The sequence below is a fragment of the Crocodylus siamensis genome, chromosome 7, assembly GCF_052110815.1.
Source record: "Crocodylus siamensis isolate JL-2025a chromosome 7, ASM5211081v1, whole genome shotgun sequence".
Classification (NCBI taxonomy): domain Eukaryota; kingdom Metazoa; phylum Chordata; order Crocodylia; family Crocodylidae; genus Crocodylus; species Crocodylus siamensis.
In genome coordinates this window covers 3345282-3487645 of record NC_143401.1, presented here as the reverse complement: position 1 = coordinate 3487645, position 142364 = coordinate 3345282, and the positions used below count along the sequence as shown (strand labels likewise).

Below are 142364 nucleotides of genomic sequence, written 5' to 3'. Positions count from 1 at the left end.
GGGTGAATTCTGCTATAATCCTTGTCATGCAAGGACACAAAAAAGGAAAGGAAAGAGGTGAATAAGTGGATTTAATTTGAGGTCCCCCATGTGGAAGGACCCATCCACTTGTGGATCCCGGTAATGGAGAGGGTTCTGGTGCCGCGGCCTAGGCATAGAACTGGGCTTTTCAGACTTCTGCAGCCCTCCATTTTTCAGGATGACACTAGTCATCTTTCACCATTACAAGGATATTTTAAACTTAAATTATTACTTTCAGGTAGGCTGGTTTGGATGGCATGGCCACGCAGGAGACCTTGATTTGATTACTAGTCTTTATCACTCGGGCTGCTGTCATGCTGTCATGGTCTCCCACTGCTGTGACACTTGAAGAAATATGTTCTGGTACTCCCACATGGTAATTTCATCCAAGACAGTACATTCAGCAAAGTCAGGGGAAAACCTTGACACTGAGAGCAGGTAGTTCACAGGGAAAAATCAGCAGGGGGGTGACAAGGTGCAGCTGGAGCTTAAGCAAATCACACCGGCCTGCAAAAAAATAGCTGTGTGCAGACAGATCATCAAAACCCTGGCGCGTTCAGGAATACATGCTGCGCACCTTGAAGTGAGCTATAAAGGTCGACAATGTGCATGAGGAGCTGGCAGGGGGGAGACTGCAGAGCAGTGGGAATGCGGCATGTGCGAGGGTGCCGCGTGCAAGGCAGGACCGTGCCTGGGCAGCATAATGACCAGTGACTGGCTTGTGAAATTGCTACCGGGGAGATGAGGGGAAGGAAGTTGTGTGAACGTGTTGAAACTGCACGCGCACACGGTGATATATTTAGCTAATGATGATGCAAAACACAGAAACTGTAGAGAAGGGGGAAAAGGAATCACCAGCGTATTCAGTGCCTGCCTTGTGGATTTATCAGACTAGCTTGTCACTGAACGACGGCAGAGGTGGGCGAATCTGAAGCACTCCAGCAAAACGCATGCTGCAATGTGGGACTTGGCTCAGCCAGTTAGCGTGTGCCTGCCTGCCATCCCTGGACTCCAAGGAGGCTTAAGCAAGCGCTTGAAGTCAAAGCATGTGGCTAAGCCCTTGGTTGAACAGGGATGGATTGAGGCATGTGTTTAAATGTTACCCCATGTCACGGCCTCCTTTTGCAGACACCTCTCAGCCGATGCAATTATGCACTTAGACATGATTATGTCTTTGATTATTTACCAGCTCCATTAGCCAGCCCCCTCTTTCCTTTGACACCGTTTTTTTTAAATGTCCTCATTTGGATGTTATTGCACTTAAAGGGGTACGGTCAGGTTAAGATTTTGACGCTATATATTTTGGTTAAAAATGATGAGTAATAATAACATCTTGTTTTTTGGTTGGATTAGGCACCTTAGATTCCTAAACCTCACAGGATCCCTTTTATGTAACACGTTTGTGCGGGTGGGTGCTGCTTGTCCCGTCTATGCATTTCACTCCGGTGAGAGACCAGGACCATCACTTAGTTTGACTTCAGATCGCTTTCCCGTTCTGGTTCTCCTATACTGAGTCAACGCTGGGGGTTGCAAACAGCGCAGTTAAAAAAGCCGTTTTCAATGAAATGAAAGCATTCCTGTTAACAGCAGGCTTTGCAAGCCATTATTTTCCACACATCTGGGCTCCAAGCTCCTTGCTAATTTCCTTTCGTTTCGACCCGGCAGCGAGGTCGCTCATTTACAGCAGGCCCGGAGCCGGCCTGAAACGGAGAGCAAGTCACGTCGAGGAAGGCCGGCGCCTCCTGGTTCAGCGCGGCGAAAAACCGCGGCACGACCTCCCTGCGCTGCGTTTGAGCTTCGAGGGAGGCTTGAAAAGAAGAGCGTGCTCTTCCCGTGCCCTTTGACGGCCCCAGCGCTCTCCCGAGGGTTGTTCTCGCTCGGTTTCGGCGCACGGTGCCGAAGGGGCGGTGAGCGCGCAGCCTCGCGCAAGTCCTGACCGGGACGGCGACCCGCCTCGGACCTGCAGGGACGCCTGGGCCCGAAGCGGCGGGCCCAGCTGGAAGGCGACGCCTGCGCCCCTGTCGGGGTGCTCTGAAGTCTCCGTCGAGGCGGCGGGCGCGCCCGCGCCGCTGCTGAGGCGGGGGCCGCCGCCGCCCCTAGCCCTCAGCGGGCCCTCGCGCGAGCGCCGTCTCTGACGGGCCCTGCGGCCTGGAGCCCGGCGGGGCGGGGCGGGGCGGGGCGGGGCGGCGGGCGCCTCCCACTTCCCGACGCGATCAGCCCTCGCCGCCCGCCCGGGCCGGGCCTGGCCGGGCCGCAAACTTCGCCGGAGTTTGGGGCATGGAGGCGCTGCGCTCGGCCGGGCGGGCCATCATCCGGAGCCCCAGCCTGGCCAAGCCCCGGCACAAGAGTGAGTGCGGGCGCGGGCCGGGAGCAGCAGGTCGGGCAGGGGAGGTGGACCGAGCAGCCCTCGGGGAGGGCGCGGGCTTACTTCGCGGCACGCCTGGCGAAACGCGCGTGCCCGGGGACGCCCGGCAGACGAGGCCGGCGCGTGGCGAGCGGTCCCGGGCGGCGGGGACGCGGTGGGCCCATCCCCGGGCAGGGCCGCGCGCTCCAGCGTTGCGGCCGTCTGCCTGGGGGCGCAGCTCGCTGTCGCTGCCCCCGGGGGCACCTCGGTCGGCGTGGCGCTTTCTGCAGAGCTGCCCCCTGCTCCGGCAGCCGCCGGGGCCTGGACCTGGGCTGCGCCCGGTGGCTGCGTGTGAAGGAGGGAGCGCAGCTTGCCTGACAGCAGCCTCTGGCCTCCTTCCCCACTTGACATCAGCGGGTGGCGTTTGGTGACTCGCCTGCGGCCTGGCGGAGCGCGGGCCTCCGGGCCCCGCCTCAGCCCGGCCGGCTCGCCCGTCCCGCGCGGGTACGGGATCCCTGAAGGGCTCGAGGCCAGAGCAAACAAAACTCCCGGGATCTTTTATCCCGAGACCAATAGATGGCTCGGCTGCAATTTTGGGTTTGCTGACTTGGCTCAGAGAGACGCTGCTTTCTCGCTGCTACTGCACGGACGGAGACCTGGAAAGCAAGCAAAAAGGCACCGGAGCCCTTGTGTGCGCCTGGGGAGTGAGGGACCTGAGCCACCCACCGCTCCGGCGTCCAGTCCTAGCGGCTGCCACTTGCAGACAGCCGCCGTGGCCAGGGGCCCGTCGGCAGCCCTGCGCCAGCATGCCTGGAAGGGCAGGATTTGTTCCTCCATCCCCGCCACCTGCGTACTTTCTTCCCCTTTTGTGATTGCTCGTAGGAGGGAGAGTGAGGACACTGCTCTCCCCCCGGGCACCCAACCCCTCCCGGCATCTCATGAATTCCTGGCTAATTCCTCTGCTCTCTTGTCTGCTGCAGCCTGGGCAAGAGCCTGAGAAGTTTCCTGGCCCCTTTCCCTGCAGCATCCCAAATGGTGCCCCCTCCCCTTATTCTCCTGCCCCTCTGTCTCCCTCTGGCAGCCCCTGACTTCATCCAGCTGAAGCTTCTTGCCCTCACCTTGGTGCTCTGAGCTCATTTCCTCCCACACGATGGGCCGGCCGTGCTCCACCCAAGACTCCCTGACTGTTTCTTTTGTCTTTCTCCCACTGCCAGCTCCATGTCCAGAGGAGGCAGGGAACAGGCTCCGCTTGGCATTCTCTGCGTGCCAACCCTGTGCTCCCATGCTCGCGCTCCCCTTCTCTCTGTGACTTGCAGGGGTGGTGCATGGGTCGGCACATCTGGTACCATCCTCTCTTGGGGACGCTGGACTTGCCTGGCACTTTCTGTGTCCTGAGAGCTCTGTAAGCAAACCCCAAACGAGGCTTTGCCTGCGGCTTGGGCTCAGTGCTTTTGGTCTTCTGCAGAAGTGCAATAAAGGCGCGGGACCCAGGTCACCGTGGGTAGAGCCCTGACTCTGCAGCGTGTTGAAAGGTTGCAGCCTGGCTGGAAGAGCAAGACGTAGTGTCTGCCAGCCCCCCTGTGCCAAACAGCAGTCTCTGGGGCCCGGAGACCCTGCTACCCAGTGGGAAGATCAAAATCCTGAATTTGTCTTTTTTTTAAACCTAATCCTCTGTGGAGATTTACTCTGGATCTTTGTGTGTCTGGGAGGGATTAAGAGACGAATAACTGTGGGTTCTGAAATCAGCACTGTTGCTAAAATGCTGGGTCAGCACTCTCTGTAGGCATCCTAAGCAAGAGTTTAACTCTTTGGCTATAAACACTTTAACAGGCTTCAGCCCAGCGCTGGATGGTCTTCAGAGAGGGCCCAGGTGGGATTTCCCTGACAGATATCCAGCTTGGTAGTAAAAAAACCCACAAACCAGCTCTCGGCCTGAGATTGAAACTGTTCCAAGTGTGCTGTTCCCTGACCTCTTAAACAGGATTATAAATTGCATAACAATCCTAGTGTGGAGAGTAGCCATGAATGAAGAGCTGGGGGCTGGCAGCAGCAGCATTTGCACCGTGAACAGGTAGCTAGATGCCTGCCGGCTTTTTGCAGAGGTCTAGACATGCTGGTAGCGGCAGAGCTGGCCCTGCGCAGTCACTCAAGCATGCACGCTAAGGAAGTCATCTCGGGCGAGGTGACAAACTGCAAGGCAAAGTGGTTAGGGTGGAGATGGTGGCAGTTGCCGGGCTTTTGATCTTGGAACCTGTTTGCAAACTGAGGTTGAGAGTTTCTGGGCTGAAAGCACCCATCTTCTGCTCCCCTCCCCACCCCACGAGGGAATCGTCCTGCACACATGAGTGCCCCTTCCCCAGGCTCACTTAGCTTTCCCAAAAGCAAAAACCAAGCTAGCTAACCCCACGCATGACCCTGAGGCCGAGGGCTGGGTATGTTGTGCAGCCGCTTCAGGGCATTTGCTGCTTTCTAAGCAGAGGCAAAAACATTTCCTGGGCACTTTGTCGCAGACAAAAGCAGGCTGCATGTGCTGCTTGGGTGGAGGCGGCTGCTGGGTGGAGAGCTGGAGGTGTTTGAGGTCGCGGAGCGTGTGCCTGGGGAGGGGAAGGGAGGTGCACTGCGAGATAGGAGAGGAACATCAGAGCGAGCAACTTGCCCTCCCCCAGAGCCCCAGTTGGTTTCCAAGCCCCAGGCGGCCTGCAGTCTCTTTCAGGACCGCTGGTTTGGATGTTCGCTTGAATACGAATCAGCTCTAATTCTCCGGACAGATCAGCTGGCAGGCTCTGCTGTTAGCTAGAGACATGGTGGGTCAGGGCTCTGCGTTGGCTAAAATAGATGGAAAAGGCAGGATGAGCTGTGAGCCAGAGGGGTTGCATGTGCTTTTAGCAGAGTGGGGGCAGTTTTTATGGGAGACCCACTGGGAAATTCAGAAGGGGGAGTGGGTCTTGGCTGGGATGTGGCAGCTGAACACTGCGGGACTTGGCTGCTTTCAGGCCCAAATAATCTTTCCTTCCCAGCTGCCGGCACGTGCGGTGCTGGGACCCTGGGGCTGGCCCAGCGCAGCTGCAGACATGGGGAGAGGTCTTCATGGCACTCCACAGCGTCACGTGGGAAATTCCTCACTGATGCATATGCAGGCGGCGTTCAGGATTTTGTCACAAGCCTCTTGCTGCATGGAAGGGGAGTAGCAAAGCTCCAGCTCTGGAGTCTTGTGACTTATTTAAACGTTACTTTAATTAAAAACTTCCAGTCTTCAGTGTTGCAGAAAGGCCTAAGCCTTCGGGCACTTAAAGGGTCCAAACCCAAAGGCAAACTTAAAGCAAGCAACCCCATCTTGTGAAAATGCCAAGAGTTGTGCCTCCTATGTGTCCGGTTGCAGACAGAGATCCGGTTGCACAGGGCTGTGACGTTCCAGGGCGGCTTTAAAGATCCCTGCCAGGAGAGAACGATTTTTGCAGGATCTCTTGGCAGCGATTGTTCACTGGATTTCCAGGCTCCGATCGATACTGGCGTTTTCCTGGTTGCTGTGCTTGCAAGTGCCGCAGGCACGGTCTTAAGGGCAGGCTGGTGGCATTTGGCCTCACGACTGGGGAGTGAGTGGAAGAGGATGAGGGCACAGAGGTGGCCTTGCTCTCATGGAGACAGGGAGGGTTCGACCAGCAACTCAAACCAAGGCCAGGCTGACTCCAAACTCGGGGCTGGCTTTTCTGATCCTAGCAAGTTCGAATGTGTTTAGAGCAGGGGTATTGAAGATGAAGTGCACGGGCCAGATCCTGCGGAGCCCTGTCTTTGAGTCCGGGGTGCTGCCCCTAGATCCGGAGTTGACACGGTGCATGCAGGGCCCTGGATCTGCGCTGCGTATAACGCCCGGTCCAGGGTGGGTCCTGGACTGGCTGGAACAGGCACCCTGTATGCTGGAGTTGACATGGCCGTGGAGCAGCCGTGCACCACTCATTCAGCCCACGGGGCCAGATGAGTTGGACATCCTGGTGTAAAGGGCTTTGAAGGCAAAAAAGGCCCTGTGCAGTCACCGAATGTTGCTCGCAGACCGAGCTCAGGCAGGATCCGGTGCGTGGGGCATTCGTTCTGTTTTGGGGTGGCCCCTGCCCCAGCGCTCCTGTTCTGGACTCTGCGGGGTGGTGTTATCAGTACAGCGGGATGCCCAGCTCCTGACGGACTCTTGCTCCAGTTGCATCCTATTTGTGAGCAGCCAGTACCAGGGTAAATGCAGCAGCTGGCTTGTCCTTGGCTCACCAGTGAACTCGGAGAGCAGGTGATCTGCACAGCCACAGCACAGGGCTGGGGGAGGAGGAATATTTGTGTAAAGCGTAGCATAAGGCAGCTTGTCTGGCACCGAGGCTGTCGGGGGACTCAGACTGAGCCAAGCCAAGCAAGAGGGCCTGTCGGTGCGGTGAGGTTCCTCCAGCGCAGTCTCTGTTTGGAGGCGGAGGGCAATTTCGCTGTCTTAAGTTGCAAGTTCCTGTGGTGTATCCCAGTCCTTGATCTAGGAAAGCGCATGCCACTAAAGCACGCGGGATTGTAAGTGGATCCTGTGCTGGCTTGCGAGGAAGGCAGGGAGATGGGTTCTGGTGCCCTTTTCCTTCCCCCCAGGTAGAAACGTGGCACCGCTGCCACCGCTTCCGCTGCTTCTGCCCTGCATCCTGTAGTACAACCGCCTGGCTTCCGGGTTCCCAGAGTGACAGCGTTTTCCTGACTTCCCCGTGAAAGCTGGGGCCCGTCACTTCTGCCTGGGAGCAGGAGGTGAGAAGCCCGCTCTGTGCCGGTGCTCAGATGGCTTCAGCACTGCAGCGCATTTGCAAACTTGTCTCTTTAAAGCTGATTTGCTTGGGCATGCTCCTTCCTTGTCTCCTGCCTGCCTTCAGAATCGACCTCGTCTTCTCCTGAGCAGCCGTGAGTACAGCTCCCCTCGATAGCTGGGCAGTGTCCGTCTGTTCTGCAGGGCAGAGCAGATGGCACAGCGGAGGGATGACATGACTCATGTCTCTTGCCAAAGTGCAGCTGCTTGGTTGGGTGTGAAACCTGCCCAGCCCTTCCCTGCCGCTCTGGCTCCCGGCTCCGGAGGAATGTGGGGGGTGGGGAAGAACCATCCTGCCCAGCAGAAGCAAAGGGGCTGGTCTCCAAGCTGCTGCCGGGGCCGTGGGCGACTACCCTGCGTGTCTCCTTGCAAAGCAACGGCTCCAAAGGGCTTGCCTGCACGTTCTCCTCGCGGCAGGCAGCCTGTCCGGGCTCGCTGTGGGACCTGCGGTTGCTGATGCCAGCAGCCTTGGTGAACCACTGAGCAGAAAGGTGGACAGGGTGATTGATGAAACCTCCCTGTTGCTGTATTTTGCAAGTGACTGGTGGTTGGGGAAAGAGAGGGGGGGTTTCCCCATCCTTTAGGGAAATAGGGTTCTCGGCTTGGCTTGTCTGGGAAGTGAGGCCGTGCTTCCAGGGCTTCTGTTGTCTTGCTTTGGTGGGGGAGTGTAAAGGTGACTTCAGCTCTGAAAGAGCTAAACGAAGGCTACTCCTTTCACTGGAGCCTTTGTGTAATGCAGGATCAGCCCTTCAGAAATGCTTTGCGGGGCTGGGGTCAGGGGATGCCACTCTGTTTTGCAAGGGCTGTTTGGTTCTGTCTCTGGCATTTGTTCCTGGCATCGTGTCCTGCTGCCCTGAGAGCTGATCACTTGTGCACACCGCAGCACAGCAGAACAAGGGCAGCCTTAGATTTGCCGCCACATAGGGTGGGAGGCACGGGGAGTCTGTCAAGTATAAGTGCAGGCGAGCGTCATGTGCCGCAGCTTGCAGATGTTCCCCAGCAGCTCGGCAGGGTGCTTTCTCTCCCTAAATCTCCAGCTGCTTCATAAAAGAGCACCGCATCAGTCTTCTTGTCTTTTCCAGGTGGGGAGACTGAGGCAAGGCGCAGTGACTTGCCCAAGATCACACAGCAGACCAGCGACAGAGCTGGGCATTGATCCCGGGTCTCGAGTCCTAGGACACTGCTTCATCCCCCTCAGCCAGTGGGTCTCCACGTGTCAGCTCCTGGTGTGCTGCTTGCTGCACATGCTGCGGAGACCCACCACGCTAGTCCTGGAACAGAAGCAGCGCGGCCATGCTTCTGTGGCATCGTACTCGGGCTAATTCACTTGAGCTCATGATTGGGTTAATTAGCCTGCCTGAAACGCCACAGCCACCTGCACTGACAGTCATGTGCAGAGAGCGACGTGGCCCCGGGGATGTTTGGGAAGGGAGGGTCAGCAGACCCCCAAAGGGGGCCTTTGCAGCCCACCTACAGCACCTCCCGTGGAGACCCCCGGCATGGAGCCGCACGGTCCCCACTCCTTTGCTTGGCGTTTGGAGCGAGTGAGCGCCCGACCCCGTGGGAACCCGTCCTGTTCCCCTTCCTCCCACTAGATCTGGTCTGAGCTGGAGGCATTGCCCTGCTGCACGCACACACTGCCCGGGCGTGAGAAGTGGCCTGCCTGGGTGTGATGCCCAGTTTCACACAGCTGCTGTGTTTACGTGGGGGGTTTCCACTTTCTCTGAGGCCAGTGGATAAGTTAGCAATCTTCTTTGCATCTCTTGCCTACTCTGAGGCTCCACGTGAGTCACTGGAGCCTGTCCCACAGGGTGTGGGGACTTGAGCTGGGCTTCTCTGCTCCCTGCTGCTGCCAGGTCGGGGCCAAACCCAGCACCTTGCTCCTCCTTTTAGCAAGAGACTCAGTGACACCTGAGTCACCGAGCTAGTGACGTCATGGGAAGGGAGGCTGCTCCACCTCCCTGTCCCACATCGTCATGGGGCTGCCTCCCAGTGTAAACTGCACGGAGCGTGCGGGCTGCGTCATGACGTTCAGCAGTGAGCACCCACTGCCAAGCGCTCCCGGCAGCCCTGCCCTGCTGGAGGGGTGTGCCTTCCTGCCCGCAACCCTGCTGCACGCTGGAGGGCTTGGCAGGGAGTTGCTCTGTCGTAGCGTGATCAGTCTGCAAGTGCGTGTTCAGCGCCTGCCTGCTTCCAGTGCCCCCAGCACGAGGGGAGCACAGGCCTCTGGGAGGGCTTGAAGTGGCACAGCCAGGGCTAGGTCATCCTGAGAGCTCGTTTAGCCTGCGTGCACTGAGACAGGAAGGGTGCTTTCATCCAAGAGCGCCCGTAGGCTCCAAACCGTGCTGCCAAAGGGTCTTGAAGAAGGGAGGCGGCACGACTCGTCGATGGGGGGGAAATGGGTCCGCCTGCCGCCAGTGCTGTCCAGTCCCTGCCTCAGCCTCGTACACTGAGAATCGGCTGCACCAGGAACAGGAGCAAGGAGATGAACAGCTCTCTCCAGCAGCTCGTGCAGGAGGTGGCACACTGATGCCTGCTGGCAAGGTGCCCCAGGAGCCATTAAAAGCTGGTTGCCTTTAACAGACGACAGCCCAGGGATAGATGCGGACAGATGATGCCAAACCTGGTGCAACTTATACCAGTGGAGTTCTCCCCGATTTTGTTTTTTTTTTGTTTTTCCCCTGGAGGTAATTCTCCAGTGGAATGGGTGGAATTAGGGGGTGGTTCTCACCCGCTTGGTACTTCCTTTCATGCGGCTGTAACAATCACATCGCTGTAGTCTTACTCATCCAGCACCTAGGACGTTTCCACTGTCACCCCGATGGATTCTGTTCCAGGCTCTGTCCTCTGGGACAGGTGGGTCTGAGTTTCTCTCCCTGATGCTGCAGTGGATATTGGAGCAGCTGCTTAATGAAGTCCGTGATGCATCGCACCCGTCAGCAGCGGTCGGTTTGAGCTGAGCGCGACTGAACTGCTGGCATTTCTTCAGCAACACCCGGGTCTTTGTTCCCCTCCTGCCTCCTCTGTTCAGTGCTACAATGTGCCTCTTACAATCTATAGCTCCCGGGGTGACAAATTTGAGGCTCTGCAGCATTAGCTCCTGCCCACTTGCTCAGCAGGGGGTACCTGACACAGCGGCAGGAAACTGGAGAACAACATGCTGCCAGCTCAGATCTGCACCTAATGAGAGCCTGCCTTAGCATCCACTTTGGCCCTTAGCCTATTAAGAAATATAGGCAGTCAGTGCATGGGCATGATCTCTCCTTGCTCTCTCATAGAGGTATGTCCCTGGCTTGCTTAGCTCCACTGACTTCAGTTTACGAGAACTGTGTGGCTTTCTCCTAGCAAAGGATCTGGTCTTGAAGTGCTTCCCATGCCTTGTCTGCAGCTGGTAGAACAAGGAAGGATCCACTCCTGCGTAGCCCTGGGTAGCCAACCTGCACGACGGCACAGCAAAACGAGTGGCTTTTAACAGCGCTCAGGCCCCGTCTCTGTGATTCGGGAGCTCAGCTTTTTAATCTCCATGTTCACCCTAATCCTAAAGTGCCCCGTGCTAGCATGCCTTGGCGTCTGCATGGCTTGGGGCCTGCAGTTCATTGGCTAAAGAAGCAGTTTGTCCTGCTCTGGGGTTTTTTTTACCAGCTTGTAATTTGGTATTGTGCAACGAAGTTGTCATTCAGCTGGTTGGCAATGTACAGTGGTACAAAGAACGAACTGTTCTCTTGTATGTTCTCCTTTGTCTAATGGCTGCGCTGGGTTTGGTGTGGCGGTACCTTCTGCATCGTGTATTAGCATGCATAATTCCTCCAAGATGCCGTGATTTCACTTATCCGGGCAGGTTCTCAGCGGGTGTCTCCAAAGGACTCAGTAACTGAGGATGTTCTGTACCATTCAGACGGCGTTCCTCTTGCTGAATTACACTGCTTTCCCATCGGTATCTGACGGGTAAGCTGGGGTGATCTGCTCCTCCTCTCTGCTTAGGGCTGATAGTGAAGGCAGCCAACAGAGGCCAACTGATAGCATAAGCAAGCTTGCCTCTGGTCATAGGGCTCCTACACCAGGACTTGAGCACGGACTATCGCTGATGCAGAAAGTGAGGGATGGATTAAAACCAGCTTGGCAATAACTCTCTGCCTTCCCGTCATCAGAGAAGAGGTGGGCAGTAGACGGAGGAACGTTGTCCTAGGTTTGCTTGGCTTTTGGGATGGCAACCTTGCTCCAGTCCCTGCTCTTGACTTGTGCTGCTATAAGCCTCTTGAGTGGCTTTTAAGGTGCAACTATCCTGGCACACATTTTGGTACATTACAGTCTATTTAACAGTTCTTAGTCGCAGGGCACTGGCTGGCAGGAAGGGGCTCTGTTCAGGAGAGCGGGAGGAAGGCAGACAGCAGCACAAGACAAGTGCAGAGGTGTCTGTGTCCTCTGTCACGCTGTCCTCTGGTGACTCAGCTGGAGCAAGGCTGTTTTTCAGACTTACCCCTAGTGACGTGGCTGTTGGCAAGAAACATTTCCTGAAATGTCCAGGGATGAGGCAGCGGGGACCCGAGGGAATTGCGGGGAAGGCTCGCAAAGGCATTTGGTGCCTTATATTGATTTTGATGGGGCAAAGGACCTAAATCCCTGTGTAGGTCTGGCCTGGAGTTCCTGGTTAGCACGGGTGTGAGCAGGCCCAGGGAAGGCGGAGGTTTCGTGGCCATGTTACTGGCCTTCTGCTCCCAAAGTCTCTCTAGTTTTACTGTCAAGTTTTTGTTGCTTGCTTTCTAAGCTTTGGAGCCAAAGTCAAGTTACGTTGAGGAATGATACGTGATCTCCCATGGGCGGGTGCAGTTGTCACCTTTATGTCCCTCCTTGGTCACAAACTTAGTTCTTAAGGTCAAGCAGAGCGACAAGGAACTGGGCCTGGGAGTCTTTCATCTTGCTCTTGAGTGTCTCAGAGTGAACCGGCCTTGATTCTGCGGTCTTTGCTGTTGGCCTACTTGAGTGAAGCCAAGATACTTGAAATCTTTGTGCAGTGAGAGCTCGGTGAGAGGGTTGCCAGGAGTAGCAGATACAATGACCGGTGTACTTTCCAGTCTCTCTGGTCACAGCTTTTGCTGTGATGTGCTCCTCTGCTCCCTCTGACACCCAGGTAAGGTAGAGGAGGCAGCTGGTGTGTGTTTGCGTGACTTCTCAGTGAAATCCCTTGTTTAAAAAATGATAATCTCCTTTAGAACTGCCAGAAAACTGGACTGACACGAGGGAGACTCTGCTGGAGGGGATGCTCTTCAACCTAAAGTACATGGGCATGACACTGGTGGAAGAGCCCAAAGGAGAAGACCTCTCAGCTGCTGCTGTGAAGAGAATAGTAGCAACGGTGAGTGTCGGGATGGGGTTTTTGACTAGCTCCGATCCTAGTGAAGGAGCTCCCTGTCACCAGCACAGAAGCTTCTCTCCCTGTTCAAAGTTTGCGCGCAGCAAGTGCTGTTCCTAGACATCCTGCATGTATCTATTTCCATATTTTCAGTGGAGAAGTAAGGCTGGAAGGAACCTCAAGAGATCATTTAGTCCAACCAGAGAATCCAGCCTGCAACCTTGGTGTTATTAACACCATGCTCTAACCACATGAGCTAAAGGATCTTTTCCATACACATCCCTTTCAAGGAGTTTCCCATGAGACTTAAGGAGGGTGGCTGCAGGGCAGGATTGGAGGGATTAAAAGTTGTGTCAAGTGCTATGCCTGGTCTGGTAAGAGCTCTCTGCACTCGACATCCTAGGAAGAGAAGGTGTCCCTATGGATTTCAAGCCGTTAATTACCCCTACCCCACACCTGCCACACACCGTATAGGAAACCAGCAGCCTCTCCAGCTGGGATACTCTAGACCGGTGGGGTGGAGGCAGGGACATTCCCATTGCAGAGGCCATGTTTTCCATTATCAAGTTTCTTGCACTGTGGCCCCCACTTAGGAGGCCAGAATTCAGCACTAATTACCTTTGGGCTGTACCCAAGACACCATACCCCCAGGCTGCCACTATGGGCACACATCTACCACTCTTGAGGCTTTTCCACGACTGCGTGTCACTTCTGTCCCAGTACAGCATCATGGAGCCCTGTCAGAGTCTATTCCCATCCGCTCCCCACAGTGCAGCCAGCTCAGTGGGACTCTGTGCCTGTCCCGAGGGGGCTTCTCTGCCCCTACAGGGTAGAGGAACCCCAGGTTCGTGGCACTGGGCTTCAAGTGGCTGGATGCACACATTGCCAGTCAAGTGCACTTGATCTACTGCTGACCTTGACTTGGCTCTAAATCTAATGGCGGTTGAAATAAATACATAAATGAATACATTTAAAGCAGCTAAGCCTGCGGCTGATGCAGGTCAGAGCAACAGGCTGGCAGTGGGGATAACAGCCACAAACTGTTGCCAAACAAAAATCCCTAGGGCCTCATAATGCTGAGTGAAGACCTGGGAGCAAAGCTGCTCTCTGGAAAAGCCAGTGTTGCAGCAGGCGGCTTTGTCTGTAAGCATTTGATTGCAGTCAAGCTAATGCTACGCTGGAACAGTCCAATGACCAGCAAAGCAGGCTCAGTTGAAGGGCCCGACCGGGGGGGTGAGCAGCTGCTTGAGTGTAGGTATCACAGGGCAAAGTGCACGAGTGTGGGAGCATCATTCCTCATCTGGAGAGACAGCGAGACGGTATGCTGGATTTTGTGGCTGGCTTGATGTACCTGGGGGAAAGCCCCAGCTCCTGGAGCCGTATGACTTTTTTTTGTATGGTACTTTTCTCTGCCAACACAGAGGCTAGAAATATTGCACAGGTGGCTCAGAGGTGCAAACCAGAGGCCCAGGGAAGCAGGCAGTGTGACATCCAGGGATGCTGGGACAACACTGACAACAGACAGTGTCTTCCAGCTGGCTGAGCTGTACCTATGCCAGGTCATCTGACCACAGTACTGCTGTGTAGACTGTGCATAACTGAGTCTCAGCGGGCCTTTCCCTAAGGAATAAGTCAAGGGTCAGGCCCTCATTCTGTTGTTTCCCACCAGTGTCCTCAACCCTCTTAAACTCTATATCCCCTTTGTAATATGTCACCTTTTGGCTTTCATCCATTTTTTGACCATGGAAACATGCTAGAGCAATTCTCCTGTTGCAAAGAACTCCACGGAGACCAAGCAGGTCAGGATGTTGGTGACACTCTGGATTCCTCTTTGAAATCTCTGGGTTCATCTTGCGAATCATGCATAGGCGGTTGCATACCTGACAGTGCTGGTATTGTGCGGCACCTTTAAAGAATCTCACAGCACCCCAGGGGCTGTGGCGCCCTGGCTGAGAATCACTGCCCTATGGGGAGATTTAAGGCAATTTAAACCAAAGATAATAGTCTACTGTAGGTATAGGCTTGTTGCTCCAGAGGCTGCTCAGCCTAGGCACATAGGATCATCCCAGATCTAGTAGCAGGTCTTCTATGGCATGTCATCCAGTCTGGTTGCTAACATGCGGTTTGATGTGGTACTGGATGCAAACCCTCCATGCAGGTTGAGTTCATATCTCCAGAGATTTTGTCCATCCTGAGCATGCAGCCTTCAGGCACTGTAAGCAATACAGCATAATCCTGCTGAGAGCACAGAGCCCAAATGACAGTGTTTAAGCATTTTACAGATGAGCGCATGTTCTAATCTGTCGTCCACGGCAACATAAATCAGTGCTTCGGTGAAGGTAAAATTTTAATAAGGGCTCTATCATACCTTGTAGTAAATTAAATCTCTGATAATAACAAGTGCTATTAACTTGGCTGTTAGCTGGTACGTTGGTCCTGGGTATGACTGTAAACTGCATCTGACTGGAGGGCCTGCTGGCAACGTGGTAAAGCTCCTGTAGAGTACTTCAATGTTGCAACCTCTAGAGTAAGGCAAATATAGGGTGCCTCAAAACCTTGGCTTCCATTGCCTTGTGGGTACTCCTTGGTTGGAGGAAGGCTAATGGACATCACCCTGGTAGAAATGCACCCTGCCAGAGTCATTAGGCAGTCAGCAGCAGTTCTTAGCTGTCATTCTGGTTGCAGAAGTTACAACCATCAAGGCACTGAATGTCTGGGGCTTGGTCTGGCCTTTGGACTCTGGCCCAGTGGTCTAAAGTGGGGGTGTTAAATCTACAGCAGCTTCTACTGCCTCATAATTTTGCCTAGGCACACTTGGTGTGATCGTCACATAGACCTCTTGCATGTACACCATGATTCAGAGGATTGACAGTTGCCAGAACAAGCCGGTCCATGTCTAGAGTAATTGATCCACCGTGTCGGTGTAGCTTTGGGTGGAATCATGCTAAGTACCTGCCGTGATGCATGCGTTTGCTTTCTTTCCCCTCCTGCTCCAAGGCTAAAGCAAGTGGAAAGAAACTACGGAAAGTGACGCTGAAGGTGTCCCCTCGAGGGATCATCTTGAATGATAGTGGAACGAATGAACTGATTGAGAACGTCTCGATATACAGGTACGTTGTGGGATGCAGTGCACGAGGGGAAGAGCTGGGCCAGCGTTGGGTCCTGTCAGTGGACTTCTAGCTTCTGGCAGGCAGGGAGCTGCAGATGGTTTTTCCCAGGTTAATTCGGTGGCAGGTTCAAAGTCAGCAAACCCGTGTGTGAAATGTGGGCGTCAGCTCCCCAGTTGACCCCCTCTGCTCCTAACATATCCTACTGGCTCCTCCTCCTACTAGGCTTTGGATTTGGACAGGCTGGGCTCTGGCTAGAGGAGACCAGGATGGGACTGAATGCAGCAAGGAGGGCCGATGATCTGGCTATAGTCTGCTCTGAGGTCCTGGGCTTGCCTCTGCAGCATTCAATACCAGCCACTGCTGAAGGGAAGATCCTGAGCTAGACAGCCAGGCCCAAGATTTGCTTAGACGCTGCCCACGTGCCTCCCTCAGCCACCTCTGTTTTGATTTAATAATTCAGTTTTGCTTCTAGCCCTCTGCCACCCCTTGATGCTTCCCCCCCTTTCTTCTTCCCTTTAGTGCCCTTTGGCTTATCAACGTGGTTTGTGTCCATACGAAACTGCCAGCCTGCTGTGCTCAATCCAGGGGCCCTCTGTCAATAGTCATTTGAAAAAGCATCTGAGCGGCATTTGCCTGGCAGGTCTCTCTCCCGCTCCCTGTAGGGCCCCCAAAGGCAAAGGCAAGGGAACAGCTAAGCCCCTACATCCCGCTGTGATGCCTGGGGGCAGCAAACGTGGGGACGGATGCCATGAGTGAGAGCAGAACTATGCTAGCATACAAAGGAGAAGGACAGAAATCCAGCTAGGGAGAGTAGTGACTGGAGCTCCCAACGTTTGGCTGTTGCCTTAAATTCAAGCTGGATGTTTTAAGAGCGGCCCATAAAGCTGTCCTTTCCAATCAATTTTTCTATAAAGGCATCCTCTTGATTCAGTTGACTGAAGTCAGTGGGTCTTATGGAGGCTGAGAACATGTACAGCAGAGACTCCCCTCTAAAACAACAGCACTGCGGTTTAAGGAATTACACAGAGGGTCCTACCTCTATATATTTCTTGCAGGCTTTCATTGTTTTATTGCCGTAAGTAATTTCTCCTGTCATGGGCGCCACCGTGCTCCCAAGTAGCAGGATTTTCCTCTTGATGGCTTTGCGCCTCAGCCTCTCGCTTTTATTAGCCCACAACAGTGCCTGAAATCTCTGCCCTACTCCCGTTGCTCAGACTGGCGCCATAATTGACTGGCTGCAGTTTAAAATGCAGTCCCCGTAACACTGTAGGCGTTCTTCATCCTGACGCCTTGTGTCTGTGGAGCAGTCTTCCCGTTACAAAACCCATTCACTTCCGAGGCGGTGTGTGAATGACACTTCCCCTGAAAATTAATGGCAGTGGTATATTGAGTTGAACACCAGGGTTGCTGGAAGCTTGCCATGCCCCTGCTCATCTGACCTTGGGAGGCTTTGTTGCAATTATTAAAAGATCAGCGCTGCTTCTTTGGAAACAAATGGTGGAGAGGAATAAACTTTCAAGTGCCTCTTCAAAACGAAGCACAGCCCAACTCAGGGAGACAAAATATAGGCCATTGAGCTGGAGCAGCCTAGCGCACAACGGGGAAGTAATGCAAGCAAAATAAATTTTGAATGTGGCTTTTTAAGTCTTGGCATCTGGTGGGAAATGGGACATTGGTTTCTCTGGAAAAGAGCAAGCTTGCAGATTGCAAATGCAAGGGTTGACTGGGTGCTCCAGCATTGTGCGAAGACAGGAACCGGCTTTTCCTCCCTCCCACTCTTTAGACCTGAGGCTTAGTCTGCACTGTGGGCTGTGCCAGCAGGGCAATGGTGGTGAGAAGCATGGAAAGATCCTGCCAGTGTAGCTCTCTTGTCCAAGCCCCCAGCACAGATACAGCTTCATGGGTGGGAGAGGCTTGCAAGGGGCTAGGTTTGACTCTGACAGGCAGAAAAGTCCTTCTGCTGGCCTGTGCAGTATCCATGCCGTGGGCCCATCCCACCAATAGAGTAGATGAGGCCACCTCTGAAGTGGCTCCATGCTTTAAATTGCTGCCAGGTTCTGTGGCATTGTAGTGGCTCCCCCATTCCTTCCAGCAGCCAAGCTTGTGGCTTTAAGACAGGTGTGGCTTCTCCCTGGGCATATTGGCACAGATGGGCTGGGGTGGGGTGAGGAGGAAAATGGCAGTGGAAGGAAGGGGATGGTGCTCTGAGGATCCTGCCCAGCCACAGCATGAGGCAGGGGCCTGACCATTTTTTATCCTGCATCTCCATCAAGGGGGTGTTCCTCAAGCTGTGGCTGAGCGTGTCCCCGTATCCTGGGCTGCCTGAGGGCGCCTGCTTCCATCAGAGCTTCTCCTGGAGTTTGAGACTCATCGTTTCCGACAGATTTGCCCGGCTCTTGATGTCGGCTTCTTTCTCTGCGACTCAAGAACACACAGGGGAGTTTCAAGACTCATTTGTGATCCCAGAATAAGTCAGGCTCTCCTCTCCTGCGCAGGCTTCAAGAACAGACTCTCTGGGGGGAGCGCCTGAGAGACACTTTGCTTTCATAACGTCCCCAAATTGGCATGTCACTGAACCCAGGCAACGAGCTTTGTTTGCCTTCTCAAACATTCCCCCTGGCTTCCCCGATTCTCCAAGCAGACGGGCAGGTTCCTCCTCACTTCTGCTCTGTTATACCCAGGGCACAAACATATGCCTTGTTCCCCATGTGCCTCTGCTCCCTTGCTGCCTCCGTGACCCTGCTTCTGAAGCTGGCTAAGACCAGGCCTGTATTTTTGCCTAGAAGCTTGATGATTGATCTGAATGAAGCATATCTTTTTCCTTGTTCCTGCTGTCTACTCCCTCCTCCGCTCTCCTATAAGCACTGGCATCATCCAGATGTTTAATTCCTCCTCAATCTGACTTCCAGGATATCATACTGCACAGCAGACAAGATCCACGATAAAGTGTTCGCCTACATTGCTCAGAATCAGCATAATGAGAACCTGGAGTGTCACGCCTTCCTCTGCACCAAGCGGAAAATGGTCAGTACAAGTGCGGGTGCGGTTCTGTGTGCTAAGCCTAAACTGGGGCTTAAACCATTAGGAAGGGGCTTTGCTCCGTGGTCCTGATTCAGCAAACAAAGATGCCCATGCATAACAAAGTGCCCACGCAAGAGTATCCCTGCTGGTTGCTGTAGCTGGACAGATGCTCCCCTGCAGGCACAGACAGTGCAGCCCAAGTGGAACGTAAAAGGTAGTTAAAGGCCAAATACAGTGGGGTGCACGCTGATGGGAAAGACAGCCTGTTGGACGGCTTCCTGATTCTCCCAGCCTCACTCCAAGCCCCTTGCTGGTTGAGACGCAGGTGGCTTGTCTTTGAGGCGCTGTTCCAGCTGATTTATGCCACAGTTCGGGGGTCTCTGTGGCTGTGGCAGCTGGGCTACAGGCACCCTTAAGGAAAAGACCCCATCCCTATTGTCAGGTGAGAGTTGTCTATTAGGCAGAGAAATGCAGATTGGAAAAGGATGTTGAATGTTGGGCTCTGGTCCCGGGAATGCCCGCTCAGGACTCAGCACATGTGAACAGGCCTCCTGGTGTCAACTGGACCAGTGCCTCAAGAGGAACAGAACTGGAGCCTTCATGCCTCTGTTGCTCCAGCTGGGGACCAGAGCTCCTATCCTCATAATCCCAGAGGCTCAGGTTTTCCTCCTGAGGACCACGAGCGAGAGAAGAGCGTTCCCCAGACTTTGACAGGAAATGCTGAGATCTCCCTGGCTGAAGAGGGTCCGAGGCAGCGGCTCTTTCTGCCTCGTCACCAATCCTCACGGCTGTTCGATGCCCTCGGTGAATCTCATGTACTGAGTAGCTTCTGCAGGGAGCGAAAAACACTGCAAAGACTAGTCGAATTCTCAAACCCTCTGGTTAATGGGAAGCATTTAGCCCCTGCTGCTGGGCTTAGCTCAGTGTTTGCCCTGGCTCTGCTGTTCAAGTTTAACAGCTCTCTTTATTGAAGCCTGTAATGCCTTTTCTTTTTAATGGTGTACTTGACGGCAGATTTAGTAGAGTCCTCGTAGCAAGCATCAGCGTGCAGTACCTGACATGCAGCGTGAAATACATGACCTTAAGGATCCTAGCTGGGTGTGGGGATGAACGCCTGTGGCTTTTGTTTCTTTTCCCTTGCTGGTTCAGGACCTCTCCAGAGGGGAACGTTCTCCCGAGAGGGGTGCATGCCCAATGCTTACGGGTTGGTGAGGGAGAGAAGCGGGTCACCAGGAATGAGCTGGGAAAGGGTGCATAGAAAGCAGCTGGCTCTCAGAAGCAGACTGAACGGGCAGCCCAAGGCAGGGGGGTGATATATCGGAGAGTCTGGCTTGGAAGAGGGCTGGGTGTCAAGTTTGTGTGTATGGGGGGAAGAGGGCAATTCACAGCCGTGCAGACCCTTTCCCTAGGCCCCCTGCCAAGCTTAGGTGCTTAGTCACCTGCAGCTCTGCCCCCCAGGCACTTTGCCATGGTGCTGGCAGGGGGCTTCATATCCACAGTGATGAATGACTTGTAGTTGTCCTGTTTCCCCTGCACCTAGTGATGGAGATGAAGTATCACCAGGAGAGAGAGTACAGCAACAACTGTTGTTGCACGGGGGGTTACTGCATCCCAGCTATTATCCCCTGCAGGAGGGAGGGAACAGAAGAGACATCAGCTGTCTCTGGAGAAGCAGCCCAAACACTCCCTGAACTCAGAAGCGTACATTAGACAGTCCTCTCAGACAGGTACACGCAGCCATGCAGTCGGCTGCTCCAGCCACACAGCCAGCTGCTCCAGCCACGAGTGGGCACGTTAATATTCTGTCCCTTTCTCCACTTTTCTGGGAGAGGGGAGAATAGCAAGTTGTCTCTCCTTGCTGCAAAGCACAGCCCCAGCCTTGCACTGCCAAGATAAGGCTCGCTCTGCAAATTAAAATTTAAATCTTTCCAGCACTAAAAGAATTATCTCCCTGGTACATCGACTCAATACATCTTCCTCAAAATAAAAAAGTTCTCCAAGGCCTTTTTTAGCAGAAAGCAGAATCTTTTTTTGTCTGCTCATAAGATGCGTGAATGCCATGCTGATAAAAGGTAAACTGATAGCACTCTCCCAAACCTAGGCATGGAAGACTCCTTCTAACACAGGGCATGGGCCCTGAATGTATGTATAGCTACCACTTTCTGGCATATAATTAGTCCATATTTTTAGTTCATGGGCAATTCTCAACGGTAGCTGGGTCTATTAAACTTGATTCAGATGTGACAGCTTAAATTGTAAACAGCTGTGAGGAGTTTCATACTTAATTACCATATTTAAGTTTTTGCCATAAAGTGTTCGCACTTCCATCAAAGATGTAAATAGCTCCGACATTCAAATGAGTTCTGCTACTTCGTGAGATTTAATTGGCACGGAACGGTTTGACTTCCCCCCCCCCTCCCCTTTTAAGCCTCCCCACCGGGTCCCTGGGGATAATTTATTTCTCAGAAAGCGCTCTGGGCTTTTCCCCAAAGCAGTGAGGAAGCATTTCTAGACTTCAGATATTGGATTGATTGTGCATGTATAAAAGCAAAGGGAAACCATGAAGCTTCTAACAAGTGTTAGCTTTGAAAAGTATTAGTAGGTTTTTCCTTGCGCGCCCCCCCCCCCCCCAATCTCTAGCAAACTCTTCTTTCTTTGGTGCAGTTGGCATCCTGTGTCACTGTCTTGCCTGGTGCACTTGGCATCTTGTGTCACGCGTCTAAATGGCAGTTGCTGCTATTTAGAACGTAAGGGGCCGATCATAACAGCTCTGGGTTGTAGTGGTACCATCTGCTCAGGGAGGTGTATGGGGGCTGGTCCTCCTCTCTCAGGAAGGGTGTGCGTGCGTAGTTCTAGCAGTATAGCTTATTTCTGTAAACGTGGGGAGAAATGCACTTATCCTGAAGTCAGCACTTTTAGAGCTGCAGAACTGTGTGTTCTGGAGTCGGCTGCACGATGATAATTAAATCTTTTCATTGACCAGAGGGCCAAGCTTGCTGTGGCTATAACTAGGTAGGATTGTGGATTCCAGCCAGATATAGCTCCTGTTACCCTTTGCTGGGAGCTGAGTGCCTTAAATGCCTTCTGTGCCTTTGGAAGGTCTTCTGTGTGTCTTTAATGTGCTAAATAAGATTTTAACTCCATGCTCTAACATCTGAGGCATCTGTTCATCCCCATTTTCTGGCTCTCTCATAGGATCCTATTATGCCAGGTCTTAGTTCTGAATTGCCTTGAGAGGGGAGGGAGAGGCTTAGATAGCTGGGCAGAGGGGGGATTGGTGATGGGCTGTGTCACTAAACTGCTACTTCCCATCTAACCCTTGATCTGCAGTGACGGTCATTAGAGGCCACTCAGCACCTTCATAGAAACAAGTCAGAGCCACGTGGTCCATTTAGCTCTATTGCTGTTTGTAATGCCCTTGGTGGTCAGATAGTCCTTTAAGATCAAAGAAGGACAGCACACCAGGTGTGGTGGGAGACTGGGCTTGAGCCCCTGCTCAGCCACAGGCACCCTATGAGACCTTGGTCAAGTCTCTTAGCCTCTCTCTGCCTCACTTCACCACCTCCAAAGGAAGCTGTGACCCTAAATCCTGTAAAGATTATGGGGGCTCAAACACGGTGGCAGGCTAGGCGATATACATCTCTTGGATCTCTTAGAAATCATCCTTCTTGCTCGGGATGGGGACACATGGGAGAGGCTAATAGTACATGGGATGAGGCCTCTAGGTTCCTAGACTTTCAAGGGCACTTTAATGGGAGCCAGTTCTCACCTCCCATGGTATATTTGTTATACTGAGGAAGGCATGTCTGCAGCCGGCTCTCTGTAGCGCTGTCTTCCTCGGAGCTGCGAATCCCTGCTGCCATCAATATTTGATTACTCTCTCAAATAAAGGAGTGTGGGAGTCCTAGCATCAGGGAACTAGTAAGATCCAGGTTAGCCTCTATCAGCAGAGCAGAACCTCCAGTTGACTTAAATCTACACTAGAAACTGCCTGTTAATGTACTGCATAACTGCTGTGTCTTTCAGGCTCAGGCTGTTACCCTAACAGTAGCTCAAGCATTCAAAGTAGCATTTGAACTGTGGCAAGCATCCAAGGAAGGTGAGTGCCTATCTCTGCGCCTTGCAATATCAAGATTATATATATATATGGAAATAATTTTGGGCTTATGCTTCCAAGTGATCTTTAAACTGGGCCACCCCAAAATAGGGGGCAAAGAGTAGATTTCCAGCTGCGCTGCTCAGAGAACCACGGCTTTGTCCTGGCTCTGACTGCAGGGGCTAGATTTAGCTGCCAACTGTCCAGCCACCGCCAGCCTGAGCCCAGCTAGGGTGACTGTGTCTCCTACAGTTGTTTCTTCCATCCACGAGCACATAAAATATGCATAGTGCCTAACAAGCAGCAGCGTAACAGGGTAGTCTGTTCAGGTTTTTGGCCCAAATGTAAGCTTGACACGTGCCCCTTTCTCACGCTCGGATGCCAGCCAGATTTGTGTTCTGTTCAGGGGCTGCCTGTCTTGCCCAGAGGAGCTGAGTGCTGTGGTTCCCATGGCTGAGCAGCCTTAGCGGGTCGTGAAGGGCAGGTTCTGTGCTAGGTATCCGGGTTGTAGCCGTATTGGTCTCAAGGAAAAAGCAATCGGGGCTTGTGCTGTGTTTCTCAGAAGGTATAACCTGAGGGGGGGAAAGGCATCAGGAATGATGCTGGCTTTGTGCCATCTGGATACCTGCCACCTAGCTGCTGTAGAGCCTGCCATGTCCCTCGAAGCATTAGAGCATCATTACATTGCTCTCCTCATCACGTGCCATACTTCAGGCCTGTAAGGGGAGGGTTGATTTTTGTCCACTGGATGCAGCTCCTCCAGCTGGGGATGCCTCTTCCCCCTTTCAGACGCAGATCCGTCTGCTTGAAACGTGCATACAGCCCTGTGTGCTGCCATACGAGGCTGAAGTGGGAAGAGAAGAATTGGTTTGAAACGTCCCAGGTAGCGCCAGGTTTTCTGGAGACTGGGGAAGGATTTCCAGGTACCAAAATGATATGTCCTGAGGACATGACTCGGGGTGGGGGGCTGCTATCTCGTGTGCTTCCATGAGTGAAAGGTTACGTCTGCACCATGGCAGCAAGACTGCTTGGTCCCTCTGCAGGATTAAGCCCTGTTTGCCCTGTTGTGAACTCTGGAAATAAAGCAGTAAGGATGCCCTGGGGGCAGCCTGAGCCTCTGCTCTTGGGCTCCCTTCAAGGCACCCTCCCTTTGAGGCCACCTCAACTCGAGTCGTTGCAGAGGGAGTCAGAGAAGGTGTATGAGTTCTCAGCACAGACATGCCTGCTTTTGGCGCCCGCAGTTAATGAGGGAGTTTCCTTGTGTTGCAGAGAAAGAGAAGCGGGAAAAGTCCATCTTGGATGGAGAAGGCACAAGCAGCCCAAACGCGGAAGGTCTCACCGGCCCTAAAGGATGTAAGTGACCCACAAAAAAGCTGTCGCGTTGGCTTCCAGGGGACCTGAATCCCAATGAAGAGTGGCTTGGAGACTGGCTCCGTTCCTCTGGGTTGGGGCATATGGAGGCTAATACAGAGCAAACAGTGCGGTAATTGTGTGGATTCTTGTTCCAAGCCTGGGAGGAGATGGCAGCTTGCCCGGGCTCCTACCTCACTAGTAGCTGCCGACTGCAGCCCCTGCTCTGCAGAGCCAGCTCCATGTCAGCACCAGAGAAGGTTTGGGGAGGGGGGTGCTCTTGACTTCTCCGTGGGTCTTATCCTGATGCTCTGGGGGCTTGCAGACAGGGATTCAGGTAGCTCCAGATGGCGATACGTTCCCCAAGGAGCTTCCCAGGGCACCTGAAGGGAATGGCTTGCGACTGTCCTGTAACTTCGGGGCAGGATTCCCTCAGGAAAATGAATGGCTGTGGAGCATATGATCTCCAAAGGGGACTGTGTGGTCCTTGACTCCTGTGCTCCAGATTTCCTGTGACGGGAGGAAAACTGTTTGCTTGTCTTTCCTCCCCTTCTGTCCCTCAGATGCTGCTTTCTCAAGCTGTCTTATCTAACCCGCTGCCCTTGCTTTTCATGAAGATTAATCGAGTCAGGTCTTCCCGGCCACTCTGCATACGCGGCCCGGGATCTGATCCGGGGTCTGACGAGGGGAGGAACGCTCTTCCCCTTGCAGAACTGCTGTTCAAGATGTACTTTCAGAGGCAGCCTGACCTCTGCCTTGACTGTTTCAGCTTCCTGGGAAGCCTTCCCAAGTCTCTGCCTGCCCTTCTTCAGAGCAAGTAATAATGCCTTCTACTATCAGAAAACTTCAGGGCTTTTGGAGAGTCCTGTTAAACTTCACCTGCTTCATTTTACAGCCAGGCTCCTCTGTAGAGCCTGCTAAAGAGCGCAAGGCTCAGGGGCTCCTGAAGGCCGGCTGTTCTTTTCAGTGGCCAGCCCAGGGGCCCCCTCTGCAAGGCATACCACAAAGCAGTCCTGGAGCTGAAGGGAAATGGGACAAGGGCTAATCTCTCTCCTCCGCGCTGACCAGTGAGATAAGGGGATTTGGCACAAAGGAACACAGCATTAAACTGGGCTTCTTTCCAGACTGGCACGTCTCATTTATCCATGGGAGGATCCAGTACTTGAAGGAGCACGTTGTAGCTGACGGCAGGCTTGGATAAGCACTCTGCAGGGGCAAGAGGATACCATGGCTATAGGAAACTGGTTGTGTAACAGCCTAGCCCCTGAGCAAGGCTTTGCAGTCAGGGCTTGAAGTTCAGCAAAACTCTGCTCTTGTCACGGGATGGTGCACGGTAACCTACAGCTTTACCCGGTCCTGGTTTAGATTGTGGACTCTCCATGTGCTTCTGGCAGCCCCACATGGCTTCGCACAACCGTGCGCCATCAGAGCAGAGTCCCTCCTCCTCCCCCAAGGGACCGTGCAGGAGTGTCTGTCGACACATGGCTTCTGCTGGTGGCCAGACAGCAGCAGACGCTTTCACTACTTGGCAGAGGGGATTCAACTTGGCTGGTAGACAGGAGGGTCCTGCCCTCTCTGAGGAGCAGCGGTGATGTTCTGCAGGTCGTACTCCCAGGCACAGCAGTGGAGAGAAGTCTTTGGAGTATAAATTGTGGGGGCTTGGGTTGCTCCTTCTCTGGCATCATGGGACCCCACCTTGGGGCATGGTCACCTAAATAGGTATTAGCACGTATCTGTGCTGCCACCATTAACTGCCCCTTGCACTGTCCCGACTATAAGCCTGACTATAAGTCAGCCCTTCTCAAGCTAGCTGTTCTTTTCTCTGCTGTGTCCACAGCGGTTGCCACAGGGAACTTGCTGGATTTAGAAGACACTGGCAAATCTCCCCTGACTGTCAACACAAACTCTGCACGCTTTGAGAACAGCCTGTTTGGACCAAGCCCCTCCGTCAACAACAATGTTGTCTGGGTGAGTGTACTGGGCCCTGGCCGCCCTGCTGCAAAGGCTAGAGAACATTTTAAGCTACCTGAGGGTGAAGCTTTGCTTTCTGATGCACATTGCATCCTCTGTGGGGTGTGGGGCATCGTCATGCCAGGGGTGTCCCTTACACAAAGTCCTGGGGCAGCACTGTGTGTACAACTTCCACCCCATGTAAACTGTTCATGTGGGAATTGTTCAAAGGCATCCAAGTGAATTAGGCTTCTCCATCCCGGTAGAAGCAGCTCAGATTTGGGTACATGCTGCCTTGTTTTAGGCTCTTGCAAGTTAACAGGAAAGACTGGAAACTAGTTTCACAAACCCAAATGCTTAGATATTTACTTTATCAAGTAAAGATTAAGCATCCAACTTTCAAGCAGCTCTGTAAGGGTTTACACTCTGAAAAATTAGACACTCACATAAGGTATCATATTTACAGAGCTGCTGTACATATTAACATGGATACACCAGTACTTCAGCCATGAAATCTGTTGTTTGCGATGATCTGCAAAGCCTGGGACCCAACAGCTTAACACTGCCTCATTAATGCCCATTGCGGTAGCTGAGATGTACAGTACTTGGTTCTGGAGCAGTGATGGGGCACTTCCATGCGTGGAGTCCCCAGGCTGGAGCTTGTTTGCAGAGGTTGCCTGTCTGAGCTCAAGTTTGGCAACTTTGGGGGCAAAAATGAGAGGTGGCTGTTCTGAACAGCATTAATAGCTTAGCAAGACTTGGGAGCCTTTGAGCTGCACCTGCTTCCCACTTGCAGAACCTCCACTTTTTTATACTAGCTTCAACCTCATAAATGCTTCCACAGCTTCAAAAACTCCTGTAGATTAAGCATCCAACTTGCAAGGAACAAAATCCAGGACTTGGTCCAGAATGGCCCCACGGACCTCCAGAGCCAGCAGTTGCCTACTATAACTGCCGTACTGCTGCAGCGAGGGCAGTGCCGTTCTGTCTTCTGAGAGACTGAGCTAATTTGTCCCAGCACATCACCCGGCGAATGCAGTGCCAGGCAACACCTTGCTGCAGACCCAGTTGGATGCTGCCTGGTGCTCTGGTAGTGTTCAGGGAGGATGTCTGCTTAACCAAAACTCGGGCCCTAAAATTTTGGGGCTGCCCCAGAAAATGCGGGACGGTTGGTCACTTTACCTGTTGAGTAATCGTGTTGTCCATTGCAACGGTATCCTAAACCAGTCTTCTAGTATAAAGCCGAAGTACATTGCAGTGCTATCCTAGTCCACCAGTAGAAAGAACCTTCTCTTCAGTAGCATTCAAATGCTTTCCATGGGAAGCCTCCAATGAAAAGATCTTCAAGAAGCATTGTGTCCAGTCACCCCCCTGTGCAGCTCTGTGCAGACAGCCTTCTCTTCAAACGTCCTGTCTCAGCACATGCTTAAAGCATTGTGCTGAGTCCAAAGCCTTTTCTCTTGACAAAGCAAATGTATTTTTTGCCATTTGCACAGAGGAAGCTTGAAATGCTGAGTCGAGTCAGTGGACTCGCTCAGTCCTCCGGAGCCGCCTGCTTCCCAGTCTTGGCTCGGTCTGAAATGCGTCTGTTCATAAAGAGCAAGCAGATGTTTTCAGTCAGAATAAGTTTTGTTCTCTCAGTCTCAGATGTAAAAAGCAGGGTCTGGTGGAGAGCTCATTGAATCCATCTCTTGGAGCCAAGCTGCACCTGAGCATGGAGCTGAAGCAGCTCCTGAGGGGCCAAATCTGCTCTGGGGCCAAGGGACAGAATGAAAACCAAGCCAATGTTGGGGTTTCAAGTGGGTACTTAGTCCATGTGATGTCCCTCTGCCCAAGGGCAGATGCTGCCTGGCAGCAGTGCCAAAAAGTTTACGAGTGCACTACATTGGCATCACAAGGCAGCAGTTGTGTTGTATGTGTAGGACAAGGCAACAGCAGCAGCATCTGATAGCAGTGTACTTGTTATGTCTGTCTGCGCCCTGAGTCTTCCCTTGGTTCCAGTGGGGTTTAATCTGACTCTAGGTTAGCTACAGGGATTGAGAAAGGATAGCTGAGAGGAAAGAGGTGATGGGAATGAATGCATTTGGCAATACTGGATCACTCCTTCGTAATCAGTGCTGTCCTTGCTCATTGCAAAAGCTTCAGTGATGTCTCTAAAGTCCTTTATCTGGGGAAAGTGGAAGTGCTGATACCAAGTGTTGCTTTAGGCATTTGGAAATCAATGCTTCTTGTCTTACTTATGCCAACACGCTGAGCCAGATCTTTAAATACAATTGTGCATTAGCTTAACAACCATCTTTCTCTTGTCTTTTTAACAAAGGAAATGGACGACGGTCTTGATGAGGCATTTTCCAGGTAATTCTGATAACTCTCTTTGCAACTTTGTATCATGAGGGATGACCCAAGAGACTCGATAAGTAACTAGTTTTTAATAACGTTTCTAATCCAATCAGCTGCTGTGATCTGACCTGGGAAGCAGCCCCATCAGCGCTCCAGCGGCTAATTGAAAGGCTTTGAGGCCGGCTGATAAGTCAAATATTTTGACAACCTTTTAAAGGATGGAGATAGATGTGTGCAGTGGGGAATTTTAATTCCCCAAATGTCGCATGGCGAGCATGTCTCCTTGTGTTTGAATGGAGAGTCTAGCATGTGGCGTTTAATATGCGGGTTTTCCTGCTAGTTTCCAATTCTTGTGCTGTTAAGAGAGATGTTGGTCTGACCTCCCTATACTCGGATTTAACTTGCCCCGTATTAGGGTGTCGTGAAAATAATATTAGTGCACCAAGTGTCCAGGCCAAAGGCCCGACTCTGGGGCTATGCCTGTACAGCTCCCAGCCTTGGTGTACTCAAGTGCCCCATGCTTTTCTGGGTGATTACGTCCTATACCAGAAGCTGTGCAGCCACCTCCCTGCACCACATGGGAAGTGCTATTAACATTGCTGATGACAGCACCAATTAGCCAGTTGGTGCAGATGTGACTACCTGCTTCCAGCCTAGGAGGCATAAGAACAGCCCTAGTGGGATGAGCCAAAGGTCCCTGTAGCCCAGTAGCTCGTCTCTGACCGTAGCAAGAAGCAGATGACTTTCAGGAAGAGTAGAGGCAACCTGGTACTTCAGAGCACTGCTACTGGGAACGGTAAGTTTTATCACACAGATGTGGCCTGAGACGAGCCTGTTTCTTCACACCACTGTGCTCTGCCAGACCTTCGAGTGGGTTGGTGAAACTGCATTAAGCTCCCATGTGGCCACTCTTGTTCAGAATTACAGGGGCCGTAATTCAATTTTAGCTTACCTTGGAAGTAAAAGCCACTGTAATCATGATTAAGAGTGTTTATTCAGGGATTTAAAGCAGTGGAAAGTTGCCTGTATGTGTCCTTGTAGACAAGCTCTTGGAAAACTTGATCTGGTGCTTTAAGTATAATTGTGCGAATCTGCCTTCTAGATGCATTTCAACCATTCTTACAGCGATAAAGGTTACTTCTGTTTAGAGCAGTGCAGAAAAGGCATGCTGTAGCCTTAATGAAGCTGAGTCTTTGACCTTATCTCCCATCTCGGGCATTGGGTGTACAGCTGTCTTGGAAATGGAAGTTCTATATCAAAATAACATGCATTAAAGGAGCAGTTGTCACATCCGGCTGCAATCCAGTTTCCTAACAGGGTGTGTTTTTTTGCTTGGATGCAAATTGTCAGCTTTGCTAGCATGCTTCCCATGTTCTGGGTTTGGACTCCAAGTGCTATAAGAAGGATATCTACTTAGTTCCCACTGGAGTGGAATAAATCACAAGAATCCTTAAGCATTTACACTGTATTTTCTCTTAAGCCCTTTTTTTGTCAAGTAAAAAAGAAAAAGATGGTTTTTGGAGGTCAAATCAGAGTTGACAGTTCATGGACTGTTAAACACCTTAATTAAACAGGCCCCACGGATCTGACCCTACTTTTTAGCATGGTGGGTTTGTACACTGAAGTTTCCTCTTCAGATCCCAGATCTAGTATTGTAAGTCCACAGACTGTGGAGGAGTTCACTTCCATAAGCGCCTAGACTGTCCCAAAAACAAAGACCTCTTTAAAGAGGACTTAGAAGACCTCAGAGATTATCACTGCACTGCTGTATCTGAGCACTGCTGAAAAAATACTGTGGGTTGTTTTTTTTCTGAAGAGCTAAAATTGAAGTTAGTCCCCAGGAAAGAGAGAGCATCGTGGGGAACCGCTGGAATGAATGGAGAGCAGCACATTACCGCAGCGGCAGCTTGTTCAGCTATTCCTGCCGTGGTGAAAATTGAGTCATTTCAATGAGGCTGGTTGCTTTGGTTAGTGCATCCTTTCACCTGTGAGAGAAGATCGCGGCTAATGATGCCCTAGTCAGTGATAGTTTGGAGAGAAAAAAGGCAGCCTTTTACCAGACCTGTAATGTAAAGGAAGTCCAGAGTGCAAATTTACAGAATGCGTTCAGGGTATGAACCTTCTGACAAACCAGCAGAGAAGCTGCTGAAAACTTCAGAGGGCTCCCAATATTAGGGTTTTTTTTCCATATTTAGAAGTATTTCTTTTCAAGGTAGAGGGAAAATCTTTGAAGTGTGAAGCTGCAGATAATGTTGTAGCATTAGAGATGCAGCAAGCATACAAGCTCTAAGCTGACTCTTTCTGGTTGAGGATGATTAGTTGTCTTTTTTTTCCCCCCCCCCTTGCTTCCCGTAGACTTGCTCAGTCGAGAACTAACCCGCATGTCCTGGACACTGGCCTGAGTCCTCAGGATATCCAGAGTGCAGAAACCCTCTCGCCTGTGGACTGGAACAAAATAGATTTGAATGCGGCAGAGAAAGACGACCTCTTTGGATTCTGAGGACATCCTCCAGCTAACAGCTTGCAGTAGAATCACCACTAAAAATCCCTGGACTGAGCGCACATCCCTTGATGCTCTTGAGGGGCTGCTTGTAGTGGATGTTCACCATTATACTAATGCTGTTATGGCACCAACAACTGTTTAGACCAAAGCCTTAGACACCTAGTGCATTTTTTATTTTTTTTTTTACCTTGCTTTTTTTTCTAAACCACGAAAAGCTCTTGAATATATTTATTCAATAACCTTGCAATTTATGTGCATTATGGGAATTTCAGAGAGCATCTGCCTAGGTCACATGCACAGTATTAGATTGTAATATGTCAGGGGAAGAGCCTTCAGCAGTGCCTGCTCTCTTCTGAAAAGGACGACGCAACACCAAAGCCTCTGCATACGTGTGCGTGTGTACATTTTCGAGACAAACCTCTGCGTATGTATGCACAGTTGTAAGCACAATTGTAACTAATCTATTGCTTCCTAAACAGCTCTACTTCTGCAGCTGTCTCCTGCACTTCACCTTCTTAATATACTGGGAGGACGAGAAACACAGCAGCTGCTGGCAGTATTAAAATCAAAGAGGAAACAGGTTTTGCTTTCTGTGCGACTGTCCATGATAAAGCCCCATAGTTGTCAGCCATCAGTGAGCTGTTTTGGCTCTCTTTTTGCCAGCTTCAGACTGCAGTTGCCTTGCTCGCTCAAAGACCTGGAGCTTTGGGTTTTTGAAACTGGAGCTGGAAGCATGATCCAAAACAGGCTGGGTGTCTGTCACCACTCTTCTTCCCGTAAGTTGGTGATCCAAAAAACTCAGCCATGCTGCAGATTTGTCACAAAACTGACCTCTTGCACTTATAACGTTCACTGTGACTCTCAGTACGAGGATTTGATCACACTGATGACCTTAATAGCCAAAAAGCTCCCTAATAGCAACTTGGCTTCTGTTAAACCAGCAGGTTGGACGAATCCAATAGCATAACAAGTCTAGCGCTTAAATGCTTCTGGCTGCCTTCATCTGGTCTCGATACCAGTACCTCTAGTCGAGCCTCTCAGGAAGTAGACTGCTGAATTGGATTAGCCAAAACCAATATTTACCTGGAAGTCCTATACGTGAAAAACAACAAAAAACTGAAATGCTATTTTAATACTTCTTCCGTCAACACTTGCTTCTCCTATGAAGCTGAAGGATCTTTGTTTTCATACACTTCTGAACTGGAAAATACGTTATGGAGGTATAAAGATTATGCTAATTAAAAGATTAAGCTTAATGATCCTAAATGGTTACCCAGCCACAGTTTGTGGCATTTGTGGCCTTGTGTGAAATGTACTGATCTGTTTTATAGATTTGTAACTTGCTTCTGAAACACTAATTCGTTCCCCAGGCAGCCTCTTCTAACAGTCTCTCCTTAAAATTACGTACAAAGTGAAAAGCATCTTCGTCAGTGCAGAGAATTTATTAGGAAACAGTTGAATGATTCCGAGTTGGTCAATGCATTTCTAAAGGTTATTGTGATAAGGTACGAGGGAGTTCTGAAGCTGACTCATCATGCCTGCTGTAAAGTCTGTGCATCCTACAAAAGTGTGTTAAGGCACCTTTACATCTTCAAGCTGCTCTGCCCATGAGTTGTTGGGTCTCTGTCATTAGTCTCTTGCAAGTGGATGAATTAGTCAAGACAGCTGCCTTAGGTTTTGTATATCTAGTCTATTCCTGTTGTAAAAGCAGCACCCAAACTATGCAAAAGTAACTGTAGCAAACACCCTTTTCTGACTCCTTGGGGAGTTGTGATCTTTCTAAGAAAGAATTTTGTTGCAGCAATGGACCAAGAGGATTCGTCTGTACGGGAATCTCTCCTCTTTTTCTAGAGATCCTAAGAGTGTATACTTACATGCACAATGGTATGTCTGTATGTACATAGTTTAAAAAGCCTATGCTGTAAAAATTATCTGCGAGAAAATAAAAGTTTTACCCTTTTTTTTGGAATACCAGTGACAGATGGGTTTGTGCAGTCAGAGTGGCAAGAACAATGATTGTGCCTCCTTGCTCTGCGCACGTGACTCTTTTCGTAAAGCCCCTTCCACTCATGGCTAGCAAGGAGCAAGCAACATATGGAACACCTGTAGAATAAACCTCTTCATGGGCTGGCATACATGTGAAGGAATGATGGCCACGGTGTTACAATAATCAGGTGACTAATTATTTGGTAAGCATATGCTGAATCAACCTCCCGTTAAGGCTCCTTGACTTTTTGCTACACATTGCAGCAGCATCTAAAGGTGAAAAATGCCCCTGATGGGGGCCTTCTGTAGCGCTAAACATGGATCTAAGCCCAAGCTATAAATCCTAATTTGCAAGAATTTCTAAATTACTGCACTAACCGCTGCCCCTTGTGGAAGAGGCGGAATAATTATTAGCGCTACTTTCTAGACCTAAATCACTCTAACCCTGACATAATTGCGTCTTCTACCCCATTTTTCTCTCCACTTTGTGGAAACAGCCTCCCCAATGAACATCTCATCACTGTGTTAACAAAATGAAGAAATTCATTTCAGGATGTTGACAAATAAATACAGCAACCCCGAATGATGGACTGTTCTTTCAGTGTGCTGTTGAGCCGGGCTGGTGCTGAATGCTGAGCAGATAGGAGTTTACAAAGATTCTTCTCTTTTGTCAGTGTGACACTAACAAAAAAATACCATAAAAGTTCATTTTTCTATTTAAAATGCCTGTTCCAGTCTAAGGATATGTCTCAAATTATGAATACTAAGTATCCAGTCTGCTCTTTCATGCATAACTGATGAAGGTGCCAGGGAACAAATTGATCTTTCAGTTTTGATGTGACCTTTTTTAAGTGCCTGTGTAGAAACTTAGGAATCCATTTTCCCTCCGCCGTGCTAAGACTTGTCTTTTCCACTTCCTTTTTAGAGCTGTTTAGGATGTGTTGTGAGGAGCAGGGCTTTTTTTTTTTTTCCCCTCATGGGTGAGCGCTAGCACCTGTTATCTACACATCACAGACAACAAACCTGGTTCAACAGATTAATGTGTAGCTATGAATAGGAAAAAGCAAGTGTTCTCTCCAGGTGGGCAGTCTGAGATGCCACGTTGGTGGCTGTTCTGTAATGGCTGGCTGAACACGTTTCATGCAGCTTTTCCCCAAGCTGTGTGGCTTGTGCTGTAATTGCTGACTTCTGAAATGACACTAGCGAGCTCCTCTCTGGGCTCCTGCCCTCCAGCTGACTCTCAAAGCTGGGATTTGAAAATCTTCAGGGTGGCCTTCATTTTCTGTCGTGTCCAGGATTATGCAACCTGCTCCTGCAGGTCCTCTCAACCCAGATAACCCTTGTGAGCCCTTGTGTCTGTTTTTCTGTGGATACCACTGCTGTAGTTCTAGCTCCATAAAATGGAAACAAAGAGACAGAAACACAAGAGGAGCCATCGTCACAAGCCAAACGCTGGCGTGCATCCATAGATGCTTCTCAAGCAAATCCCGGGACGTCATTCTCCCCTTGTACTCGGCCTTGGGGAGGCCGCAGCTGGAGTACTGCGTCCAGTTTTGGGCTCCACAATTCAAAAAGGATGTGGAGAAGCTTGAGAGAGTCCAGAGGAGAGCCACGCGCATGAGCAGAGGTCAGGAAAACAGACCTTACGACGACAGGCTGAGAGCCAGGGGGCTCTAGCCTGGAAAAGCGCAGGCTCAGGGGTGACCTGGTGGCCACCTACAAGTTTATCAGGGGTGACCACCAGGATCTGGGGGAACGTCTGTTCACCAGAGCGCCCCAAGGGATGAGGAGGTGGAACAATCACAAACTCCACCGTGACCGATTCAGGCTGGACATAAAGAAGAACTTTACTGTCCGAGCCCCCAAGCTCTGGAATAGACTGCCACTGGAGGTGGTTCAAGCACCTACACTGAACGCCTTCAAGAGACATTTGGATGTTTATCTTGCTGGGATCCTGTGACCCCAGCTGACTTTATAGTTTCCAGGGTCGGAAGGGACCTGAGCAGATCATCAAGTCCAACCCCCTGCCATGGCAGGAAAGAGTACTGGGGTCAAACGACCCCAGCAAGGGGTTCATCTAACCTCCTCTTAAACACCCCCAGGGTAGGAGCCAGCACCACTTCTCTTGGAAGCTGGTCCCAGACCCTAGCCATCCTGACCATGAAGTAGCGCCTCCTGATATCTAGCCTAAATCTGCCCTCTGTCGGCTTGTGACCGCTATTCCTGGTGACTCCTGGCGGTGCTCGGGGGAACAGGGACTCCCCCAGTGCCTGCTGGTCCTCCCTGACTAGTTTATAACAGGCCACAAGATCCCCCCTCAGCCTTCTCTTGTGGAGGCTGAACAGGTTCAGGTCCCGTCGCCTCTCCTCGTGGGGCCTGCCCTGCTGCCCCTGATCATGCGAGTGGCCTCCTCCGGACCCTCTCCATGCTGTCCACATCCCTCCTGAAGTGCGGCTCCCAGAACTGGACGCAGTACTCCAGCTGCGGCCTGACCAGTGCCGCATAGAGGGGGAGGATCACCTCCCTGGCCCTGCTCGAGATGCATCTGTGGATGCAGGACAAGGTGCAGCTGGCCTTCCTGACCGCGTCCTCGCACTGCTGGCCCGTGTTCATCTTGGCATCAGTGATGACTCCAAGATCCTTTTCCACCTCTGTACTGATGAGAAGGGAGTTCCCCAACCTATAGGTATGGTGCCGGTTGTTCCTCCCCAGGTACATCACCTTGCACTTGTCTGCGTTGAATCCCATCCTATTCTCATCTGCCCACCCCTGTAACCTGTCTAGGTCCGATTGTAGCCTGTTGCTTCCTTCTAGTGTGCCCACATCCCCCCACATCTTAGTGGGGGGATGTGGGCACTTAGACTTCTTGCCCCCGGGGAGCAGGCTGGACTCTAAGATCTTCTGAGGTCCCTTCCAGCCCTAATGTTTATGAAGTCTAAATATCATGTCAAGTAATTTGCCCCCAAATGGAGGAGTGTGTGCCCCACCCTAGGACAGGAACAGAAGGGGCCAGGAGGCGATGAGACTGGCTTTACCTGCTCATTGGAGCCAGCGTTTTATTCTGGCTCTGGCAGGGCAGCCCCTTGAACAGAAGGTATCATTGGGAAGAAGGAGAGCAGATACCTTTTCTTCTCTCCTCCCTCGCACCCCAGGCCAGGGAAGAATGGAGTGACCTGCTAGAGCCAGCATGAGCTTGATGCCAGGCATACCCAGGAGACAACCCGTTTCATTTCTGTTCCTGGCAGCAATCGGGTAAGACCCTGGTTCTCTTTGGTTTTAAGACTGAAGAGAGACTGCCGAGGACTTGGCAGTGAGCTCCTCTCAAAGACCTAAAGCACAGAGAAACTCGTGTCTGTTCCCTAGAAACAGGCTGCTGCTTTAAAGGGGTGGCAATACCCTCCTTCCAGGCCCTTGGTGCCCTGGCCTTTGACCTGACACCATGGCATCAACCCAGCCCTGGTCTGGGACCTGCTTTTCCAGGTACAAGCCATCAACAATGCAGCACATGCCTAGATCAGACGTGCTCTCAGCTCCTGGGAGAGGATTGTCCTAAATGGCCAACTTTACCCTAAGGTTTTTAGCAACAAGACCTATGCACAGCTAATGTGTGGTGATGGAATCTGTTAAAGACTAGAGATAAGGGAGTTGTCTTAGGGGATAAGTTCTTCCCCCTTGTTTTCTGCTGCTGTTCAGGAGGTAAATAATGGCCTTGGCCTAGATGCATGCTGCAGCCATGCTTGTGAAATGCTGGCTTTATCACTGGGCTGGCACCAAGTGCATATAGGGCTTATTGGCTCCATACATCCTAGAGATGGTAGCGAATGAGAATGGGGAAGTTTGGTGTAAGTAGATCTTCAATCTTTCCACCAAGCAACTGCTTAGGTAAAGAGACCTGCAGCGAGCACAAACTGCAAGCTAGGCAGCTAATTTCTTTAGCTGCTGGCACTGTTACTTGTCTGACTTGTTCTTAAAAAAAGACTAAAAGCAACAAATAAAAAACCCCACCCTGTACTTTTCTAAAGCTCTGTGGTGGCTTGTACTTAGATCCTAAACTTATTATGCCTCCCTGTTTCCCCTCGCTGCGTTTAAATGAATCCCCAGGAGTAATGGTCAATCTCTTTATGTGACATGATACTGAGATTGAAAACTGGTTGACTCAGTATTTTGCGCTCTCCTTCCAGCATATGTGAGCTCCTTGTGTGTGGAGGAGAGCGAGAGAATTCAACCCAAAAAGCTGTGGTCCCCCCAGGGGAGGGGAGACTGCAAGGGCTACGTGCCAATCACCTTTATGTCTGTAGATTGGTGAGCAGCCCCTCTCCATTCTCCCTTCTCTTGTAGAAACCAGCTCTTGCCAAAGGGGCAGAGCCTGGACTATGAAGCAAGAACAGATCATAGCTTTGCTATGTCAAAAATGTGATGCCAGATGGTCTGCGGTGAAAGTAGTGAATGGGGGAGTGGTCGCCCAGTGCCACCACAAACTCTGCGATCCTTTTGGAAAGCAGCCCTGCCTCTAAAATAAGGACAAAGCTCCTTCCCGTGTTTGTCTACAGCATAAGCTCTTTAGGATGAGGCTTTTTACCAGGCGGTATCTAGTACAACAGGGTTCCCCCCTCCTAAATTTGGGGCCTGTGGGTATTAAGCACAGGGAGGTGAGAGATGTCTTTGCCTTGCCATAAGCAAGCTCCGGTCAGGGAAAGCACAAGGACACGGGGTGTTTTCCCTTGCTTTGCTGAGTGTGAGTAGGGGAGAGGGATGGCTGGGAGGCAGGGGATGGGCTCCTGACATGGGCAGGCTTGGGTAGATTGGAGGAGAGGCAGATGAGGCCGTGCTGGTGGTGGAGAGAAGACAGCTGTGTGCGAGGCAGGCCTGGTGATGGAAGGAGGAGAGAAGTGTGCTCATAGGTGAGCACGGCAGGGTGGGAGATGGGCACAGGCTCTGCGTGGGATGCTGGGGTGAAGGAGCAGGCATGATTTGTGCGAGTGGGAGGAAGGTCTTGACTGATCCATCACAGCAGTAGGGTCCATTTCAGAGAGGGGACACACCAGTCCCCTCTACCCCAGAACTGCATTTTTTTGTCCCCTTTGCTGTCAGCACCACGGCGGCAGCCAATGGCTTGAGACTTTGCACCTTGAACTGACTGTTTGGTGATGCCCTTCTCTCTAGGAGGATGCATGGGCTCATGCTTTAGGCCATAGCATCATGATTTCTAGGTTCTCCTCCCAGCCCTGCCATGCTGTAGGAAGCCACACTGCAGAACTCGCAGTGCCTTAGTTTACCGGGCTGTATAACGGGAACATGGCCAGCTTCACCAGGAAGCCGTGAGATGTGGAGCTAGGAGTCTGTCTGTCAGGTACTTTGCAATTCCTTCCTGGCAGATGCTGTCAAAGCGTATGAGATTTGTTTTGTTCAGGAGCAAAGCTTTTAGCATAGCAGGTGTTTGAGGTTTCAAGCTCTCTCCTTTCCCGCTTCCGCCACCTTCTTCCAGGAGCGCTGAAAGCTAGCAAGTGAATTTGTAAATTCATGGCAAGCCTGAGTGAGAGCTGCAGGCTGTCATTACCCAGATCATATTTTTTTAAAACTACAAATAAAGAGAGCGACATTGCATCGGAGCACCTGAATGGTGTATTTTCTTTATAGCCAGCCCCGGAGCGCTTGGAGCCATGGGCTGTCTTTCAAGGTTTTTTACTCTGTGAAACAAGCTCAGGGGGAGGAGATGACCTTCCTCCTTAAAGAAAAGAAAACCCATGTTTTTTTGGCAAATGGTATGTGGAGGGAGGGGGGGCTTCAGTTAAGTGCTGATGTATTTGCTTTTACACTCAAGCTTTGCGTGACTGAGGTCTGCAAAGGGGAAACCAAGTGCCAGACCTCAGCGGTGCTCTTCCCCTCTTGGAGCCAGTGGGAGCTGAACTGGAAAAAAGGTTTTGCAAAGGCTCGGCTCATTGAAAGTTTCTTACCCGGACTTAGGCCAGAGACACGAAGAGTCCAAGAGAAGTGAAACATGGGTCAGTAAACACTGCCAAAGTGACATTTTTCAAGTGTGTGCCATCTTCTGCTTTTGCACATCTTCTAGGGCATGCACTTCAGCACCTAATGGCATGAGACTGTGTCCCATGGGCGGGGGGCATAGAAACAAGCCAGCAGCAGCAATCGGCTGTGTCGACGTTTCCGTTGGCAGGTAACTGGGGAGCCGCATATGTTGCGGAGGCGCAGTCCAGGACTGCTTCTCTCCCTGGCCTTCGGGTGCGGGGAGCCTGTGCAGAGATGCATCAGCTCTTAATCCTCAATGTCAAACCTGGACGGCTTCAACTACCGAGCTGGGAAAGTTTTGCTTTCCCCCACTGCCAAAATATTTGCCGTATTTGTTTCCCCCCGTGCATTCCCTTCCCCTCCCCCCCCCCCCCAAAAAAAAAATCTGCAGGAAAAAGGTCTTGTTCAAATGTAAACTTTTTTTTTTCATTCCTGAAAACTCAAAGAGTTTTATTTACCAAAAATACGTAGGGGAAAAACTTTTGAATGGCAAGCTTTTCATTCCCTTGCAAAATATTTCCCAGCTCTGCTGCAGGTATTGTGCCTTTAAACTCTTGCGTGATTCTCCTCGTTGTCCCGGTGTAACTTAGCTGCAGTTCAGCCAGCATCTATGCACAGAAGCACCTGCTCCCTGTTAGGTATCTTCCAAACAAAAGGCTTTGAGAAGGAGTCTCCCTCCAAAGCCCTGGCAGTCTTGAGATAAACAGATTAGTGGGCTAAGATGAGAGCTGCCAGCTCATGCAGGTCGCTTTGATTGACTCTCGGCAGCGGGACAGGGGAAGGAAGGTCTTGTACGTGGGCAGGGACTTCTCTTCTCTCTGGGCCTTTGAAATTGTTCCCATCACCGTAGGCTGGCAGTGGTTTCCAGGAGAGGGTTAAGCAGTTTGATTAACATCAGCCTTTCTTTCCCTTGCTGGAAGGTGAATTACATGATCACTAGATGGTCTTTTGTTGTTGTGTCAGCAGGGTTTTGGGGAGAGGTGGGTATTAGTGGGAGGGTGACACCTTCCTATTAGAGGGTGTTTTGTATTTCCCAGGTTTCTAGGCACGGCTGCGTGGGGCTGGGAGGGAATTGTTTCCCTCTCCTGTTGCTACATGTGTCAGGGTTTGACCTTTTTTTTTCCTGCCTTCTTCAGAAGCAGTTGAGTGTTGGCTGCAGCTAAAACTGGGGACTGCGATTATGATTGAGATTAGGGTAGGACTGAAACCAGGCGGGTTCTTGGCTGGGGGTCTTGCCCCTCCACTCGGGGTCAGACCAAACACCATGCTTGGGATCAGGAAGACATGTTACTCTGTGGTCAGAGGTTTTTGCCGTCCTCTTATGGGAGGGGAACGACCCTCTTCTTTGGATCTCTCCAGTGTATTTGATCAGCCCTCACAGCAGCAGGACACTGACTGTAGTGGGCTGGGGTGCTGTGTGTGTGGCTGTGGCAGGGTCAATGTGTGCAGTTTTAATAAGAGGCTGGACATAGATTTGTCTGGAGTGGTTCAGATAGGGATGGTTCTACCTCCGGAGTCCCTTCTAGCCCGACTTGCCTGTGATTTTTTTTTTGTATACTCTGAGTATATTTTTAGAGAAGGCAAGTTGTATTTGCTCCTCCATGTATGGCCTCAATGGGAATGCCGCTATTCTCATTTTTCACCACAATGTGGAGAAGGTGTAGATACGACGAAGGACAAAGCTAGGCATTTAGGTTGCAGTCTTGTAAAATGAAGAGAACTGGACCCTTGATTCTTATGGCAAATCTGCCGTGTGTTTGAAAACCCTTTTAGCAGGATGCTGGCATCTGCCTTCTTTCCATTTAGGAGAAGCGAGTGGGTGATGCTTGTGGAAGAAGGAGCCTTAATACTGCATTACTTGATTTATTTATCACCTCTGCTCTAATGCCTGAGGGAAGGATAAAGGGAAATAACATTGTGCTTTTTTCTTTCCTGATGCAAAACACAAGCAAGTCCAGCTGGTGATTGGATTGAAGATGAAATACTGGCCTTGCAGAAGAAAAAGGTGTCATGCTATTAGAAACTGCAGTAAAAGGAAATGTTTTTTTGGAGGTAGGATCAAAAATGGAGATGCTGGCTGCGTCCCGCCGAGCACAGCCATGCGGTATGTGGCAGTGCAGACCTGTCTGCGGTACCGCACGCTGCCCATTCAGGCATTCTTGCAGTGCGGTGGGGGGGAGGGTTGACCTCAGGAGATCCTGGGGTCAAAAAAAACCCACGCAGAAAAAAGTGGGGTATTGCATATGGTGGCAACACATGCCACCCAAAACCAGAGCCTGGCTACCGACCAAGCTCCCAGCTGCAGGAGCACCACAGCTGCAGCTTACCCAGCCCCAGGAGCCCAAGAAAGGCTGCTGGGGCCAGTGCAGTTGCTGGCCCCAGCCTCCCCTACCCCACCTGGTGTAACCTGCCATGTGCCAGAGTGCGTGTGGCACAGGCATTCCCCGGGGAAACAAACATCCGTGCTCATGTGGCCACTGGGTGCATCTACATGTGCACTTTACTGCAGAGTAGACTAATCAGCTCTGCAGTAAGGTGTCACCATCTACACATGCACCACTATTAAGCTGCACTACACTAATGAACTCAGCCTTAAGATAATGGCGTCAGGGACAAGCACTGTCTTATGGCGGAGTAAGTAACTATGCTGAAACACACATGTAGACGATAACAGGGGCTGGCTGGGGCATGAGGGTGCTAAAGTGTGGGGGCTGCTTGCTGTCTAGTCATGGCTCCACACTTGCAGTCCCTTCATGCCCCAGCCAGCCCCTCCACCACCTGATGCCACCACCCAAAGGCTGGGGCTGACCCGCACAATCCCCCTGACAGCCCCAGGCTGTTCCACCACAGCTCAAATTGCTGCTGTCTCAGGTGCACGTGTAGATGCTGTGCCTCGGAGCAGTTTCCTCTGTTTTAAATGACTGTGGAGTTTATTGTGTTTAATTGCACATGTAGATGCACCCACAGGCTCCAAAAAGCTGGAGCTAGAAGGTAACTAGAAACAGCAGTACAGGAATGAGTCATGAAGAAGATGATTGCCTAATGAAATGAACACACTGGTAGGAAGATTAATCACTTAAGCCCCTTTTGATGCCTCAGGGGTTTTCAGGGAAAGCCGAGTCATTTCAGAGGAAACTCCTCTAGAGCTGGGAGGATGCAATGTTTTTCAATTTTCCTGTGAAATCAACAGTTAGAGTGGTATTTTTTAGAAACAATACACTGGCCTCTCTCTTTTCTCCCTGAATGTCACAGGAAGTGTTTGGGCCAGCACCAAGTGCTTTGGAAATTCCCAGCCCTGGAACGTTGGTCGTCTTGTTCAAATATCCTCTCTTAATTTCCTTCTCTCCTCCTTCCTTTTCTGCCTCCTGAACATCACACGCTGGATCACTGGAGGAGGGGGCATGAAGCATCTGTCTCATTGAGGACTAGACGAAGTTACGGCCCCCACTCAGAGAATGCTTGGTCGGCCTTGCCTTGCCTTTCTGAGGCAGCTGCTTGAGAGGATGCCGTGAACCTGTACAGCATAAAAAAAGCACAACTGACTGAAAACTACAGCAAGCTGAAATTGTGACCATTGGGGAAGGACACGGCAAGCTTTTAAGTAATGAGTTAAACCGAAATGCGTCTGCAGCCCCATCTGTGAGATGGAAGGAGGGGCTCGCAGTCTACTGGTGCTCTCATTCCTCACTCACCGCTTAACTTAGCATCTCTTGGAAAATTCATCAAGACTCATAGGGGCAGGAGCCAGCATCTGGATGGCCCGGTTTGTGTTTTATTCTCAGGCAAAAGAGAGAGGCCTCCCCCCTCCCCCTCTTTAAAAGTAAGATTCACTGTAATTACACTTACGCAATTTCCATGCAGTCTTTGGGGCTATTTCTCTTTCCATGGTGAAGGAACAAATTAACAGGAAGGATCCAGGCTCTGAAATGTCAAGCAGTTGAAGTGCTGGTTCAACAAATGCTTGTTGACTCGTGATTTCTCACTTATCCGGCTGATATCCATGGTCTGCAAAAGGTGGAAGGGAAAGGATGATTGAGGACCTGATCCAGACCCCGGAGAACTCTGTGGCAAGCTCCTGTTGACTTCCATAAGCTTGGCCCGGGCTCTGTCCAGCAGGCGTGTAGCCTGTGTGTGTGCATATAAGCACATAACGGCTGCAGCTTTGTTATTCTGGGCAGCTAGACCTCAGATTCAATGCAGAAGCAGGCTTCCTGGTCAAGCATTTCTAACAAGGCACCTACCCAAAAGCCTGAATACAATCCATCTCCATATGCAAATAGTTGTGCACCTTTGAGCTAATCCCCTCTTTTGTCAGAGAAAGCCCAGATCCCTGAAGGCAAAAAGATGCCTATTTTTAGTGAGTGCTCGCTGTGCCAAGGCTGCGTGTGTGTTTGCGCACAGATTCAGTTATGTACCTGCCAGCAGGTGCAGCACTCCCAGGGAGGGCCCTCGCTGATAGAGATGAGCCAGCTTTGCTGCTGCGTTGCAGGACCGTGACGCACCTTTCCCCCACGTCTTTAATAATGACTGAGGAAGAACCAGCTTGTGCTGATTGAGGGCCCAGGGTTTAGAGCAGCATTTTCCCAACCCTCTTGATGTTGTTTCCATTTCCCCAAAAGGACCCCCAGTCAAATATGTGCACACACATGCATGCACGTGTGCACAGGCTCATGTGCACACCTGTTTGATAGTATTAAAGGCCTAAATTAACTTAAATGCAAATATATCGATGGGGTTTTGGTTGTAGTCTTGTTGGTCTAAGGACATAGGCAGGCCAGGTTCTTTGGGTGGATGTGATATCTTTTATTAGACCAACGGAGTAGTTGGAAAAAAGTTCTTTGCAAGCTTTTGGGCGCAATCACACTTCTTCAGGCATAGGGAGTCTCTGCTCTTCTGGGATCTCCAAGGAATGAGAGAAGGTAAAGTGAGGAGGTCAGTGAGAATGTAAATTGGTGGAAATTAGGAAAACAGAGGGTAGAGAAGGGATTGTTTTCTTAATTTACCCATTGTTTTCCTAATTTCCACCTAGACATCACTTCTACCCAAAGAACCTTGCCTGCCTAAATTGAGCACTCACTCAGCATGTTTTCCTGTCTTGCTATTATATGATGCTTTCCCTCCTTTTTTACACACTAGGATTCGCAGGGAAGTAGTTGGTGCCCCAGGGGCTTACACTCTTTGAAATGGATGGATCTGTTCATGCCTCCCAGCTGCTGTTTCAGCCCCTCTTCAAACTCGGGCAACTGCTGATGCATTGGTTATGTTTGTCCCTTGTTTTCAAGATCAGAGATGATAATGCCTAGGCAGTTACTTTCCTTTTGAAAGTTGATGCTCTGAAGAGTGCTGGAAAAGCTCGTTCCTCCCTCAGTAGTTTTGTCCTTCACCCCTGTGAGTGTTTGGGAAAACTGGCCTGGGTGATGGATGGTGTCAAGAAGCGACCCTGCTGCGTGAAGAAGCAGCCGTATGCTGTGGATCGCAGTTGGGGTCGTCCGTATTGACTCTCAGTGATTGCACGCGTGGTAGATCCATTCCATGCAGGGGCTTTGCTTGCGACCACCGGGATGCTTTCCATGAAGTTATTCTTGCCTGTACTTTTATGCCTGTCTCCCCCTCCTTGACTTCTGTGAGAACAGCCCCAAACTTGCTGCCTGCCAAGGCTTGTTTTAAATATAGCCCTCCTTCCTTCGCTCTCTTTAGTGGCATGAATTTTAATGTGACATCTGAGCATCAGGCCTGTCGCCTGACTCTTGCCTCCTGATCACATGCCCAGGCATATAAGCCCCGAGTCTAATTAGTGTAATAAAATGTGTAAAAGTACTAAATCTCTTCAGACATGGCAATTTTATCACATCCATATACTGTCACAGCACAAGGGAAACTGACAGTAAGGAATAAAATAGTTATGTCTCTGGCTTTTTTTTTATTACTTTTAATACGCTACTTTTTTTTTGTTACTGGAAATTTAAATTATAATGGAGCAGCTTCACTTTTTTAATGTATCCATAGCAACGAGGACATCTAAACTCTTACAGAATGATCACTTCCCTCCTGGAGTTGCATCACATGCTTTTCAAAGATAGTCCCAGAGGTGCAGGTTTTTAATAGACTTTTTTTTTCCTTTTTGCAAATAAACAGCTGTATACACGGAGCTTTCTCCATCAATATGCTGCCTACAGAAAAACCTGAACTTGATAACTGCCAGCATGCTTCATTACACCCAGACTGGGATTTTTTAGGCTCGATCTGGCACTCTTACTTCATCCAAGGAAGCTTTTCTCGAGCAAGTAAATCCATTGTGTTTACTTCCTTGTAAACCAGAGAACACCACTGAATTCACACTGATGTAAAGGAGATTAGATCCTGCCTCCTGTCTTCGGTGGGATTACTTCATGGGTGTCAGCTGAGCGAGCTTTGCAGCGCTGTGTATCTGCTGCTTATATTACCCCTGCAGCTAGAATCAATCATCTTATTTTTAAAACTTCTTAGACATCAACCTCAGAAAACAACTCGACAGATTGCTGTCATTCTGAAATCTGATCAGTTAAAGAAAAAATAAGCCAGGCACCGTACCTGCCTTGGAGCAGCCTTGGATGATTTTCGTAGTGTGACAATCAGACATTCCCATTCTTGGGGAAAGAAAAAATATATTTTCTTTCCTCCTTCATAGGTGCAAAAGACCCACAAAAACCGCAGGAGTGAACCTGAGAACAGACAAAGCGCTGTCAAGTGAATGAAGTACATGAGATGAAGGAAAAATAGAGGGACACGTTTTTTCTTTAGTCTCTTTCACTTAATGGAATTGTAACTGCTACCTGGATCGGTAGGAGGTCAAAAACATTCAGATGGAAGAATGATTTTTTTTTATAAAGTTGACAGCATTTCTTTAAGCCTGTGCAGTTCCTATATTGTAAGTGCAATTGTGATAGTAAGTGATTTTCATGGTCACTGTTGGGTTGTTCTAGATCGAGAATGTAGGTCTAATAAATATAATGCAGACACTAATGTGATTTTGAACTGGAAATCTTGCGTGTGTATTTAAAATGGGTAGGGATTTGCTCTTATGTTCTTGGGCTCTTGCATCACCTCAGTGATGTGTAGCATGCACTAGATTCATTGTCACTCGTGTCCTCCCGGAGAAGTGCCTGTATCTGGGGGGTCATGTGTCTTCCAAGAATAGTTTGCAAATTGCTGGGGATGTGCTTTAGAAATGCAAAACACGGCTTCTAGCTCCATCCTTACATAAACAGGATCTCGCTTGCTAACAAGTGGTTGTAGTTCATTAAGGTCAGTACAAAACAGGATGTTTACAAAATAATAAAGTATGTATTTTTAAAGGATTACATAAAGATTGCATCAATAGAAAAGCCTGCCTGAAAAGACTGTGGTTTCAAGGATTCTGAGGTTTTCAGTGTTGTTGCAGTCTGAAAGACTCCAGACACGTGCTGTTATAAAAACCATGTATATGGTCTATCAGCAACTTACAGATCTAATGGGTGGGGTTCACAAGTGGAAAAAAGTAGGTGGGGAGAGGGGGCTGAAAAAAGGAAATGTGAATGATGCAAAAATCTGTCAGACCTGCAGATCAGGCTAGGGGATGAAAAGCACTCTCTTTCCTTTATGGCTCACATAGCATCACCTTTTAATAAAGATTCTATAACAGGAACCTATAATTTTGTAGGTGATGTATGAGCCAGAATATATTCCAGCTCAGTCTCATGGCTTTATTAATTCAGCAGGCCAAGCAGAAATATGGAGTAATTTGCAAAACATGAGCACCTAAGACTGAATAACTGTCACAGTAAAGTCCAATATCCAAGAGCGCTGTTTCAGTCATTCTCCCCCAGTCCCCACCCTCATCGTAACAGTTTTACAGGAGAGGATACAGATGTCATCATTTTTCGGCTGGAACTTTTTAGATTTAAAGCTTCCTTCTAAGACCAAAGCCACACCTCCCTAGAACAGCCAGCCACTCAATTAATCGATAAGTAAGCAAGCAACTGCTTTCTACACCCACTCTAGCTTATCTGTTACTCTAGTTGAATGTCCTAGGACAGTGAAATGGGTCTTTGCTTCTGTACTTCTGATTTTCTTCAACAGCATTTCATTTATTGCATGGGTTGTTTAAATAATGTGCTGCTGAAGTCGGCATTATAACACAATTTGACAGTGCTCCTCAACCCTTTAAGCCGAGAACTAGAAACGCATGTGAGCAGAATTGATTCTCCGTATTTGAATATGGTCAGCACATGGAGGTTAAACCTCCAATGGTTAGGGGAAAAGCAAGCATATGCAATGAGATCATTAATGCACAGTTTTGCATCTTAGCCAAGAGACTGCTATAATGGTGCAGTGTCTCTTGGCATTATATTGAGCTAGTGTCTCAATATGGACACTGGAGGAAGAGTGCCATGTATTGAATCACTTGCTGCTTTATGGTCTTCCATCCAAGTATTGACCTGCTTGATGCAGCTAAATGTATGTGATGTAACGGGGTCATAGAAAAAGGTGTTGGTGAAATACTTCAAACCCATTGGATGAATAATGGGACCAACGTCAATGTTATGGTTATTATAAAGGAAGTTCGGTTAGCCCTGTTGATTTTGTTTCACAGATAGTTTCCTCCTGCCATTTACTGTCTTTGTCTCTCCCCCATTTTATTTTTCATGTTTTCAAAATGAGAACAAAATCTCTAGAGATCATGGGATAAAAACAAATTGGCATGGACTCAGTCAGATCTCTCTGGTTACAAGCCTTTGCTAGGGTCTTTAGAGATATTGTGTAGGAAGGTTCAGTGCTGCTTAGCTCAGAGTCACCTCTTTTAATCCCATACCTGACACGGAAGCAGCAGACAATAAAGACAGCTGTAAGTAAGTTGAAGAATATTGCTTACTTGATGTGAATCCAGAGTATGAAACACGTTTTCCATCTGGCTAGCCAAAAGCTGGCAAAAACTATAGCTGTTGGGTGATTTGGGTGACTGCTACAGTCATGTGACTGTGGCCCAATGCAGAACAAGCATTGCAAAATTGCCTAAGTCCTACACCCCTGCATGTCGTGACCAGTGCCACGTGGCTGTGCAGCATCCACAAAAGAGTTAATCAGCATATGTTTGCAACGATGTGATGTCACTGTCAGAGATAACAGGACTGGATCAGTGAACCAGAAAGTTTACAGCAGCCCCACAACATGTTTCTGCCTCCCTCCCCCCTCTGCCCCATGATCAACCAATGAGAGTCTATTCTGATGATGTAACCAATATAATTTGATATCCTTCCCGTGGTATGTGGGGGTGGGGTCCTGGTTAGTTAGTTCCACCAAAACTTTTTCCCTCTATAGTTTGCTTTTGCATTTTTAATTAAGTGCGGTTCAATCAATCCCTTGTAAACAGTTTTATTTGCTTGCTTTGAGGCCTTTGATCCAAATACCACATTACACCAGGGCATTTTGGGAAGGAATAGATGTGGCCAGAGCCCTGGGAACATGCTGATTTTGGGCAAGATGAACCAAGTCATGACTGTCGCATGACTTCTAAATGCTACTTCATAATCAGAAACAGAAGGCTAGTTATGGTAGTAATTGCTCATCTAAATATTGACTAGCCTGATGCCACTCAGTTTACATCTTGTGTATTGGGAGACATCCATAAAGGCTTTGGGAATTGTTACAATAATAGAGTAATAATAATATGCAACTGTAAGAGTTTATGGCTGCGTAATGAGAATAAATGCTGAAAGGGCCCCTTATGATTATCTAAGTTGACCTCCAGCATAATGACAGGCCAGTTGAGCCCACTGCTTCTGCATGAGCTACAGTAGACCTCTCAGAAAGAAAGACAGCTGCAAAGCCTTCAAGTAAAGGACCGTCCAACACGTCTGAAAGATCAGCCTCCCAGTGCCTGTGGCAAAATATTTCTTATTCTCAAGCAGTTTGGTTCTCAATGCCAAGCAAAGGTTGGTTTCAAAGAGTGAAGAGGAAGATGGATTCTTTGAATGCTGGAGGAATAGTTTTGTTTTCTTTACCTGTAAATCTGCATCCTTCAACTTGCCAGCTAAGTGTCTGCTTCCTTCCATCTCCTTCCCAGCAGTGCCTGTCCAAGCACTGGAATTCCTCTCCTTTTGGTCTCAAGTTCATGGTGCCAGAGCCACAATCGTATTACGGGCTTCAAAGGACCAAGTCCTAGGCAGGAAACTGATTTGGAAGGTGGCTGTGGCATTCTTTACCTACCTTTACAAAGCAATAATGGGTGAGCAGAATTTGCTTTGACAGGTATATTAAGTCTTGCAGCTTTTCAAAGGCTTCCTCTGATCCAGCATGACGTGCCTGGATGCTGGTACTCGGAGCTGGCCTGTGCAGTTTGTCAGAAGGGCAGGAGTGGGCAGTGCAAGCTGTGAGGAGTCACACTGCAAGCTTGTATGGCTGTCTTGCATGTTGAATAATGGCTATGCGTGCAGTCCACCTTGCAGCTATTGTTTTCCACAGCACACAACCCAAAGGCTGCCCTTAAGGGTTATCATGAACTCCAGAGCCAGCGTCAAAGCGATAGCTGGAGAAACCATTTGACAAATTGAAGCAGGCACAAAACAATCCCCTTCTAAGATCAAAGTAAGTGCCATTGCTTTTCCTCTAACACTAGGCAGGAAAATTAGCAGCTACACCCTCCCTTCAATGGGAGCCAACCTCCATGAAGATGTTTAAAGTGGAAAGGTTCAGTGATTGACACATAGGGTCAGTGAAGTTACACTGGGAACAAATCTGGCCGGTTGTTACCAGCATTTCCCCGGTTTTCAGTTGAACCTCAGCTGAATGCAAGGAGGCATAAAACCTGAAAAAAAATAATGACAATTCCAAACACCTAAAGGACTGCATTTATCTCCTGGCTTCTAACTCCAGATTTTTTTCTTTTAAAGCTAGCAAGGAAAGATGCCATATTGAATCGCTAGTGCATATATTTTAATAGCTGAACTGAATCATGGCTTTCTCATGCATGGCACCTGGGCTGTTTTGCATTTTAATTCCATGTTTGTAATCTACTCCGGTTCAGGTTTTCTATTTTACACCCTGGTGATTTAGTCTCAGCCTCCTTTTAATCTGCATGCAGCACGCATGAGTGATGTGTAGCCCAAGAGATGTCTGTATTTAAAAATGTACTCTACTATACCCCTGTGTTAGGGGCAGAAGTATTAATTCCTCTTCTCAGCAGCCTGGGCATTATTGCTGCCTGTAGGGTGATCAGACGTCTATGTGTGTCTATATATGTCTATATATTGCATCCTTACAAAGGAGCTGTTTCTAATGAGCAGGAATTCATGGAAGCTTTTCTCTTCCCCTGCAAATTAGGTACAGTACCATTCAGCTTACAAGCTTTGGGTGGGGATGGGAAAGAGAAGTGTCCCATGCAGTTTAACTGGATCCATCTGCCAAGTTATGCAAAATTTTCTCATTCCATGGGACCTCTTTTATAATGGGTGCGAAGTAATTAGGATTATGAATGTGACCCTGTGACTCCTGCTAAAGAAAATTATTTCGCTGTCTGAAACGGGCAGAGAGTGGGCAGACAAACAGGTCAGCCGCTCTGCAGTACATCTTTACACCTTTTAACTTGCTGTAACTTGTTTGTCCATAAACTGAGTCCTGTGTGAGCAAGCTGCTCCATGAACTTCTGCTCGGAGTTTCTCCAGATTTACGACAGCATATGTAAGAGCTGCTTCTGACTTTTCTCTTCCCACTTGTCGAATGGTGAACAGATTTACAACAGTGTTTCATTTGGCCCCTGAGAAGTTTGGAGATTGTGTGGGGGTAAATGAAGTGTGTGGCCGGTGGTTTATTTTACATCCTTCTGCTGCTTTGTTGTCCAATCCTGTCCCCTTGCATCCTGCTGGGGGGTAAGGTACATTGCTTTTGTACTCAGTGGGCGCATCAACATGAGACATTTACTTGCAAAGGTGACTAATTAGCTCTGCAGTAAAACATCATCATCTACATATGCAGTGCTACTAGGATGGAGTTAACTAATTAACCCTGTTGTAGGATAGTACTGCCAGACGCAAGTACTTTCCTACAGTAGAGTTATTTACTTTGCCGCAAGGCAGGTGTAGATACCGATGGGGCTGGCTGGGACATGAGGGTGTGCCCCCACCTGATCATGTATAGGTGCTCTCTGGCGGCCTTTGAGCACTCATTCGGCTCTGGCCAAGGGGTATGTCCCCAGGACCTAGGTGTTAGGTCACGTTCCATCCTGAGGGAGCCCCTGACACTCACCTGCCATGACTTGGTCTTCTTTTCTTCAGTTGTGACGCTCCTTCTCATGGATTCTCGTGGACTGGGTACTACCCGCTGTAGGCGTTCTTGGGGCTCCACCTCCCCTACACCCCACCCATGCGCCAGCCCTCAGGACCTCTGGATGATGGGTCGCTGGCCTGTCCCCTGTGATGTCCTCATCTGTCTCTTTATCGCCTTGTCTGTCCCTGGATGACTTGCCTGCCGTGGATGACCATAGGCATGAGATCGTCTTCATCCTTGCACCCAAACTTCCTCTGAGGCTCCTGCAAATCTTTTTCTCTTTGTGATCCTGGACCCGTGGAGGGTCTGTCCCTGGTCACAACTCCAAGTGCCCTCTAAAATAAAGTGAAACAAAGAAAGAAATAACTAAAAGATCGGGGTGCGGGTCTCTGCCCACTCCACTCACGGGTCCAACATCTGTGGTCCTTCCAATCCCTCGACACCATCCCTCTTTGTCCCGGCTGTCCTGCCGAGCCAGGTGTAGAGCCTTCTCAATGTAGCTAAGACCCCTTCCAGAGCTGCCAATCTCCCTCAGATGCAGCCCAGGGAGTAGCTTCACCTTCAGGCATCCTTGCTGTTTCCCCAGCCATTTCTCTGCCGCTGGCTTTTGAATCCGCTGGGTGGGGTTTTTTCCTGATTTCATTGGCTAGCGCCGCCCCTAGCCAGCAATAAAAGCGGCTGATGAACCACACTGGCGGCCCTTCTTGGCACAGCTCTCTTTTTTCTGTGGGTGGTAAGTATGCCCTCTTTTCTGGGCTTTCTCTCTCTTTTCCTGGGTGGGTCAACCCTGCCTCAGGTCCTGCCCTGGGACAGGGTGCTTCAGTGGGGAGGCTGCCTGCCAACTAGCCCCATACTGAAGCACCCTTGTGACCCAGCCAGTCCCTCCATGGCAGGTTGAGCTGGGTAAGAGCAACCCCAGGTTGGCAGGCTGACCCCTGGGGCCCCCTGCTAGCCAGAGCTGCTCCACTCCAGTTCAACCTGTTGCGTTCAGTACTGACAAATGCAGGTACTGCACTTGGGCAGTAAGAACCAGCAGCATACCTATAGGCTGAGGAACACCCTTCTCGAAAGCACAGTTGCAGAAAGAGATCTTGGAGTCATTATTGATTCCAAAATGAACATGGCCCGCCAATGTGAAGATGCAGTCAGTAAGGCCAACTGCAACTTGTCATGTATCCACAGATGCATCACAAGCAGGGCCAAGGCGATGATCCTCCCCCTCAATGTGACACTGGTCAGACCACAGTTGGAGTACTGTGTCCAGTTCTGGGCGCTGCACTTTAGAAGAGATGTGGCCAGCATCAAGGGGGTCCAGAGGAGAGCCACTCACATGATCTGGGGACAGCAGGGAATACCCTGTGAGGAGAGGCTATGGGACCTGAACCTGTTCAGCCTGCACAAGAGAAGGCTGAGAGGGGTCCTCGTGGCCGTCTATAAATTTACCAGGGGGGACCAGCGGGGAATGGGAGAAACCGTTCTCCCGAGCACCTCCCAGAGAAACAAGGAATAACGGCCATAAGTTGTTTGAGAGTAGGTTCAGGCTGGACATTAGAAGGCACTATTTCACAGTAAGGGCGGGTAGGATCTGGAACCAACTTCCAAGAGAAGCGGTGCTGGCTCCTACCTTGGGGGTCTTTAAGAGGAGGCTTGACAATTACCTAGCTGGGGTCATATAAGCCCAGTATTCTCTCCTGCCCAGGGCAGGGGGTCGGACTTGAAGATCTACTTAGGTCCCTTCCGACCCTACATCTATGAACATGCTGCAGTCCCAGATACATATGCAAGCTTGGTGCCCAGGAACAATAAACTCCGGCATGAACTGCACCAGAGTCTATTCAGCTGCATTAAGTGCACATGTAGACGTGCCCACTGAATGCCAAATTGGTGCCGGTTACACTACTCTTCCCTAGAGAGCGGCAGTTCACTCCATTAGCCTGAAGTTCAGCACGAAAGGGGGTGGGGTGGCACCTTACAGACTAACTCATTCAGAGGCACGAGCTTTCAGAGGCTGCAGCCTACTTTGTCAAATGCTACGAATGGACTTGCTACTCTGCCAGATCAGCCTGCTCAAAGAATAGTTCACAGCCATGTAAAAATGGATGTTGTGGCTTAGAGATGTACATGAGCATTTGCACCCAGCACTTTATCCACTACTGAAGTGTGGCCACCTCTGGGGTGAAGCATGGCAGTTGTTCAGCAGCCTGCAGCAATCGTGACACCATTCAGGATGGGAAGCGAAGGCTATTGTACCTCTCAAGAACTAGAGGGGGAAGAGAAGTGCTGCAGACAGCATGGGATTTGGCTGCTATGTTGGTAGCCCAGACTACCAAGAGCTGACTTTAAAAAAGACCTTTTTAAATAGGAAATTTTTTTTTTCAATTGCATGAAATAAAACTTGGATGCCAACATGTGCAGCTGTGGGGGGAAAAAATGTTTCTCTTTTGTGTCTTTGGCTCATGATTCACCTCACTCATTTTAAATGTTAAGTAGTATTTTTTTTGTCTGGTTCTACTGATCTGACACAGGAACTTGCACCCTGGAAATGTGAACTCTGCGCTGTCTCGCTCCCACTGTATTGGTTAATGTCTGTAGAGGGAAAAGGCTAATTCCCTCATTTGGCAAAGCAATGCATAGCAAAGTGCTTCAGCAACTTTTACTCCCCTCTGTAGGGAACAGAAATATATTTAGCTGCTGAAGCATCTGCCCTGCTAACCTTATCTCCCCAATTTCCGCCCCCATGCACTTTTGGCCTCAACTGAAACCACTTTAAATTCTGCTTACATTGGAAGTCTCTGGTTAAAGTGCTTGCTGCACTCCAGCTTACAGTACCCACACAGATATTTATCCTAATCAATATTCTGGCAGTTTGAGATCACTAACGAAACATGGTTGATGTCATCTGAGCCAGGCCTCCCAAATACTCTGGAACCTGTATATTAATCTTCACATAATTGCCCAGAGGCACCTGCTGACCGACATGGCCCTGCAGACTAAGTTACTGTAAAGTTGACAAATGATTTTAACAGTGCCTTAGTGGTCACCTGAGGACGGGCAATGTGCAGTACTGTAACCTGGTATTTCCATTGCACTGTGTGGTTTAAATGACTTTAACTCTTTGGAAGCGCTGCATTTTCCCCATAATGGAAATACTTAAGTTATCCCTTTTGAATGCCCAGAGGTACCTTTACTTCTCTTGGTGTTGCTTGTAGCAGTCTAGTTCAAAGCCATTAAAGCATGAGGGAAATGAGCTTTGCAGTTGAGGCGGGGAGGGGGATCTTTCTGCTCTGGATGATGGATCTTTTTGCATTAGAAAGGTGCAGGGCCAGTAATGATGACGATCTTTCATTTACAGACTTTAGCGCCTTTCCTGCTAAGGGAATTATCAGCATCCTTCTCTGGGCTGGTTCAAGCATCCCTTTCCTCAGATGTAGTGGCCCCAGGAGACATTAACCAAGGCTGAAGTTCTGGCCCACTGACTTCACTGGGGAACCTCTCCTTTTGCTCTGGTTAGGATCAAACATGCAGACAGCAACATTAACTTCTTCAATGCATGGGGGTCAAACCTTGTCCCATGACAGCCTTTGGCCATTGAATCTAGTTGAATCCAGGTGTGATCCAAGGTGTTCAGATTCAGTTGTCTCTTGCTGGAAAACTAAGGCTACCTGAACTGCAAAGAACATATTGATGTGCCTTTTGGGTTTTTTTAAGAGAACCCTCTAAAATATGCAAGCAATTTGCTTCACTTTCTAGCTTCATGCACTAAACATTATTGAAATCTATCCCCAGTAGGGGCACCCTCTTTACGATCAGTACTGGAGTGGTTAACATTTCTATGGAAGGCATGATGAAACTGCATATTAAATAACAGAAATGATAGTTTGGAGTGTGCATTTGGAAGAGATCACTGCTTGTGGGGCAGATGTAAACCATAAGCCCTGTGAGGCAGGTAGTGAAAACACGTTACCGTTTTTCATCTCCGGCCAAAACAGAGTAGAACTGAGGGGATTTTTTTCCAGTCTGTGGACAATGAAAGGAGAGTATTTTTCCTCCACATTTCCATTTGAGGACTGACAGTCTTTCTAGCAGTTAACGGAGTTACGTGTGACTTGCTGTCCTGCCTTGAAGTCCTACTCTTAGAAGTTGGTGAAAGAAAGGCACATCGATATGATGGAAGATCAGGCCGAGTATAAAATCCACATCTGCTTCTTTCACAACGTCCTCAAAATGACCCTGTTCCTTAGAAGAGGGCTGCATACAAAGATTATCTAAGGCAGATGAAGGATTTGTGCTGACAGCGTATTGCACAGATCATCAGCAAGTCAGAACAGGAGGAATGGACTCACTGCTTGGGAGACTGTTTTAGTGACTAGTTTTTGAATCCTTCTCTGTGGTATCACTCCTGTTGTCCAATGTGGCGACCTTGGTGAATTCTTTGCTATTTCTTTGTCACTGCCAGCTGTTTGTGCAGAGGATAAAAACTTGGCCTTCCAAGGGCTCTGTAGACATGGCAAAGTTTTATAGCAACCCTGCGACCATCTGCATAGCAAGACTTCCTAGCTGTACAATCAGAAACTACCTTGTAGATCAGGACTAGAACGTGTAACCTCCTGCTCCAGAGCACCTTGAGCTAAAAGAGAATTTCGCCTTTGTTGCCGAGTTGTGAGAAGCATTGATTTCTGGTTCACTGACAGAGACAAGCAAAGGAAAAAGAAATCTTCACTTTGTGTTGACCTGGAACATTTCTTTCAACCCAAAACAAAATATTTTGTTCTCTTTCTATGGGCTTATGATTTTTTTAACCTTATTGTTCCATTTAGGCACATTTTGAAACGAAACCTCATTTCAAAACAGCAAGTTGAGAACGTTGCATCTTGAAAACTACTTCAACTTTTTCAAATGATTTGGTGGGGCAAAAGCTATTCATCAAATCCAGTTGTGATGTACCCCCCAAGTGCATGTTTTGTGGAAATTAAACCATTCATCTGCAAAATCATACTTCCTACTTGGGTCTTCTTGTAGGGCTGGCTTGCAGTTTATTTCTGAACCCAGGCAGACGAGGGCAGTGCTACATACGCCCACTACTTAATTCATTGCAATGTTGGTATTTTCAGTTGACTTAAGGGAGGAAACTGCAGCACAAATGCTAAGAGAGCACAGCCAGAGCTGAAGAAAGGATCAGAAGGGAGGAATCCCTGCTTCTCAGTCCCAAGTTAAAACCAGAGCTTCGTTTACCTCTACTTTTGTCATGCAAAATTGGTTGATGTCAACTTCAGCTAAGCAGGTTTGATTTCCATGTTAGGATTTCAAAATTCATGTTCCCATGAGTTGTATTTCAGCTTCTTTTTTTTTTCCTGCATAACACCGGAGAAGTGGTATTGCTGAGTTTGGGAAAGAGTTACAGAAAGCAGCTCCTCTTTCTTCACAGATACTCCCTGTTGCAAGCTGTAAGACAGAAGTGGCATAAGACAGAAATGGCTGGATTGCAGTGCGGTGCCTGTTCCTCACGGTACATGGGAGATGATGCATGCATTGCCCAAGGGATGTCAAATGTTACATTTGGGACAAAAACTTCAGAGCTGGCTAGGAAGTCTGGATGCTTTGGCTTTTGGGTGCTTTACTTGAGATACCTTGAACCTGATTTTCAGAGGTGCTCAGTATCCTACTTTCCCTGCAACTTCAGTCTGTCTGACCCCAAAAAGTCAGACTGAGTGCATCTCAAGACACCCAGAAATGTTTGCCTCCAGTTTCACTAGTCGTTTCCAAATATATTGACAGTAGGAATGAAGAAACCGGCAGGCTGCCGTGTGGCTGAACTAGTACAAGGAGAAGGAGAGAGCACCGTTTTGACGGATTTCCTCCACACAATTTCCCCTGCTGCATATCAGTTTTTGCTTCTGTTTTTTGTTCTTCCGTTTCCTCTCACAGGGGTTGTTTGAGCCATTGAGACAAGAGAACCTTATCATATTTGCACCAGGCCCCTCGTAGGACATCTTTTTCTCTTTATTTCTACAAAATTGTAGTTTGTAAGTGCTAAGAGTGGGGATTTGACATTGTGCAAGTGTCTGTCTGTTTTGCTGGCAGACAAGCGCCACTTGAATTCTTTGCGAGACTTGTATATCCCCAGACTGGAGTCTAAGCTCAGATTACCAGTATCTTCTAGGGAGTGAAAAGCAAGCCAACAGGCTCTTCAAGTCAGAGATCCTGGTCCTCAGTGTACTTCCTTCTGCTCTGTGCAGTCTGCAAGTTTTCAGGCGGGTCCTCAGAAATTAAGTTTCATTTGGTTTGCATAAACTGAAGCTCTGGGCCACTGGTTTTCCCCCCTCTCCACACAGAGCACTGCCTGTTTTTTCTCCATTTGGTTGGTTTTTATTTCAGATTAAGAAAAGCAACCAGGTGGGAGCGAGGGAGAGAAAACACCAGCAATTCGGTCCATATTACGTGTTATCTGAGCTGATCTAAAATCCCACCTTGTCGCTGCCCTTCAAGACAGGCAAAATGCTTCAGAAATGTAAAGGCACCACACAGAGAGAAAACCAAGTTGCAGCAGTGCTTTAGCTCTGTGAATGCAATGAATGATCAGCCTATTTGTTTTGAGGGACAGCTGTTCAGCTGGAAAGCTGCACCATGGCTCTGCGTGCTAACTGCATTTCAGTAACTTAGCTGACATGGCTAGGTGTCCTCCTTGCCAAAGTTACAGCACCAGATATCCATCCAGATGTCTCCTGCACTCCCAGCCACGAAAAACTATGGGAGCTTTGGGGTCATGTTTCTCTTTCTCAGAAACTGTAGATGATCTTAGTGTGGTGCAAGGTTTGGGATAGGATTTCAACATTCACCAGCTGGTCCAAACATGGAGATTTCTTTATCAGATCCCCAGCCTGATCAAATTATTGACTCATGTTAAGGTAACCTTGGATGGACAGGGATATGTATTCCTTCTATAACTAGAGCCCTTTGCATGGGGAAGATAGGGTATAGTCCCTTCTGAAAAATTCCCTTTGGAAAAAAAACAGCACAAACTGGGAAGAGCCAGCAGCCATCCAGCACAGCGGGAGCCCTCCCTACCCAGCAGGCACTCATCTGCTTGTAGGATCAGGCCACAAAAAACTGAGCAGCAAAGTAGGCTAAGTGCCAGGGTTCTGTGTCAGAAATCTTTTAATGATGCGCTGAAAGATGGCACCTTCTTCTGTCAGCTGCGAGGCTTGTTCTTTTGGAGGCAAAAGACCTTTTTAAACAAGTAGCAATCCCACCAGATTTCAGTTGTCACGATCCATCCTCTGTAACAGATAGCAGCAAAGCATTAGGCATCTGGTTTACGGAGCCTGGTTACCCTGCTTTAAGTATACACTTAAATGTAGCATCCCTGCCATCCACATGAATCAGGACTGTTCTTTACGGTATCAACCACAGCGCAATAAAATCCGTCTGCCAGCTCCACAGCGCTCTTATACCATCTGCCTTATAGCCTCTTTTTGCTATTGTGTTTGGAAATCATAGAGCTGATGCTTCTAAGGGGTGGGGGTTGTTGACTACAAACCAGAATGACGTTGCAGCATAAGAGACAGATCCCAACTACTCCTGCAGCAAGGACTGGGGTGTTTTCTGGAACGAAAGAGAAATTCACTCTTCTTTTAAAGAGAGGCTGGAGGCTTTACAAATACATGTAATTATCTCAGCAAACTATTTTGCCTCGAGTATTATCCATCACGCCGAAGTTTTCCTTCTCCTATAACTGTAGATATTACCTTCTATTTTTCTCATGGCCATAAAAAGGTAATTCTCTTAAAAGGCTTTCTTCCAGTCCTGCTAAAAATAAGGATCATCCTGCCACTGCACCCCCTCTTACAGTAATTACACTTCTGCCTTATACCTCTTTCCATGATCATTGCTCAGGTTTACATGGATTAGGCCCCAATGGAATTATAGCTGTGTACAGAGGCTGGATTCCCTGTGTTGTTACATGTACTAAATCATTTTAAAATTGTAATTAAGCATTTATCTTGAAGAGAATGCCCTGTCTTTAAAAGAGAGGATATCTTATTTGAACCCAATTAAAAAATAAACTGGCAGCTTTTAAATATTTACCTTGAAGACAATGGCTTGCCTTAAAAATGCAGACATCAAAACTACACTGCCCTGGATATCTTAATTGAAGCCAATTAAAAAAACAACCTTCAGCTTTGCTGCTGCTGTTGTATGGAATGGAGTCACTCCAGTCTGGCATCACGGGTGCTTTATTATGCTTTCTGATGTTACTTAACTGATGTTGAATACAGGGTCACCCAACCTTTTGCAGCCCAGGGAGCCAAATACAAAAAGGTCTCTAAGCCAGATGACGTTGTGGTGTTCCATTGCTGTCTTACTGTTTAGGCTCCAACAAAATGAGAGGAACCCTCCTCCACAAGTCACCAATGGGGAGTTCCTTCAAGGTAGAGGCAATCCCAGTAAGTGAGCTGGTTCCTGGAACTCCTTCCCTGTGAATCCGTGTGCTCTGGTAGTCCTTAGGCCAGGGGAGGCAAAATATGGCCTGGGGGCCAGATGTGGTCTGCCAGGCCATTCTATCAGGCCCCTAAAAAACTTAGTAAATTAATATTTATCTGCCCTGGGCTGCGTCATGTGGCCCTCGATGGCTTGCCAAAACTCAGTAAGAGGCCTTTTGCTCAAAATAATGGCCCGCCCCTGACCTAGGCCCTAGAGAATTGTGGCTGAATAACCCAAATGAGAGCTGCTCCCAGGTTGGGCAGGAGCACAGACTGGTGGAGCTGTAATGGGGTTGCTGGTTCTGTTCTTCCCTTCATTCCTTCTCCCCAGCTTTAGGGAAGGTGCGGGGAAAGAGCCACGTTTACTAGAACTCCCCTCAGCTCAGAGCCTTTTGACTGCCCGTCCTGCTCTGTCCGTGGCCCCCACAACCTGGCAGAAAAGCTGGCAAGGGGGTGGCCAAAACCTCTCTTGCCCTCAGCCCACCAGCCAGGAGCCAGCTGCAGGGCAAGGAAGGGACAGGAGCTCTTTCGAGACCTCACTCCAGAGCTGTTCCTCGGGCTTCCAAGGGAAGAGTCTGAGGTAAGTATGAAGATAGTGAGTGCCCTTGCCTCTTTCCTCATAAAGAGTGGACTAGATGAAAACCTGCTCATGACGATGGTAATGTTGGAGTGATGTGGTAGCTATGATGGTCCAGGAGTTATATGAAGGGCAAGGATTCCTTAGGGTGATTTTTTTTTATTATTGCACCAGCTGCTGTTGGTCTCAGGTTGGACTGAAGCAACAGCAAACGAACAAGCACCAGTGAAGGAATGAAAACAGCAGTGATTTGTTCTGCAGCACACATTACATGAACTGATTTAAGATGCCACCAACTGCAGTTGGTCCAATAACAAATATAACTCTAAGAAATCCTTTCCTCTTGTGATGGCAGCCACCAGCACATGGTGTGGACAATAAAGTTAAGCAGGTCACTGTCTTGGCAGCTAGGTTCTCCTGAGTTCTGCTTCTAGCAATGCCCCACTTTGTGACGTTGTCTCAGTGATCCTCACTTATAATATGGGAATAATACCTCTTTTGATTGAGGGAAGAATTTAGGATGGAGCAAGGTATTTGTTTGATGTGATCTTCTATACAAAGGATTTGCATGATGTCTTGTTTCCCTGAAAGCTATGTGAACATATAAATGGAAAAGCTAGAGGCAGTTATGTTGTTCAGTTCTAAGCCTCTTTCCAGGCAGCACTTAGCCCAAAAGCACTCTCTCAGGTTTTTCTTTGGGGCTGTGGTACCAGTGTTTCTATAACTGTGCCTTGTGCTCCTTCCTGTCTCCTCCTTACTCACACACCCAGCTGCAAAAAACAGTAATGGGAAAACTCCTCCACTCCCCAGCTCAATTACTGATGAGTTGTCATGGCCTGTTTTAGGCAGTAGCTTCTATTATTTGAGCCACCTCATCCTTAAAGGAGCTTGATTGTTACATTAATCCTAAAACAATTATACCACACTAGTACTCATGCAAGCATAGTAATACTTACCTCTCTCACCGAGATGCTGCGGCACTTTGAAAGACAAACAAAGTTTCGTAAGGATGAGAAAGAAAGAAACCCTGGTGCTTTAAGAGAAAACCCAACGCTGACTTATATTCTACACCCTTCTCTGAAATAAATCATGTTGCTCATTGTCACAGACAAGACCCAGGACTGGTGCTGTGATGCCATGTGGGAATCCCTTTGTTCCGACTGCTGCTGTTTCCTCGTAACCACATAGAAATCTGTCTTTTCTCAAGTTGGGTTGTTTTTGGTGTTTTGGACAGAGAAGTTGAGGAGACTCCAGGTGCAGTGATTTCTCTCCAAGCCATTTCTGTCACCCTCAGTCACCACTCAGTATTGCATGCTGTGGTACATTGATCTGCCTGGGGGTAGTTGGGTTCAAAGTAAACCACTGTATTCTTTGCGGAGGGGCAAATGAATCACGGCTGGGCGCTGCGTGCAGGGACCTCATCTTTTCATCACAGCCTGGATTGGGGCAGTCCCATTGGAGATTTAGGATGGAGCCCTGGTAGGAATTTCTGCTTGGTAGTGACCACACAGAGCGGCACGTGCTCGGAGAGTCCATCATCTCCTAAAGGATTCAGAGCCAGATGGGGTGACGCTTGCTGGGCTCAGGGCAAGCCAAACCACAGCAGGCTGGAGGTGCTTGAGGCAGGGTGGAGCTCCGTCTCCCAGGAGGGGCCGAACATGGCGGACTGGGAGATGTCCTCTCAGGACACTTATGGAGCAATGAAATGGTCCGGGCTGGGAGGCAGCATGCGCATTTGATGCTCTGGGCGCGGTGCAGCACAAGCGCCAGCTCCTTGGGATGCTAGCAAGGGGGAGCATTGCATGTTGGGAAGGACCATACCCCTGGGACACTGAATAGGCTGGAATGCTGCCCCTCAGGGATATGCTCTGGGGAGGGTGGAGCATTGCATGCTGGGAAAGACCGTACCCCTGGAGTACTCCAGCTAGGCCATGCTCTGGCTTGGGGCCCTCCGGCCCCCACTGTCCCTCAGAGATGCTCTGGCTAAGGTGAAGAGTTGCATGCTGGGAACGCCAGGCCCCCGGCACGCTGGGGAAGCCCCGCCCCCTACGAAGCGCCACCCCCGGGGAACCAGCGGCTTTTCAAGGGAGCCCCTCCCTTCACACGCTCCGTTTGAACGCGCCGAGCACCCTCAACCAATCACAGCGCAGAGGGGGCACTTCAGGCGGCCAATGGAATGCCTGCTCGGGGAGAAGCTCCTCCCACCCCCCCACTGGGCAGTGGGGTAAACAAGCGGGCGGGGACAGCCGCCTGCCTGACGCCCGGGGCAGCCAATAAACAGGCACGCCCCGCGCCGAAGCCCCAGTGAGAGGCGAGGAAGGGCGGGGCGGGTGTGGAGCGGCGGCCGTTGGGCTCTCGCAACCGTCTGGCGGGGGGGGGGGGCGATTGGGCGAAGGGGTGTGGCTCGCGGCGGGGGGCGGGGCCGGCGGGAGCTGTCGCAGTGAGCACGGGGCGGCGGCGGTAGCGGCGGGCGCTCGCGGGGGCGCTCCGGGCATGTCACTCCCCGCCTCCGCCTCCGCCTCCACCTCCACCTCCAGCGCGGGGCGGGCGGCCGCGGGCTGGCTGCGCCTGAGGGGACCCGGCGCGAAGTTACGAGCGCGCATGGAGCCGCGGGCGGAGGGAACGGCGCGGCGCGGGGCCCGCCCGCCGCACGTGTGAGGAGCCGCCGCCGCCGCGCCCGGCCGTGCTCATGCTGCTGCTGCGGAAGGTGCCGGGCGTGCCGGGCTGGCCGGCGGCGCTGGGGCTGCGGCTGCCGCAGAAGTTCCTTTTCCTGCTCTTCCTCTCGGGCCTGCTCACGCTCTGCTTCGGCGCCCTCTTCCTCCTGCCCGACTCGTCCCGCCTCAAGCGCCTCTTCCTGCCCCGCCGCGGCGCCCCCGCCTCGCCCCCCGCCCCGGCCTCCGCCGCCGCGCTGCCCCGCAGCCCCCCGGCCGAGCCGCGCCATGCCAGCCCCGCCGCCCCGCGCCGCCTGCGGGACAAGCCGCGCGCCCCGCCGCCCGGGGGGGGCGGCGAGCAGCAGGTGCCGCCGGCCACCGCGGGAGTCCCGGCGCGCTTCGACTACGGCCGCTTCCGCCGCAGCCTGCGGCACCCGGTGCGCGGCCGGCGGGGCGCCCAGGAGCCCGAGATCCGCGCCCGCCGCCTGAAGATCCGTGAGGTAACGGCTCCCCCGGGGTCCCCGCCCAGCTCCACCCTCTGCCCTGGGGTTCCCTTGCCCTGCTTCCCACCAACTCTGCCCTGGGGTCCCCTCGTCCTGCTTCCCCTTCATCCTCAGTCCCTTCCAGACCCTCATCTCTTTCCCACTCCCTCTTTATCACCCTGATCACCTCTCGGCTTCTCTTCAACAGCAAATTTGGGCACTCCCCTTTCGTGGGGTGGCTTATCCTTTCCCCCAAACCCTCTGCTGGCCCCACCGTCCTGATTTGCATCCTGTCCTTGCCCCCATCTGTCCCCTGCCCCGGGGTGGACGGTCCTGACTGTTCATCCTGTCTGTGCCCACATCTGTTTTCTCCCCACCCTGGGTGGAAAGGTGAGGGTAGCTTTAAAAGGATGTGACTGCAGTGAAATGAAGCCAAGAGAAATTTCAGGTTGGGAAAGAGGGAAAACTTCCCAGCAGGGGTCGCATTAAAGTGTGTGGGAGTCTCGGTCACTTGGGATCTCTTAAAATCTAGGCAGGACAAAGCGCTGGAAAACGATTTGACTCACGGTGGCCCCGGGAATGGGCTGCATGGGGCTTAATAGAAACGCATGAGGCAGATGAGCGGGATGAGGTTGGGGATCCTCTGCACCTATGCATCATGTTGCTATCTCGCTGGTTCAGGACTTGTTACCTAGTAACTGTGGACCAAAGGGTGCCTTCATCATCCATGTCGCCCATGTCTGTGTGTCCGCTGGGTTACACGGATGTAACCGGGGACAGGATTTGGCCAAGCGCCCCTAGTTTGTGTGTAAAGCCTGGCAACCTCACAAACGTTGCGGTGCGATCTGCGACCTAGTTAACCGAGAGCTATAGATCCAGCATAACAGGAGAATTTATTGCATCTTTTTTTGCGGTAACAGGGAACAAACGTGGAGCAAATCTCAGTAGGACAGAAGATGCCAATGAGTAACACTCATAGATTTAATTAAGCAGAGTATTAATTTCCTGGGTTTGCTGCTTAGATAAAGCCGTAGGCGTCCAGCATGTACTCAGACAGCCCCAGGTTGAACAGAGAAGGAAATAAAAGGATGATATTGGAGTTGATGAGCCCTCCATGTAGCCCACCTTTTAAGGACACGCTGCTTTAGAGCTCTCCTGTGCTTCTGATATTTGTCAGTCCTTAAAACCAAAAGCTGCAATACTGGGAGCGTTCCAGCTCCGCTGCCAGGCAGGCAGACGCAACACACCCAGAGGTGCTAGGTTTCTTTGTGATCCTGGGACTGACTGAACCCATCCTCTCACTCTCTGCTGCAGGGTATCAAAATATCTTGTTCTTTCATGTGCTGGAAGTTGAGGATTTTTGTATGTGTTGAGACCCCGCAGGCAGGCTCCCAGTTTCCCTGGAACAACATGATGTGAGCACACAGCCCAGCATCATTCCCTTTCAAAACAAACAAACACAAAAACCACACGCTTTTTTTTTTTTTAAACATTACTGGGAATAGATCATTTATCTGTGTTTAATATTTAATATGGGATTAATATTTAGCAGCCTGAATGTACTCAGACCTGCCTGCTTATAATGCATCCATAATTAGCACTCGATGGCAAAGTTAGGTTTTCAGGGATCAAAATTCATACATATTAGTTTTGTGCCCAGTGGTAATTACTCTTTGAACAGAGCATTTAATTGTGCAAAGTGCCCAGACTCATTTTTTCCACCCCCAGTCTCTTTCATTATGAAGCTAGAGGATGGAGCAGAATGTACAAAACAGGAAGGGGATTGTGCATAGAGGAAGAGATAACTTGTCTTATTTTTGGGAAATGGCAAAGCCACAAGGAAACAAAGGGGAAAAGATAAAACCCGGTACAAAAGGGGGCAACATGGGCCGGAGGAAACTGGCAAAGTCATCAGCAATGTCCTTTAAGTGCTAAGTGGGCCCCGTGCTCTAATTGCTGATCGTTTGGTTGTGCAAGGTAGCTACACGGAGAGTGTGTTAAAGAGTGATACACTGGAGCAATAGGTAATTAATTATCTGTCCTCCAAGAATTTCAAGCCCCATAATTTACTCAGATTTACTCCAAATTGTCTGCCATTCAAGGCTTTTTCTTCCCCTCCGCAGCCAGGTTGTTCTTGCATTACATGGAGCTCATTCTCCAGGGTGCAGGGGTGATGGGTATGAACAGAGCTTGAAGAATGTATTGTCTCGTATGTGAAAAACCTGGGACGTGATGTGGGACCAGGGATGCTGTTTTGGTTGGGAATACAAGGTGTTCCCTTCCCGAGCAGCTTGGGGAAAAGGGTTCGGAAGTCTCCTGGTGGACTGTTTCTGGATCTCTGCTCGAGGCTTCACTCTTCAGCTTTCATATCGTGGTCCGATGAGCTGGAAATTCACTCCTCCTACCTGCCTTGGCTGCCAGAAGCCAGGCTTATCTCCTTGTCTGTGCCCTCTCGGAGCCTGGTGACACGTGGACCAGGAAGGAGGGCGTGTTCCAGCCTCCCCGCTGCACTGAGCTGATGTGTTTGGAAGGTACTTTCCATCACAGTCTTTTCAGCCTCTTTTAACTGTCAGTATGTTTCTGTTTCCTGGGTGAAACTGGCCCAAGCGGTATCATTTTTACTGTGCTGTGTTTGGGACACCTCAGAGTAGTAGCAGAGGCACCAAATGCTTGTGCAGATAAAAGAGCTAAGATGGATTTGGCTCCTTTTGCTTGCAGCATTGGAATTATGTAAACAGTAATTCTCACTAACTGGAGTTTTGACTGCCGAGCTGAAATAGGATGCAGACTACTGTTGATGTCCCTAATTAAAAGAAGTAATTGCAGTACTGCAGCGAACTTAGTTGACTAGTATGCTTTTTCCAATTAACGCAGTGAAGTAAAAGTTGGTAGAGTGGGCAGATGCCTCATGTTCTGCTTTCTGTATTTAAATTCCAAAGCCAATGAAGTCAATTTTTCTCCCTCCAAGAAGAAAGCATGTGCCTTGGACTGACTGCTAACTGCAAAAGGCCAATGGTCATCTAGAGAATTACCTGAGATGTGCTGCTGTGTGTTACTTTTGACAGCATGGTATAGGAGGAGCTCTGACCTTTTGGAGAAAACTGCAATAAAAAACAAATGACAGCACCCCTAACGCTGCATGTTAAGCAACCGGAAAGGCTTGGGATAATTCATCTCCTAAACTGGTCTTTGAAAAACACATTAATTGTATAATTGATCAAGCGTGGCCTCGGGGAATAGCTGATTTTTAAAATATGCCAAATACTAGCAATTGATATTCAAAAATCCAAATGTTCCTGGACTCGGAATAGGGTTCTGACACAGAGCGAACAAATATGAACGATGCAGCGGGATTCCATCTTTCTTCTGTCAACAGTTCCTACCCCAAGTTGGCTCAGTGACGAGCCCAAAATCTTTGCCCCTCCCTCCCCTTCACAAAGGCCACAACTGCAAAACTCCCTGTGATCACTGGAACACGCAAGCTGTGTGGTTTCAGTCTCTTGCATCATAACCAGTAATAAAGTTTTTGGAGCTGGAGTTAAGCTGACAGTTTGGTTGATGGAGTTAAGCTGACAGTTTGGTTGATGGATGAGACAAAGTCGAATGCAGCCTGCTCTCCTCGTGCTGCCTGCACTCTGGGGCTAATAAGGGGGAAAGCGGTGGTAAGACGACCAGTGGAAAAGAAACAGCAGTGTTCCTCGGTGTTTTGGAGCTGAGCAGGGCAACGCTGCTAGTGCTTCAGCCCACGCAGGAATAAGGGTCTAGAGCAGCAGTTCTCAACCCTTTTTGTACCAGGACCCATTTGTGAACATCAGTGGCCAGTCCGGACCTAGTGCACCTCACTCTGGACCTCCTGCCCCCAGGCTCCCAGTATGGGGGGCCCCATGCAGCCCCTCGCTGGCTGGAGCTCTCCCTGCTTGCAAGGTAAAAGCCACTGTTTCTCGCACTTTTTTTTTTTTTCTCCTTTAAAGGGGAATCCCTTTTTCAGATTTGTACACGACCCTTTCATATATTCTTGTGACCCACTTTGGGTCACAACCCACAGGTTGAGAAACACTGATCTAGAGAAACTGGCTCTAAACCACTGTGAAACTGCCTTCACTGGCAGCTGTGCAAAATGCAAACAGCAAAACAAGCGTTCTAAACAAGGAAGATTTGCTGGTTTTGTAACTAAGGAAGGTGGCATTAATATCATAGGAAAAAACAAGTTTTAAGTGAGGTTCCAAAGCCTGACTTGAAAGAGGGGCTAGGTAAGAGTGAAGAATGAGGAGCTGCCAGGTTCCTATCTTAGTCCTGTGCTGGGACTCTGCTTCTCTCTGACATGTGTTTGGTTTCCTTTTACTGGCAGTAATTAAGGTCTATTTATGTTGTAGCCCTTTTAATCGTGATTTCTGCTTTTGTCGCCACCTTCATTTACTGCACCCTGCTGTCTTTTGTGTTTTAACATGGCTCTAACAGCACATTTACTTTGACTCTCCAGATTCTGATCATTAAAAGTCCAAGGATATTTGCCATCAGAGAAAACATTCTTCCTTTGGTCTCAGTCCTCAGAGGTATGTAGGTGTCTAAATACCTTTGAGCATCTGGGCGTTTGTGACTGAGAGTGAGAGTCTATCTCATCCTCTGATATTTTTAGTATTTGCGGTTGAATGAACCACTGCAGGTGGTGGTTAAAAAGGTAGATCTGCGTTTACTTTAAATGTAGCTGTTGGGATGGTCTGTCTCCACTAAACAATTTTGAGGAAATAGGAATCCTAGATTAGGTACTGAACTCTGGCTAACAGTCAGAGTTGGGTGCCTAGTTCCCTTAGGTGCTTTGGAAAATCCATGGGCAACTGGTGCTGCCTTAGTCAGGGGGGCACATTCCTCCCCCCTCCATGACCAGTCCCGCTGACTTGGGGGAAGGGTCCTCCCCGGGTGATCCTGTGACAGCCGATGGCTGCATTTACTGCAGCTGCTTCTGCGAGCAAGCACTGGCCAATCACTGCAGCTGCTCCTAGAAGCAGCTGCAATAAGCGCAGCAATCGGCAGCGCTTGTGGGGGGCATTGGTGTTCCCGCCTGCCCATTGCCTAAGCGGTGAGCATGGCCATCAGGGGGTGCACATGCACCCCTTACACATCACCACTGGGAAAATCCTACCTAATAATTCTGTAGTGGATTAAATAGAAGAGGTTTGTTATGGGCAGCTGCTGGGGAAGTGCCTTATATTGTCCCTTTAATCTGTTCCACAATCCTGACATCTGCTGGGAGGAGAATTCACTTCTGAGACTCAATTCAGTCCTGGACGCCTAGAACTGTAACACCAATTAACTGAATGAAGGGCTCAAATCGGTTGTTAACATTAGGTTACAATTGGGCCACTAGTAAAATCCTGTGTATTCCATTATCCACTGGAGTCTAGTCATCTTTCATCTCACTCTTGCCCCTCTCCCTCAGTGTCCTTCTATGCGGAGCAAGCAACAGGCCTAATTTGGGGGTAACACACATCAGATGTCCCACACACATTTCCAGCTTGAGGAGTTGTCTGGTGCCAGTAGAAGCTCTAGCTGGAAGTAGGCTCTCCCAAACCCATCTCTCAGGCTTGGGTTCTCGGAAGGTTTCATATCTCATGTGGTGGTCTGATATTGCGTGAGTGTATTATGAACGAGAGAGGCTGGTAGCTGATGGTGGAGAAGACTGTTCTAGTAAACCACTTCTTATACTGAAACAGAATGAAAATCTGTCTCAGTATATTGTGATCAAACCATAATTCCATCTCAAGGGGGGAAAATATCTTGCTTTTGAGAGGACTCCATTGCAATGTGGAGTGCTAGACAGCTGGCTGGAATTTTTCCGTTACACTGTACTCTCTTTACTCTTGCATTTATTTACTGAACTCATGAAAAAGGGCACTATATAGTAAATTCCCCTGAATGGTGCATCCAGTATATTTTTGTGCTTCACTAGTCCCTGGTGGATTCATGCAAACAAAATTAGGCCTAACCTGTCTGAAGCTGTGAATGCCTCATTTGGCTCTAGGGTACATGGCTAATTGAGTACAAGTATTTTTGTCCTATAGATGTAATGCACAGACACAGAAAATATTTTCCCTCTGTAGCCTGTTTTGCAGTATGCTGTGCTCTATAAAGATGCTAAAGATAGAGCAGTGCCCAGTACTCCTGCTATAGTCAAGGGTATTTCAGAATTTCAAGGTATTGTAGCTTGTCAGTAAACATTTGCTCATTGCTGTAAAAGCTGAACGCTGAGAGCACTCATTTCAAAGCAACTACATTTGGTGTAAGGCTGACTTATAAGCTGCTGCTTAAAGACAATGCAGTAGTCGCACAAAAGCAAAATTGCTAGAGCATGGACCTCTCCAGACAGATTACAGATAATGACTGAACACAACCACCGGACATGGGTAAATGTGTTTCCAGGACACACACAAGCCTGTTATGCATAAGGACCTACATATTGCTGAATTAGTTCAGTAAATACATGGAGTTTCATCAGGTTGCCTCAGATACAAAGGCAAGGGCTGCGGAGCAGCGGAGTTAGATGGGGGCTAGAGCTTGTCTGTAACCTTCTCCCATGATTTTAATCAGTTATTCTTGCACTGCATGTATAATGACACACATTTGCTAGTACATGAGATTTTAACCGCCTGACAGTCTCCCTATGCAAAATATTTATAGGTTCTTGATTAATTTGATAATCAACAATTAAATCCATCTCTGAATGGGAGAATTGTTTCTGAGTGCAGAGTTCTTCATTTGATCCTTTGCTGGAATTTACAAGAAAATGTTGCCAAACATTCTTCCTGGCCTTTATGGCTTTGTTTTAATCATTAGATGCATAATAAAATAAAATGAGGTTGCCTTAATAAAGGAATAGAGGGGGTGGTGGGAAGAATGAAGCTGTATCTTGCAGTTTCAGATGGGTCTGTACTTTACTTTATTTCTAAAAGGAAATTTTACCACTTGGACAGGGAGGCAAATCTTGTTTTGGGTGTTTCCTCCTTTTTGAATTTATAAGTGATGACTCGAACAAAAGTGCCTTAAATTGGGAATTGTAGAAAGGCTGTTTGGTGTGTGGAGTTGACATGCATCTGCAGTTGTTGCCTTTCCACAGTATCCCCATAGCTATTATGGTTTATTTTATGACACAATATTTTGGAAGGGCTCCAAAGGAGCTGTCATGGCCTGGTGTGTCAGTGATGTACATAATGGGAGTGCATTGTATATGATGGACCCAACACAAATGCAGTAAAGCAAGCACAGCAGGAGCATAGGGAGACTTGGTAATAACCATGTCCTATTAATGCTAGGTTTTTAAGTGTTAGTCATTAGACTGTTGCCCATTTAGTAGAGATACAGTATGAATTAGAACAGAAGATTTCATTCTGAATTCCACTCCTGGCTACAGATTTCCTGTGTGGTCTTAGGCAACTGACAGAGGGACACTGTTGGATAAATATTGCCCAATGCTTCAGATTTTTTACAAAAAAAAAAAAAAGAAGGGTTTTCTATAATCTGGCAACGCACATATTTCGATCTATTTTTAAAACCGGGGGAAAAATTCCTTGGCATTGGTTAACCTAGATCTTGAAATGTTTTCCTAATGTATGCAGACCAGAAAGCAAAATGGGATAAATAATCCATTTTCATTATAGACACTGAAATAAATGTACAAAACAAATAGCTAAGGTGGTGAAAGGTTGTACAGAAATCTAGGTTTGATCAATCAGAAGTGTTCAGGACATTGATAAAGAAAAGTCTTTTTAAAAATCAGATTTTTAGTCTTAATTTTTCTTTGGGCTTATCTGTAAAATGGGTGTGACTTGTGCTTGGCTAATTCCATTAGCCGGAAACGAATGTTTCCAAAGTGCTTTATTCTTTGGGGAGCTATCCAATTACAAATTGTTTGTTGAGATTGTCCTGAAGCAAAAACCCTTTTGCTGGGTCCCTATCATATAGCCATGCTGTGTGTTTGAGCTTTCTCCATTGATGCAAATGGAATTAAAGGAAGGAGAAGATCCTTGAAGGAAAGAAAAAACAAAAAAACCCTGTTTTCTGACTTATTTATTTGGGCTAGTTATTTTGCTGGCTGTGATTTACCTGGGAGCCAGGAATGAATTGGTTCTAAGCCTGCCTCTGATATTCCACTCTGTGGGTTTGGACTTGTCACTTGATCTCTGTTCCTCAACGGACCAATTGGTAGGTTGGGTATAATCAGAAAAGTTTTGGGAGGAATAACTTGGGTAAAGGCTTTGAAAGCAATGCCTAGCACTAATTAGTGGTTTACGTTTCAATTGGCTGTACAAATGCCAGCTCCTCTTAAGGGTTCTCTGTTTGGCATTCTGTCGGAAGTGTCAGTGCCGTAAGGGTCGGATGCTGTTTCGTACGCAGTCAGTGAGTCGACTTCACTTGATTCCAGCTGCAGAATGGCAAAGTCCTAAATCCTTGTTTGTGCTGAGAATTGCAACCATCTTTGTATCTTTCCACAGGCAGCGAATAAAACCGGGATCTTGCTCTGGTTGCATTAACACAATTTCCCTGGCCAGTCAAGAAAGTGCATAGCCATGTACTGTACTTTGGGAAGCAAGAAGATAATCGTGCATTAGTGCTTACTTATCCTGCACTTACCTTGAAACCCTCCCACTCTGCGTGCAGGCAGGCCCAGCTAGCAGATAAAAAGCCTTCACTGGAAATAATGAGGTCTGTGGTTCCTTTTCCAGAGCCTTCATCTTGCATTGCAGTGCTGATTGTCCTGAGCTTGTGAGCACAGCTGCCTTCTGGGGTTATGAAAATAGGTTACTTTTCACAGGTGGTAATGTACTAGCTTCACCCAAGTACCAGGGCTTATTTTCTAATGCTTCTTTAGAAGTTGTTTTCTGGCAGTGAAATCAAAATAGGATTTCCTACTTTCTAAATGCTGCGATGATTTGAACCAAATCTTCATTAGAAGTCTGTTTTGAGTCTATTCTGGTTCCATGAAAATCAGTTACTCCTCCTCTTCCTCCAGTTATGGATCTTTCCTGGGTATACAGGAAGCAGAGTCTAATTTTGTATATTTAAAAGTGTTTTCTCACATAGGGAAAAAAATCTAGATACCTTTCTTTTCCTCCCATTTGTTGTTCTCTGGTTTTCCAAGACTAAAGGAAAAAAAAATCTAATAGTGAGATTTAATTGAGTGTGAAATAGTTTTCTACAAGAAGTCATGGGAGTTTGTTGCATGGGATGTTTAAAGCTAGTGTAAACAAAACAGTAGAAGAGGTACCAAGAGGGACAGGTCTGTACTGACAATGGACAATGTGTGAGTAGATCTTTTCTGCCTCTAATTTCTAGGAATCCTTAGGTTTCTTTCCCTTGGCTTATGTACATCTCTAAATTGCCTTTCATAGCTTTACCCTTTTAGCAGTTCATTAGTCTTGGTAGTGTGATGACCATCTAATGTAGCATTGGAATTATGCCAGGGCCAAGCCCTAATACCTCCCATGACTGGAGGTCAGACTAAATGAAAGCGAATCCCCCTTCATTCTGGCAGCCACATTCTGACTGTTCTAACATCTGCTCTGGGAACTTCATATTTTAGTAAAGATCCAGTATTTGAAAGCTGATTTCTCTGATTTATTGTTGACCAAGATACTCCTAGAGGAGCCTATCAGTTTCTGGCTAATAAATACTTACTGTGCTCCAGGAGCTTCATGTTTTCCTTGAGTACCAACTCAGACAGTGGACAATGGAAAGGTTGCAGGATATATGATTCCTGGCTCTTACTAATCAGTATCTGTCATAAACTAGTGGATCAATCGCTGAAGGCTGGCTAATCTTTGAGAATTGCTCCTTCACCTTCTGGAAATTGACATCACAAGCAACTTTTGACAGGGAGAGGACAGCCATGCTCCAGTCCCTCACTTCAAGCAAGACTATGCAGACAGATGAGCCAACAAGATGGTATCAAGCTAATGGTCCTCCTCCAGATCATTTATTTTAAGCCATCCAGGACAGGGCTGAAGCACAAAGTAGACAACTAGTTCCCCTATGTGTATTCTGGATCAGACTTTGCTCTCCTCTCCAGCCTTTGGACTGTGGGGGAGGCAGCTTCCCTACAGATGCTTTCTTCCTTTTCTGCTCCTCTCCACATGAAGCAGGAGTAAGGGGGGGAGAACTTGTTCTCCATCTTCCCCCTTAACTTCTTTCCTTAACTAGCCCGTCAGTTTACAGCTCTGTTCTTTATGATGCCAGCCCTGGTGCCATGTTGGTGTTGGAAGAAACCTGAACTTTTCTAGGAATCCAGCAGGGATAATTGTATTCATGGGCCTGCTATTGTGCCATTGTCTTGCAAGGGGGAAGGGAGGTTCTTCTCCCTCCCCCTTCTCTGTGTGTGACCACAAGAACTATTGTCCCATGCTCTGTAAAAACAAAACAAACAACAACAAAACCCAAAAACAAAACAAAAAAACCTTTTGAAATGTTACTCGTTGAGCCAGAGCCCTTTGGGCTGTCCAGCCCATTCTTTCTGGTTTTATTCCACATTTGGTATCATAGGTAGCAATGCTGCCATAGAGCCAGGGGTTGCTGGGGTACATTAAATTACTGTTCCGTGTCTTAGTTGTGTAAGGATTCATTTGAGCTCAGGTAAGGTGGTGTTACTCACTTGTCTCAGAATGGCTGAATGGCAGGCATATAAATAGAGGTTTCATGGTCTGTGTTCTGTCTTTCTTGAAACTTGGATTCAATATCCAGAGAGTTTCTGCCATGATTCTGCATCTGAGGCTGAGGAACCACAAGTCTTTTCCATTCTTGGATTTCTTCCTGTGGTATGTCCCTTCTGTAACTAATCTTTTTGGGATGCATCCTACAGGCTGTTGAGTAGTTGGACCCAATGGGTTCTAGAAAGCATTTTTCCTACCTTTTTGTTAAGGAAAAAGAATTCTAGGTATCTTCCTCTGCCCTTGCAGTCTGCCCCTTTGTGTTAAGTTATTGCTACACCATCCTTTGAAATATCCCTTGAGCTGCTGCTTCTCCAGAAGTGAAAAATCTTCAGCGGTGGTTATAATGTAGCTCTGAAAAATCATCTGGCAAGATACTTGTGTATCTCCTCACCACTGTTCTTTAAAATTTGTGGTTGTTTGGTGAGGGGAGAGCATTCTGGGCCCAGCCCCTAAGTAATCGCGCTCTGTGATTCATGTGGAGTGTTGCTGTCTTGGAGTTTTTGTTTTATTCTTTGTGTGTCATTGAAGGCTAAAGAATATCGCTTGCTGAACGTGCTTGGAAGAAGCTGGTTGGAATGTCAGATCCCCTTAAGTCAGTCTACAGGTACATCACAGGGCCAAAAATCTTAAGAGCCAGGGGAATTTCCTGCCTGACTTCTACTGGTACAAGACCCAAGAGTGAGAATTTTTTTTTCAAGATTGTATTTTCAGAGAAGCACAATTATAAAGAAGGTACATCTTTATTCAAGGCTTGCCAGCATAAAAGACTAGCAGCTCAGAAGAGAGGAGGCATTATGAAGCAACATAATCGGAAACACTCAAAGAATCTAAATAATGAAGCAGCCTCTGAAGTTTAGTGCTCTCCTTTGGTGTCTGTCTCAGACCTTGTGCTTGTGCAGCCCCCCGGCAATAGCTATAAAAGGGTTGTTTTATGGAGCTGCAGTGTTTTGCAAACATCTTCTAATTTGCAAGTACGTCAGCAAAATAAGTTTATGATGTGAAGCCCCATGTAATGTTTGGGATGTAAAGTTAATGATTTGTAGCGTTTTGCAAATGTCAGGAGAAATATTTCTTTTGTGGATAGGACCTTTGCACCTCAAACACCAGCTCATCCAAGGATTTCTGAAATCTCTGGTGAATTCCAGCACAGTTTGGGATACTTCAATGCCATGTTTCCATACAGTGTAAATGTATGGGTTTTGTTGGTATTTTTGTTGGTGTTTGGCATGACTTTACATTGCATGTCTGTGTGTAAGCGAGCACACAGTAACTTCTCCAAACGTTTTTCCTTACTTTGGTGATTTCCTGACTTCCTGGACCCAATGGCTTTTGTCAGACCTTAAAAATTACTTATTTTTGCATCCTCACTGAAGTGTGGGGAGGAGGAGAGAGGACTGGTGTTATCTGTGACCTACCACTTGGAGAGCCTTAAGTTGTAGATAACAAACTTTGCAAACTTGAGAAAATGCATCTTAGTTTATTAATTTGGGAATTCTATTTTGTATATTAAATACCTGGGAGCAGTGAACCCAAATCCATAAGACTCCAGCACTTCCTGTTCCAATTTTTGCTGTCCATGTGAGTGGGTGAAAGAAGACAGGGTGCTGAAAACCAGAAATCCAGGTCATTTGCTAATGTCTTCATTATACAGAAGTTGCTGAAATAATATTTCTTTTTTTATCCATTCAGTAGTAATAACTGGAGAGCTAATAATTACCCTGGTGGTTTTTAAATTAATTTCTCATGAATTCATACGCTGTTACATTCCTTTTCCTTCTTGAGTCTTTCTAGCTTCCCTCTCTCATTCGTATTCAGCATATTTGTCAGAGGAAAATCTCTCACTTTATCTGCATCACCGACTCTGTAGTTAGCTCTGATCCTAGAAACTGATCCCAGTGCTTACAGTGGGCAAAATTACTGCTGGAGGACCAATCTGCAAAAGAAATCAGTCTTCAAGTTTAATAAGATTGCTTCTTCCAGGCCTGTGTCACTCCGAGCAAATTGGGAATGCACTCAGCCTCTTGTGAAAGTTTGTTATTTTGTTTTTATAAACCTCAAATACTTGAGCAGTCGCACGAGGGAAAAAACTCAAGAGCAGCCGAGCAGAGCCATCCCCGCTTTTATTTCTAGTGGCTGTTGTGCTGGATCAGTTGTGGTTGTACCCTGGAACATCATCTGCTGGATCAGTTCTAGAAGTGTGAAACACATTTTTGCCTTCCTTTTTCTGGTGCCAGGAGAGACCTAGAACAATTGTCCAAAGCTTCAGCCATGAGACATCAGGGAGTCTTACCATCATTTTCCTCCCTTGTGATTTAAAGCACTCTCTGCTTGGCATTCAGTTCACAAATTCATTCTCCCCAAAATAGGGCTGTCGGTTTTTTTGCAACCTCCCATTTCATTAAGAAACTTTTAACTGCAAAACTAAACTGCTTTGCTGAGATTTCCTACTTTAGATGCAGATGGACCCAGCTGGGACTTAATGCCTGATGTAGCCCCACTTAAAAACTCCCCTCCCCACCCTGCCCCCCTCTTTTGGCATGGTTAAATCCAGTTGCATTAGGAATTTAATTAGGAGTGAGTTTATTTGCATTCAGCTTTCCTAGCAGGGGACTGTATGTCAGACGGACTCTTGGGTCCTGTGTCTGTCTCTGTCACTCTGCTCATGACCTTGTTGCTGTGGGCTTCTGTTCTCTCTTTGTAAAATGAGAATAATGCATGTCTTTGCCTTGAATGTGGTGGGGCTTCATTTATTACAGATGGCCCTTGTTAAGATAGGCAACAAGCATTATTACTCTTGTGCTCACTTGTCTACTCATCTGGAAAACGGGGATGTTTGGCTGCCTTGCTGGAGGCAGTGATGAGCTTCAAAGTGTTTTGTGGACCTCAGACGAAAGGTGCTGTGTGTGCCAGGGAACGTAGCATGGCTGGAGCGGCTTGTGATTTCACGGCTGTTACCATGTTGTACATCTTATCCACTGGGTGTCACCACCACTTCCAAGAACCTTCTCTACAGAAGCATGCACCCTAGTTGCTGATATGAGAAGATCTCTTGTAGCAGTTAGCAGCACAGGGCGTGGAGAACAACCACTCATTTCTGTTGCAGCCTAAAATGGAGGTCAGGGAAATCGGGCCCATCCACTAGCTCATTGCAGTGGTGTTGGTTGTTGACTTGGTTTGCCCCAAGTGCTAACCACAAGTCAAGAGCATGGTGTACGCCCTGCTTTCATTTTCTTTGCTAAATTAAACTGCAAACTCATCCATTCAAAGTTTCTGTTCCTTTTGTTGGTCTCTCCTGGCCTCATTTGGGGCTTGCTTCAATAGAAGGAAGCCAAAAATAACAGTAAGTGGTGGAGAGAAAGCCACCAGCCTTAATTCCTTGAAAATGAATTCTGCTACAAAAGTCCTAGGTAGAAAACTGCCCTGCCCACCTCTTGTTTGAACACTGCTTTATTACATTAACTTGGCAGATAAAGATACATGTAGCAAATTATTTACAGTATCTGCCTAATGTCTAATAATTGAAGTATCCGCCAGCCTATTTACACTGTGGCAGATTTGGCAGAGTTTCAATTTCAGCTCTACAAGCTGTTACCAAGGGCTCACGCACAGGGAAACGGTTGTAGACTCGGGCTGACAACCGAGCCTGAAAACGCCAGCCTATGCTCAGCGTTGAAGGAAGAATCGGATGGATCATCACAGATGGAACCGCTCAGGAAAACCTCAACCGCGTTACGCTGAGTGGGCTTCATAAAGTTGTGCTGCAGTTCAGTTGTGAGGAATTGGGCTTGAGATGGGAACTGCTGGGTAAAGTACTGTAACCTGTGATATGTAGGAAGATTGAAGCCATGACCTTAAAATCTGCATTGCAGCTCTGCTCCAGGGCGTTAACGTGTGTTGATGAACTGTTTGAGCAGGGCTGTATTGCACCCCTGACATGACATCACTTTAATCTGCGTGTTCCCGGTTATACTGGGCTCCTGCCCCTGCACCATGTTCCATCTGGGTCCAGCTGCAAATGAAGTGGGTCTGGAGTTGCTGGTGGCCAGGTCAGGATTACAGTGCGTATAGCCTGGATGTGGCATTTTGCCTTCTCTGCCTGTTGCTTCCATCTCTATGAAATCTTTGGGATGACTAATTGTGCCTTGCCAGAGGCGCGGAGAACTAAATCATTTAACTTTAATTACACTTGTACATGTACTAGTGCCATGCATATTCACTTGGGTAGGAGCACTTTTATCTCTTACTCCTCATCACTTTCCTGGGGTAATAGTATCTCCATTTTCCAAATGGGTAGCACGAGGCCCAGAGCAGCTGAGAAGGACTTGGAGATAGCGGAAAAGCAGGGAATGGGATTTTGCCACTGACTTCCACAGGGCCAGGAGTCCTGCCCCAAGTTCAGACCTCGGGTACTCGCCACCTTGGGGCTGAGAGAGATTAATGCAATGCATGTGTTTAATGTTATTTAAATGAAGAAAAGATCTGCCTATAGCCTAGAGAAATGAGACTTATTATGGCTGTCAGGTGTTTGAAAGCTGGTTAAATGAAAAACTCTCCCTCTCCCTTAGCATTTTATTCAAGGTTAGAAGCTAACATGGCTGCTTTAAAACAGACAGGTTTGCCAGTGTGTCTGTAAATTGCTTCAGTTCCTATTGGGATCTATTGGATTTACAGTAATCTTTAATTATAAAATGTAATTACTTCAGGATGGATTATCAGTGTTGCTGTCCACTTCCACGTGTTGCCTGGTAACATACTCGCGCGCTGTAGCCAAGTCTGTTCTGCTAGTTATAGTCTTTTAAAATTTGTAAAGTAAAAGCCTGTGGATATTAGGACTTGTCTAAATGAAACCTTTCAATCAAGTGATGCAGCACTTACATAACATTTTCCTGTTTGCTAAAAGTGTTTCAGAGGACTCTCTCCATCATCAGAAGGCCTTGAAGTCATTCAGCTTGGCAGTGGTTCTTTGAGTCCATCATTGTATTCATACTCCATCCTTTAAAAAAAAAATATTCCCTAGGGCTGTGTGTGTATTTCTGTGCATGTAAAATCATATCAAACAATAACGTGAGTACCTCGGATTATAAACTGACATCATGGCATTGACGCCGGTGGATCTACTTTTGATTACATCCCTGCTTGGGAGTGAGATTAGAGGCCCTAATCGTTGTCATGAAGTTGTAGTGACTCCTTGTCATGCGTGCGTGCATGTGTGCGTGCACACACATGCCAGTCCCTTCCACTTTTCCTGTTGCCCTATGGGGCTTCGAGAAAGTAAGAGGCAGTTCCTACCTGATGGTGTGGATGATCTTCACCAAAAAAATGGGAAGGAAGCCATGTACCAGTCCTGAGGGAGGAAGCATATGAAAAAAGGTATTAAAAATGAAATCAATATTATTATTGGAAGACCCCAAGCTTGTAAATTTTTAGATCTTTTTATAGCCAGCTTAAATATTTTAAATGGAGTTAAGGGAAAGAATAAAAACAAAAAAAGGCAAAAAGAGCCTTGAAAGTGGTTATCTTGTAAAGATAATTGCTTTGTATAATGTTCCTGGGAAGCTCTTGAAGAGGAGTGATTGGTTGGCATATTTAAATTTCATCTCTTAGGCATTTACTAATTATCCCAGCCTAGATGGATAAAACTAATCAAATAGCTGTTTGGCAATTCTCTGCATTTCAAAATCTAACTGGGCTAAACATAACAAAAGCAAATGGTAGTACGGCTGTGGGTTTTTTTCCCCCTCTCTGATTCCCCCTCACTTCTACAAGAAGATTTAACCCAGGGTTTTTAATGACTTGGATGCTTTAGATGCATATATTAAGCTTCAGCCAAAGCAATGTGCATGTCTACCTTCATAGCACAACATTACTTTGGTAACATTGTGTGGGTTTTTTTTATTGTGAGCTATGTTTCTCCATCATAGGCCCGAAGGGTTTCCTTTCGAGCTGCCTAGATTACAGAACAAGGCCATAAAAATCTTCTAGAATTCCAGTGGTTGCCTGTCATCTTCCATGCCATCTTACCGTCCAGAACCAGGAGTTGGACTTCTCACGTGCTAAGGGCCCTCACCTCCATTTCAAGTCGGTAGAAACAAGCACATGCTCAACACCTATGAAAAGATTCTAGGACAGAAGAGCAGGAGTAGTCAATTTGCACTTGTCCAAAGGCTTCCATGATGTATAGCTTTGGACCTGAGCCATAAAAGCCATGCCAGACCAGGGAACCAATGAAGCCCTGACATTGTGGGATTTTTTAATGGAATTTGTATTGATAATTTGATTCATTGCATAAACATTCAGCAAGTGCAGCGATGCCCATTCTGCTGATTTACGAGTCATGCGAGGACATGCAGACAAACACGAAAGGAGATGAGAATCAAAGCTATGTGGTAACAATGCAGGCCTACCCATTTGGCACTGGCAAAGAGAAAGTGTTTGAGGAAGTATTAGTGACTTGTATTGCATTTTGTGACTGTAGTTAAAGAGACACTCCAAGATGAAATTTTGCCCGGATTTTTTTTTTTAAAAAGCTTTAAAAAAATACCCCAAATGAAGTCAGTTTTAAACCATCTTTTCTGTGCTCTGTTGAGACTTAACACTGCAAGCTGTTCTGTGCCCAACACCCACTGATGTCAGGTCCCTCTGTAAAACAGCTTATAGGATTGAGGCCATAACTGGCTTCCCTTGTCTGAAGTGAGAGGAGTACAAAATTATGCGCGGCATAAACAGCGAGAAGGAAATTGTATCGACAGTGCACATTTTCAAGTACTTCATTGTTGCTCTACTAAGTAAAAAAATATATATATTTATGATGTGGTATCAAAGCTTGACAATGCTATTGAAAATGGTAGTTGGAAATCTGTGGGGGAAATAAGGTGGATTACACATCTCGGAGAGGAAAAGCAATTTGACAAGTTCAATTATAACTCAGAATCTGTACTATAAATCAACGGGAAGATGGGGTGATTAGAATTGCAGGGTCAGATCAATAATTGTCCCATCGGGTGGCATGCAGCACATGGGCAAGCACAACTGCTGAAGCTGTGAACCAGCTTGTGTAATTTCCGTATACCTAATACCAGTTTTTTTTCCAGCTGTAAAATGACATAGTATTAAAGCTCTGGATATATCATGAGTTGCCAGAGTCTGAAATGATAAAAAGTGTTCCTTTTTAACCTTGGTGTTTCATCATGAACCAGGCATTAGCATCACGTTGTGCTGATTTTTTCCATTTGCAGTTTTTTCCCCCCCGTATCATTTTCAGCAAGACTTTTGTAGCCAACATCATCTAAAATGCTTCAGAGCTAGATACCAGGCCTTTAAACCATATAGAAATGTAGGATTTCTACTTTCTGATGCATGATTAATCTCAAGTCTGGTGGCTTGTGAAATGTGCTGCTAAATTTGAACTGAACAAGACTGTTGCAAAAGGGCTGACTTGGTAGAATGGTATGAAAACTTTTGGCATGCTTACACTTACCCAAATGCTGCTTCTGAACCAGTCATCGGGGAGAGTCTGGAGTACAAGAGAGAACCACATCATGGATCTTGCTACACAAATAAACCAGTGTTTTAGAAACTGCAGTTGAGTTTTTTCTCTCATGCAAAGGAAAAACTGCAACCTTTCAATATCTCTAGGCAGCATATCATATCTCCTCTGATCTCTAGGATTATCAATCCAGAACAATATCAACAAAAAAAGTTTGTTTGCTTAGCCACCATAGCTAAGCAGGAAATTGCTTTGTACTGACACTTTTCATAACACCATAACAATTTCACATTCAAAATGGTTTTATAGGCAAATAAAGGAAAAAAGCAAAAATGCAGCCTAGTGAGGAAAGAGAGAGGCTCTGTAAATTCGTTTCCCCAGATAGCATTTGGGGTAGGACGTTTGGGGCTTACATCTTCAAGTAAAATACTTTGTCAGGAGTTCCTTGTAAAAATGCTGTCAGAACAGCCCTAAGTTTCAATGGGTGACAGAATCAACCTCTTCAAGGCTAGCTGTGCTTTGTACCAGCAAGCAAATGAACTTCCATCCTTTAGTAGAAAGGGCGCTCCTATTGAAGTTCTGCCACTAAACTTGAAGGGAAGGTGGGAGCAATTTTCCTGCCTTGAATGGTGATGTTAACCCTCTCGGGATGCCACTGATCCATCTGCACAAGAGAGAAGAGACCCCTGGGAATCCAGGATACTTTGAAGAACAAATGTTTTGCCGTTTGCAATATATCAGAACCGAGCAGCAGGTGCTATAAGAATGCCAGGCGGGATGGCCCCTTAAACTCCTCTCTCTGCTTTTTATCCTCACCTAGTTCAAAGGTGAAGTTGTACATATGTGGAATTCCTTTACAGCAGTGGATGTTTTTCCAGCTAGGTGGAACTAACATCTATTCAGCCAGCGCCGACAGGAGTGCTGCCTTCCTCTCTTAGGATCTAGAAGGGAAAACAAATTAACAGGTTCCACAGTCCCTTCTCTTCCTGTGCCTGAGTCTTTATCACAGACTGCAGGAAAATATTCTTCCCGGGAACCCCTTGAAGAATAAATACAAAGTAGAGCTCTTCTACTTTTAATGGACTATACTAGCATCCATCCTTGAAGGATGAAAGAGCATTGCTGAATATCATCAAGGAAACACCCTAGAGCTCCCTAAAGATCATTCCTAAGAGCATGGTAAAAACAATGAAAAATTCCTATTAAAAATTTCACTGAAAAACCTTGTAGAGCTAGAAAAAAAATAAATGAAAGCCTTGAGTCATATGATTGGTGCCTCCTTGATTGCCTTTTATGGGGAGGCTGTTTCTTTACCGGTCATTACTTGGGTTTCTCAAATCAATGAGCTTTAGTGACTAATTCATCCTGCTCTGAATTTATAAAGCCAAAGTGGCTTGCTTTATTCAGCCAGAAGTCCTCCTTCTGGTGGTATTGGAGCCTTAATGTTATCAGTCAGTTCTGCAAATGTTTATCCTCATTCATACAACTAGCTCTCTGAAACTTTACTTTGGAAGCTGGATGCTTAAAAAAAAAATTACTGGTCGTGTGGCTTTTTGTGCATGTGCTAATTAAGGTGCAGCCTGCCAGATACTCATTACATTGGGTTTGGGACATGTACAGCTGGAGAGGAAAAGACAAGAGAAGGCAGCTGAAAGTGTTGGATTGAAGGAGCCTGAATATTTAGTCCTCGATAGACCAGGGAGTGTGAATACAGACAACGGCAATGGTTACATAAGGGGGATTGTTTTCATCACACTTTCCCCCCTCGTCTATAATCCGTGAAGTGCCTCCCTACAGTGGGAAATACTTCACTGTGGGTAAGCAGAGGTAGAAAATACTGTTGATCCTCCAAAGCCACATTCCTCTCTGACTTGATGCCAGAGCAGGAGTTGAAGGAAAGCACATGTCACATCAAACGCTCTGGTGGGTCCTGGCAGAGCAGGGCTGCAGGGACTTGTAAAAGGTGGTTTTGTTTAAGGGTCTCCTTGGAAGCGGATGAGTGTGGCCCTTGGATCAGGAGAACGCAATACCTGTCAGTTTAAATGTTTCCTTCCAGCTGGAGCTAATGGTGTGTGTAGAAGAAAGAAGCTGTATTTGTTGGCATCCATACCAACCAACCCACTAGTTGTGAGGCCTCCCTGGAAGGTGAACTCGGTGACCTCTCGGAAGCCCATTTCAATTCGAACAGCTCTGGTCAGATCTGTGTGACTTGGAAGGGGCTTTTCAGAAGTCATCATGTCCATCTTCCTGACTACTCGGGGTTCTAGCAAAGAGATGCTGTTGAGTCCTGACGGAAAGTTCTTGGATTCTGCCCTTCTCCTGTAAAACATCTGCTATTAAATTCACTGAATGAAGGGTCACGTTAAACATCACACTGTTTTAAGCTTTTCCCAATGTTTAACCTAAGAACAGTATCTTCTCTTTCTTCTAGAAAATCCAGTGCATGGCATGGCCCAGTTGATGCTTCCTTTTAAAGCCTGTCTGTATAAATATGCTCACATTCTGTAGCAGGGCAGCTGAAGGGTTAGTCCTATAGTCACCTGATAATCCGTATCAAAAGGAGGTTTATACTGAAAACGTACTATCTGTTGGGGAGGATTTTTTGACTTGCCAGCTTCAGCAGTTACCTTTTCAACCCGGTTTTAACCACCATTCTGAGATATTGGCGTTTGTTGGGTAGGAGATGGCAAGTTCAAAGGAATTCTTCAACTAGAGTTGCCATTGAGCTTTACAACAAAGTACCACATGAGAAACAGGTACACAGTGTCTTGTACTCTGGAAACATCACAGTCCCAAATTTATGTGCCAGAACTGATGGCTCCACACTGTCAAGGTTGAAATATGACCTAGTAAAAGTATAACGCCAAGTGGGAACCTCTGGCAGGACTCTGATGTAGATGGTGAAGTTTGGCTTAGGTTTTTGCCTTTAGTATGGCACTGGCAATTACTGGGACTTGCCTCTAATTGGAATCAAGCCTTACATTGAGTTTGAAGTTTAATAAAATCTCATTGTTTTGCCAAGTGCTTTATTTTTAACTTCTTTTTTCTTTGTACAGATGATGAAGTTTGCTTGGGACAACTACAAGCTATATGCACTAGGAAAAAATGAACTTCGGCCACTAACTAAGAATGGGCACATTGGTAACATGTTTGGTGAGTCGTCGCTGTGTTACTGCAGTATTCAAAGCCTGCGTTACCTCGGCCTCTTTCCCCTTTCCCTTTTTACAGAGTGCGCAGAGATGGAACTGGGGCTGGACTGTTCAAAGTCCTTGGTTTCAGGATTGACGAGTTTAAGTCCCAGTGGATTTCTGTGGCAGCTTGGACATCTGAGCTCTTTGGAACCCCCAACTAAGATCACTTTATTTACAGCCAGCACATAATGTGTCTGAGAGTTGCAGAGCTGTTATAAAACTGACAAATTTTGTTACTAAAGCAGGAAGTCACTCCAAACCTGATAATGCTGCTGCTCAAGCTTGTAAACATCAGGTTTTTGACCAAATGGAGTGTTTTTCCTCGAATTGCCTCACTGGTGAGCAAGGATTTGGATCTCATGAAATATTGAATAAGTGAATCAGTATTAAAGGTGCTTTGCACTGTGTGCTTACTGACTTTGTAAAATTTTGCTCTTTAGCAGATTACATTTTTTGGTAACTTGCATAATTCCAGTGCTAAGCAGCTGGCACTTTCTTTTTTGTATTTCTGAGCTGTTACTCAGACCATTTTGGATATAAGTCTATTCTCTTCTGTTTCACCAGCTTATCAAACGACTTTCTGCTTGGCTCCATCTTCTACAGCACGGCCTGTGCTAAAATGATCATGCTGATGGGAAAGTGCCCAGCATTTGGGGAAGTGGTGACAAAAGGAAGGGCTGGCCATTTCCTCTTAACCACTCCTTTCACTTCCCTCCAGCAAGAGTGTCCCCAGACCCTATCCTGCCTGTAGTCAGATGTAATATCTCAGAGTCCTGTATCCAGGGGAGGGTGGAAGTAGATTTTTTCAGTGAATAAACAGTGTGACGGAGGCAGTGAAAATAAACCCTTTACTCTCTTCTGTGAGGCTGCTAACCCCTTCCAGCTCAGAAGTTCAGGGCTAAGCATGATCCTCAACCTCAGATGACCTGTAGGTGCATTTTGAATGCACATTCATAAGGTGATAATTAGTTTTGTGGAAGTGTGCGAAGAATCTGAGCATGGTGGGTTGGAGCGGTTTCAGCATGAGGGTGCTGAATGAGAGTTCAGATGTGTTGGCACAGCACAGTAGAGATCTCGGAGCAGCTGGCATGTTTGGAGAGGGAGGGATGGTGTGTAGCGTAGTTGTGGGACTGGAGACCTGACTTCCATTTGTAGCTCTGTCCTGGAGTCCGTATCACCCCGGACAAGGTACTTCACTTTTCTTTTGTTTCCTTGGGGCCCATACTTACGTCACAGAAAGTGCCTTCAAAGAAGAGGGTGGGGATGTTTGTATTGTGTCTACTTGTGGTATTTGGGGCTCCAGAGTTTGCTGTCCCCCATTTTTATTACCAAACCCTTTCTCTTTCTCCCCAGGACCAAGACCATGACCCCCATCCCCCCATGCCCCTCCAGAACTGCTTCCCGCATCTTGCCTCCTAGTTTAGACTTTGCATTTTGCTGCTCCTGTTGGTTTGGTGCATCAGAGCTTTTCTCTTCTGCAGAACTTGTCAGAATTCCCAAAAGGAGGTGGCTGTAAACAGATCAAAATATTGAAAGGTTTTAAATGCGTTTCTCATGCTAGAACAATTGGTGGTACTTGTGCTTGCTTGTAACATGTCTGTGAGGGCTCTCAAGGAAAACACCCTGGAGCCCAAGGGTTTTGCAGACGATTGCTGAGGAGATGCTACGTGGTGCATTTCTTACTGCTAAATGATTTTTTTTTCCCCCTTTCAAACTGCTGCTGACTCTAGAAATGAAGCATCAGACAGTCCCCTGCCATGATCGTGCATCCCTGTTGTATTCAGAAGCATTTTAAAATTATGGGGCGTACTGATTTTCTTTTTTCCCCTCATAATGCTTTTTTTTTTTCTTACTCAAGCCACAGATGTATCGTAGGCAACCCTGGTATTCTTCTGACTGGAGGTGTCAAAACTCAGCTGAGATTTCTCTACAGCTGCTTCTGTGTGGGAGGGAGGACACCTCTTTGGGGCTATTTTAAAACATGTTTGTGTGACTGAAAAGTAATCAAGTTCTTCAGGGGTGATGCATTTTCCTGTTGTGGAAGTGATGCTCACTTATAGCCAAGCCTTGGTTTTCAGCAGCCTCCCCCTGAGGGAAGCCGGGGATCTGCTTCTTATCATCTATATTCTGGTAAATGGCAGCAGAAGCACAAAACAAACATTCACCTTCTGTTCCTGCCTGTGATTCTGTCTGTGCTGTTATGGAGCAGTGAAGTGTTGGCATTCGTCTCGCCAGCCGCCGAGGTGGGGAGCAGGGCCAGAACTCCGCCGCCACATCCCTACCTCATTTCCTTCCTCCCCACTGAGCTAATTCTGCTTATAAGGGACCAGGTAGAACTGCCCCATCACATCATCCCAGTTTTCTCCCATGTGATACTCCTTCCCACTCAGTGATTTGAGGGAGGGATTCCTTTTGGATTTCTATGCCTAAAGATACACTGCTGGCTAGGCTGTATGACGTGTTTGCCGCCTTCAGCAGGGCATGGACTTGGAGGCAAGATTCCAAACTTATTTAACCGCTGGTCTTCTATGGTAAATTTGTTCTTATACAGGGAGTCCTCGGACTTATGACACAATTGGTTCCTGAAAACAGCATCTTCAGTCAAAACTTTGTAACTTGGAACTGATTTTCCCATAGGAAACCATGTTATAAATGGGGGATTTGTTCCTGAACCAAGGCCCGATGCCCTATTTTCACCAAAAATAACCTAGAATTTTATACTCAATTATAGATGAGTAATATAGCTACATAATGCGTTTATAGTGTAAATAGCAATCCTGTTGATTTGGAAGGACTTCGTTGACTTTGCTGGACTTCTTGGAGGGCTCTTGATTGGACTTTTTGAAGGTTGGCTGGAATCTTTTCAGGAGTCTCGGCTGCAGGTTTTTCTGGAGTCTCGTTGGCTTCCTTAAAGAAGGTGTCCAAGGAAGTTTGGAGAGATGTTCTCCAGGGAGACGGGTGGCGCAGCAAACTTGTTCGCCAGTGTCGTGTCGGATCAAGCATTGTGAAGTTGAAACTGAAGTCAAAGTCGAAACCATGTCAGTTTATAAATGTTGTAAGTGCCATTCCTTGTAACCTGAAACTTGTTACTTAAGTAACATGCTCAGAATTTGATGCTCCTGATCAACTGGCACCAAGACTTTTTTAATTTTCTGTGCATAATGAAAGGGCCACCAAAATGGGGGTTGGGACACATGACTTCTGAGGAAAGACTGAAGGAACTGGACTTATTCAGTCTGGAGAAGAGAAGAGAAGACCAAGAGGGGACTTACTAGCAGCCTTCAACTACCTGCAGTGGGGTTTGAAAGAGGATGGAGCTGGACTGTTCTTAGTGGTGGTGGATGACAGAACAAGGAGCAATGGGCTCACGTTGCAGCAGGGGAGGTTTAGGTTAGATATTGGGAAAATCTTACTAGGAGGGTAGTAAAACAGCCACTCTGGAGCAGGCTCCCCAGAGAGGTGGTGGACTCTCTATCCTTGGAGGTTTTTAAGACCCAGCTAAACAAAGCCTTGGCTGCAGTGATCTAGTTGGGGCTGGTCCTGCTTTGAGCAGCAGCTTGGACTAGATGTAACCTCCAGAGGTCCCTTCCAACCCTCACTTCCTATGATTCTGTAACTCATGTATACAAATGTAAATGAGTAAACTATGAGTCTTGCAATTTGAAGCCCATTAGAGATCATTAGTCAGCTTTCCATCTTTACAGTGGGGTGAACATACTGTAGAACATACACTGCTATTTCACCTACTCTTGGTGATATTACTGAGAGCTAGTGCCTTGGAGTGATGAATCATGCTGCTAATGGTATAAGGAAGGATCTATCATGAGTGATATAATCCCATGTTACACCGCACTCTTATTTTGCTCTAACCTCAGTTTTTATTATTCCCCTTGATTTTCTTCCTCCATTTTATAAGGGGCCAGACTTGAGTGGGATCTGTGCATGCCCATCATCTCTCAGGATCAGGCCCAAAGGATATTGATGTAGGAAAGATATTGGTCTGAAAATGACACTGTCTTATAAGCATAGAAAAGAAACACCTGGCTAGAATTGGTAGAAGTATTTTTTTTTCCTGAGTTTAGGTTTGCATCTCCAGTCAGATTTGAGTAATTTAATCCCTGCCATCCTTGGTATCTCCAGGTCCCCATCTTTCATGTTGCTGAGCATAAACAAATGTTTATATAGCATATCTCGATCCTTGGAGTGAGAGAGCTGGGGGAAGATAAAGTTATGTACTGAGGTGTTTCACATACACTTCTCACTATAACAGTGTGGTATAACAGGCTTATTATTCTGCCCTTTCCCCATATCTGTCATGGCCTCTTATTTTTCTGACAAAATGTTTTTAAATCCCGTTAGCTTTGCAGTATTTCTGTAGCTATGGGAGAGCAGACTGGCATCTCTTTCTGCTTGTGCATCAGCCAAATTGTCAGTAACATTTTGATTGCAGGGTCTTTATTGCAGCGATAAGGTAAAAAGCTTGATTTTTTTCAGATATTTCATGGAGTGTGCAGGGCTGACAGTTAGAAAAATCCATCTTTTGACTTGTAACCTGAGCTAATTTGCTCAGAAATCACTGACAGCAAATAAATATGGAATCTTACAATACCATTATACAGTCACTTTTCACAGCCTAACAGCTCTTTAATATACTAATTTTAGTGCAAAAATAGCAATCCCTAACTAGATTTTTTGTCACTAACTGGGAATCTCATTTAGCATCTCAAATTGTCTTGTCAAGGCTACTGCTGCTGCTTTCAGCAGAAGCTGAATTTGTACTTCTTTGTGAACCTCTGCAAGTTTCTCTGATGTGAATATATGTGACAACTGTCACATTCGGGACCCAGGCAGGTCAAACGGTCTGAAAACCATGGATCTCACAGCAGCTCGGTATAAATGATGCAGGATGTTTAGAGTTCATCTCTGCAGACAGTTCTTGGTATTGTTCCATGTTCGAGTGTTTTGGCGATGGAGTACACGGAGTGTGCACAGTAGATCGGGTCTGTGGACACTGTATCAACAATTCTTGGAAAATCAGCGGGTGCACAGGTTCAATTCATGTACTTGGCTCGGGTGCCTGTGAGCTTCCTGCACTGTGCTGACAGTTTGTTTTGATGAGGGGATGTCATTGGCCCCAGCCGCTGGGAAACCAGGCTGTTTTGGATCCCTTAGCTGGACAGGGATTGCAACAGCTTGGGAAAAGAGAAAGGAAGGTGATGAAAATATATGGTGTAATGCGTTCAAGAAGGTACCAAATGGATGGTTCCAGAAATGGAAGGCCTAACCCAGGGTGCTGGGAAAGCATTTCTTACCCACTTGCTACAATCATAGACTCATAGAAAATGACGATTGGAAGGGAGTTCAGGAGGTCGCATCTAGTCCATCCCCCGCTCAAAGCAGAACCAGCCCTAACTAGATCGTCCCAGCTAAGGCGTTGTCTACAAGGGTCTTAAAAACCTCCAAGGATGGAGACTCCACCGTGTCTCGGGGTAACTTTTACTATCCAGGGCTCATTTAGTCTGTGAGACTGTCTTCCAAAGGATCAACCAGTACCAATTCTGTGGGTGGTCTTTATGATGCAGACAACACCTCTACTAAACTATTGCCACCTAAACTCCTTTTTGTATGGACTTCTGCTATGGTCCTAACAGTTTAGCTTTTGGTCACCATTAACGAGTTGCTGGGATCAGATGCGTTCTCTGGATACAAAAGGCTTCCTGTCCCATTATCAGTCCCTTGAACTATTCATTCTCCCTGTTGACTACACATTTTCCAAATAGCTGCATGCTTTGTTACCAGTGATTTAGTGAGGAGACAATAAAGCTGGCAAGTAAGCTACATAAGCCAATTAGAAGCAATGGGAGTTGATGTATATGTATTTAACACTGGGAAGGTAATTGGATGAAAATATTTAATAGCAGCATTCTTGGTGCAAGAAGAGAAATGTTAAACTCCAAATGCATGCTCACTCAACGGAGTATTTTTTGGCTCGTGTTCGTGCCTTTTTCCCTGTGATCACAAAATTGCAGAGCCCTGGAGTGTCATTTTATGTGATTAAAAAAAATGTTCTCTGAATTTGCAGAATTGTTCCCTTCAATTGCTGCATATCATATTACGCTTTTTGCTTCATGTCCTTTTTAAGGAGAAAACTCTTCCCCTCCCCCCTGCAGCACTAATGAAGATGTTTCCGCTGTTCCCAGAATACTGTCACTTGCTAGCTGCTTTTGAGCGTAGCTTATTACCCAGTTGAATATTATTTTTAAGGAAAGGCATTTTGAGTTTACACTGGCTTCTGCTGCCGCAGAAATCTGTAGCACCAAACTTATTTCCTGTCAGCATGAAGCTGTGATTCAGGATATCCATCCAAGCATCAAAGATGTTGGGTATTTGTTGGATGATTCATACTGGAGCTGACATTTATCCCTGTGTTTTTTTTCCCCTCCTCCCACCTGCCAAAGATTCATCCCTCCAGACAAACAGGGCACTTCATTAACCCTCCCACAGACACATACCTATGTGTGGATCAGGGCTAGGGATGGTTGCTCCCTGGTACACAAAGGCAGCCTGTCTATACTTGGAGGCATCTTCATTTGAAGGTAGGGTACAAAATGAAGTGCAGTAGCTATTCCACAATAGCTGTGTGTGGATGCCTAATTCTAGTGTAGTTTACTCCACATTGTCATTCCTGAATAATACCATGGGGAGACAAGTTCTGAAATCCCTGAGTGCACACCACAGCGGATCAGCTGCCCATGTTCATCTCGCCAGACATCTCTCCTCGTGTGGAGTGATGGAGGCCTCCTGAATCAGGAGGTAAGGTTGTCATCTCCTGAACTCAGACCTTCCATATTGCTCTGTGGAACCTTGTCACTAAAACCACCTCCTTACCGTGGTTACCACAGCAAGGCATAGTTACTCATTTGTAGGAAAAAGCACTTTACTTTCAGCCCCACAACTCTGAATGCTCTTGAACAGGAGTCAGCACAGCCCGCTGGCTAAATCTAGCACACCAAATGATTTCTCATCCAGCCTGCAAACCTGGAACACCAACAGCAATTCAGTAGCAAGGGAATTGGCAGCTGGGTCACGGAAGGGGTGGCAAAAATTCAGCAGCAGGGGTAAGTGGTGGCCCACCTCCAGACCAAGCCACGTTTTAGTTCAGCTTGCTGTGTCATACAAGGTTGCTGATCCCTGCTCTTGAAGATTTCTTAGAATGGTGTGTGCCCTGATTTCTGACACTGCTTAATCATCAGTGTGGTAGCAGTCTGCATAAGGCCAGTTAAAGGATCGCAGTGAATTCTTAATTTTAGTTGGGTGCTATTTCCCTTTTCACATATAAAGGTTCTAACATATTCCAAAGAGAAATGTGGTATGATAAAGGAAAGCAAGTGGGGAAAGAAAAAAGCCATACATGCACTGAGAAAACTATACAGATTTGTCAAAGCACTGCACTGACGTCTTGAACTGGGCAAAGTGTTTTCAACAAAGCATTTATTCACCAAGAAAGGCACTTTCAGGGCAGCCCAAACTATTTGTGAATTCAGCAAAGAGTTTTTCAGCTGAAACCAAATGAAAAGTATTTTTGGAAATGTCAAAATGGTTCATTTTGACATTTCTGAATTGAAACATTTTGGATTTATTTTTTCCAGGCATGATTCATAAGGCACTTAAGGTCCATTCACAAAATGGAGAGGGGAGGAGGAGCTGCCCCTGTATTTTACAGCCTGTATTGGATAGGTCTGATTCACAGCAGAGATCTGAACTGAAGTTTTCCATCTCTTGAGGGACGAAAAGGACTTTTGGGGTATTCTGCGGCAAGTCTCTCACTCGCTCTTATTGCAGTTATCCCACTTTGTCTGAATAAGTAAACGTTCACTGGGACAAGCGCTGAACCCAGGCTAGCTGCTATCCTAAGTGAGCAGCCTGACTGCCTGTTACTGTTGCTTTCTCTTGTGTGTACAAAATGGGACAGTTTCAACAGGACCACTTGGGAGAAACTGCCCCCCAAATTCCTCATACCTGAGAGAGATGCTTGAGAGATGGAAGTTGAAGTTCCTGCTCTGAATCATGGAGAGATGCGGGAGGTTTCAACCAGGATGTCCCGAGTGGGCCTCTGTGCATTGGAGTGTAGAGCATGAGGAGGCCCTGCTGCTACCATTACCACCAACTCTAGCTCCTGGGAGTAGCTCCTAAGTTGACTGGCAGATCTAGTCCTTTCCTTTTAAGTATCCTCTGCTTCACTCTAATTTTCGCTTGAATGACATTTTGGGAGGGGGCAGGGGCTGATTTGCCAAAAAAATTAGAAAAAATCCTTATTATGGATCTGAAATAACAACTTACAATTTGTTCAGCCGCCAAACTAAAAAATCAGTGATGTTTATCGCCCCTCATGCAGCATAGTCTTCTTGAGTCTGAGTCAAAGCCCCTGTTGCCTCCAGGGTTCTTTGGATTAGACCCATAGCAATTTTGCATTACAGGGGTTTGTGCAAACATTGGATTTGCTCCATGTGGATTCACATCCCTTGAATTTAGCTTGGAGTTTCAGAGTCAAACAGACCCGAAACACTCAGCTTAGTAAGACTTTGGTGTAAGATGCAAAGTGCAGACACAAACTGCAAAGAATGTGTATGTTTGGGACTTAAGAGTTTGACTCCAGCCCTTGAGATACTGAGGACAGCTGTGAAGCTTGGACTGCAGGGTTTTGGTTTGGGTCCATCTCTAAGAAGACCAGGCAAACTCCACATTATTGCAGCATAAAACCCATTAATCATCCCATGCTTCCTCCAGAGCTTTGTGAACCTTCCGATGACCCTGAACTGAATTTTGAGTTTAATGAAGCCTAAAGCCTGGAGAGTATCTTGGGATTTTTCAAAAACAGTCTGAACAGGGAAAAAAGAAAAACAGCAAAAGCAGGCAGCAAAGAAGCAAATAAAAACCTATGAAGGAAGACATTCCTGTTCAGATATCATAGGCAGAGAATAAGGCCCAGCATTTCTTCTCTAGATGGCTAGGAGATAGTAAGCAGAAAAAACACAGGGTTGTATGCTAGTAAGAGACCATTGCTGTTGATCATGCTGGGGACAGATCTCAGGAGCAGGGTGTAGAGCAGGAGCATCTGTGGGGGGCGAGAGCACTGTGGAAGTGGTATAAATATAACCTCCCTGCTCTTCTTTCTTCCTAGCCCAGGAAGCTGTCTTTAAACAATGTAAGCTTCTATTTAAAAATATTTAAAGAAAATTTAAAAAATAGCCTCTGTATGAAAGTTTTGTGCCTTATTCTGGACACTAATTATGCAGAAATAACTGTCTAATCTTCACAGATATTGAGTGTATGATTAAAAGGCAGCCAACTGAGAGTGGGTGTAGTTGGATTGCTGACTGGCTCTTCTCTATTATGGTAGCAGCTCCATAGCCAAGGCTGCCTTGAGATCTGCAGTCAATGCAGGGCTAAAGCCAAAAACACAGCTTCAACTCCACCGCTTTCAACAGCAAGCCAGAATGCTGGCTTAATTTTAACACAGAATTTACAAAGCTGGATGCCAAATGTTGTACCATCATTTACAACTCTGATCACCCTCTGCTGATTAACATATACCTTTCTCAGATGATTAGGCAAACTTCTCTTGCGACCATCGCTGGCAATCGGACCCGATCCCTAACTCGCACACACAGATACAAAGCCACATGCAGTCTGGATTGGGAAAGCTGTCCAAGCCTTACAGGTGTTGTCTAAAACATGTACCTGTAATTACCAAACATCAGAGTTCAGGTTGGTCATGGTGGGGGTTGCTGTGGAAAGGATAAGAACAGTTGGTGAATGGACTGGTTTGTCTGGCCTCACCGCTTATTTCCATGCTTCGTACAGATTGTATTCAAGGACTAAGCATTTTAACCACCGTAATGAGATCAGTTAATAAGCGTGTAGGAATTGTGTGACAAGTTCCTTGGCAGCTGTAATTCTGGCTGGTTCTGGAACACCCACCCAGTCTGTGCCTTGCACATCTGGTTGTGGAGGTTCCTAGTCACGGAAAATATTTAGGTAGGTGAGGGAACAGAATAAAACTCCTAGCCCATGCTCTGCCCCATGCGCCCTTCCCTAGGATCTTGCTTGTGGTTTGGTTCTAGAGCGAAGCCGTGGAACATGAGCTCTTTGGAGTACAGAGTCATCAACAGCATGCAGTAATTGTGCTGTGCTCATACTTGGCTTCTGGTTGCAGCTTTTCTCCAGTATGTCCAAAGGAACCAGGATTCAGCCTCTGAGTGTGTGCCTCCTTGGACGTTTTCAGGAGCAGGTTGGACAGACCTATAGCTGAGATGATCTAGCCAGGGACAGTCCTGCCATGAGCAGGAGGCTGGACTAAGTGGCCCCCTGAGGTCCCTCCCAGCCTCACTTGCCTATGATCCTACAATCTTCTCAGCATGAATTGTTTCACTAGATGTTGTACACTATGCTAGAAAGATCCTGGATTTGCATGGGTGGAGCATGGTAGATTCCCAAGGGACTGATGGAAATCACTGGGCATAGATCTGTCTTGTTCAGATCTGGGTGTGGGGTGGAGCTCCAGCACGCATTATAGAAATTCCCAAAGGTGAATGCATCACTACTGGTATCTTAATCTATTTGGGCATTGGCTATCACTCTCTTCCTTCTTTCTTCTGTCTGGCAAACGTGAAAATCAAAACCAGATGAATGCTAGGCCCTTTGCAGAAAACTGGAGCAAATTTAGAACTTCATTTTATTCAATAAAGTTATAATTTTTCTATGTTGAAAATATCTTGTGACCTCTACTTTTCTGCATTTGGCTTGTCCTTGTCTACTTGGAAAGGGTGAGTTGGGTAAACTAGATAACAGCAGATTTCTTCTCTTCTATTTGTAATTTATTCCTTTTCATCCCTTTTTTTAAAAAAGGAACCCCTAAGAGATTACAAAACCCTCCTATGTCCTTCCCATCCACCCAGTTTTAACACCTAAGTCCTACGTAAGATTTGTTTTTGGAGTGGTGCTACTGAAATTTCTCGTTGCCTTTTTGTTGTTTTTTTCTCATCAACTGTTTGTCTAGATTAGTGTTAGACTTTGCTGTTTTTCATTGACTCCAGATGGTCTCATGTAGAATTGTTTGGGTTTTCTTACAGCAATTCCCTCTGTAATTTCTCTAGGTATCTGCCACATTCCTCCTATTCTTTCATCTTGCTGAAACATGCTGCCTTTTGGGATGAGAAGAAAATCTCTCATTCCATTTAATACAGATTTAACCTAATCCCAAAGGACATCAACTTTCATATCCGCCTTGTCACTGATTTCAAGGTTATAGCTTCATGTATTTATAGTATTGCAGTAGACACTTTTAATGTAAAGACTTACAACTTTTTCATCTTAAAAAAGCAAGTATTTTTAAAATTTCCTTGGCTTGTTCTCACCTCTCTGGGGAAAAAATAGAAGTTTGAAGAAAATCCCTTGTGACTTGTCTTGAGTCATTTGTGTGAAAGTGTGTGGAGAGGAGGGTTCTTAATAGAACGGTTCACACTTCTTATGATAGTTTGTTCTCAAAAATTATACTGTGCCATAGCACTCACTGTATGTAGTCCTCGATGCAAAGTAAGATTGCATTGGACTTGAAGAGAAAAGCTTTGGTTCAGGATATGAAGATGTTGCAGATGAAAATATTATTACAGAGGCATGATTCATTTCCATACTGATGTCAACGTACACAGAGTACGGTTGCTTAGATTTACAAACGTGCCATAAAGAGCACCTACGCTTATTTCCATTTTTAGGCCAAGTGCTTTATTTTTGAATGGATGATGCCATGAAGATTTAATTTCTTCTCGGGGGAGGAAAGAGCAAGGAAACTGCATGAATTGAACATTCTGGCTAAAATGTTAGGTGCCCTGGAGTCAAAAAATTCCAAGCAGAGAGATTTGTAGCAGGCATAAGTCACCTGTAGCACCTGCACAGATCCTCAGAAGTTTGCATGACACACTACAGTTATAGCAAGTAATTTAAGGGCGAGGGAACTAAGACTTATGTTTTACCCATGGCTGAGGGTGAAAGTTTTCCACTGGCTGCACAGGAGCAATGTCCATGCATGAGGCATCTCCAATTAAACTCTAGTGCCAGTCTGAAAAGTCCCTTTGTCCTGGCAAGCAGAATCCTGGTTGCTGGGAGGACTGACACTTTAAATGTCCCAACTCCTGTGCACACGCAGAGTTGTAACTACATTGTCATCAGTGCAGCATTTTGATTTTTGCATCTAATCGTCAAAAAGCAGTTCCTTTCCTTATCATTACTCCAGTCCATCTCTGAGGGGCTGCTCCGTTAGTTCATTTGTTGGAACCTTGCTGCATAAGGAAGCCTTGATAACTTGGACCTAATCAGCTACCTGTAAAACTGCCGCTTTTAGCCATAAAGAAGAGACTCCGCTTCAGACTTTCCAAGTCTAGCATTTCTGGGCCCACCACCTCCCACTCAGCTGTGCAGTGGGGCGCTGCCTTGGGTCTGGGGCAAGAGGGAAGCTTTATTTCTATATCGGTGTTCAGCCCTTGCTGCTTGTGTTGTCTGTGCATAGGCCCTCTGCCAACACATTGGGAAGGTTGAGTTCGTGGCTTACCTGGCCTATGGTGTCACTGAGGAGATGGGCAATCCTTAATCTCCCAAAGCAGATATTCCATCTGCTCTAAGAGCACCTGTGTTATTCTTGGAGGGAGAAGTATTGTCTAGCATTATAAATTTCCTCTTGCCTTTTTTTGCTGTCATAACGCATCTGCCGTTGCCATTGCTGCTGCTGAAGAAATGTATGTGGAAGATAGAAGGGTACTTTCTTTCTGATTATTACAGCAGCGCCGGCCTCTCTCTTTGTGTTGCAAGATGAATTAGCAGTCTCTGCTCATTAACTGCTAGCTGTGTCTCTTGAAGTCCGTGGATAATTGTTTTAGATGGGATGCGTGTGTTCCTTTTAATAGGCCTGCTGAGGCCCCGTATGTTAAGCAGTGCAGTTCCTCAGGGAGGCATACGAAGAAGTAAAGAGTATATAATCACATTACCTTTAGCCAGGCTAATATTAATTTCAGGGACAGATGAGAGGCTTTTTGCTCCAATAATGTTTCTGTTGTCCCCTTCCTTTAACCTACTGAACCAGCATCTCCAGGTTTACTCATCACTTGTCATCAAATAACCTACTTTAGAAATAATCATGTCAGTCTCACTGGCATCCCAGCCCTGGCGTGCTGGCAGAGTAGAAAGCCTTTCTCCCAAAGGACTATTTGAACCATTATTGCTTTCAATTTCTCACCGAGCTCTCCATCGCAGACCTGCACTCCTGCAATAAAACATCTTGACCACAGGAAACAGGTTAGACCATGTACAAAGCACATACTGCTTTAAGGGGTTTATTCCAAAGGTCCAGTCAAACCAGTTTGTCCTTTGGGAAGCTCTTGAGTAATAAAAAAAACAAACCAAAAAACCCGAACAAAAAATCCCCCTTCAATTTGAGTTTCAAGAAAGTTACTTTTTAATGCTGTTGACACTTCACACAAGCCTCGTGCCTGTCAGCAGGGAACCGCTGAGCCCTGAAAGATGGGCTTTGCAGATGGGGAAACTGAGGCACAGAGGATTAACCTTTGGGATCAGCCACTAGGTATTAGATACTGTAGAGCTTCGCCTGGCAATAGATGTTTATCATGAGCTTTCTCTCCTGCCAAGTGGAAGGGCAGTAACTATCTAAGGGACTTTCACTACAGTGGGCATTAATTTTCCTGTTGAGTGCCTTTCGGTTTTTCAGTGCACGATAAGAGTGCTTTCAAGTGGCTTTGGCCAGTTTGACCTCCTCCAGCTGTGGCTTACCTTGCCATATTAACCTTTCTAAATGAATTCAACTTTTTTTTCTTCTTTTTTTACTACTTTTCCACCTCCCCCTCATCCTCTGCTTGCCCAGAGAGAGACTGCAGACTGTTCAGGCTGAATGTGAGAGACTTACAACTTCGAAGGAAATTGATATTTGAACAGCACGACCAGTTTCTAATACCAAGAAAGAAAACTATTTCCTCCCCAGCTGGAGAACTCCATGTCTAAAATTTGATTTTAACAGCCTAAAAGCTAACACTTCATGGTGCAGTCCTGTATTTGATGCCAGATTTACCTAGGGACTCTGCCGTACATAAGCTGACACACATTGTTCAGGTGGAACTGTGTGATTCATTATCACTTCCTGTGAATTCAGAGGATCAACTCATGTTGACAGAGAAAACCAGAATGAGATGTCTGTGGCCAGAAGTTTGGGCAGATCTTGCTAACACAGTTGTTAGAATTCTTCTGGTTCGAATGGGAAGTGAAGTATCCTCATTTGAGAAACACTTTTCTCCAAGTTCTGCCATTTTCAGCCAGATGTACAATATGGCTTACCATACTCAAGCCAGGGACAGAAGACTATGCACGCTTGTGTTCCCTAAGGCTGTCTCCGAGGAATCATCAGCACTTTGATCATTTTTCCCTTTGGGCTAAAAAGGAAGCAATTAGTCCAAGAAAGCATATGCTTATCTCTTGGCATGTTTTGGGTGTCCATACTTAGTGTGGGTGGGCACTCCTGGATTGCCCTGAGTGTGTTGAAGTTTATGGGTACTTGTTCAAGCTGGCAGACGTTTGTCTGGGAGTTGGAAGACATCTCGGTTTGAATGAGTGGCTGTATGCTTCACTTCCTTGTGTAATATGTCGGATAGCTTAGGGCTTCTATATTTGGGTCTACGCACAAAAAGTAGAGAATGGAGGACAAATATGGAGGAGACAGAAACATTCTGAATATAAAGTGTCCTGTAACTGAAGTGCTGACACATGCATGCAGTGGTTCATTTGGAAAGCAGAGACAAACGAGGGTTCTCAAAAGCAAATAGATTTTTTCCCATTCTGCAAGAGAATGTGCTGATAAGAAAAGAAATTGATCTTTTCTAATTCTTAGACTGATTTTTTTTGTCTTTTATCTTTCTAGTGCTATTTGGTTGCTCGCACCTAGTTTTAGTTTGCATTACCTTAAACAAAAGGGGGAGCAAATTTATATGGTGTTAAGTTTTCAGGTTCACAGACAACCTCAACAGGAAAGATACAGAAGTAAAGTATTAACAGAAAAAGGTTGTCGTTGGGATTGCAGCATTCATCAGGGGTAGATAACATTGCTTCACAACCCCGGATGTTGCGGTTTATAGGCAGCTGAAATACCAAGTTGCACAAGGACAGTAATGAGGACTTAATTCAGAATTTCCATTTCCTCATTAAAAGGTCTATAAAGCTTTTGTTACATTAACTTAGTTTTTCTGTTTAATTTAATTTAGTTTAAGTTAATGCAACTGATTTGTTGAATGATCACTAGCCCTTTTATTTGAGTGAGCTGGCAATAGTATAAAAATCATTAGCAGCTGGTTTGATCTCATTTATTTTCCTTCTTCTCACTCCTCTAGAACGGATTATATCACTCAACGGTGGCTTAGAGATTTTTTCCATGCTAGATTATAATTAAGAAAGGAAAAGTCAACATTGAAACAATGGTTGCTTTGGTCTGTCAGGAAAGGTTCAAGCTGAAGGTTTAACAGTATTTTATTTTAGCCAAAATATGCCAACACACGGGGAGCACAAATAGCTAACTTGCCAAGCTTGGAGGTGCTTGGGAAGAAGAAGCAAAGAACAAGCCAGTTCATGTGAATGGGAAATAAATTGAGGACATAATAAATGAAGATGGGGAAATTGCTAGAGCTGTGATCAAACTTTGGGAGCAGGCCAGTGCACAAACCATTGTGTGATCAGAGCTGTGCCCGAGAGTGCTGTGAACCTCCTGTGTATTATTGACTCTTTTTTTTAATAGCATTGCTGCCATCAGGATTGAGAAGAGCAGCTTGAAAGTTCTTTGGCTTAAAAAAAAAAGAAGCAGCAGATTCTGGGATACCAGACCTGTTCTGTGAACTTGTACCAGTTTCAAGAAATGATTCATTTAACTCTGCAAACGCCTCTTCCTTCCCCTCCCCACAAAGCTCTTTTATCCTAGTGTCCACATGGTTTTTAGTAGCCACGTACAAAACTAGCTGCACAGTTGAGGGGCCTTTTAATTTTTGGTGCTAATGAGAAATAGGTTCAGTCACTGAGTTCCCCTCCTCAGCCCCAGAGATTGGCCTTCAGCTCAAAGTTTGGTCCCCCGCTGTGATGCAGTTTGGGAAGCCCGCACCGCTGCTGCACTTGTTTTTCTGTGAGTAAGCAGAGCTGCCAATAAATCAGGGGCTTAGGGCAAAATATTCCAGTGCTGCCTCCACTGCTGACCAGCTGGTGAGCCGAGACAGTCATTTCACCTCTTGTGGCCTCGGTTTTTCTGCCTGTGAAATGGGAATTACAACAGAAGTCTCTTTTTGTAAAAAGTTTTCAGGTCTAGGGAGAAAACACTAGATAGGAGCTGCTGATATATTATTAAACCTACTTTTAAGCTCTTTTGAAGGACAGGGCCTGGGTGTGGGGGCAGTTTTCTGTTATCAGAGCATCAAGAGTATGTACTGGTATTAGTTTATTCATTTCCAATCAGATTGTGGAGCTGTAAGCGATAAGGTTTTGCAAAGAGCTCAGGCAACTGGTTCGGTATGACAGATTCTTCTTTCATTTGAAAACAAACAAGGATCTGGTTTAGATTAATTCAGGGAGTGATAACAGCTCTCTTGCAGTCTTATATTAGGGCAAAACAAAACAAAAAGGGCTCTTGAGCAATAACATAATTGGGCAGTATCTGAGGTTGCTTGGTATGATTGTCATGCCCCTTTACAGGTAGGTGAGATTAGGGCACATGAGAGCCAAGTGAGTAGCCTACAGTCTTGAACAGACCAAGATTTTGATGTCAGGGGAGAGGGGGTTCCTGGCTGCAAGTCCCATGCCATCTCGGCCCCTAAACCATTCCATGCGCGAAACTCACAGCATTTGTTTGCAAGCAGATTTTTCCAAGCCGTGGTGTAGTGAGTGACGTGGAATTGCCCAAGGCCTAGTGATCCTCACAGTTTATTTTGTTGCCAAGATAAATCGCGAATTGTGTAAAACCATCTGTGAAGACCTTCTGTAATGTGCTTCCACCTGGAAGCCATTTCATGATGTGATCACAGGCAGCAAGCGAAGGATTTGCCAGAGTTGCTGGACAAAAGGCCAGAAGTTCAGCCTGGTCTCTGGGCAGTATTTACAAGCAAGAAGCCAAATGAGGGACGGCTTCTTGTCTAGCTTTTATTTTAACAAGGCCTTGATTTTTAATCAAATCCCACTCAATCTTTTGAAGCCTCCAGTGGTTGCTTCCCCGGAAGAAAGGACCTCAGTGTTTGTAGTCCTTGTTCTTCCCTTTGCAATGCAGCAGCACCCCCACAGGTAAAGATAAATCTCATGTAGTGGCTGTGTTGTTCTGTGCCTTGACAGTTAGCAAATTCCTTGTGTTCCTCTGCAGTTGCATCCTGATTTTTATTCCAAACAAGATTTCAGCACTAATTTTTGTTTTGACAAATATGATTTGACATAAGAATAGTGGGAGTCAAGACCTTTCATTTTTGATCTGGGTTTACATTGCCATGATCTGAATTCCTTCCTCCTTTCTCGCTTTCCTTTCAGTCGTAAATTCAGTTATTAAAGTTAGCAAGAAGCCATTTGAAAACTCACTGCTCTGTAGCATTTAAGTAGTCCCGCTATATGCAAGATTAAGTATGATAGCTTTTTAATGGTTTGTGCTGTTCACTTGGAGCATTGACACGATGGATTACTATACAGTTGTTTGAAAACCCGTCTTGCTGAAAACGAAAGGTTCGGATCCTGTTCAGTGAGAAACTCCAGGCGGGAGTATTGAGTAGGTGACTGAGCCAGGACTCCTGGGTTCTGTTCCCAGTGATGTGACACAGCTTTCTTCATCTCTCTGCTGATTCATTTTTTTAGAAAGGCTGCAGCACTTGCCCACTCTCCGTGCAATTAATGGCCTTCACCAAGGGGCCTGTGTACTCAAGTCACCAGTATACTGATCGTACCCAGCATGGCACATCTTTCACAGCAGATGGGGGAAGGCAGGCACACGTCATAATGCCTGAAAGAGAGAACCAGATGGATGAGGAACACGTGGCTCAAGCTAAGCCCAGATAAATGGTGCTGACTGAGAAGGGAAGGTACTTTGTGGAGCTGGTGAGGACCCTGCCCCTGTTTGCTGCTGGGGGCAGGTTCACTGCCTCCACCATGTCAGAGAGGCAATAAGCAATCTCAGGGTCACACTAAACTCATCACTAACCCTTACACACAACTAGCGCTGCCAGTGAGAACCACGCTGTGTCTGTTCCTGTCTGAGAAGGATCTGCTGACTGTGATGCATGTATCCTTCCTCCAGCCAGGTGAAGGTGACAGTAGCTATCAAGAGCAAAGCTAAGGCCTTGTGAGCAGAGGTGAGGTTGGATAAGGACATTCTCAGAGGCAAGTCCAGGACTATAAATGCATCAGACTGGAAAGGACCCCAAGGCTGATCTTGGGGAAAATACAAGATTATCTGTGGGGAGGGAGGGGTGCAGAAGAACCTCTTTGCATCCCCAAGGGAACAGGCATCTTCTTCAAGCCCTTAGGATGTTGGCAGCCAGCCTAGAAGTGTGGGATGCCTAGTTTGGAATTTCCTTATGCTCTATGAGTTCCTCTAGGAGCCCCCCTGTAGTCAGCTGTGGTCCTTTCAGCTATACCTCTGATGAAAACGTCATGTATGGATGGATGGATGAATCTGTCTTAAAGGACCCTTAGCTGCAAGTCCCCCCCTGAGGTCGCAGGCCTGGCCTTTGTTGTTATTTGCTCTGATGACCCTCATGGGAGCTAGCAGCTGTTTTAGGGGTGCATCTTTTCTGTTGGAACTGGTCCACTTTGTACAAATATTAACTATTCATTAAACCAGACAGAGAGGCTGACTACATATACACCCTGTTGATCAGAGCATTCACTCGGGAGTAGAGAGACCTAGGATTCAGTGCAAAGGAGAGACTTGTATTTGGGGATCTCCAGACCCTGGCAGGGATCGGCTTCTCTGTATGATCTAGACTCAGAATTCTGTCCAAGACCCCAGAAACCTTTTGGAAGAAAACTTGATCAAAACTGATATGTCTCTGTGCAATATATCATCAAGGGAGAGGAAGTTTTTGACTAAAGACCACTTTGAGGAGTTATTGCCCAGCTTTGAGGCCAAGTGGGCCAGTCAGCACCTGTAGGATTACACTGGAAAAGCAAAAGGGTTTCAAAGAGGGATTAACACTAATGGTTCAGTTTCTGTGCTGGGTCCACACGGATAACTGCAAGATTTCCTACATTAGTATCTCAGCTTTCAGGGACCCTGTAAAGTGAGGGGTCTGTTCCCTCTAGGGCTGCTTTTTTGCACTCCAAGTTAACTGAAGCCTTCTGGGGAAGACGAGATCTGCTTTGTGAGCACATGATTCTGCAGTGTCTCTGTGGGAGTAACCCAGTGTCTTGTGCTCTTGTCATTTACTTAGCAGGGTCCACACATCAGAGTACCTACCCGTGCCCCTGAACTTGTCCTTGCTGCAGAGAATGAGCCAGCCTATCCCCATGATACAAGTGGCTTTCTGAATGCACTCTGGGCTGTACTCAAAGGCACTGCTTGGGAGCCAGGAAGTTATTTGCCTGAGTTATGGGTGATGCCTTCACAGTTTGATCTGATCAGACAGGCCCAAAGTGGGGGATGGCAAACTGTTTGATTTTTTTGAGACCAATGACAACACAATAGGCTGTCTGGAGCCCTCGTGGTGCCAAGGGAACATGCTCACAATGCTCTCTGTGATCTCTTAAACTCCCCAGGGGTCTATGCTTTTCTGCTTCCTGCATATTTTCTCTCTCTCTCTCTTGCTCGCTTTCTCCTCCTCCTTCTTTCCGCTTCCTTGCTGAGTTTTGTCCCTTCTCATGCTCTTGCTTGCACATACCTGCTGGGAAGCCCCAAAGAGAAATCTAATTTTAATTTTTTTTTGGCTGATGTCTGAATATAGGATGTTAGGGGTAAGTGCTCTGCTTGGCCACCCTGTCTCACTCAAACTGAAGGCCACTGGCTTTGGCTCCAGATAATAGGCCTGCAGCCTTCTAAAGACATGCAGCTTCTGTACGTGATGCCCTTGCTACCTGCAGCTCCCACAGAGACCACAAGAGAGCTAGGCCTGAGATATTGTCTCCGTTCCTTGGAAAAGAGATTCTTTTATTGAACAAAGAAAAGAATTTTTACCAAACTGCCCTACTTTTAAGAACATTAACTCTGCCCTTGAGGCCCTGTGTAAGTGGGGCACCCAGTCAGCACGTGTGAACGCTGTCTGAACGTATTGTAGCACGGTCCTAGCACCGTGTAGGTTGTGATAGCACCTTGTGACTCCTGGCTAGACCCTGATTATAAACCGAAGCCAGTGCAGATCAGCCTGCGTTCACTCCAGATGAATTTCACGCATGAATCTTGGGCTTAAAAAAGCTGCAGCGACTGAGCTTGTAAACTCTTATTACTCTGCTAGAGGCTCAAACAGGAGGCTGGAGGGCAAGGCCTACCCACTTTTGTTTAAATTGGTGGGTTGTATTTGCGAATGATGGGCTGCTAACAGGAGGTTTGCAGATGCCGTCACGGTTGCGATTGTTGCCATAGCTATGCTTAGTCCCTGGGTGGCACTTTATATCTTCAAAGCACTTTTCAAGCTCTAATTAGCCCTAGCACTCCTGGCAGGTGGTGGCATGCCCATTCTATACATTCCCGCAGCCCCGGGGGCCTCTCCTTGAACTGTATATTGTGACTAATGCTACATTGTCTTCCGCTTGCTTTCCCATTCACCGCTGAGACCCCAAACAAGAGCATGGCCACAGTCACGTAGCGATGGCAGAAGCGTGTGGCGGTACCAGGCAATCCCAGCTGCTACTTCTGTGTTCCCTTTATACTTCACTTGGGTGAATGGAGCCTGTTTTTCTTCTTCTTCTCATTTCCCCCTTAATTATCATCATTCATCCTGTGGTGAGGACCACACATCTGTTGCTGACTGGCCTAAGTCCATGGGTTCATCTTTAATATAATCAATGCAAACCTCTGTGTTGGCCTAAAAATGAACCAGCGGCTGCACTGCTCACTTATTCCTCAGTCCCGTTATGTTCAGATGTTGTTATCCTCCCCTGTCAGGATCAACATGAATTGATCATGGGGTTCCCACAGCCCCCTCATCTGTGGTTACGGAGGAATTGAATGCTGTCATTATGTGTCAGACTTATTTACTTGTCAGTGCCTTTGGATGCGCAGTTTGACGTGCGCCTTCAAAGTAGTCCCCATCTGGCCAATGAACAGGAGCTAAACCTCCTAGTGAGCCCTTGGCACCCTGCTTTATCTTATAAACCATCACATGGCTCTTGACAGCCTCATGAGAGAGGCCATCCATGGAAAGTGCAGGGAACGCAGCCTATGAGCTCCTGCCAGCGCAAGGATGGTCTTTGCCGTATCGCTCGCCAGGGCTCTGCTTTGTCCTGGTGTCTGCAGAGATGGGGTCTCCCATAGTCTTCACAAAGACCCTGATCTCATTAGACAGACTGACCAGCTGTAGAGGCTCGATTCCACACTTGCCTCTAGCCATTGTCCCCACCGGCTGGCTATGGGGCATAGTCCCTCTGGGAAGGGTGGGAGCTTTGCCATCTCGCTGTACAGCCGTCACCTTGTTTTCAGAGCTGTCCGTTCAGCACCTTTCACAACCGTCGCGTTAATGACTGTTCAGATTTGTTAGCACGGAGCTAGCGAGAGCGGATGGGGGAATTAAGAACAGAGCAGCCTTGTTGTCTTCCTGGATGTCTCCATTCTTCTCCTGTACAAAGGAATAAATGCACTTGAGGCTTAGGGCTGGGTGGTACAAGGTTCCCTTAGAAGCAGGGAGCCAGAGATTTGAATGGTTGTATTACTACTGTAGGCTACTTCTCGGGGCTTGTTGTTTGTTTTCTCTCCAAAGGAACTGAAAGCAGAGGCCCTGCTACTTACAGTCACAAAAGTTGCCATGGCGTCTTCAGCGAGCTAAGTATTCACTCAAGGATCCTGGCTGAAGTCCTCCCTAGCCAGAACTTTTGCCTGCCCCTTGTTTTACTTGGAAGTGGTGTTCTTCGTTCCTGTCCGAAGTTTCATGCACGTGACTTTGCCGTGCAGCATAGAGGCACGGTCACGTTTCACCCCTACACCTGGCTGCATTTCTGTGGTGGATCAGGAATTTTGTCAAAAAGCTGGAGTTACGTTTTCAGCTCTTGGTTGCTAAGTGGACCATTGCAAGGACCTGAATACAGTGGCTGGTCACTGCCTATGGCTACGGCATGTGTATAATAGAAAATAAATGTTTCCCAGTCAGCAGCAGTTTTGGACACTGTAAGCTTTCACCCAGTGCTGGTTTAAACCATAGTCCATGGCCATCTGTGGGGATGGCTCAAAGTGTCTTGCTGGAGAGAGAAGCTAGCAGACCCCAAAATATCTTGCCTTTATTCTGCTTGGAAGTGGAACAAGCTCTTGTATGAAACAATTCTTGGATGAGGGTGGAAGGCAAGTTGCTTGAATACCTCCTTTCCATACTTGTAGCTGGTGCTGTAGCAGTAGGTCATCTTCTTTTAAGGATTGCTGGACCCTGATCTCAACTTAAATAAAAGCCCCATGGCTCAGCCCACAATGAGCTAGTCAGTGTGAGTAATAATCTGTGTTGAGGAGGGAATTTCTTGCTGTAAAACTGATAGTTCCCATGTCTGTTTTTCCTGAAGGGTTTCTTCTGGGGATTCTTTTGTTTTTCAGTTATACATCCCATAACAAAGAGAGGGTAAAACCAGTAATTTAAAGAGGGAAGTGACAGCAAGTATAAAAAGATTGACAGGATAGGATTTTGATTTTTTTCCTGTTGGAGCTACTTCTCTCAGATTGCATGTATACTTCTGCAAGAGTAAATGTTTAACCGTCTCTCAGGGTCTCACACTGCATCAGCCAAGTTTCACCTTTAGAAATGTGCTAGTATATTGTAACAAAAGAGCAGGTGTGTCTGGAAAGCCACCTTTTTCACGTCTTCACCCTTCAACCGTGTGTCCTAAGTCCCATAGATCTGATTGTTGATGAAGATTCCCTTGTTGCTGATAGTGGCAAAGAACCACATGGTCAGAACAGCAGGATATGGGACCTTTCCTGAAGTTTCTTGAGGCCCCTGTGTAAGGCAGAGAGATAACTGGAGACCTGGACAGGCATAGACTTGTTGCATACGGAAACTTGTTTAATCATTGCTTTGAGACTACTACAATTTCCTTGGTGCCTATCATTTCATTTATTTGCAGTGAGCTTTGTTAGGTGACTTCAAAGCTGGCACAGAAGAAAGGAATCATCCAAAAGGTGATTGTTCAGAACATGGAGCCCTATGGCTCTTGAGATAGCCCAGCATTTAAGGAATATTTAAAACAACAGCTTCCTATGGTACAAAGGAGAAACCATCAATGAAGCGCACCCTCTGTTGTGTAAAATACAGGGGAGGAAAGCAGAGCATCTCTGAATCATCTTGCCAGAAAGAGCTGAGCATGTTTCCAATCCCCCGATGCACTTCATGTGTTTAAAGCCCTTGCTTGCTGAAAATCTAAAAGGCTTCGTAAATTCTGATGATATTTTCTTTTCAGTTAATCATTCCAGAGAATGGAGTTTATTGTCTCTGTCCTCAATTCCTGTGAACAGATCCAACTTTTTCTTTAATGGTCTCTTTGCAGATTATGAAGGGCTGTGTGGACTATATCTGCAAATTAAAACAAACCCATTTATGTGTTTCTCTCAGAATATCACAGTAATAGGCTCTGCCTTGGGCAATGTTTTGGGTTTTTTTCTTGGTTTTTTTTCCCCCTTGAAGTGTTTTGCTTACATCCATGTTGTTCAGTGCTGGTGCATTTCTTCCCCCTAATAAAAAAGCGCATAAAAATCACATCATCGTTAATATTGAAGAATCATTAGAGTTGATAAAAACCACTCTGACTGAGCTGATGTTGTTTTTCATGGTCGCTGCATTTTGTAAACATGCTGCATAGCCGTCAGCATTTCTTTTCGAACCAGCTTGGAGATCTCGTGGCTGCTCGACTCCATCTACAGCACTTTTGTAGATAGCACTGGGTAGATGATCGTTCCCAACTCTGTCGGAATGAAAGAATGAATTTCCAGTGATTGACTCCATAGCTTCCCTTTCCTCCCCCTACTTTTACTTCCCCCTGGTTTTTGATGCAGACAGCATCTAAAAGCCAGCAATATTGAGGTGTGCAATAAAACTCTAGTTTGGGTTTTTATTAAAGTAGTGATGTGCTGACTGCTTGAGAAGTGTCAAAACTGATCCTATAACATCAGCAGAATTGGCCAGGATGCCTTAAGGGAAAAGGCAAGAGTTTAAAACAGAAAAGGGGCCTGATCCAAAAGGCTGCTTTTCAGGAATGCTGGTATATTATATGTCATGGGGACTTTGGTTTTGGTTTTTAATAAAGAAGGGCCAAGAACTCAAATCTTGCTAACAGTTCACCATGTTTCATATTTCCCCCTCCTCCCCAAAGTATACCTGGATCCAGCTTCCTATGACAGCTTCTGTGTAGGCACTTCCTGTGCAAAGTAGAAGAATAACGGACTAAGAGGTCTTTTGAAATGTTCAGTCCCAAGATGAACCCATCAGATCCATTCTGATATGCCACAAAAGTGTATGCCCTGAACCTATTTTTGTTTAAAATAGCTAATGTAAAAGTTGTCAGAGAGGAAGGAACTGGGCCAAAGTAAGAACTTTTCTCCAAAAGCCCCTGGGCATATATTTGAAGCCTTCCGGTTATATTGGGAAGAGAAGTGGCAGAGGGGAATTGTCACAATGGCTGTCCCCCTCTATTGAAACTAATGGGGAAGCTGATGTAAAAGTGAATCACATTGTTCTGTTTGCCAATGCAGGAGGCCTCCGAGGGGCGACGGTGATAGATGCTTTAGACACCCTGTACATCATGGAGCTCGAGGAGGAATTCCAAGAAGCGAAAAAGTGGGTGGAGAAGAGCTTTGACTTGAATGTGGTGAGTCAGTAATTGGAAACAGCTGTCTAGGCTGTGGGGGTGCCTGGACCACCCTTTGGCATGAGGTTTTGACCATGAGGCTTTCTGCTAAAAACATCTGTGAAAGAAGGAAAAGAGTATGAGGGAGGAGGAGCCACATTTGTAGGCCCGAAGGGACAATCTGATCTTTCCAACCTCCAGACCCACAGCCTATTTCCCTCTCCATCAAAATAACAATGCAGAAGTGTCAGATAGAGATCAACTCTGAGGGAGACCAGCAGACAGCACTGCTTCCCCAGGATCCCCTGCCATCCAGATGCTGAGTTGCTCCTTACTTGCGAGAGCTGGTGGAACTGCAGTGTGCTGCAATGGCATATGCAGGCCATTACACTCAAAATGCCATTAAAACTTTGATTTTCTTATGCCTGCCCTAGTTAATCCACAGTGAAAAATAGCTCTCCCCATTTGAACAATGCACACAGCTGCCTTTATAGAAAAGTATCATTGGGGAAGGGCTGGTTGGCATATAGTCATAAAAGGAAGATCCCATCTGATACATGCCATTGAATGCTTTAAGAATGTTGCTGAATCGATAAACAAGGGACAAAGTCGACGGGGAGATAATTTATCTGGATTTCATAAAGGCTTTTAATCCCGTCCCACACAATAGATTGATCTGCAAAGACTGGAATGAATGCAATAAATAGATTGATTGCTGGAGTCCAAACGCGCAGTGCAGAGAGAAAAGGATTGAAATTAATTAAAAATTGGCTTTGTGACAAGGAGCTCAGATTGTCAGGAAAGGGCGGGTTGGAGGCTTTGGATGGAGAGGGACTGACTCTCCAGCATGAGGCTTCAGACATGAGTGATCAGGAAGCCGGGCATCTCTTCAGAAGTGGTGGGGTTTGAAAGAATTTGCCAGGATTGGGAGAAACTGGAAAGCAAACAGGAGGCTTCAGCAGCAGGTGACAAGAGCACTTTGTTTCAGTGCTTTGCTTACTTCAAAGGGCAGTGGAAAGATTGAGGTATGGTTGCAGGTCACAGAGAGCTAGACCCAAATCTGCTGAAGGATGTCTCTTGCCATCCCTGCAGAAGGATGGATCTTTCCAAAAGTGCTTTTTTTTTGTGGGACAGGATTGAAGTTTCAAGCAGTGAGGATGCTGGAGACTGTGTATGCTCAGTGGCTCACAGTCCCAGCCACCCCACACCTCACTGTCTTCAGCATGAACTGAAAAATTGCTGTTCTTACCAGGACTTTTTCATAAACATAGGGACTGCCTTATACTAGCAGCAGGGAAATGTGTCCCCTCAGATCCTTTGTAGATCAGCTCTCTGGATTTATGCCAGAGGGGGTGGGGAGAGCAGGTGCAACAGCTGAGGCCGACCATGGATGATGTGGTTAATGCAGTTCCGCGAGGAAGAGTATGGCACAGTGAGGCAGAGGGACAGAAATCCTGGATTTAGCTTAAAAGAGAACACGGCAGAGTCTGGGAGCAAAACTGGGCCTTGTCTGAGACTGCATTTCCCAACTCCAGATGGTGTGGACAGCAGCACCCACAGGTCTTGGTCCATTGTAGTCTTAGAACTGGCACCCAGGAAATGCTGGGCTAGGTGTTAATTGTAGACATTTATGTTGTTTCCAGACCTGAGTCACTTCTTCCCTCCTCCAAGTTGCAAGGAAGGTCTCCTTCCTTCCCCCTTCACCATACTGTTGCTTACTGTCCTAATTCAAACTTGGACGTGATTTTTAACTGCTACCTCTGCTCATTTCCCATCCTGGGGTGTCAAGCTCTATCTCAGCCCTCATCTTGAGGAGACGTGAATTCTCATTTGTGACCCACTGTGTTGGTGGGGAGGAACAGATGATATTTGGGGTTAAAGGAGTCCACTCACTGACATTGCCATGCTGCCATTTGATCCTCCTGTTTTTTCATGGTTCCATGTGTTGTCTGGGGGGGAGAAATCGTTTTGCCATGCAGCCTCCCAGGTCTGGAGCACATTTTTAAAAAAAAAACACAATTTGAAAGCAATTGCTTTGACATTTGCTGATGAGGAGTAGGACAAGAATTGGTCTTAACTAGTTCCAGGTGAGCGCCTTCCTCATCGGACTAGCAAACTGCATCCGTATGCATTGGCTGGCTTCTAGCAGAGCATGGACTTTTGTTTGTCTCAGTGAACATGCAGGCAGCTGCATCATTGCTTCGTACTGTGGAGCTCTCAGTCTAGGGGGAGGAGGTGATTAAGGCCTGAACTAGGAGGCCTCCGTGTGGCTAATACTGGAGGCTGGCTTGGTGATTTGGCAGGTAGCATCATCCCCACAGTGTCGATACCGACCCAGCACTTTGCTATGGTGTGGGAAGGCTGCATGCAGAACGGGACCACCCTCTGGGCATTAGTAACAGACTCTTCAGCTCAGTATCTTGGCGCTTCTTAAAGGAGTAAGAGTGTCAGCTCCCGTGTCCTTTTTGGATTCCAGCTATTTTCTGCCAGCCTGAATTCCCCCTCCCTCTTCAAATGAAGAAAATCTTTTTGCTCACACTCCACCTTAGGCTGTTATTTAACATTGCTGTGTCATTAGGCAGCTACTGTGGAAGCATTTCACCAGTAGGAAAATCCCCTTTATACCCCTTACATTACCTCCCCGTGGTGTGAGCCTTGATGCATGTGGACTGCTTTGAGATCCCAGGTGGAGACCCCCTAAGAAGGCAGAGCAGTATTAAGCTGTGAACAAGGATCGCAGGGTTTTGAGCATGCTGAGAAAACTCTGCAAACCCTTCTCATTGGCCCCTCTTCCCCCCCACCAACGCACCCACTATGTGATGTGACTTGTACCTGCCAGCTAACACGTGCTGGTGTTCTTTGCAGAATGGAGAGGCGTCCTTGTTTGAAGTGAACATCCGCTATGTCGGAGGTCTGCTGGCTGCGTACTACCTAACTGGAGAAGAGGTTTGTTTCCAGAAGCCCCAAAGCCCTTGTGTGATTGCAGGCATTGTGGCTCTAGTAAGCTGTTTCTGGATGGATGGTGGCTCCCAGCAGCTCCCCATTGAGTTTAAAACAGTCCTTTTTTAACAGCAGCCTAACCCAAACCTTTTTATGATTATTGAAATGTCACCAGTGTTCTTTTAATTGTGTCGCATAATTAGCTTGCACATGCCGTGCCTGTCTCCTCTGGAAAAAAAAATCATTACTCCACTGGACCATTTCAGCAGCTTGGTATGTTGGTCAGTAAAATGCCGCTTTCCTTTGTCTTCCCCTCTGCGCTTATCACTTTGCACCCCAAGCAGAGGAAACAGCACAGACTTTGGGCTCTTTCCAAGTGCCTTCCTGGGCAGCAGGTTGACTTGCCAGTGCGATCTGCTATACTAACAGTCCTGAACTGCCTGTCTTATTAGGCTTTTTGCTGTAGCAGAATTTTGCACTGATAAAGCAATGGGGCAACTTGGGACTTTCATCATTCAGGGTGCAAAAAGCCTTTCTCCCCAGAAGCAAAGATTCAGGCAGAAGTGAGCACCCTAACTCATGCCCACAGAGCCAGCAGTGGTGAGCTAAACTCTCCATCCTTTCAGACGGTGACAGCAACCAGTCCCTTGGGCAAGATGCCCACAGCAAATTCCAGTGGAGTCAGAAGGCTCCCACTGCAAACACAGTTCCCTATTCCCCATCCCCCTCTCCAACAGAGGCCTGGGCTTCATGCCATAATCTTCCTTGTAATATAGTTGTGCTGGAATTTTACAAGTAGATGCAGGGAGATCAAGAGATTATTTCTTTGCCTTGGCTATTGGAGGCATACCAAGGGCCTGGTCCCCCTGACCTCAATGGGAGTTTTGCTGACATAAGAACTGCAGGATCTAGCGTGAATGTACATTACCCTACACTAACCCCTTGGGCTATTCCAGGTTGCTGTTTGCTGCAGAGAATTGTCTGCTCTACTGGGAAATGATGGCTCATCTTTGCAAAGTGGTGCCATTGATTTGTGGAGCCTTGGGAAAATCTGTGTTATTAAGGCTGCATTTTGTATGAGTTACAGGAAAGTGTTCCTCTTGTGATTTTCCTGCTGGGAAAGCTCTCTCAGGCCCAGTGCCCAGTCCTCTGTTGCCTTATGTACACAGCTTCCTTTGGCTTCAGATTGGCAGCCAGCTGGCTCCCAAAGCTTGGGCAGTGTTAACTTGAGCCTGCAGGCAGGTCAGTGTCTGTCAGGTCATAGAACCTAATGACTTTCTCCTGGCTTCCCATTTGGATTCAGACCCCTGTGAAACCTTGGGCTCTTCAATGCTCAATTTCCTGCTTCCATGCGACTATTGTGACAGCTTGAATTGAAATGGGGAGGCTAGAGGTAAAAGGCTTGTGCTAAGTCACTTACTGGCTTCCCCTAATCGGGTCTAATCTCTCAAGCACAGATTACTGCTGCTATCGGTTTGTCCTGCAATAATTATATATGGTTGCTTTGTGCTGCAAGCTGCCAGGAGCCATACTTCGATTTGAAAGCCCTGACTTTGGTATTAGGAATGAAAAAAGGTGATAATTCCATGGGTCTTTCGTGGAGATGGGCTGCATGTACATAGAAAGCAGATCTAATTGAAATGAGGAATGACCTGGGCTGGGAACAGTCTGCCTTATCCATCCTGCTGTATTTTGTCTTTGAAAGAGCTCCTTTAAATTTGATTTCTGTTACTTCTTCTCAGCATCTTTGGCCTTCCCAGGAAAAGTTCTAAAAAAGGGGAAGGGGACCTTTTCCCTCCATGGGACACTCTGCAAGATCAGTTCATACTGAACCAGAAAGGTTCAACTTGGTAGCCTGGGACTCTGGGAAGTTAAAAATCCAAACATTTAATTTGGCAACAAAGAGAGATTGATTCTGAAGGAGCTTTGCAGCTCTGGTTTAGCTGATCCAAATCCAGAGTCTGAGGATGCTGGGATCACAATGTTGGAGTCTAGGTTTCCAGGGGCTATCCAAAAAATTCTGATCCAGATTAATACTTCCCATAACCGTTTGGTCAGGTCGATTCCAGATAATAGGCCTAGACCCCGACCTTCACTCATTGAAGTGATAGCCTTGTAATGAGCCATACTGCATATTCTGTAGTAGTGCGTGTATAGAAAAGTGAGTTTAAAGAAAGCCAGCCTTGCTGATGCTAGCAAGCCATACAGGATACATTTTACTTCTCCTTTCCTTTCCTTTCCTTTCCTTTCCTTTCCTTTCCTGTAAACAGATGTTCAAGAGTAAAGCTCTAGAACTTGGAGAGAAGCTCCTACCAGCCTTCAACACCCCTACTGGGATCCCACGAGGTGTCATAAATCTGGGCAGGTAAGACATATATCATTATTTCTGCTGTCATTTGGAGAGCGTGGTATTTATTCACTGAATGTCTGTAAAGGAACGCAGTCGGTAACAGCTGTTCCTTAGGGGCATTTTGCCTCTGTTAAATCTTGCATCCAGATTCTCAGAGAACATTCATTTTGTCAACCTGTGCTCCTAGATGTACCTTGGGAGTAGGCAGAGGTGACTCAAGTTAAATCCAGCTGGGTTTTATCAATTTTTTGCTAGTTCATGTTTCTTTCCCAACCTCTCAGCCAAGCTTCACGCTGGAGGAGTGCTTTCCTGCTCATGGTTTCCTTTGTGATGTTTGTATGTTGGTGTAGATAGTCATCTTTGATCTGTACTTGCAGTTTTGCAATGTGACCACTGGAGTGCATGATGCAGCACCTAGGTCCATGCAGGGGAGCTGAGAAATGCGTTTTACGTGCCTAACTGTCGGGGTCTCATCTGGATGGGTGAGAATCCAGCATCTGTGTGATCTCCCTGCCTGCACTAGATCTGGCGATAGATTTAAATTCACTTTGCTTGTGAGGTAGGGAACATTCTCAGATAAAAGGGGGAGACTGAGACAGTACATTCCATAGTGGGTGAAGAGATGAGCGTACAATCCTGGAGCCTTGACTCCCAGCATCTGGTTTTAATTGTCACTGGCTGCCAATAAGGTCATCATTGTTTGTTTTAATGCTCACAAATAAACTCCTGGGTACCAGCTGCAGGTTGGCAGGAGCACAGAGAGCATTAAATACAGGTTAACACAAGCCTTTCATTTTTACTTCTCCCAACATGTAGAGCAGCTGCTGTGAACATCTTAATTCATCTGTTACTCCCAAATCTCCCACTCGGTCCGTTTTTCTCACCAACTGCAGGGTTCTGTTGATTATGTCACTCGGATTGATCCATCACTGGGATATCACGGTCACCCTTCAGTTGTCTCAGTGAAAATTGGGAGCCTGTCCATCACCTTTAGCTGTTTCCTCTCCAGAAATGACACTCTGTCCCTTTGCTCAAAGATGAAGGCTCAGCACAAACTTAACCTGTTGCAGAATTGCCAGGTCTTGCTCTCTCTCCCCTTTGCAGAGCCACTCAGCGCAGCAGCCTGTCTCCACCCAGACATCCCAAAATGTTTTGCTGAGGGTCTTGGCTAACAGGGAGAAAAATGGAGACTGTTTGGAGGGTTACTGGCTTGGGCTCTTAGAGGGGCGATGAAGCTGATGAGGAGGCTGGGATCACTGAGTCTTAGGATGGTGTATATAGCTTGGCTATGTTGAACAGCCTGCACTTGAGTAGGAGGCATGTATTGCAAAGAAAAGTGGAGCTCAGGGTACAGTTGATGGAGAAATTGCTGGAACCTGTGGGGCATTTAATCTAAACACCAGGATAAGCCCCCTGTCAGCATGAAGCAGAAGCTGGGGAAGGTTTTGAGCCCAGGCTTGCAATTCTGTTCTTCCTACTTCTATGGGATTTCACTACGCAGATCTGCTGATGCCCAAAAAGCCAACCAGGCCCAGGGCAGAGGGATGTCCTTCACCCTGCTAACCTAGGGAACTGCTTGAATCCAAATCAACCTCACTTTCTGCCTGATAGTTTCTTTCCTATGTGGATCTTGTTTGGAGGGGCGTCAGGTGCAGTCATACTGTAGCCTAGGTTTGCAAAGTGCTGTCTACTTCTCCAGGCTATTGAGTCACTTTGGATCATGGTTAAAGCCCCTTTAGGAATTGGGTTCGTCCTGCACACCTTCCTTTGTCTTGGGGAACGTCCTCCTAGTGGGGAGTGTTTGACCAAAGGTTAGGAGAGAGGTGGAGACCAGCTCTGCTTGTGCTCTATTGCTAGACCATCCCTCCTGACCAGTGCCACGTCAGGCTGGCCTTGACTGCTGAGAGCTGGGGAAGGTGCAGGCTGTTGCCATGTAGAGGGGCCCCTTTAGGTTACCAGTTATGTAGGTACTACTTCAGTTTTTCCCAGTGGTCCTTGCCCTCTCTGCAGACCAGCCCTTTGCAGCCTCCCAGCAACACCCTGTCTGCAGCATCTGAGCTGGGGAGTCTCAGGGCAATTTGTTTCAGCTCCAATCAGCCTGGAACACCTCTGTTATAGTGAGCACAGTCTTCAGCTGTGCTTGCTTCACTCAAACACATCCTGTCTGAAGCAGCTTTCAGGGGGATTCCTGGGCACGAGATAATATTTATTTATTTATTTTCACATCCTTTCACTGCGGCAGCTAAAGAAAATGGAAATGGGGGCTCGTTAAGCTAGGAGAACTTAGATCAGTCAGTGCCTCCTTCCATATGTGGTATGGAAGTACTGCAGCCCTTTAACCACAGTGAAAAGGCATGCAAGCCCTTTTTAACCAGACGGGGATGATGGGATTCCACAGGCAACAATCCTAGCTGCATTCCCTGATATAACTGCATGCAGCAGCACTACCCAGCAGTTTGGGACAAAGACAGAAGAGTCTTCTACCCGCTTAGATAATGTGGAGGGACGTACCTTGCAGGGAGAGGCTTGCTGCTCCTGTCTGGAGCTGGAAGTAATTCTGCACCTGCAGATGCTTTCTGCATTTTTCCTTGAAGGGAAACATTTTTCTGGGGAAAGATCATTTAGTTTTAGCCTTTTGTAAATAGATATCCCTATTTTTCCTAGTATAGAAGCTTTCAGGCGCCCTCTAGTGTTTCTTCCCGCCCCACCTGCCTACCCCAAAAAGGGAAGGGTCAGAAATGTGTAACATTGGCAATTTCCACTGAAAATCCTGGTAATCAAGAGATCTGAAAATCAAGCTTGCATCACTTCCAAAAAGAGGACCTCTGAGCCTCCCTGGACCAGCAACTGCAGAGGCTATTTTGGGATCAAGCTCTAAAGGTAAAGGTCACTTTCCTGTCTGCATGGCTTTCGGAGAGATGGACTCTCAGCAGACAGCCGTGATCTGTAGCAGTGGGTTGGGAGATGGGAACAGCCCTGTGGAAAATCAAATGCGAATGGAAGGCAGGTGAGAGCATGTGATCTGTTTGAAGAGCCTGCTGCCCTTCTCACCCTTTGATCAGATTCAGAGTCTTTGTAAGACTGGCTTCTCTGTGGGTACCCACTATCCTTACCATCTGAATTTGCTCCCTCTTTACACATGCTGCCTTGTGGAGAGACCTTTCCCCACCCCAGGTGGAATTTGTGTAGAGCAGGAGGAGGAGAGCAAAGTGGAGCAGTGGGTCTGAAAACGGATCCACCACAAGTGAGAAATGGAGGTCAATATAATCTCTCTCTCTGGAGATTCTCCCTTCCTGTGCTTGCAGGACAGACCAGAGGAGCACCTGCAGGGCTGGGGGATCTCATACTAGAACCTTGTTCTCCAGGGATATTAGATCTCACGGTGCTTTTTCCAGCAGTCAGGTGTGGAAATTAACCCCCTCCTCACTCTTGGTGCTGTGCCGGGCACAAATGTGGTTGCTTCCGTAGCCAGCCACAGGTGTCTGCATCTCAAGGGTTTAAACGTGGATATGTATAAAGCATATTGGGATCCAAGGTGCTGCATTCATTTCAGCTTAGAGATGGTTCCAAGCCCTCAGAAAGCTCTTGGCCCTCTTGGTGACCTGGGAGGTTGGAAGATGGGGTTCTCAGTGCAGGGCTTAGCTCTGCTGTCTCCCCCATCACATGCACTTTGTGAAGCAGGTTCACCCAGTGTCTGTGTGCAAAAGACTCCTGTTTGACTTTGCCTTTGACAGTCTGGACACCCACAGGCTAGAACACCTCACCTGCTCCTTTGCTTTGGGCTTACAGCTAATCCTTTTTGCTGAGGGGGTAATTGTTCAGCCCAAATGATCCCTGAGAACCTGCAAATGTCATTGATCCCTGTCAGTCAAGGGTGCAATGTTTCAGTCCTTGGATGTCAGGAATGGGCTTCGTGCATACAGCAAATACACAGTGGGGACAAGAGCTTTGCCTTTATCAGACAGAGAAAGCAGCTGTTTACTTGGTAACAAAGGTTCCCTCTTCTGTCCTTTGCAGTGGTATGAGCTGGAGCTGGGGCTGGGCATCTGCAGGAAGCAGCATCTTGGCAGAGTTTGGCACCCTCCATCTCGAATTCTTGCACCTCACGGAGCTCTCAGGAAACCCAGTATTTACTGAGAAGGCAAGTATTTGGCCAGCTGCACTTTACCAAAATGATTCACCTGCATGCATCACCTCTGTGTCTGGGCTCTAGAAGTAAAGCAACGTGTTACATTCAGCTATTCAGGGTGGGGAGCACAGAAGCCTTTGCCTTTGCCTTTGCCTTTGCCTTTGCCTTGCACAGCCCAGCTTGCCAGTGGAGAAATCATCCTGGTAATGACCCAGAGTTAGACACCCAATCTTAAATGCATGCTTTGCAGGCTGCAAAGGTCACTAATGGGCTCTGGCAGACAGCGGGAGGGGGGAAAGTTCCACAGGCAGAGACCTCTCGCTGCAAATGTCCTGCCTCCAGCCTTGGCATTCAAGCCTAGGAAGTGTCAGCATGAGTGTTTCAGCTGATCCCAGCCCTGGGGCTTGTACGTATCTGTGCATCCAAAGACAGAATTTGATGCTAAGCCCATGCTCTGGAGGGTCTGTTTTACATCGAGTCAGCATATTTTTGTAAAGAAGCTTACTGAAGAACCCCCACACAGACTGTGCATAGGAGGCTAGCAGCTGTATCTATGATGAGATCTGGATTCCTTATGACTTGCTCTCAGGACCAAGCCCCATCAGTATCCATGCACTAATTTTGTAGAGTTGCCACGCTCTGATTAGTCTGAGATGCTGTTGTGTCCCATGGGGCTGGAAAGCTGCTGTCTTAATACGTTCCTTAGTTGTTCATGTTGCCTTTGGCCTTGCCGTTCTCTTCCCTCTCACAGAAACAATCACTGGGAAGCACCTTGGGTTTTCTCCCCATATCTCAGTCTTACCAAGTTGTAGCACAAAGCCACTGCTGAATACAGAGGCACGGGCTAAATTAAATTGTCTCTCCAGTGCCTGTAACCAAGATAATGGTTTAGCTTCAATGTCCTAACATTAATGCCTCATACTTGTGGACTGGCAGATGTTAAATGTAATGTGCCAGCCATTGGGATTTTTGCAAAGGAAAGGTTTGGCAGTTGACATATTGGCTTCTTTTTTGTGTAACTTGTAGATGAAAATCTATTAATATTATGCATTATCTTGAGCTTTTCTACAAGTGATCTTGTCGTGTGTGTGAAAGCAACGTAATAAAAACAGGGCTGGATTTCAGCTGTCGTTAGCTTTCACCACATGTTCTCCAAGGAACGAGTTCTGAGGGAGACAAATCACTCCTGTTAGAATCAGAACTTCCCCCTGGAGTCCGATGAAAATAGATCACACCAGAGTGTAGTGAAAATACTCATTCTTTTCCCTGCCTTTCTAGTAAAATGGCTTGAGAACAGACTGCTTTCAAGATATTTCCAGTGTTGACCTGCTGGCCACCTGCTTACTCAGTGAATGGACAGGAGGAGAAAAAGAACCAGGCAGAAGGGGAGAGAAACAGAGAAGATAAGGGAGTCCATGGAAAAAAAGAAAGGGAGAGAAAGGTAGAGTCAAAAAAAAAGGGAGGGAAGAATCAGAAAATGAAGGGAAAGTAAAAACCAAGGACTCTGAAAGTGTCAAGATGAGGAAATAGAAATCTGGAATGAGGAAGGGAGATAAATGATTCAGGAGTGAGACCATATTTTTTTTTCATATCTCATGCTCTCAAATACAATACACACTTTGTTTTTGAAAGGCATTATGAAGAAGGGTTTTTTTTCCAGAGCTATAGCTGCAGAGCAAATACAGAGCCTAATCTTCAGCTTACTCACCCCTCCCCTTTTTCTGCTTAACTAAAACCCTAGCTGCTGCTGAAGACTGGTCTCCATGGATGGAGCTATGATCTGGCAAAGCTATGGAATAGGAAGCAAGACCAGAAGCCCTAGCAACCAGCAAAATTGCCCTGAGTTATGCTAGCTTGATTAGCAGAATGACTCTTCAAAAGAAGAGATAATTGTTAACACCTGTGACATGAAAAACAATGGGCCATTGACTCCCTTTGCTGCCTTAATGGTAATACCAGAGCTGATGCACCCTGGAGAAGGAATCAAAGCAGGGCAAAAAATCAATTTCCCAGCTTAATACACACCCCAATGTTGGGGTGAAAAGGCACATTATATATGAGAAATAGGGTAAATGGTTCAGAGGTAAGAAAAAGGTGAAGAAACAAAGATGTGGAAAGGCAAGTGGGTGGGAATGAGAAGAGGGATGAAACTATGGTCAAACGAACACCAGAAATAGAGGCAAGGAAAAGGGAGACTGCTTCTCCATCTAGGCTTAATTCTATGTTCCATGTTACACCGTCGTCTGTTAAACCAAGGGCCTGGTTTATTTGGTCGTCCTAGAGCTAATCAAGTTCCCTTTTTAGGTTCCCAGTCCAGCAAATGAGGGAGGGTGAGAATTCCATTTTAATAGATTGTCCTAGGCTAAACATGGCCATTATATTCCACAGCAAATGCACTGGATTAAAAATAATGCTGTGAGAGAGGAGGTGCAGGAGGACATGGGCTCAGACAGTCATCTGGAGGGAAATGACTTCAGCCGAGTTGATCAACTCATTAACTCGCAGCTTGGGACGCATGCCATTTTAGTGGGAATGATGTCCATCTCTGCCTTTATTCAGATGGACAATTAGAGTGCCATGCTGCTAAACTTCAGTAAATATTATGCAATGTGTGGGCTTATTTGAAAGCTCTGACTTAATTTATATGCCAAAAGCTGGCTATAGACTTACCTCATTTTATTGGTTTAGAGTTCTGTGGGTTACAACTGCTCTGAAGGTTACAAAGAATATATATTAGTGTCGTGCCATTTATTCTCATTCCTTATGGAAAAAATGTGCAGGATTTAATTGGGACAAAACCATTAGGGGCTTCCTGAAAATGAAGTGGGGCTATTCAGAGCCGAAGGCTGATTCAGCAAGTTCGTAAATGCACATTTGTTTAACATGCAAATCATTTGTTTGCACGTCTTCCTTACACTAGAACTGAGTTTCCCAAACTGACAGATTGCGCACCACCGATTTTAAAACAATACAACCTTAAGTACCACAAGCAAATTGTTGTCATAGAAAGTAATTATAACAAATCTGTTAAAGTATATCACTGACAGTCTGTCTGTGTATCACTGGTGGTACGTGTACCACAGATTGGGAACCGCTGCTCTAGAACATTGGACTTTTACTGTGGTCTTCCATCACTGATGGCCTCATGAAGTTAGTCTTTTTGCTTTTTCCCCACACCAAACCCCAGTGAACGATCTTACAGGATTCAGTGGGATTGTTTATGTGCTTAAAGAACGTGTGTAAGTAGTCAGCTGAGTTGGGACCTAGTAGGATTTTTTTTAAGTGATTCCAGACATCTATATTTATTTGCCAGTCATGGAACAGGAGCAGCATTTGTGGTAGGTCAGTCCTCTACTGGCCTGTTACTTGTCTAGTTGGGTGTCCAAAGCCAACAATTTCAAAAGTTTCAATGCAGAGCAAAACAGTGTTTGATTTCTTAATGGAGAAATAGAAAGCATCTTGTCTGTTTTCTCTTTGTAGGTCATGAACATCCGCAAAGTTCTGAACCGAATTGAGAAACCACAGGGGCTTTATCCTAACTTTCTCAGCCCGGTCACTGGGAACTGGGTGCAGCGTATGTATCGGTCTCTTAATCTGAGCCACATATAGCCACAAAGGCATTTCAGCATTTGCATCATTCTTTAGAAAGTGAGGGGAACTGAAAGACCAGTGAGCCAAGGAAAGGTATAAGCAGCCAACTAAAGCCCTCGCTAATGCTGATCAAGGATTTCATCGTACATGGTGATTAGATAAACATAACCCAATTCAGAGAATGCAGTATAATCATCTTTCACAGCAGCCTTATTTCCAGCTGCCTATCTTACCTCCAGAAGGAGGTGTCGAGCCTGTCGTGTTCAGGGAAGGATTATGCTGCACGATTCATTGCACAGATATTAAAAATCAGCATATGTCTGAAAGCCTCATCCTGCATTCCTTGTGTATCCCGTGTTCCCATTAGCTTCCCTGGGATTTGTAGGCAACACGCTGAAGCCTGGAGAGATTTGTTTGCTGTGGATTAATGCAGCCAGTAAGGGACCATCTGGGGGAATAGTGAGGAAGTGAAATCTGGGGTCCTGCAAAAACAGCCCAAGAACCATTAGGAACAAAGGAAACTGTTTCCCAGCCCAGTCACTCGCATGCATCTAATACACCCATCACCATGGCATCTGCTGCTGGAGCGTCCTTCTAATGCAGTGAGTGCAATGTGGGTCTTCTGCATCACTGTTAGGACCACAACTGCAGCTAGGTGGAAGGGGCCAGTATTTAAGCAGATAGGCCTGCAGCGTAGAAGAGGGAAGGACATCTAGTAAACATGACATAGGAATGATGGGAACAATAGGAGTGACGTAGCCAGATGAGAAACTCTGCTATTCCTGCCTCTTCCTAAACCACTCGACTGCTTCAGTCTCCAGAGAGGAGCTGCAGGATCTATTTTTGCTGCCCAAGGGCAAAATGTTGCTCTCCAATCCGAATGTCAGGTCTTGACTCTGGCTTCTCCCCACATGTCCAGCCTATCACTGGTAAAATTTTATCATAGGCATTTCTGCCCTCTGTGTTTTCTTTTCTAAAGGGAAGTTTGGGAGAAACTGTTTTTAATCCAGCCACATCAGTGGATTCAAATTTGTCCCAATTAAGCAGCCGTCCCATTTAAGCGAAGTTCATTGCATTCATTGTATCGCACCCTTGTTTCATATGTCTGCCATGCTCAGCTTGCACTCCTGGATCACTCACAACCTTTTTAACCACTGTATTAGCAGTAATAATTATAATTGACAGGGCAGTTGCATGGCTGCTGTTGCATGAGACAGCGCTAGCTCTGAGCAATCCCTGACCTTTAACGTGCTGTCTCAACACCTCTAATGGTAATTGACAGGGCTTGGGTTGAAAATCTTCCCAGCAAGGTGTCATGGGTGATTATAGTTGTCCCATTACACTAAAACTCTGCTTCAGCTCAGTGAGGGGAAAAAAAAATCTGTTCTCTACATCCCATTAATAGGCCTTCCAGACTCTCCACAGCCCCTTTTAGTGGCTTCACCTGTCCATCCCCATTTGTATGGGCACAGTTTCTGCAACACGTCTGTTTTGAAAACTTGATTTTGCCTCCTCAGGGTACGTCTTTCTCCAAGTTAATTTTCTTTAAGTTATTGCCACTTAGCATCAGTGCTGCCCTTTTGTCTGGGATGTTGTACTAATCCTGTCAGCATTGATGCGCAGAGGAGAAAAGGCATCGTGACTCTTACGTGCAGATCTATCCTTCCAGTCACTGTTAACGATCCTCTTCCAAAAGGGCAGTGTTCACAGTCTTCTAATTGCAAGTGATGAATTCGAGTGGGTCATACATCCCACTTGGAATTCAGCATTGATTGGTTTTGGCCACCATTTCAGCATGACTTTCACCGTTGCTTCCTTTATAAATCCATTCATTTAACTCATTTTAGCCAACCCACTCAAATCACTGTGGTACCTAGTGGTCTTCAAGCTGATCAATAATTGTTCCTGAACAGTTGGCTTGGACAGAGTTTACATCACAGAACTAAAGAAAAACACGCCAGCAAACTGAGGCATCATCAGGGCATCTCCTGGGTGGAGCAGCGTGTTGGCTAGTTCTGTGGTTTGAACCCTGTTTCCAGGGAAGCAACAGACTGATCAGCTTCTGCTGGACAGAGTCAGCTGAGTAGACTTTGGCTGCTGCCTGCCACAGAGACTTCTCCAGAGGCATCTGCCTTTCGTGTTGTTTCACTTCATTTAAGCCAGTTGCAGGAAGCTGTTTTCTTGGAATCCTTGTGCTCTTTTGAAAATGGTTAGAACAAATCATCACACCTCCAGAGAGGGCAGGAGTTGCTCTCCTTTTGAACAGATGCACTTCCCTTTTGCAAATGAGTGCACCATCTTGTGCTGAAATTCAGGGCTTATTTGCATGGAGGCAGATTCTGGCAACACTTGTAGCATGTGAAGAACAATTGGATATCAGCACTCTCGCTTTGGCGTTTTCATAGGATCTCCCACCTCCCGGTTAAAGGCAACGTGTGTTCGTACAGTATTCTGTCCTCTTTCCCAAATCTGTGTTTCTAATCTCCATAGTTTTGCCATGGATTATTCTGTACATCGTTGGACATAATTTATGAGATCTGTTTGCTCTCTGGGTCAGCAAAATGCCTGGCTCCTCATCTTTCTTGGTAGGATTTATTCAGAATAAGCCTCAGGACTATGTATGCACAAGGAAAAAGGAGAGAAGAACCAGGATAGCTATCCTGAAAAAAACCTGCTCTAATTGCCTGCATTTAAATTTAACACATGCTGACACCTGGGTGGATAGCCAGGGTTGATGACTACAGTTCAGTCTCCAGTTAAATGGTGATGGAAAGGCACTTTGTCCCTTTCATATGACATGTGAGTGAGTTCTGGGTTGTTCCAAAGAATTAGGGTCCTCCTCCTCTACCCCCAGTGCACTTTAAAGATGTAAATCTGTCGAGCAGATTCCCATTTAGAGTCCTGTAGGCCAAAAAACTCCCACCATCCTACCTGTTTCCTGGAGTGATTAGTTAGTATTCTCCTCCTAGGTAAGGTCAAAACACTGTGTACTCTGAACAGATAGCCTTGAAAATCTGATTGCTTCAGAAGGCAATATTCCTTGTGTACTCCCACACCAACCTTTGTTATTTTAATACGTAAGCAACCCAGGGCCTCTGCATGAGCTCAGTGTGCTACCCCATGTGGGGAATATAAATCACAAGACCTGCCTGCCCCCATGAGCTGTTCTGCCAAATCCTCCTTTTCCTGCTGTGATACTTAACCAATTCTTGACCTTCTTCCATTTGTTGCAAGCCTGGGGGCAAAAGAAGGGGGTCTTTACCAGTGGACTCATAGCTGCAGATCTGTCAGTTCTTCCCACTGCTCTGAGTTTCTTAATCCAGGATACATCATGGTTATCTTATAAACAGGAATTTAGGAGACCATGTACATGATTTGCAAAGTAAAAGCCCCAAATTAAACTGAGTGCAACTGGCACTTTGTAAGAAAACAAAGTATTTTTTTTTCTTATGATTCCACTTTACTCCTCGGTATTTTTTCTTACTGCTAACAACCAACAGGATACTGAGAAGGCAGCAGAGAGACTTGAGTGATGCTAATAAATAAGGGTGTAATTGCTCTGTTTTGTAAAGGGGCTGCAGATTGCAGGTATCCAAAATAGTTGTGCAGCAATTTCTCCCTGGCTTTTCCCCCTCACAGACCATGTCTCCATTGGGGGACTCGGGGACAGTTTTTACGAATATCTGATCAAGTCCTGGTTGATGTCAGATAAGAGAGATGCCGAAGCTAAAAAGATGTACGATGATGCACTAGAGGTAAGGGACATGTTTGATTTGCTTTGTGTTAATGAACAACTGCTTTGCCCACAGCAGTGTTACAGTCCACTGTTTGTTTATTTGCTGTGTTGGTTTTTCCCCTACCTGCAAAATTTTTTTGCATGAGTGAGTGTATCCATTTTCATATTTTGTAGGCAATAGAAAAGCACTTGGTAAAAAAATCTGCTGGAGGATTAACCTACATTGCCGAGTGGCGAGGTGGCATCTTGGATCACAAAATGGGCCACTTGGCTTGCTTTTCTGGTGGCATGATAGCCCTTGGAGCAGAACATGCAGGAGGAGAGCAAAAGCAACAGCATATGGATCTAGCTGCAGAGATAACTCACACTTGTCATGAATCTTATTCACGGTCAGGTAAGCAGTGCGGACTGAGGGGAAAACCTACATATAAGACACTGTGATGGGTTGTGGATTTACAGCCTTGAAAGGGCTGAATCTCATATGCCAGAGGATCGCAGTAATTTATATGTGTTTCTGTGGCACTTTCAATCCAGCTAATAAGGCCTCTCAGCTTTCATTTCTCCTCCAATCTCCTGTATGGGAGAAGCTGGTACAGGTATCTCCATTTGGCAGAGAGGGAAACTGAAGCACAGAGAGATTACGTGCTTTACCCCGTGTTTGGCAGAGCTGGGAATTGAACCCAAGTCTAAATCATAGTCATTTGTTCAGATATCAAGACTGCCCTTTCTCATTTATCAAGGGACAGTCTGAGCTCCTGGGTGTCACATCACCACTTCAGGAAGAAATGAAGAAAAGTGCTAATCTGACCTTAACTTCTCCCATGGCGTGAAACTGGGTCCAGCTAAGAGTTATGGGCGTTGTAGAATGTTAAAAACCTGTCACTGAATTCTTTGTTCCTCCTTAAAATGAGCCAGAAGCACAACCAGAAAGTTTCTGAGAAGGCAAGATGCACGTGCTTTCTCAAGTCCAGAGAAACCCTTGCAGCTGCGCAATGGGCTTTGCTTTCAAAGCATTTTGAATATTTTCTTTCAAGTTTGCTATGACAGCAATGCCGAGACAGAAAAAGCAGTCCATACTAACAAGGCGTCTATAGCCACCCCTCAGCAAGCCCTGGTTCAAGCCAGAAGCGGTTAGTGAGGAGAGCCTAACCCACTATGATCGTACAGCTGAAAAGATCTTGCAGAGAAGCAGCATGTTACCATAAGTGCAGTCTCAGTTTGGATGCCACTGTTCCCTTCTTTGTAGGTGCTTCTGCAGCACATCTGTCTGCACAGTGCGTAGCTGTAGGCGGCTCTGTCTCTGGGAGTCTGGCCTGCTAGACTTCCATCTTTGCTTAACTGTTCCTTACAGGTCTGGCTGCACAAGGAGTTGCTGCTAGGGTGTGTCCCTAGTATGTCACCTGCTCGGTGTGGGGGAGGTAACCTGCATAGCACCTGCTGTGGGGTAAGAGCATGCACTCAGGCAGGTACCATGAAGTGACTGAAATGCTGTGGGTTCACATGCCAGCCTTTGTGTGGGGCATGCAACGAGTCAGGGAGGGAGCAGGCAGCACAGCAGCAGGTAGGGCGAGAAGCAAACAGCAGAGCAGTGCACTGGGCAGTGGAAAGGAATCAGAGTGGCACTTGGGGAGGGTGCGAAGCAAATTTATGCCATGGCTGGCCCTCACCACCTTAGCTTTTCTCACGGTAACTTGTTCATAGAGCCATCCCCTATCATACTGTGGTGTCTTACTAGTATCTGTGCACCTGTACTGATGAGCTGCATCTAGTTAATTTACCTACGGCAGATTGAATCACTGTCAAGGCAGATTGAAATAAGACTTCCAAACACATTTTTCTCCCCCAGGGCTTCCAGAAGTGAAACTAGCCACCTGAACTAGCAGCCCTCTGGCTGTGACTGCTTGGAGGCAATTTTCACCTTCAGCAGTACCCACCAGCATAGAAGGGACAGCACTAAGCCTTCCATTACCAGCTATTGCACTGTCACATCAGCCAGCTCATTATATTTCAGACAACAGCAAACAGGGCAAGTCTGTGCCTTAAACATCCCTTGAGGCTCATGCATGCAGCAGGGCCCAGGCAGGACAAACTGTGTGTGGAGAAAACCATAACGGATCCCTGAAGCATGGCCTCGTGGTAAGAGCACAGGAACACAGGCCACCAAGCCTGAGTTCTGTTCCCAGCTGATACTGACTTCATGAGACTCTCCAGTAATCCAGATGCTTCTGTTTTCCTTATGCGTAAAAGATAAGGACTGCGGTGAATGTCTGTTAACATGCACAGAGTGTTTTGACACCCTCATGGAGAAGGCACACAAGGATCAGTTTTATTTAATTATTAGAAACTGTAGTTTAAATCAAGCAAATCCACGCGGTTTCTGTGGTGGTCTCCAGTTGAAAAAAACAAGTTCATATACTGGAGGGGAAAGAGCATCAGATATAGTCTCCGTAAACTCCTGGCCACCCTTTTTCAAAAGGTCCCTTGTGCATTTGCAGCAGTAATGGTTCAACTGGCTGGGACCCTTTGTCAAAGAGGCCTACAAACTGCCATCTGAGGGATCACACAAACATTTCCTTGACTGCAGAGTCAGCAGAACCTTTTCTGGTGCTCTGCTGTAAGAGCTGCCTTGCTGATCCTTCTCATTCAGGGCCTGGTCCTTAGAGCTGCGTCCTCTGCTGTTCAACTCCTGTGGATTTCAATGTAAAATGTGGGTGCTTGTCATCATCTCCAGGATCAGGCCTTAATGCTGTGTGGGAGAAGTCTCTGTAGGACATGTTAGGAGTCTTGGGACCAAAATACAGCCTGGCCAGGACCCATGGACTTCAATGAAAGTTGTACTTACTTGCATCAGGGTGGACTGTAATGCACAATCTTTGATGTTGTTGATGTGGCCCATACTACTATTCTCAGAAGTACCTGTTACCCAAACGTTTCACCAGAACTGTGTGAGCAGAATTTAAAGCTGGCCCTGCCAAGTGTCTTGTTTTTGCCAGTGGAATTGACTGAGTTTATACTGGGTTTGACTTGAACTTTTGTTGTGGTTGATGCTCTTCATCCCATTTTTAGATCCCTCTGGAAGCTATGGTTCTATCAAAGCCCTTTCAAACCCTGTCCTCTCCTTTGATTAATTTTAAATCGTGATTATTGTGTGTTCTCATTTCATTTAGATACCAAACTTGGCCCTGAAGCATTTCGCTTTGATTCTGGAACCGAAGCCACAGCCACCAGGCTCAGCGAACGCTATTATATTCTACGCCCAGAAGTGGTAGAAAGCTACCTGTACATGTGGAGACTGACGCATGATCCAAAATACAGACAGTGGGGGTGGGAAGTTGTGCAGGTATGACCGCAAAACATACAGTATTAACCATTGCAGACTGCAGGGTTCTTATGAAAGGTTTTCCCCTTGGACAGGAAAAAAATAAAAGGGACTTACATTGCACTGCTTACCAGCATGTATTAGCAAGATACAATGATCAACCTCATTGATTCTCATCTCTTTGCTGGTCAGTGAAAGAGTGTTTCCTATTCTTGTCTAGGCTTTGCCTGAGATAAATAAATGTGGGAGACCTGGAGGAAAAATGCCCCAGATTAGTAACAGTATTAAGTAGAGATGCACCAATATATCGGTCCCATATCAGATCAGCACCAATGTAAGGAAAATTGACAGTATCAGCAGTCAGCTTTTTTTGGCTGATGTGGCTGATAAATACCCCGTGCATGCGTGCAGCTGCAGTGCAGTATGCAGACTGCCAGTACAGCCTGGCAGCAGGGAGAGCATCTGGGTCTGGAGAGTAAGTCTGTTGTGGGGGAAGGGGCAGGGGGAGGGAAGGAGTATGAGGAGGGCAGATTGAAGCCCCTGTGGTGAGGGAGGGAGTGGGGCTGGGGAAGGGCAGGCACTGCACAGTCCAGTTGGGACAGGGCATGGGTTGGAGCTGCATGTAGTTCATCTGGGAGGTGTGGGGAGGTGGGGGTGGCTCCTGCTGCTGCATGCACCCCAGGAGGGCATGGGGGGGGCAGGAGGGCAGTGGCAAATTTTGGGGTGGCTGCAGCCCCCCTCCTCCCCAGTAGCCCCTCCCCCAGCACCACCAGCGTCTGCCCCCAGTGCAGCGTGGCCCAGCCTCCTGCCGGGAAGAGCTCAGCACTGCCTTGTCTCAAACCCACAGTGGCAATCTACCCTGCCCTGCATGCAGGTCCAGGGGTGCGTGCAGCAGCAGGAGCCCCCTCCACCCCTGTGCCCCCTGGTCAAGCTGCTTGTGGCTCCATCCATCCCCTTGTGCAGCCCCTGCCCCAGCCCCACTCTCTCCCTCACTACAGGGGTCTCAGTCTGCTCCCCATACTCCTTCCCTCCCCAGAGAATTAAGCCACACTTCCAAAACGTGTAGATTGCTTGAATCCACAGGTTCATATTTATCAGTCTTCATCCTATAAAGGTAGGTCTGTGAGCTTTCTATGACATGTTTGACTGAGACAAGTTCTTGCTTGTGCTGTGTGGACACAAGCCGCACCCCCCTCCATAGGAGACTTTCCAGCCAGCATGGCCCCCCACCTAGCTCTGTTATCTTGTGTGATGGCCAGTTGGCTGCTGTTGCATACCATATAGGGTGTTTATACACCTAGATTTGTCTGCTTCGACACATTGGATTAATCGAGTTTGCTTCGCATGCTGAGGTGAGCTGAGCTGAGGTGCCCGGTGCTGTGTCGCATGTATTGGTTTAAATGGTGAAATGCGCGTGAGTGCTGAGAAAATGGTGGTGGTGTGCTTTTGAACTAAAACACCTTTGATGTGTTTTAGTTCAAAAGTGCGCTGCCGCCATTTTCTCACCACTGTCATGTATTTTACTATTTATACAAATGTATGCACCTCAGCTCTGGGCGCTTTTAAAAGCTCCTGGCACTGCAGCACAAACATGCACAAATACCCATAGAGACTGCGTTTCAGTGGCCGGACTATCAGTCGCAAGTGTCTTGGGAAGATACTTTATAAACATAAAGAGTTACTACTTGAGATCTATTGCTGATCTGTGTGTAACACCAAGGTCCATCAATCAATGAGTTTACATAGTTTACATTTCTCTTGCTATTTCATTAGATCTAGCATTTTCCTGAAGTCCTGGGTAATAAGCAGTGAGAGAGAAGCTGCTATAAAAACTGAATCTGATTTGTAAACCTGACTTGTAACACAACTGATGATGATTAATGGCTTACTCCATGCTGCCATGTGTTGCTGAGATTTAGTTTCCTTCCTCAGGCACTAGAAAAACACTGTAGAGTAGAGGCCGGTTACTCTGGTATCCGAGACGTGTATACCACCACCCCAAACCATGACAACATGCAACAGAGCTTTTTCCTGGCAGAGACATTGAAGTAAGTCTAATATCATAGAAATCTTTCAGAATAGCGTTTTTCTTGGGGCATGAAGGCCTACATAGCATTGTTCATCTTTATGCAAAATACAGTATGATTTCATCTTAAAAAGCATTTGATTACCTGCTGTGCAGATTGTGGAAGATTGTGAGAGTGTTCATGTGGCATCTGCCAAACTACCACAGAAGCGGGAGGGAATGTGACTGGGATACCTTTTTGCAGTTTCCTAGGCACAGGGCAGTACATTTTAGCTGTACATTGGATGTAATAGCAGTCGTTGTCAGATCCTCACCATATAGCTCTAGTAATAATGAGCTATCCCTGTTTACTCCATCTGAGGATCAGACCTTACATGTTCACTGGGAACCCCATTAGAGCTTTTCTGTAATCGACTCTTTGTCTGCCTTTTCTCTCTTCCTACCGTGGGGCTTCAGGTACCTCTATCTTCTGTTCTGTGAAGATGATGTGCTATCTCTGGAGGACTGGGTATTCAACACAGAAGCCCACCCACTGCCAGTGAACCACACGAACTTTAAAGCTAAAGCAAGTGTGCACTAGTGAAGTCATTGCCCGAGCTCCCTGCCTCCGCGGCAGTCTACGGGTCATTGCGTTTCCTTGTCATTAAAGGAATTAGCAGCGTTCCTAAAATGGGATTTGGGGGCACTAGTCCAATTGCGGACAGTATTATAGTGGGAAGAATCAACCATGACATAAGCACCTTCTTTTCCTCTATGAGGAACTCTATTAGCCTGATAATGAGATGTCGATTCTGGGCCATGTTGCACACAGTTCATAGACATTCCTTTATACAGAGAATTTATAAGAAATCCACTGACTTTGCTTTCTAGTGGCCAAAGGATTGGAAGTTTGCCATAAAACAGAGGTTTCCCCTTTGTCCTTCCTTTCATTTTTTTTTATTTTTTTGCCTTTTATATACTGTTGGATTTTATCACATTTCTAATTACATTTTTCAAATACTGTGCTTTTTAAGTGGCGTCAACTGTGTAACTAAGTCAGAAGTTGTCTGCAAAATTCTTGACCCAAACGTATTTTTATATATTTTTTCTGTGCTCTTAAAACACATTGCATCACACGTAACTTTCCTTTGTGTTTGTGTTTTTTCTACTTTAATTTGTCCCTAAATGTTATGAGTCACTTGTAATAATTTCACTGCTGTAATAGTCAAATCTGTGAAATAGAATAAAAAGGTCTTGTAAAATAAGTAGCATTGCGGGTTGATCCTACATTGGCAGCTATCCATGCCTGTCAGATACTTGCCACATTATTCTTGGAATGAATTGCTGACGTGGCTGGGTTGATTTCAAGAATTATTTACAGTAAATATTGAGCTCAAGAATAATCTGTCAACTCTCTAACCAGTAACGTCAGTCTGCACCCGTTCTCCAAACCTGCACGTTCAAGTTGATCTCTGCAGTAGCAAGAACTCTGCAAATTGTCTCACTTCCACACACAAACATCCCTATCCACATAGATTCCTCTGGGATGAACTGCAAGGCAAAGAAATCACTGAGCTCGGTTCTCCTGTCCTTTCTTGCAATGACTAGCAACCACGTATCCCAGCACCTTACAGTGAGATGATTCATCCCAGTCATGAGCACATCCAGATTCTGGCGGTGGAACCCACAGGTGATGCTGGGCATCGGAGCAACATGGGGTTCTCTAGGCCTGGTCCTGAAGGGGCCGAGAGCCCTTATCTTCCACTGGGGAGGCATCAGAGGTGAACAGCACCTGTGCCTCATTGAAATATGCTTGCTCACATCTGGCTGAGCCTCCACCCTTCCCATGTCCCTCTTGAGAACGTTTTTCTTCCCAAAGCCTTTCCCTCATTGCTTTAGATCTGTCGGAAGCATCGGGACCCTTTGCGGTGGTTGCATTTCTCTCTGCTCCAGTGAAATGCTGCTTAGTTTATTCAGCGACTTGGGAATGGAAAGTCACTTCAAGCAAGCTCTGAAAACAAAAATGGGCTTTTCAGTTCATGCCTGTCTAATTCCCTGAGAGAAGAAGCTTGTCATAGCGAGGCTTAACTTTTTCCCAGGGATAAAGATACTGGATGCTAAGCATTGCCTAGAGGAATGGTTATTGGTAAATAAAGAGTCCTGGGTGGGAGGTATTTTATCCAAGGGATTTTGATACTGGGAAGTAAGCTCAGCCCTGAGAGTTTTCAGAGTGGATTAGAGAAATGTTGTAAGTAAAAATGTCCTGCTCATAGCATAGCCAGCCCCGTGACCCGGTGAAGTCATGAAAAACAAAGCAAGTGGCATCTTCCAGCTGCCTCTGAAAAATGGATTCATGGCATTACACCAGAATGATGCATTTATTCTTGCTTCTGCACGAATGTTCAGATGCTGCAGTGAACTGAGTGGGATTTGTAGTATCAAAAATACTTTTGGATAAGGGATTTTTCTTTCCAGCAGTTCTATGGTTGCCTCAGATACAGTGATTTTTATTTGTGCATGTAAATGTGTAATTCAGGTGTAAGACTCGTTACCACAAGATGTGGTGGAAGCTGACAGCCGGGTTCAAATAGGTGTTGGGCAAATTCTTGGAGGAAATGGGTATTGGTAGCTACTGAGCATGGGAGTGAGGGGCACAACCTCTGAATCAGAACTTCCTAGATCCTAAATGCCAGAGATTGCAAGTGGGACAGGAACAGTAGAAAAAGCCCTGGTCAGACCCTGTTCCCTCTCCCTTTCAGCATCTGCTCTCTGCTGCTGTGTGACAGAGGAGCTTGGACAAGATGGACCAAGGGTCTGGCCCAGTCAATGCACTCCTATGTTCTAAATGTAAAGCTTTTAGATAAGTAGATATGCTGACTTGCCAACACACTGCTACAACTGCTTGAGAGCTACCACACTGAAAGGATTCATTGCAAATGTCCGTGTACGTTCTGCTGTCTTAGGCCATCCTCCTGCCAGTACACATGCCTGCGTTTAATTTCAGTTGGATTGAAGCCACTGGGACTACACACATGAGTAGAGATAAGAGCATGCATCTAGACTGAAAGCTTCTTGGGGTAGGAGTTGTCTTTTTGTTCTGAGTTTATACAGCACCTAGGGCAACAAAATCCACATCCAGGGTGAGTTCCTAGGTGCTACTGCAATATAAAATCATGATGACCTCTGCAGGATCAGGATCTTAGACACTGCCTGGTTCATTCCCCCATGCTTTCCTGGGCCTCATCTGACAGTCAAGTCTCAGGCAAAGCTCCGTGGCTTCAGTGGGGATCTTGCCCAAGCATGACAGCATTTTGTTCTTCTGAGTTAGATGCTATCAAGCACGTAGGTATCCTTCTTTGAGAAGAGAATGCATTTGTGTATTTTATTGTATGGTTCATGTCCTATTGGTTTTCATCAAGAAAAAGAATTTATTGTGTGTAAAGAAAAGCAATAATGCATTTAAATTGCACTCTCAGTTCTAATTATCCAATGGAAAGGACCTGGAAAGCTGGTTAGCTTTTTCCTGCTTACCTGTTTCACCATGCTGCCAGGGACAAAATCCCCCACCTGAAGTCAGTGGAGTTTATTACTGACTTCAGTGGAACCAGAGTTTTCACCCACTGGCAGCCCCTGGATTTTGACACATCAGGTCAGGAAACGTGATGTTACTTGGGTTATCTGACTGTAATAGGGAATGGGAACAAATCCAGATAACTCAAATCAGTGCTTCATGAATTAATTTTCACCATTGGAAGATACGACCCTAATTTGTATAATAAGAAGTTTTTGATAAATGAGGTTCTGTTAGCTGAAAGTCATCCAGGATGGGATAAATTTAATATCAGTATTGATAAAACATTGCTTGCAGAATGGCTGTCAATTGTTGCCTGGCCTTACAAGGAGATAAGACAAAACCATTCAAAAAATAAATATATCTTCTTGTAACCTGCACTTCATTTTTAAAGCTTTATTAAATTCCCTTGGAAGGCTTTCAGCAGAATTGCTTATTGAATTCCAGATCCTGGCAGTTGTAATATTTTCCCCATGTATATTTTTGATCTGCTCTGTTCGTGTGATTTGTTTTTTTTAGGCCTGACAGATTAGGGTTTTGCCCCCAGTGGTAACTGTTCTTAAGTTTCAGATGTTACATATGGTTGGCATTGGATCTGTGACTTAATTCTCTAGAGTTCCCTGAAAAATGGGCTGTGCTGTAATTGGGGAGGGTTTGGTTTTCTGGGGTTTTTTTGTTTTTTTTTTACTAAGATGCCTGCATAGCTCATACTGTAAGTATTTCTTGTTACATGAATCATAGGAATTGGTGAAGTAAAAGCCCCATAGAAAGCTGTCTGCTCTGTATCTCTGTCAAGTTTATTTTCCACTGAACATTTAAATCCAAGGATTTCAGGGGAGCCTAGGGGAGTAAGGCACCCACAAACCCATTACAATTCAGTAGGAATCGAGTGCCCGCCTTTTCTTGGTTGATCTACTTTTAAATGTCCTAAGCAATCAGACTTTTATTTTTTCATTTGGGACACTACTCTACAGACTTACAGCCCTTGCTATCAGGAACTTCCCAGAAGTTTTGAGCTAAATCACTCTTTTCTGAATTGCATACCAGCCTTTTGTTCTCTAAGACCTCTACCTCAAACATGTCTTCTCCTGACATTGTTTGGGGTTTGAATTCTTCACATATTTGTAGACAGATTTTTCCTCTGTGCATTAGGTGAACTATAGGTAGCCATTGCCTCTAGACAGGTGATTCTCAACCAGAGTGCTGCCGCACACTGGGTGCCATGAGATCCTTTTAAGGGTGCTGCGGAGTGCTGCAATGTGAGCGCTGTCAGGTATACAAACACCTACACTGGATTCATAAGATAACCCCAGGGATTTCAGGTAGGAACCCAGTGTCAAGAAAACTCTGCCCGGTTGTGGTCTTCTTGAGTTCTTTGCACCAAAGGAATTGCTCCCTTTGTTTTTCTATAGTCAAAAAATGAGTGCAAGCCAAGAGCTGGCATTTTCCAAGGGCTGCCTTGAGCCTAACCACTGCACTAAGCTCTTACTGAGAAAAGCACTTAAGCACTATTTAACTTGAAGTATGCAATAGTCTCATGGAAGTGAATAGGGTTACTCACCTGCTTATAGCTGGGCAGTTGCACAAACACCTAGCTACCTTGAGATCTGAATGTGGCGCAGCAATCAGTCCCTCCAACCCACCAGTGATACTTACCTGCATTTTGCCGAGCCCCCTCTTATGTGTGGTGCTGTTCCCGGTAATGACATTCTCAGAACGCAAGTCAAGATCACTTCTATGCTGAATAAATCATGGTTATTACAGCACCGCCCTGAAACAAGCCAAGGCTGGAGCCCCCCTGTTTTAGGCAAACACAGAATAGGCATTGCTCCGAAGAGCTTCAAGTCTAACGCAGTCTAACGAGCCTTTTTTTTCTCATTGAGATCGGTTACATTGCAGTCTTTGCCAGCAAGAACAGTTAATTTGTGTTTGTGGGTTCAGAAAATAGCCTCACATTTCTCAGCGCTCATTCTTTTGTAAGGTCCTTATCCATTTCCTGTTGATCTCAGCTTCTTATTTTTCTTAAGCAAGGATTTTTTCAGAATGCATCATCCTTTTTTGAGTTGCACTTCTTTTCACCCCCTCCCCTCAACACGTACTCATGTTACAGTAGAATGACTTCCTCAAAACAGAACAATAAACGTCCTATTCCTTCACCTTGACCCCTAGGGCTGTTCATTTGTGCTGTTTTCTGGCTGCTGCTGCTGCTACTTTTCCAGTAACTGCAGCAAGGATTTTTTTACCTCATTCTTTGAAAGCTCTCATGTGGAACTGTGTTGGCCACCCGTGTTCCTGGCATTGTTCAGGATGACGATTGTGCCTTTGCCTTGCTTGAGACTTCCCTACTTTGTGGGTCTGATCCTTTCTGCCACTTCCACTCTTTGTGTATGCACATGGGGTTTTAATGCTGCTTACTATAATACTGTGTTCACTTACTGTGAGAGCTGAACCCTACTGGAAATCAATGGGCATCTGCCCATTGGCTTCAGTAGTGTCAGGATCCCTCCCTTCATTTCTTCCCCCCAAAATGCAACATCCTGGCCTTCAGCTGTGCTTGGACCCCCTAAACTGGGCCCATTCCTTACTCTGGTCAAATCGGAGCCTGTCAGTGCAGGCACCGCTTTTTCTTTATTCTCACATTTTCAGTCCCTGTCGTCTTGTTAGTCGAAGCTAAATTCAGGATGGCTTCTCTTCTGATTTTAATTTTTTTCCAGCAGGTTTTACTTGTCGTCTTTCTATCTTAGAATCTCCTTCATGAAAATTTGGCTGCATTTGTTACACAGCAGATGTCCGGATATTTAAAATTCCTCCCGAGTACTGTGATCTGGAGTTTCAAGAACTATCGGAGTAGATCCAGGAATTGCTGTGTTCGCTCCCCTTTGAGGGGGGCTGGTCCCTAGCAGATGTCCTCTGCTATTTCTCCTTTAATCTTTCCTTCCTTGTGTTCGTATGAAAAGCATTTGCTCCATTCTGCCTTGCTGAACCAAAGCCGGTGGCGTGGCAAATGTCCGGGCTCCAGGATGATTCTGGATGTGAAGCCCATCCAGTCAGGTCGTATCTGTGTCCACTAGATTGCATGGTTTGTCACCTAATAACACTTCCAGCATGTGTTTGTTCACCAGCACTTGAGTGTGTTTATTCTGTTCTGGAGCTCTTCCATCCTGTGTGCGCCCCAGAAGGGCTCGCTGTGTTATTCAAGTGAAGGGAAAGCTCTTCTCACCCCACTGCTCAATCTTACGGGCCCTTTAAGCCACATCTGTTTAAGTAGTAAAGGTCTTCTAGTTCAAACAGTAGACTACTATGCTCTGTGAATCCAGTTACTTGTACCCTCCTACCATTGCAGATACCTCTTGATTTCCAGCATCGTAATTCATTCTGTACATCTGTGGTACTCTGGTATCTCCTATATACCTGCATGTTTAAAAGCATCTGCAAATAGAGAAGGATTGTCCCCATTTTACAGAAAGGGGGAGAAACAGGCACAGATTAAAAGTAACGTGACCAAGGTCCCATGGGGAATCAGTGGCAGGGGAGGGAGCAGAGCCTCACTCTCTCCCGAGAATCTCTCTCAATCACAAGGCCACACTTCCTCTCCCACTCCTGTTTGGCCCCTGGAGGAAGACATCCTCCTTTCCAGCTTGCTTTCTGTATCCCTGAATATTCTTGACCGCTACAATCTTCCTTCTTTGAGAAGTTCCTGCATGCCCTGTAGCCCTCAGTGGCTTCCTTTTATCCTAGCTCTCAGGAGGTAAAGCTCCCCCCGTGCCCTTGAGCCGGGGCACAGGAGCTAAGTTGCCAGTGGCTGGTTATGTTCTCCTCCTCTCCAGCAGAAACGTTCCTTAAGACCTAAAACAAAACAATCAAGCCAGCTTAAGAAATGGCAGAACCTCAAAGCGTTAAATCCCTAACGCTTCCTGCCACCCTCCTAGAGATCAAACACGCTGCGTTATTAGCCCTGGAGCAGCTGAAGATGCTACTAAATCTTCCCAAGCAGTTGGGGAATTTCAGAGGCAGTGCAAGGTTGCATGGGAGGAGGGACTGAGGACAGTGATTTATGGAGAAAGATTAAAAGAACTAAATATGTATCGCTTGGCCAAACCCCTGCTAAGGACCGCTGTGGCAGCCATGTAGAAGAGCCTAGAGGGGATTAAGCCGAGGAAGGAGTGGAACGGCTCGGGGTGGCATGCGGGGGTATAACCAGGAGTAATGGGAGGACGTGAATGGCTGGCGATCAGGAAACACGTTCCAGCTATGAGGCAAAGTTGCTGTCAGTTCCTCTCCCAGAGGAGGGGTGGGAGCCGCACCCTGTGCGACTTCTAAAACCAGACGGTCAGAGGAATGTGCAATCCTCCGGCTGCAGCCTGCTGGCCAGCCAGCCAGACGAATGAGTCATTCCCATCTCGGATTTTGGAGGCAGCCAGCTCTGGCCCTGATTCAACAAAGTACATGGTCCCATTGAGACCATCACCTACACTGAGGCTACTGAAGCTGGGCTCCCCAGGACTGTCTCCTTCCCCTGCGCTCCCCATCCATCTGTCTGTATCCACTGGTTGTTTCTCATTTGGGGCACGGACCTTCCTTTTCTGTGCTTGCGCAGCACCTGGTCTTGGGGTGTGATGATTATAGCTCCCAGCCAGCACCACAGCTCTGTTGATTAACAATAATTGGCCTTTGTTTCCTGTTAAGAATTGGTTTCATAGTTTCTAGGGTCAGAAGGGACCTGAGCAGATCATCTAGTCCGACCCCCTGCCATGGCAGGAAAGAGTACTGGGGTCAAATGACCTCAGCAAGATGTTCATCTAACCTCCTCTTAAACACCCCCAGGGTAGGAGCCAGCACCACTTCTCTTGGAAGCTGGTCCCAGACCCTAGCCATCCTGACCATGAAGTAGCACCTCCTGATATCTAGCCTAAACCTGCCCTCTGCCAGCTTGTGACCGTTATTCCTGGTCACTCCTGGCGGTGCTCGGGGGAACAGGGACTCCCCCAGTGCCTGCTGATCCCCCCGACTAGTTTGTAACAGGCCATGAGATCCCCCCTCAGCCTTCTCTTGTGGAGGCTAAACAGGTTCAGGTCCTGTAGCCTCTCCTCGTAGGGCCTGCCCTGTTGTCCCCTGACCATGCGAGTGGCCTCCTGGACCCTCTCCATGTTGTCCACATCCCCCCTGAAGTGTGGCACCCAGAACTGGACGCAATACTCTATGCGGCACTGGTCAGGCCGCAGCTGGAGGGGGAGGATCACCTCCCTGGACCTGCTCAAGATGCATCTGTGGATGCGTGACGAGGTGCGGTTGGCCTTCCTGACTGCCTCCCCACACTGCCGGCCCATGTTCATCTTGGAGTCAATGATGACCCCCAGACCCTTTTCCGCCTCCGTGCTGACAAGAGGGGAGTTCCCCAACCTGTAGGTATGGTGCCGGTTGTTCCTCCCGAGGTGCAGCACCTTGCACTTGTCTGTGTTGAATCCCATCCTATTCTCATCCGCCGACCCTTGTAACCTGTCTAGGTCTGATTGTAGCCTGTTGCATCCTTCCAGTGTGCCCACATCCCCCCACGTTAGTGTCATCAGCAAATTTGAACAGGGTGCTTTTTACCCCCTCGTCCAAATCGCTGATGAAGATGTTGAACAGTGCGGGCCCGAGGACTGAGCCCTGGGGGACCCCACTGCCCACATCCCTCCAGGATGAGAAGGACCCATCTGCTACCACCCTCTGGGTGCGGCCCTCCAGCCAGCTGGCGACCCATTTGACTGTGTGGGTGTCGACACCACAGCCCCCCAGTTTCTTAATGAGAACAGGGTGAAAGACAGTGTTCAAAAGCCTTCCAGAAGTCCAGGAAGACGATGTCCACTGCTACCCCTGCGTCTAATGATCTGGTGATCTGATCATAAAAGGCCACCAGGTTGGTCTGACAGGACCTGCCACTGATGAACCCGTGTTGGTTGCCCCCAAGCATGCAGTCCCCTGCTGGCCCCTCCTGGATGTGTGCCAGCATAATTTTCTCAAACAGCTTGTCTAGGATTGAGGTAAGACTAACCGGCCTATAGTTTCCGGGGTCCTCCTTCCTGCCTTTTTTGAAGATGGGGACCACGTTGGTCCTCTTCCAGTCCTCTGGTACCTCACCAGAGCACCATGAGTGCTCGTAAAGCCGTGCCAGGGGACTTGCAGTGACCTCGGCCAGTTCCTTTAGAACTCTAGGGTGGAGATCATCCGGGTCTTGGTGCTTCACTAAGTAGGGACAGATTTAAGCACATGCTTAAGTTGCTGACTTACAATAGCAAGCTGAATGCCAGGGGGTAGTTGGTGGTACACCGCACAGTCAAGCAGCTGCAGTGTTTAACCAAGACTACACAGACCTGTCTTCTCTTCTTAGCTCGGTCACCAGCCCACTGCATGATGAGGCTTGGCAGAATTCGATTTGTATTTATTTGTCATTTCAACGGACAATCTCAATGTTTAGTTTTAAGTATTTGTTTAGATTTTTTTAACGATTTACATTTTCAGGATTGTGTGAAATTTGGAGCATGGGGGGCAAACAATTTCTTAATGATGGTTGACTATTATTATAGTGTAGTTTAACCACCACCGCAACAAACATAACGACTGTAGGACTGCGGCCAGCAGAGCTGCCATCCGTCCCAGCTCCACTCACCCGTATCTCCCTCATCCACTTGGCCGGTTCCTCTTCCTTGGTTCCCGGTCCCCTGGGGTTTTTGGGAGTCGCCATCCAAACTCCAGCCAGCACGGCTCTGTAGGGCTGCTCCACCTGTCGTCACACACCTCTATTAGCACTGCTTTCCTTACATCTCCTTTCTATCCATTTTGATTAAGGTCAGGAATACTTTTTTCACAGGTCTGCGAGTGTGAAAGGAAGCTGCCGTTTATCGACATATTTACTGATAAAAATCAAGTCCTGCCAAAATTATGTATAATT

General features: G+C 47.1%; 2 protein-coding genes and 1 long non-coding RNA gene across 3 annotated transcripts; 2 read left to right on the top strand and 1 right to left on the bottom strand.

Annotated features, from left to right (window-relative positions):
* Window positions 1-2160: 2160 nt before the first annotated feature.
* On the top strand, window positions 2161-32870 carry LDLRAP1 (low density lipoprotein receptor adaptor protein 1). Its single transcript, XM_090057609.1, has 9 exons — window positions 2161-2368; window positions 12392-12534; window positions 15529-15641; window positions 18551-18665; window positions 22689-22761; window positions 24028-24111; window positions 25946-26076; window positions 28379-28413; window positions 30754-32870. Exons 1-9 carry the CDS (start codon window positions 2299-2301, stop codon window positions 30896-30898), a joined length of 909 nt encoding a protein of 302 aa, XP_089913735.1. The 5' UTR covers window positions 2161-2298; the 3' UTR covers window positions 30899-32870.
* A 9432-nt stretch (window positions 32871-42302) lies between these two features.
* LOC149859315 (uncharacterized) lies at window positions 42303-47931 on the bottom strand. Its single transcript, XR_016443521.1, has 2 exons — window positions 47805-47931; window positions 42303-45615 (listed from the first exon to the last, which is right to left on the bottom strand). It is a non-coding gene; the product is annotated as an uncharacterized LOC149859315 (long non-coding RNA).
* A 14731-nt stretch (window positions 47932-62662) lies between these two features.
* On the top strand, window positions 62663-133127 carry MAN1C1 (mannosidase alpha class 1C member 1). Its single transcript, XM_090057608.1, has 12 exons — window positions 62663-63401; window positions 84623-84719; window positions 109698-109813; window positions 112658-112738; window positions 115003-115097; window positions 119100-119223; window positions 122692-122785; window positions 126442-126557; window positions 126713-126932; window positions 129706-129878; window positions 131790-131905; window positions 132340-133127. The coding sequence occupies exons 1-12, from the start codon at window positions 62940-62942 to the stop codon at window positions 132461-132463; spliced, it is 1818 nt and encodes a 605-aa protein (XP_089913734.1). The 5' UTR covers window positions 62663-62939; the 3' UTR covers window positions 132464-133127.
* The last annotated feature ends 9237 nt before the right edge of the window (window positions 133128-142364 follow it).

Excerpts from the sequence above, each read along its gene's own strand:
- LDLRAP1 (XM_090057609.1), top strand. The coding sequence starts at position 2,299 with ATGGAGGCGCTGCGCTCGGCCGGGCGGGCCATCATCCGGAGCCCCAGC. Across the intron at positions 2,369-12,391 it reads GGCCAAGCCCCGGCACAAGA|AACTGCCAGAAAACTGGACT; the intron begins GTGAGTGCGGGC and ends AATCTCCTTTAG. Across the intron at positions 28,414-30,753 it reads CTTGATGAGGCATTTTCCAG|ACTTGCTCAGTCGAGAACTA; the intron begins GTAATTCTGATA and ends TGCTTCCCGTAG.
- MAN1C1 (XM_090057608.1), top strand. The coding sequence starts at position 62,940 with ATGCTGCTGCTGCGGAAGGTGCCGGGCGTGCCGGGCTGGCCGGCGGCG. Across the intron at positions 84,720-109,697 it reads GCACATTGGTAACATGTTTG|GAGGCCTCCGAGGGGCGACG; the intron begins GTGAGTCGTCGC and ends TTGCCAATGCAG. Across the intron at positions 119,224-122,691 it reads ACCCAGTATTTACTGAGAAG|GTCATGAACATCCGCAAAGT; the intron begins GCAAGTATTTGG and ends TTCTCTTTGTAG.